Source organism: Pinus tabuliformis, chromosome 2_2 (assembly GCF_031772625.1).
Source record: "Pinus tabuliformis cultivar Carrire ecotype Pingquan chromosome 2_2, CPIR1, whole genome shotgun sequence".
Lineage (NCBI taxonomy): Eukaryota > Viridiplantae > Streptophyta > Pinopsida > Pinales > Pinaceae > Pinus > Pinus tabuliformis.
Genome location: NC_142300.1, coordinates 1,189,823,511 through 1,189,967,689, shown reverse-complemented (window position 1 = coordinate 1,189,967,689; position 144,179 = coordinate 1,189,823,511).

The window sequence follows — 144,179 nt, the reverse complement described above, 5'->3', positions numbered from 1 at the left end:
AATGCAAACTCCATTACAACTCCTGATGAACTGTATCAAGCCTTTACCAGTAGATGGGAAAAGAAGAAAGATCCTCTGCACATACTTGGGGAATATGACACTATCAAAAGAGGTCCCCAAGAGACTGTTTTGGAGTATTGTGCAAGATTTAACAATGTATATAACGCGATTCCACAAAATTTAAGACCTCCTCCTGATCTAGCTTTGTACAAATTCCCTGATGGTTTTGACCCTGACATGGCCTATCAGTTGAAGGAAAGAGATCCTCAATCCCTTGCAGAGGCCCAAAGGGTTGCAGTTACAGTGGAAGCCAACCTAATTGCCAAAAGAAACAGGGCAAGGTTGGAAAAGAGGACTGTTTTCAAAGAAGAACCCTCTGCCTTTGATCAAAAGCTAGATGCGATACTCAATGGAATGAAAAGATTGGGTGATAGAGTGGAATCGGTTGAGAGAAAATCATCATGGGAAGCACCACAAAACAACCCTCCTAGGAATCCAAATTTTAGGAGAACTCAAAACCCAGGCATTGGCAAAACCAGTGCTGATCAAGACATAAGACCCCCTTTCCAAGAAAATTATGCAGAAACTTCCACATCAACAAAGCCCAATGAAGATCCTGAGATTAATTTAATGGGTCTAGATGGTGAAAGTCAGGTTTTCTTAACACAAGAAGATCATGAGGATGATGAAACCAAACTGTTCCAAACTAAATCAGGTGAATCCTTTGACTTTAAGCAAGGCTATGACACTGCTGTTTATGAGGTCCATAAACAATACAAGCTAAGGAGCAGAACTGTGAATGTAAACCAGCCTGAAAAGATAAAGGACAATCAGCAGCCTGAAAGAGTCATAGTCACAGAGCCTAATGACAAAACAAATTCACCTGCAGAAGAAGTGATTATTGAAGAGATCACTGAACCACTGTCCTTAAGACAGCAGCCTCTGGCCACTTCATCTTCTCATCCTAATTTAAATGTTACTCCCCAAGAGATGAGTAAAAGAGGCAAGTCCCAAAGTCAAGATAAAAATCAAGAAGAAGATTTAATGAACAAGGAAAGGACTGTTATCTATAACCCCAAAACCCAATCTGAAAAACCTTTTGACCTAGAAACTGAAATCGGCAAACTAAAAATAGCAATCCCTCTCTCAGAACTAGCCAAGCATGACATCTATAAACTACAAATTAAGAAGTCCCTTCAACTCACTAGCAACAAAGATGATGTCAATGTGCTGGATGACACCCCAGAACTCCTGTTTGGCCCAGAAGTGGATGGAAAAACAGTAGTCACAGGGATACTACCTTTTTATGTCAGTTTACATATTCATGATAAAATATTACATAACGCAATGTTTGACTCAGGTGCCTCTCACAATCTCATGCCAAAAGCGGTCATGGAGAGATTGAATCTAGACATAACAAGACCATACAAGGACCTGTTTTCCTTTGACTCCAGCCAAGTCAAGTGTTTAGGTCTCATAAAAGACTTATGTGTGTCTCTGGTTCAATACCCAAACAAGACAATCCTAATGGATGTGGTAGTTGCTGATATCCCACCTAAGTATGGGATGTTGTTATCAAGATCATGGGGAGCTAAACTCCAAGGTTCCCTACAATTAGACATGTCATATGCCACCATCTCTGTTTTTGGGCAACCAAAAAGACTGTACAGAGAAACACTTATGAAATATATGGTCAGCAGTGAAGAAAAGCCTCAAAACTTCCCCATATATGCTATCCATTCAGACATAGACTCATACATTCTCTTCAATGACAGCACAACTCCCTCAAAAGGTGAGGTTGAAACCAAGATACTCATACAGGAGGAAAACTCAAATGAAAGAATTACTACCCATGAAACAACAGTCAATCAAACACTAGATACTGCTGCTGTTCTAAATATCAAGCATACCCAATCAAATGATGAAACTGTCCTAGAAGACAAGCTGGATGAAAAACCACAACTGCTACTCACATTGCCAGCCCATGAACCGATCATCAAATCTCCCCCACAACAAGATATTCTATGGTTCCTTGAATTTGATGGCTCAGTCAACAAATTAGGGGCAGGAGCTGGAGTTTGGGTACACAATAAAGAGAATAGTCATGCAGAAGGCAGAGCCTATAGATTGAACTTCAGATGTACTAATAACATGGCAGAATATGAAGCTCTTTTACTAGGCCTCAAGTTAGTAAAGTTCTTACAAGCTGCCAGGGTTTCAATCATGGGTGATTCAGATTTTTATTCAACAAGTGAAGGGAAACTTTGTCACCAATGACAAAAGACTAAGGACTTATAGGTCTGCTGTTGCTGAAGTACTAAACTTTTTCTCTGAATTTCAAATCACTAAAATTCCTAGAACCCACAATCTACATGCTCATAGTTTAGCCACCTTTGCAAGTACCTGCAAGCTGCCTTTTGAGCCCCATCATTGTTTTACAGCTGAGGTAAAACACAGACCCTCCATCCCGAACAATGTTAATGATTGGCAAGTATTTGAGGATGACAAGCAAATAAACCATTTTTTAACTCTGCAACAAGAATTTGCAGGATTAAATATTGACACTGATACAGCAAGTCAATCACAAATACTTGATACAGCAAGTCAATCACAAATACTTGATACAGCAAGTCAATCACAACTACAGTTTCAACAGGTTGTTTACCCAATATCACCTAGAACAGCAAAACAAATGCTCAATCCAACCATTTTCAACAAGGAAAACATTCAGCAAATTCAACAAATTAACTGTGAAGAGGTAGCCAATGCTGAAGCTGAAATCATAGAGCTGAAAGACAATTTTCTTCCAACAGGCCTAACTCCACTAGAAGACATCTTTGACTCAAATGACATCCCCAGAAAACCAAAAATGCAGCCCTTAAATGCAGCCATTGAAGAATGCAACATAGGTACAATTGACAAACCCAAAATAATTAAATTGTCTGCATCTTTACCTCCTGATCAAAAGCCAAAATACATTGACCTCTTTAAAGAGTTCCAGGATGTTTTTGCATGGAGCTATGAGGACCTAAAGTCCTATGACACCTCTGTAATCCAGCACACTATCCCTCTCAAGCCTGATCAAAAGCCCTTTAAACAAAAATTGAGGAGAATCAATCCTATGCTTCTCCCAGCAATGGAACAAGAAGTACAGAAAATGTTTAAGGCAGGCATCATAGCGCCAATCAGATTCTCTGAATGGATCTCCAACTTAGTCCCTACAAGAAAGAAGACTGGGGAAATCAGGCTGTGTGTGGACCTAAGAAATCTGAACCAAGTATCCCTCAAAGACAACTATCCCTTACCCAAGATGGATCACATTCTCCAAAGAGTGGTAGGGGCCTCAAGGATCTCATTACTGGATGGATTTTCAGGCTTCAATCAAATCTTGGTGCACCCTGATGACCAAGACAAAACTGCATTTACAACCCCATGGGGAACTTTCAAATATGTAAAGATGCCTTTTGGATTGAAAAATGCAGGGGCAACTTTTCAAAGAGCCATGGATATTGCCTTTGCCAAGGAGATTCATGACTTTTTAGTCATTTACCTAGATGACCTTACACCTTTCTCAAAATCAGACCAAGAACATATAAAACATCTGAGACAGATCTTCCTAAAATGCAGAAAATATGGAATTTCCTTGAATCCCAAGAAATCCCTGTTTGGTTTAGAGGAAGGTAAGCTATTGGGCCACATCATTTCTAAAGATGGCATTAGAATTGACCCAGATAGGATACAGGCTATCCTACAAATGCCCCACCCAAGAAATGTCAAAGAGTTGCAAGGATTCTTGGGAAAAATCAATTTCTTGAGAAGGTTTATCCCAAACTTAGCAGAACTAATCAGATTATTAAATAACATGCTAAAGAAAGATTCAAAAGTCAAATGGACTGTTGAAGCCAATCAAGCCTTTGAAGGTATAAAATTGGCCCTTACCCAAACCCCAGTGTTGACCAATCCTCAGTTTGACAGAGAATTTATCATTTTCTCTTTTGCCTCCCAGCATACTATTGCTGCTGTTTTATTGCAAAAAGATGACCAAGGAAATGAGAAGCCAATTGCTTTCTTTAGCAAAGCTCTTAGAGATGCACCTTTAAAGTATCAAATCATGGAAAAGCAAGCTTATGCTTTAGTCAAAGCCATTAAAGACTTTAGGATTTATATCCTTTATTCCCATGTTATAGCATATGTGCCAAGTCCTATTGTCAAAGACATTCTCACCCAAGAAAATTTAGAGGGCAGAAGAGGAAAATGGATTGCCAACATCTTGGAATTTGACATTGAGATAAAACCTACAAAACTAATAAAAGGGCAAGGCTTGGCCAAATTAATGACAGAAACAAATTTCCAAGCCTTAGACATTAACCAGCTGGACAGTGAACCGGAGCTGGCGACTCCAAAGATCAATGTAGCCTTTGAACAATCCCCCTGGTATTCTGATATCTGTTATGTGTTACAAAACCTGTGTGCTCCCCCAGGACTGTCCAGAACTAAGTGTAGATTCTTAAAAATGAAAACCTCAAGATTTTGTGTGATGGATGGCAATCTGCTTTGGAAAAACCATGAAGGTATATTGCTGCACTGTTTAATTGAAAATGAAACTGACAATATCATAAAAGAATTTCATGCAGGTGACTGTGGTGGGCACTTGTACTGGAAGTCCACTGTGGACAAGATACTAAGGGCTGGATATTACTGGCCCACCATGTTCTCTGATGTCAAGAAATTCATCACCTCATGTCATAAATGTCAAGTGTTTGAGGGAAAGAGACAGTTGCTGCCACTTCCTTTAAGGCCTATTGCAACAGAGAGACCTTTTCAACAATGGGGCTTGGATTTCATTGGGGAAATTCACCCCTCATCTTCAGGACAGCACAGATGGATTTTAACAGCAACAGACTACTTCACTAAGTGGATTGAAGCTGCCCCATGCAGACAAGCAAATGATTCAATAATTATTCAGTTCTTGGAGAGCAATATATTGGCTAGATTTGGCTGTCCTGACAAGATAATAACAGACAATGCTGCTGCTTTCAGATCCAAGAAAATGGTGAACTTCTGCCATAAATTTCACATCACTTTGGGCCATTCTACTGCATACTATCCCCAAGGAAATGGCCTTGCTGAGTCATCAAATAAAAGTCTGGTAAATATCATAAAGAAAGTACTTGAAGAGAACAAAAAGAATTGGCATAAGAAGCTTGTGAATGCCCTATGGGCAGATAGACTAACAACCAAAAGATCAATTGGGACCAGCCCATATGAGTTGGTTTATGGATTAGAGGCCAAATTCCCCTCATCACTAGGAGTGCCTGTTATGAAGCTTCTTCAAGAAAGCCAAGCTGAACCAAATGATATGCAAAGAAGAATCAATCAAATCATATGTCTGCAGCAAACCAGAGATCAAGTTTTCAGCAGAGTTCAAGTGTTACAAGAAAAGCTAAAGAAGGCTTTTGACCGCAAAACTAAGGCAGAAGATTTCAGTGTGGGAGACAAAGTCCTCAAGTGGGATGCAAGAAGAGAAGACAAAGGAAAACATGGAAAATTTGATTCCTTATGGAGAGGACCATTTGCTGTCCAAGCAGTGCAAGGTAACAACACTTACTTCCTAAAAAGTCTTAATGAAACTGACTTGGATGAAGGTCCTGTGAATGGCAGGATGCTGAAGCATTATTTTGACTATTACCCATGAGTACAGCCTGAGGTTCCCTTGTATATATGCAGATGTATATATTATTTTCTGTTTAGATTGTAAAAATGCAGTTTTCCAAGTTTATTGACTGTCAGCAAAAGGCACATAGATTCAGAGATCTACTAAGAAGGAAAAGCACAAGTTTGGCATTTCAAAGCAGCACACTTCAAGTTTTGGGTAAAACATGTCAAGGGCCAAGGCAATCTGACCTGCTGTTCTTGGTCTTTCAAATGAAAAACCATCCCCATGTGGAGCCACTGTTAGCTACCTATACCAATAGGTTTCATATTTCATGATTGGCTATAGAAGTTCCAAATATGCTCTGCTTTGATCATGCAAAGATCACATATTTCCAAAGGAGTACAAGGTGTGTAAATAGCTTAATGCGTCCCAATTTTGATGGATGGTCCAACAGTCTAATCTGGATCATTCCATGGTTTAAATTTGCAGTTGTAGATTAGAGAAAGAAGTCTGTCCAAACTGTTTAATCTTGGCAGACAAGTAGTTCAGGTAGAGAAGAAAAGGCTCCCAACAGCTTAATCTGGGACCTTGGAAGAAATAAGGGTAGAAGTAGATAGAAAAACAAAAGAAAAAGCCAAAGAAAAGAAAAGGCAGGTAAGGGTCTGCAAGTCCAAGTGCACCCTCCAAGAAGAAATAAAAAATGCTAGGCAAGTAGCTGGGTAAGTAGTTGGGGTTGCAGAAAGGTTATCTTTACCATTGCAGGTGTGTTAACTTTGTTTACCAAAGCAAAGTCAATGAATTGAGAAGGTGTTCTTCTTCATCAAGTTGCAGCAAGCAAAGGAGCATGTCTAACCTCCCTTTTTCCCCTTTTCATGTCATTTACTAACATTCCCTCATCAGTTGAGATTCATGGAAGAATTATGGTTTCATGGTGGTTCGTAATCTTTTAAGAAGCCACATTTCTTGTCTAAAGTTCTTTTCATTTTGATCTACTCCCTAAACTAAGTGAGTTTCAAACAAACTTAGTGGTTTCCCCTTCATTTACCCTTTCATACATCTTAACCCCTAACTCTACTATCTAAATCCCCTATGTCCCCCTTTCCCTACTATAATAACACTATGGTGTATAAATCCCAGCACTATGTACATATCCTCCTCTTGGCACTATAGCCAAATAAATGGTCAAGGGAGACTTTAGTCCATCTGGGACTGTGGTCAACCCTATCTTGGAGCTGCTCTAACCTCTGGTTATGAGCAGCAACCTCTTCCCTCAGCCCTCACCATCCCTCTGCTCAAAAACACAAAAAACCCCTTTTTCCCTTGCTAAAATCACTCCTATAAACCCCTTTCTCTTATAAAACCCTTGAAAAACCCGAAAAATCCCCAAAACACATGAAAAACCCACTATCCCAAGGTTCCCCGCCCAAAATATTAAATTGAATATTATAATAGGCCAGCAGGCCCCCCCCCAAACCTGCACGATCCGTCGGAGGGCCCGCCAGCCGTCGATCTTCCGCCACCCATGATCCAACGGTGGGCGGTCATTTCTGTTCCCCGACCTGCCGACCTTTAGCGTCCGGGGAAAATGGTTTTCCGCCCCGTACAGGGACGCGTGTCAAACGCTGGGGTTGTTCGGAGCCCCCCTCCCCAATACCACTCATCAGCAAAGGCGGTGCGGGGAACCCACTTACCACCATTCCGATACCGCCGTCCCTTATGTCATCGTTGCGTCATCCTGACGTAGCACCTTTCGCCCACCCCCGCGCCATGTGATCCTCCACGTACTCCTGCCACCTTATTCACCCGCCACCGTGTCCTGCCACCCTGGCTCACACCTCAGCAGCCACGTCACCTCCGTACCCGGGCCCCGCCATGACGTCATGCTGACGTCATCGGCGGAAAAGCGCCAAATGCATACTTTTTCCAAATTTAACGTTATAAACGACCAAATGAGCCGTTTTGGGTCATTTTCACGCGCAAAAGAAGTAGCCGTTGTCAACCAGCTGCCGCGAAATTTGTCCCCAGCCATCAAATTCAACATTTCGACCGCTACAAGTCCAGAATTCGACGGCATTAAACCTCCACAGCCCGGCCCGCAAGCTTCCAAGCTAGTTTTTCCAGGTATTTCACCAGTTTTCCCCACTTTTGCCCATGCATTCCAATTCTCTGTAAATTCACCATTAAAAAACTGGTAAAAATCCTAAATTCAACTCTGCTTGTTACCTAAAGTAAGCCCAAGCAACCTGCACCACCCCTGAACTATAATTCGACATTAGAGCGGTCATTCCACGGGCTGAAACCATAAAATTGTCCTCGAGGTGCTCGGCATTGTTCCCTTTTGCCGAGTACAGGCCAGCTGCATTTTTACCAAAAGAAACCTCATTACCTCTGCAACTTACCCTTGGCAGTTCACGTCCCTGAGAGGTTGCAGCAAACTGCAGAAACCAGCTTGCATTTTCACTGAGAAAAACACTTCAGACTTGGTCTGTATTGGTCCTATTACTCAAGCTTTTAAAAAGACTTTGTAAACAATTGCCATCACCTTATTTCAAATCAAGTTTTACAATGGCTGCTTCTGCATCCTCATCCCTCAGTGTAGCTCCATTGAATCCAACAAATAGAGAGCTGGAGGCCTTGCCATTTGTTGACAAGGACTGTCTTATTGAAGACTTTGAGGGCAACAGGGACTTCTTGCAGACCTTCAGTCAGTTGAGAGAGGACTATAAGGATGGTCATGGTACACATGGGATATGGGAGTCAAACCTACCATACTATTGTCTCCCAGCTGTAAATGTCTTCCCTGAAATCATTCACCTATGTGCTGAAAACTATAATGTGCAGCACAGAACTGTTAGCACTCCATCTGGAAGGATCCTTTTCTACATTAATGCTGAGTCTATCAACAAAATGTTACATTTTGATCAGACAGAATTGCTAATCCCGTTTTCCATGAGCTATTTGCTAGAGACTGGTGAAAAGATGACCAGTGAGGAGATTCAAAAGGTCACCAGAGATTTCATGAGACCTGAGTGCCAGCCTACAGAGCCACCTCCCTACCTGGGTATTCATTTCAATGATATAGGCAGGCTTTTACTGGACATGATTGCCTATGTGCTGGGATACAAAAACAGTGAGCATGTGGACAAAACAATGCTGGTATTGCTATCTGCATATAGCCCACGCCAACCCCCTGCCAGGAAATATAACTTTGCTAAATTCATTGCCAATAAGATTCATGATCAGCTGAGCAAGGTGGACAGGCAGGGGGTCTTCAGGTACTCAGCCTATATTTACCACCTATTCATGTACTACCACTCTGAAGCCTTCCCATGCTACATCAGAAGGCTGGATCACAAAGGGGAAAGAAGATCTGTTATCTTCTGGACCTCTGTCTTTCATAAGGTCACAAACTCACCCTATACCTACTGTGAATTTGTTGACCAATTTGTATACCCAGTCTCTTGCCTGTTGATGAAGTCCCCTCCTCCCAGAGTATCAAATGAGATAAAGAAAGCCCTGCAGCTTTCTAGAAAATATAAAATAGGTGACTGGTACCTATATGAGAACCATACTGTCATTAGGATCTATGGCTGTGAGCTCTGTCCATACAGGCTCCCAAAATATGTACCTATGAGGTTATTTGCCTTGGAATATTACAGGCAGTTGATTCAGTCAGACCTCACCCATTTCCACAGCGCCAAAAAGAAGGCCCACCTCAAGTTCAAACACGAGTTGGGCCCCTTCATCATGAACAAAAAAGAAGGGTGGGAAGAGGCAGACCTAATCCTCAAGGATAAATACAAGTTATCCTATAGTTTTCGGTGGGTCCATTATGACCCTCAAGGTTTCATCACTGCTAGAAGAAACAAGTATAGGCTTATAGGCATTAAACATTGCCAGTACTCTCACATTGAAAAATATGCCAACCTGCAAGAATGGCAGATGGACACTCTAGTTGAAAATCTAACTGAGGAAGAGAGAATGCTAAAGAGTAGGAGGGAGCTTGAAAAGACTATTGACCTAGACTATGTGCAGCAGGTACCTTTCAGACCGCCTTATTCAATAGGAGAAGGGACCTCGGCTACAAAGACTGCACCACAGGCACCTTCTACATCAGCACCAGTGTTAGATAAAGGCAAGGGTATAATGGGTACAGAAGAGGAGGTAACAAAAGAAAAGCCTGCCCCTGAAGCAGAGCAGCAAACAGGGCAGCAACAAGAACAGCAGCAAGGCCAAAATGTCCCTCCACAGACTCCGCTACCAGCAGCCCCAACACTGCAAATTCCACCTCCACAAAAAGAGCCAGTAACTGCCCCAATCTTACAGACCCCAGCACATGAGGAAAGGGGAACTAAAAGAGATAGAGAAGAGTCCACTCCTCTCAGTGGATCCTCCCACCAGCCAGAAGCCAAAAGGCAAAGAGCAGACTCCCCAGAGGTAGAAGACATTACTGATGATGTCTTGGAGAGTGAAAGAAAAGACAAGGAGGGCAGTCAACACACAGGTACAAGCTCCTTTCAGCAGGAGCAAACTTTACAACTCGGCTTAGAGATGTCCTCCTCTTCCCAGATGACCAAGAAGCCCAAAAGCACCAAGGCTTCTTTCAAACAGATAAAAGCTCAGAATGAGCTGCTAAGGGCCAAGGTCTACAAGCAATTCGTAGATGCAACATCAGACCAGCAAGAGAGACTATTGTCGGTATATGACATTCAGCAGGAGAAATTGCTCCTGAGCCACTTCAAGCCAATGGGGCCGGAGCCTAAGACACCTGCAGATTTCATAAAGACAAGGGTGGAGGTCCTAGCCAGGGATATACATCCCATGGACCAGATTGAACTCCACAAGCAAACTGGAGAGATGGTCTATGCAACCCTAGTAGAGAAGGCCACCTTGGCCCATGAGCTGAAGGAGTCCCTAAAAAACACCAACACCCAGTTGGATTTTGAGAGATTGTCATCCCAAGCCAAAGACAAGAGAATAAAGTCCCTGGAGGAGATCATCATCGATCTAGGACATGATCCTAGTGATCCAACGGGTGTAAAGGCCCTCATGAAGAAAAAATATGATGACTTGAACGCATTAAAGAAGAGGTTGAAGCTGCAGCCCACAGAGCACCCTCAAACAGCAGAACTTCAAAAGCAAAAATGGGCTGAGGACCAGCTAGACCTCCTAATGCAGCAAGACCAAAGGATTAGGGAACTGGAGAAAGAGCTGGAAGGAATATTACAGGAAAAACAAGCAGATTCCACTTCCCAAGCTCCTCCAACTGCATCAACAACAGCAGCAACTTCAAGGGCAGCAGTGCCCCCTACAGCAGAAGCAGCAGGAACAGCAGCAGCCCCAGATGCCAGTCCAAGTATAGAAGAATTGACCAAGGCCGTCAAAGCAATGGAGCTCCAAGCAGACGAAATAAAGAAGGCCAAGGAAAAATTGGCAGAACTGGACTCCAAGTATAACAACTCCAAAATGACTGTAGCAGAACAGGGCAGAGAAATAAAGGCCCAAAGAGACAAGATAAAGGCCTTAGAAAAGGAGCTGAATCTAGAGACAGCTATGGCTGACATAAAGAGAATCCTATGCGCTAAAATTGGCCAATCCATCAAACAGCAGTGGAGGTCAATAAAAATAATGCATGAGCAGATGGATTTGATGGGCCAAGCACAAGCGGAAATTCAGAAGGCCAAGACAGTACTAGGAAACAAAACAGAACAGGCAAACAGGATGATAGACTTCCTGAATAGACAGGAAAGGGAAGAATTGGCAGCCATAGGCATTCCCAACAGAACAGAAGCTGTCCTCTCTGCCAAGAAGGCACTAACTCTAAGAAACTATATACAAACAGTAGAGAGGAAATTTTTTGAGATGCAAGCAGATGTGGAGGAATACAAGGCCAAAATGGGAGTGCTGCAAGCAAAAGGCCTGCCCAGCTTGCTAAGTGGTGCAGTAAAGCTGATCTCCCTAGATCAAATGGCTAACAGAATGGCAACCACTATTGAAAATCAGATTATTGCATCTGGTAGTACATCTGAACCAGCAGGGCCTCCTACAGGACAGAGTTTATATGAAAAACTTGAAGGCATGTTCTTCATTGAGAATGAGGTGAATCACCTGTTTGAGACCCCTCCCAATCTTTACAAACATACAGAGGCAGAGGAAACATTGATAAAAATACGCAGGCATCAAATGCCTAAGGAGGATTGGTGGCAGTTTATGCTTCATATTTTGCCACGGCAATTCCAGCTGTTTGGTCACTGCCAGCTCAAAGTCACTTTAAAGACAGACAGCATGATAAAGTCAGCATTGAAAGCAGCTGAGTGATGACTCAGCATATAGACTCCAACGGCCAGCCAAAAGATAAAGAGTTGCGCAAATTTGGACAGCGTACCCTCAGCCGACTCCAACTGCCACCGGATCAACAGGCTCTGACCAATTTTGACAGCTAAAAGACAGGAAGTTATTACAGCATTAACTTTCTCAACTACTACACTCCAGCAGTTGGCAGGATATTAATGCAGCATGTACTCTTCATTTTAGATATTTTTTTGTGTAAACTTTCTATATATACTCCCCTTGGTAACGCATAAGGGTTGAGATTTTTCACTCTAAGGCATGTATACTGTATATTTTCAGAAGAGTTTAATACAAAGAGCAAGCTCAGCTCAGTGATTTTCTGGAAGTATGGTGTTTTGCTGATGATCTAAGTGCTGTTGCAGAATTCTTGTGCCGTCTGGTGGAATGATATGTTTTCTTAAATCTCTGTTTTGTTTTCCTATATTGTTACATGCTCATGTTTTCATCAAATCTAGCAATAAAGAAAAAGAATAGTGCAGGATATGTTTCCTTCACACCCTGTGCTCAATCTTGTTTTGCTGTAAATGTTTTCTTCAGAATTAAATGGACATGAATTCTTAAATGCTCATGTTTTGTTTAAATCTTTATTGTAAATGCTATTTAGAAATCCTTCACTGCTTCTAGGTAACATTATCTCTTTATCACTATTTCAGTATTTCAGTTTAATGAAAGCTCCTTAAGTGCCTTTCATATTCTGAGCATATCACACTAAACCACAAATTCATAGCATCGTTTCTCAGACGGTTACCCAGCTCTACAATTTCATTACTTTGGTAAATCAGCACACCAAACTAACGGACCACTGACTCCATAGCCCAATGGACTAGAACTCTTTGGAAAATACATAAGCACCTTGACTGAAATTATCATCCAAGCAAAAAACTTAAAACAGACCTGAACTTATAGCTAGCCTAAAATCATTACAAACAGAGATAAATTATAAAGAGAGAGCCCTCTCTGACTACAGTTTGGCTAGAAACTGTCGTCCAAAGATTGGTTAGTGGTTACCCTGGCCGTATTCCCTTGGGAGTCATAGGGAACAACTTGGGTGTTAACACCTCCATTCCAAAATTCCATTTCCTTTGTAAATCTCTTCATACTCATCATTGCTGTCCTCCCTCATTACCATTTTTCACCTCATCATCATCATATCACTTTCCTAAGACAAGCACTAGGAACCATGGCAAGAAACAGTGAGTCAAGCTATGAAGAAGAAACACTAAGTGACAGCTCTAGGGAAAGGATCTTGTAGCAGCTTGACAAAGGAAAAGGAAAGGTTACAGAGGAGGATCTTGGTGATGATGTTGAGAGGGATTTTCAGCTTGAGGAGCATGATGATGATGTGCCACCTCATCACACTCAGGTAATTGATCTTAACAACCCAACCTTAGCTCAAAACATGCTTTTGAAAGAGCAAGAGGATCATATTCATATGTTGAGTGATAAAGTGGCTAGAGCTAGATATATTATCAACTATCTAGAGCAAGAAAACAAGTAGCTTACCAACAAACAAGAACTCATGGAGTTGCAAATCATCAAAGAAAACTGGTGAAAGTCCAAGAGGACAAAGGGAAAAATGACATCCATTGAAAAAGACAATGACTGGGAATATTTGTTGGAGAAGGTGAATGCCCACCATGAGAAGCTACTGGACAAGGAAAACAAGGAAAATAACATGTTGCACCACATGGCTTATCACTACTTGGCCCGGAATAAAATCTACAAGACAAGGGTAAGGTACCTAAAAGCCAAGCTAAGGAGAGCATTGAAGGCCAAAAAGGAGCAAGACAAACTTAGAATCTTGGCTGAAGCTTCCTTGGCCTAGAAAAGTAGTTAATGACCTTTCCTCTTGCCAATTTTGAAGAAGTTTGGAGAAATTTTTGTCATTTTCAAATTTTTAATTGCAATACATAGGGGTTTTCCTCTGATGCGTAGCACCATTGGTCCTGCCCATTGAGCTGGTAAGGAATTTTGAGGAATGACTTAAATTTTTGGATTTTTCATGAAAAATTATGAAAACCCAGAAAATTTCATGAATTTTGGAGGAGTTTTGGGTCACCAAAAGGGCAAACAACACCTCAAAATTGCCCTTTCTGCCACTTTTTGGACCCACAGGAAGTAGTGTTGGGAGAACTGATTTTTGGAGGGGCAAATTGACACCAAATTAAACAATTCTACTTTTCCTAGAAAGTAGACAGATAGACCTTTCCAACAAGCCAACTTGGAGTAGATTGGGTGAAGGGGAAGACCTCCAAATTCAGTTGGGAAAAGGTGCTGTGCATCAGGCAGATGGTGTTGCACATCAGGAATAATTTGCTCAATTTTGCTCAAAACTCAAAATTTTTGCCTAGTTTTTTCTCAGTTTGACTTTTTCTCTCTCAGGGTCAAACTCATGATGTAAATTGATGTATTTTGATGTAAAAATGATGAAAATTAACTTAAGGAGGTAGATACATCAGTTTGAGTTGGTTTGAGGATGAATGAATCAGTTTCCATAGTTTTAGAGGCAAGTTGTTCCACTGCCTATTTTTTAGTTCCTAGTTTAGATCTTGTTGAAATAGCTCCTTGGCTCATGGATTCGACCCCTGATGGCTAGCATAGGTGGTTTGATACCTATATCTTGTACTTTCTTAGTCATTTGTTAGGGTTGGAATCTTTTGAATGCTTTGAGCACTATTGTACATCATCTTTGCAGTTTGGCAAGGAAATAAACCAAGGTTTGCAGCATTTTGTGGGATTCTTGTGGCAAGGTGACTTAGTATTGTTTTTCCTTCTGTGATTCAAGTTATAATATGTTTATGTGTGCCATTATCTCTTTCTTTTCGGCTTAACTAATTGAATCAAGTATAAAGGTGGAAATCATTGATGTTGCAGTGCTCTACCTTAGGGTTTCATTAGTTTTACATGTTTTCTACTATTTGAAGAGGACTCATGACACTTCCATGCCCTCTCCAACTCCTCACCAATCTTAAAACTATCCATTTCACCTTATCTAAAGTACTAAAGCATTTTTCTACCTCACCCCATAGAAACCTCCGCAAAACGGAGTTCATTCCCCGGACCCAAAAACTGCCTTTCACATCTGATCCAGCAAACCACCATAAAACTCAATCAAACTCCTTTGAGCACATACCTAGCCTAAAATTAGTTTTCATATCAGTCATCTCAAGCCTTTCTATATTTTCTTTGAGATTGACAAGAAGAGAGCCCTCTCCCGACCTGGTAGGGCTAGGTACCAGGTTAAGCATGGTTTGATGTTACCCTAGACCTACTTTCCTCAGCCTGAGGAAGATTTAGGCCATTACATTTTCTATATCACTGGCTTCATGTTCTCTCTCCCTCCATTCAATTTTGGAATAATCAATAGACCCGAAACAACATTTAAAAGGATTTAAAATCTATATTGAAGCCAAACACACATTTTTTGGGGTTCATTTTCTTTATTTTTAAAACTCTTGGCACCTGCGATGTCGGTCTTGCAAACAAGGCAGAACTGTGTGAATTTCTGGGAATATTTCCTCACAGGATGCACTTTTCTTCTTGTAAAAGTTATCAGCTTGCATGAACCCGATGGCGACAATCCGCACAAGGCAGAGGGTGCATTTTTTGACAAAATATTTCCCCCAAAAAATAAATTGCAAGCCTCAAATGAAAATCTGAATAGATGAAAAGAGAGATCGTGAGGAGATCTCTTACCTATACGAAATGGTTTGGAATTTCATCCAATAGTTGGCTCGGAATTAGTACCGGAAGTTCGGTGGTAAAAAGCCCTTTTCTCCGCTCTCAAATGGTAAAAATGAAAATGGTAAAAAATGAATTACTTTTTCAACTTTTATAAGTTTATGAGTGATTAAAATATTATTTTTTTATGATTGAGACCTTTAAAAGTGAAAATTTTATGTTTTTACCCTAATACTAAGTAGTCATGATTATTTATCGAGTTTAAATGTGTAGAACAGGTTACAATGTAAAATGAATCATTTTGACTATCAATGGACTTTTATCACTTTTCATGCTCTTAAAAAATTACGAAAAGAAAAACCCTAGAGTCCTCTAAATATGAAAAGATTGTTGAGTACTCGATTTATCGAACTCGTAAAAGTAAATAAACAACCATCCACTTAGTATAAGTTTACCCCTTTTATAGACTGAGCTAGGAATGTTTACAAAAAAGGTATAAATTGATCAAACATGGTTAATAGAGTTATCTCTTGTATTATTTTATCCTTTTTTAGACCTGAGAGACTAAACATATGAAAAAGAACATGATGGAGTTTACATATGTTTTTCCTCTGACTCCCTAAAAGTGAAAATCTTTGAGCTTTAATTTCTTCGAGCTCGTTAAAATTTTATATTAAAATAACTGAATCAGTTTCAAGTTTGTGTCTTTTTCAAACTCTTAAAAGAAAACGACATCGAATTACTCCTTTACTAGACTCGTAAAAATTAAAGTGCATAAGACTCGTTAAACATAATCATACCGAACCATTCCTTCTTAGGGTTCGCTAAAAATACTTTGATGGACTCATCTGAAGGATGAGCTTATAGGAAAAACATATGTTATCCTCCCCAAGCTTGAAAAAATAAAGAGGTACTTGCCAACAATGGTGGGGAAAAATTGGGAAAAGGTGTTTATTTTACATTTATCATAAAGGCAGTATGTCGCTCTTGAAGACGACACTCCACCACACCAGTGTCTGGGTTGGAAAATCCATTTGTATTACAGTTAATCAAACCCCATTGAAATTCTTTAGCTAGTTTTAGGTATTATCATTGAGTCAAATGATGCCAAGTCAATTATTGTATCATTATGTGTTTGAGAGAAGTTCAACCTCAGTTCATGTTACTTTGAAAATTTTAGCCTTCAATCGCATCAGCCATTAGTGATTCAATCCTTGCAAACTATTTTTCAAAACCTAACACTGTGTTTCATGTGTAGGATTTCTTATGATGGGTCGCTTCCTATCGACTTCAGCGCATTATCTAGGAAGTTGATCTAGAAACCTTCAATACCTTGAAGCCTACATGCCTTAATGGCAGGTTTATCACCTTCGACAACATGTTCTCATCAATGGCCTTTGATCAAACGATTATATGAGTGTTCGACTTCAGATCACCTATTCATGCTCTATAGATTGTACTGGAAGTACCTTGAGATCCATTGTCGTCATTGGTAGTTTCTCTCGTGCTTGTTAATAGTTCACATCATTGACCGGTAATCAAGTTGCTTCTACCATGTTCGACTTTGAGACATTTACTCGCATGGCTAGATTCATATTGTGGATCGAGAAGATGAAGATCAAGACCCTTGATCTAGTTTCACCAATCCAGGTTGTGAGGAGTTTTATATTCATGATTATGTAGACAAAATCATAAATGGATGGCTATGTCCATATTGTTTCTACTATCGATTTGATTCTGGAGTTTTTTCGTACTTGTTCATTGAGTTAGCTTTACTTTGAGTATGGTAATGCCTACCTTAGTGATGATCATATATATACATTTGCATTGTTACCCTTGAATGTTTGTTGCAAGCTTCTGACCATTGTCTCCTATCCATTTTTTAGCATGATAAAATGCTTCAATCTTTTAAAACTTACTTGGGAAAAATGGCTTGTCTACTTTTTTAAGTAGGTCTTGCACTCTTTTACCTAGAATTTTTTATGCACTCACTAAAAATTATCCCTGAGAATAGCGCATAACTGCACTATATCTACCACTCTCAACCACATAGGCAAATCAAAGAAATTAAAAGTAAAAAAAAATACATTCTAGAAACATAGTTGGTCGAATGTATCCTAACTGAAAGCTTCCAGGTGATGCCTATTTGAGCCATAACCCTCAAATGATGGATATTAATCCCTTTCCTCAAGGAACCCTAATCCCTCAATTAGAGGATCTCACCCTCCTCTTTTGGGTTTTAAACTTCTTCCTCTTGGCCTATAAAATGATTAGAGGGCATAGGGATTGAAGAGGTCAAAACTCGGAGAAGATAAACTTATGCTACTAGTTTGATATTGGAAAGCTTATCATCTAAGGAGGAGATTGGATGCACTTGGGAGGAACCTCACTACATCAAGGAAAAGGTTGTAAGGCTCTTCTTTATCTTTGATTAATACAAATGAATTCTTTTCCCCATTGAATTATCTTATCAGAATGATGAATGATATATACTTATTTAGATGTTCATTAAAGCAATTTCAATTCCTAATCTCCTTGATCATTAGGTTAAGTTTGTTTTAACTATTATTTCATATATGATTTTGATCCTTATTATGTTTATGGTTGCAGGTTTTATCAAGAATTGAAGGGCTACATCGAGACACAACAAGGGATCTTCATAAATCATTTCTCAAACAAGTAAGAGGCTCATTTACCATATTTTATATCTATAATTGAAATGAGATAAAATTAAGGAAAGAGTCATTTCAATTGTTTGTTTGTTTCTAGTTTCCATCTAGGATCTAGGGAGATCACTCTTGTCAACAAGAGGGATTTATCTGCCTAACAATAGGTACTACAATATGGTGGGCCAAAGGAATAATGGCCAAGGTTGACAATGTGTAATGGATACTGTAAACTGACCAAGGTTGGAGCATGAATGCAGATGGCGATAGTAGAAAAAATTCTTAGTAGGCCCCTGAAGTTGGGAGGAGTTCCAGGGGAATAGGGGAAGATTATTCTGATTGGAAATGAGGATGGATGCATGATAGTGATTTGATGATGTGAAATTAATGATGGGTGATGAAATCTCCATCTAAGGACAACTAGTGATTGTTGCTCAGTGATGGAAATGAAAATATTGGTAAGGATATTTTTCCAAAAAATTCTTTGTACACTTGCTAGAAGAGTGTAAAAAGGGTTGGAATGTACAAACATGGAGATGGGTAACCTAATGATGTGGTGGCCTCCTTGATGGCGCATAAGATAAACTATAAAAGGTGGGGTGTATGTTTTAACCCCGTACAGAAATTACCTACATACGAATTCTAAAACACAGAAAATAAACAATGCGAGAGCATAACACATAAAACACATATACACAGAGATTTCCCCTGGATCCCAAAACTGGGACTCCCAACTTGATTTTTCATTATTTTCCTTTCAATGTTACAATACATATTTATACATGCTGAAGCATCCAATACCATGGACTGCAAACCATCACATCCAAAACCATGGACCGAAACCATCGCGTCCAAAAAACATGTGCAAAAATCATGCACAAAACCATAGGTGGGTCCACCCAACCTAACATAGGGTCCAAAACCAAAATTTTCTAGGACGCTGCCCCAGACCCCATAAAGTGGGGTTATGGGTACACCTCAAACCCCCTATGACACCCCCCTGCTACATAATTGGCGCAACGAAGTGGGGTTCTGCACCCCCTCTAACCCCCCAGTTAACTATGTGGGCTAGCTGTGGAAAGAATATAACACAACCCAACATTCTCCCACTTGCTGTTTTCTTTCCACAGGGGGCCAAAAGAGAGCTTAGTCATTTTTCCAGCCCTGAAATGCCCATTGTCTCTCTACACGAAGAGAACTTCTCAGAGCTCATAGATTTTGCCAATGCATCTGCAGTATTCTTCAAAGTGTCCACCTTTACTAGCAACACCTTTTTGTCTTCTACCATATCCCTCACAAAGTGATACTGAACATCAATGTGCATTGTTTTTGAATGATATGTGGGTTCTTTGCCAAGAAAATTGCACTTTGGCTGTCACAGTCTATCCTTATAGCTCCCTGTACTAACCCCATACTTGAACACAATCTCTCCAACCAAACTGCTTCCTTGCTTGCATGAGTGGTTGCCATGTATTCTGCCTCTGTAATTGATAGTGCCACTACAGATTCTTTCTTACTCATCCAACTGACTGCACGTACAAATAGGTTAAACACATACCCACTTGTAGATCGTCTCTGATCCAGATCTCTAGCCCAGTCCACATCAACAAAGCCACGAATATCCACCACTCTATCCAATCCTGGTCTTCCTTGGTAGCACAAACCACAATCACCAGTGCCACAAAAATACCTAAAAACTTGCTTCACTACTGTCCAGTGCTCCTTCCCTAGTTTTGACATAAACTTGCTCAATACTCCCACCGCATGTGCAATGTCTGTTCTAGTACAGACCATTGCATACACCAAGTTACCGACTGCACTTGCATATGGAACATGGGACATGTCCTCTTCCTCTTCTTGTGTCTTGGGACACTGTTCAGTAGATAACCTCACACCTATAGGAATAGGAACCTTCACCGGTTTACTATCCTGCATATTAAACCTCTGCAGTATTGTCCCAACATACTTCCTCTGGTTTAACTAGAGCTTCCTCTTTGCCCAATCTCTTTTAATTTCCATGCCCAAAATATAGTTTGCAGCACCAAGATCTTTCATGTTGAATTTTGAGGACAATTGGGTCTTCAAATCCTGGATAATTTCTTTGTCATTTCCAATCAGCAACATATCATCCACATATAAGACCAGATAAATAACACGATCACCAATTAATTTAAAATACACACAGTGATCTTCTTTACTTCTGGTGAAGCCAAGTCCCCATATAAATGTATCAAATTTCTGATACCACATCCTTGGTGACTGTTTTAACCCATATAGAGACTTCTTTAACTTGCATACTAGTTCTTTCTTACCCTTCACCGCAAAGCCTTCACATTGCTTCATGTATATTTCCTCTTCCAGATCCTCGTGAAGAAATGTTGTCTTCACATCCATCTGTTCTACCTCAAAATCAAAATCAACCGAAATAGGTAAAAGTAATCTAATAGAAGTTACCTTGGCAACAAGAGAAAAAATATCACCAAAATCAATTCCCAGCACTTGGGAATAACCTTTTGCTACCAACCGAGATTTGTATTTCTCCACTTTTCCTTTTGCATTTGTCTTCTTTTTGAACACCCATTTGTTGCCAATGAGTTTCCTTCCAGCTGGCAACTCCACTGGATCTCAAGCTTCATTTTTGTGCCATTTCATCAACCATGGCCTCTTTCTAGAGTTTTCCATCCTATGAATCTACTACTTCCTTCACAGTTCTGGGATCATCATCAGTAATAGATAAAGCAAAATTTGAACAGAAAGTAGATGGATGATCTGAAATCACCCCTAGGTGACCTCAGGAAATTAATGAAGGTATTACAGACTCATGTGTTGGTGTGTGTGTCTATGTTATCTTAGGCAACGGATCGATAAGATTGCAAAATAAACAGACACTGGAAAACAGTAAGAGAAATGCAGCAAGTAAATTCAACAAAAACACAACAATTTAATAAGGAGTTCACCCAATCCTCCTGGGCTATGTCTTCTGGTCGAGCTTCAGTGGTGGCCTTTTCTATTGTGTCTTTAAGCAGAGTTTTTACAACGAGGAGCTCAATTTGAGTCTCCTATAATAGACAATGCTCAGTAGGGTGGTACTTGGATTCCCCAAGCCACTAGAGTACACAAACTCCCCCTTACCAAGTCTTGACCTCAACTAGTCTTAATGGGTTGAGTCGAATTTGGTACTCAGTTCTTGACAGATATCCTCACAGGGATTGCTTGAATCTATCAAGCCTTCTCGGTTCTGTTTGCTCAATGCTGCCTTAGCTCTACAGGTCAGCTCGACTTCTCTGTTCTCTACTTCTTGCTTCACTCTCTATTCTATCTCCCCTCTGCTCTCTGTTCGTGGCTTAAAGCCAATCTATCCCATGACTATTCGCTTCCTCTTCCAGCTCTTTAGATCACCTACCTCTGTCCGCTGGAATTCCCTGCTTCTGTGTCATCACCACTGTGTAAAGTTTCATAGAGAGGTGGCCACTTGTCTCCTTACGAACTAGGTGCCAACTCTTCCTCGAACGGTCATTATTTCAATTATTCTGTGAAATGATTCATCCACCAGCTCAACGGTCATGTCCAACCCCAAATTTCATGTGCCTCAATCTATTCTTCCGCCAAATCTGGTCTCCCATCGGGTGCAATCTCCGTCGTTGATCTAGGGACTCCAGATCTTATGGTCATCGCTTTTATTGCATGGGTGAGTTGCTTGACCGTTACCCTACAATGAGAGTGGTTTTCTCTCTCATTCGCCAGACACGTGTCATTCAGTGTATGGCATCGCGCGGTCCCCTGCCAAACCCGCTTACTATTTAAAGTGCTTGCGATATCCCGCCAGTTTTGGGCGCGAGACCTGCCTTCTGACAGTTTGAGTATTTTCGCATTGTTTTCCCTGTTTTTCACATGACCAAGTGCTAGGGCTTTTCCTTTTCTGAGGCTTTTATCCTGTGATACGCGTATCAGAAATGATCTATATTTTCTGATCTGGACTCCCTATTTGCTAGTTTGCACCACTGTGTGGTCTCCATGGGCCAACAATCAACGCACTTTGACCAAGGGTCCTTGTTGTTCTGTGCTGCCTACAACTTCCACTGTCCAGAGGTCCTTCCTGATAGCTCATTGTTCACAAGATTTTGGAGTCTGACATAATTTGAAATAGTCATAGAACTTTGATAATTTTCAAGGATTCAATTTGGATCATGGCCTTCCCACTGAAAAAGCTTTTGGACCACCAAAAGTTGGTTTTCAAGCATCGACTAAGTGAAGATACAACTTTCTCACCTATCCAATCTCTATCCATTTTGCACTGCTTGGCTTTGAACCCTTGAGCCCAATTCTGAGGTACTCAACATCTCCCCTACGCGTCATTCTCACCTTCTTGTCCAGAATTGTGTCTTCCCGCAATTCATTAAGATATTTAGGTAGCAGGTCATCAATAGAAGGCAATTGACTTTGTTCTTCAGGATCTTCAATTAACGAAGGTTCAAATAGTCTCAAGCTGTCTGCATTGACGATTGAGTAGATGTGCATATAAGCTGGCAAATCAAGGTGAAAATCATTCTCAACAATTTTCTCAAGGATCCTGAAAGGTCCATACCTGATAGGCTTTAGATTTTTATCTTCACCTTGCATCTTGTCCTTGCTAATATATAGCTAGACTTGATCACCAACTTGGAAACTATGCTCCATCTGATGCTTGTCATGCCTTGCCTTGTATTTGGCCTAGCTCTTTTCCAACTGTTCCTGTACTGCCTAGTTGATCTCTTGGATTTGTTCAATGAACCTAGTTGCCCTGTCCACATTGTTGTGTCCCTCAACTATTGTGTCCTTATCAAAGACAAAATCCAAGGGAGACCTTGGTGTGAAACCAAAACAGGTCTCAAAAGGAGATCTCTGTGTGGAAGAATGTTTGGCTCAGTTGTAAGCATGCTGCACATAACACAAATGTTCATCCCAAAGCTTAGGATGCTTACTGCAATATCCCTTGAATAACTAGATCATTGTCTTGTTGACTACTTCTGTCTAGCCATCGGTTTGTGGATGGAAAGATGTGCTTTTGTTCAGTTTGGTGTCCATCAGTTCCCACGGACTTGACCAAAACTTTCCCACAAATCGGGTGTCTCGATCAGATATAATGGAAGTGGGTAATCCAAAATGAACCCATACATGTTGAAAGAACAGTTTTGTAGTTTGTTCAGTAGTAATTGTTCTATTACAAGGTATCAAAATACACATTTTTCTGAACCAATCTACAACAACATATAGATAATCATGACCTTTCCTAGATTTAGGCAATCCTCCAACAAATTCCATGAAAACACTTTGCCAAGGATGAGAAGCAACTGGTAATGGAGTGTACAAGCCTAGTTTTCTATTGGTAGGCTTGCTTTTAGCACACATAGTACACCCTCTTACATGTCTAGAAACTGTCTTGTTCATTTTTGGACAATAACAAAATCTTTGCAGCTTTGCAACTGTTTTACTTACCCCAAAGTGAACTAATATTAGAGAAGTGTGTGCTTCTTGAATTATCTTTACTCTTTCTATTTGTGGAATGCATAGCTTCCCGCAATGATATAGGAGTTGGTCCTTAATATGATAATCTAATTCTTCTACTTGTTTGCCTTGACTTAAAGTTGCACAAACATCTTTAAAGTCTATATCTTGAGCATATTGTTCAATGTAGCTCTCATGTAACACAAAATTATGCTTAAGTATAGTAGATGCATTTATAATGGTTCTAGATAACATATCTGCAACTTTATTGTGTATGCCCCTTTTATATTTGATGACTAAATGAAACTGTTGTAGAAAACCCATCCATCTATAATGTCTTGATTGCTGCAACTTAGTTTGGGAGTGTAGATATTGAAGTGGTTGATGATCAGTATGTATAACTGTTTCTTTGCCCATTAAGTAATGTTTCCACTTTTTCGCACACTATACTAATGCATACAATTCTTTATCATATGTGGGATAGTTAACTACTGCAGAATTAAATGTCTCAGAATGATAACATATGGGTTTACTGTGCTGTATCAACACTGCTACTATGGCATAGTCACTCGCATCCATTTGGATCTCAAATAGTCTTTGAAGATCTGGTAGTGCTAGTACTGGTGTTGTACTAATCTTTTCTTTCAAGGTGTCGAAGGCTTTCTACTGTTTGCCTCCCCACTGAAACACCTTGTTCAATCCTGTTAAAGCATGTAAGGGAGCTGCAATTAAGGAAAAGTTAGAAGTGAACTTTCTCCAATATTGTGCTACTCCTAAGAAGCTCCTAACTTCTATAGCAGATTTGGGTTTAGGCCAGTTTACAATGACTGCCACCTTAGAGAGATCTATCTTCAATTCACCACCCCCTACTATATGTCCCAAATAATTCAAAGATGTTTTTCCAAATTCACATTTTGAGAGTTTAACATAAAGTTTTTCTCTTTTAAAAACATCTAGTGTCTGCTTAACATGCTTTAAACTTTCTTCCCATGTTTTGCTAAATATCATAATGTCATCCAGATATGCAATAACAAAATCATCAAGAAAAGGTTTGGGTACATCATTCATTATTCTCATGAAAGTAGTGGAGCATTAGTTAAGCCAAAAGGCATAACCAGCCACTCATACAATCCCTGCTTTGTTTTGAAAGTAGTCTTCCATGCATCTTGTTCTGCAACTCTAACCTAATGATATCCACTATGCAATTCTAACTTGGAAAAATAAACAGCTTCTTTCAATTGATCTAATAGATCATCTATGCGAGGAAGGGGATAACGATTTTTTATTGTTATCTTATTCAGTGCTCGGTAATCAATGCACATTCTGCACAAGCCATCTTTATTTCTCACCAAAATGATTGGAGATCCACATGGTGATGTGCTAGGTCTGATGAACCCCTTCTCGAGCAACTCTTGCACCTTCTTCTTGATTTCTGCATTCTCTAAAGCGGAAAACCTGTACATTCCAATGTTAGGCAATGGAGCATCTTGCTGCAAATTAATATCATGCACTATTTCCTTTTTGGGTGGTAGACCTTTAGGTTCTTGAAACAAGATATCATACTTTGAAACAACTTTTTCTAAATCAGCTTGCTGTTTAGCATCACAACCCTCAAATACATTAGTTTTATCAGGTTTCTTTTCCTTTACAACCATCAGTAAAAATTGTTTGCATGAATTTATAATTCGTTTCATCTGCCCTGAGTTTATGAGAGTGTAATTATTCTTGAGCTTATGAGCTCTTACAAAGTATTCGATTCCATCTTTAACGAGTAGATACTTGTTCTCGACTCTATAGAAAATAGCTTTTTTGGCATACAAGTAAGGACTTCCTAAAACAATTCCACATATATCCAAGGGAAGTATGTCTAACTCAACCTCATCTACAAATGCTGACCCAAAAGAAAACTTGAGTTTGCATTGTCTAGTCACTTGTAGTTGTTCTTTATCACTTAACCATCCTAATGGGTATGATTTCTTGTGAGGTGTAGTCAGTAATCCCAATTTCTTTACAATTGCTTTAGAAATTAAATTTACTTGTGAGCCACTATCAAACAAAGTATCAATCTTTTGATGTTTGGAAATAACTCGAATATGGAAAAGCTCATGTCTTTTCCTGTCATTTTATTCATCAATAGTAGATTGTGTAGAATTACTAGTAGCTGCTTCAGAATTCTTACCTTTTATACCTGTGGCTACAATGGTTGTTTCATCTCCTGAGTTTGACCCCAAATATTTCTAAATAGCTGTAGCAATCTTCTTCTTCTTGCCCTCGAGCTTCTTAGGTCTCAGCTGTAGATGCAGAATCCAATAGTGCTCATCATCATGCCCATCCTTCTTACAGTGAGTGCATGAATACTTTCTTTTCTATGCAATATTGGCCTTCCTTGCTTTCCATTTCTGTTTTCTTTGCTCCTTATTCTTGCTTGCAGTGGGTTGGAATGATCCTCCAACTTCTGAGTTTCCATTCTTTCCTCTAGCTTCTAGATGCGTAGCTTGAACAGATACCTCATCTATACTAGTGGGATTAAACATGAGGATAGTGTGCCTCATGTAGCTATGTAGACCACCGATGTACTTCAACAGAGTCTCAGGTGAGTCTAATGAGATTCCTAGAATTAAATCTCTCTTCCTAAATTCTTGGGTGTAACCTTGTACATTTTTACCTTTCAATTGTTGAAGAGTTTGCCATCTCATCATGGCTTGCTGCATGTAGGCCAGTAGATAGAACTGATTTTTTATTGCAGAAACAAATTCACTCCAGACCAAAAGAGTCTTACCATGTCTCTTCATGTCAGCTTGGGTCCTGCCTTCCTGCTAAACCAAGGTAGTGCCTTCAAGGTGTAGGTTGGCCAGTTGAATCTTGCTCTTGTCTGAATCGATACTCTACACTCTGCAATAAATATCAATTTGTCTGATCCAATTGTCCAGCTTTTCTGCATTCAACTCTTCATCATATATTGGTAAATCAAAGTTAACATCTAGTTTAATCAAAGATGTCTTCTTTTTATGTTCAGGGCTATTAGGAGGTGTGATAAAGCTTTCTTCTTTCCCCTTGCCTTTTGAGTGGTCATGGAGGAGAGACTCTTCTTCTCCTTTATCTTGTTTGGAGCCTGATGAATCTTCATCTTTATGTTTTCTGAAGTCCTTATACATTTCCTCTACCATGGACCTTATGGCCAGGAAACTATCTATAAATTGAGGGTCTGGCCCCCCAGAACCTTCCTCTGACATTGTATTCTGAGCATAGACTCTTCCAATTTTAGGATTAGTTTCGACCAACTCTCCTTCTCCTAATTTGTTATTTGATCTAGTTAGCATTCAAAAACTAAATCCAGGACAAGCTTGTCTAACCTTAACAACCTATAGCTTTGATACCACTTGATATGAAATCACCCCTAGGTGACCTCAGGAAATTAATGAAGGTATTACAGACTCATGTGCTGGTGTGTGTGTCTATGTTATCTTAGGCAACGGATGGATAAGATTGCAAAATAAATAGACACTAGAAAACAGTAAGAGAAACACAACAAGTAAATTCAACAAAAACACAACAATTTAATAAGGAGTTCACCTAATCCTCCTGGGCTATGTCTCCTGGTCCAGCTTCAGTGGTGGCCTTTCCTATTGTGTCTTTAAACAGATTTTTTACAATGAGGAGCTCAATTTGAGTCTCCTGTAACAGAAGATGCTCAGTAGGGTGGTACTTGGATTCCCCAAGCCACTGGAGTACACAGACTCCCCCTTACCGAGTCTTGACCTCAATTGGTCTTAATGGGTTGAGTCCAATTTGGTACTCAGTTCCTGACAGATATCCTCATAGGGATTGCTTGCTTTCTTGGTTCTGTCTGCTTGATGTTGCCTTAGCTCTGTAGGTCAGCTCGACTTCTTTGTTCATTGCTTCTTGCTTCACTATCTATTCTGTCTCCCCTCTGCTCTCTATTCGAGGCTTAAAACCAATCTGTCCCGTGACTGTTCGCTTCCTCTTCCAGCTCTTCAGATCGTCTGCCTCTGTCTGTTGGAATTCCTTGCTTCTATGTCATCACCACTGTGTAACATTTCATAGAGACGTGGCCACTTGTCTCCTTACGAACTAGGCGCCAGCTCTTCCTTGAATAGTTGTTATTTCAGTTATTCTGTGAAATGATTCATCCGCCAGCTCAATATTCATGTCAGACCCAAAATTTCATCTGCCTTAGCCTATTCCTCCGCCAAATTCGATCTCCCATCGGGCGCAATCTCTGCTGTTTATCTGGGGCCTCCAGATCCTACGATCATCGCTTTTATCGCACAGGTGAGTTTCTCGACCGTTACCCTGTGATGAGAGCGGTTTTCTCTGTCATCTGTCAGACACGCATCATTCAGTGTATGGCATTGTGCGGTCCCCTGCCAAACTCGCTTACTACTTAAAGTGCTTGCGATATCCCACCGGTTTTGGGCACAGGACCCACCTTCTGATGGTTTGGGTATTTCCGCATTGCTTTCCCCGTTTTTCACATGACCAGGTATCGTGGCTTTTCCTTTTCTGAGGTTTTTATCCTGGGATACGCGATTAGCACTTTGCGCTAATCACATATTAGAAATGACCTCTATTTTCTGATCTGGACTCCCTATTTGGTAGTTTGCGCCACTGCGCGGTCTCCATGGGCCAACAGTTAGCATGCTTTAACCGAGAGTCCTCATTGTTATGTGCTGGCTACAACTGCCACTGTCCAGAGGTCCTTCCTGATAGCTCGTATTTCACAAGATTTTTGGGTCTGACATAATTTGAAACAGTCATAGAACTCTGATAATTTTCAAGGATCCAATTTGGATCAATGGACTATACCTTTTTGTCTGCCTTCTTTCTCGAACTAATCTTCTCACACCCAGAGTTTGTGGCTCTTCATCTTCTGATTCCTCCTCTGTTGTAGAGTCTGATTCTTCCTCCTTTAGCTCAAACTCTATCTTCTTAGGTTCCTTTGGTTGGATTTCATGTTTAATAACATCTTTTACCTCTTTGAACACCACATCTCGGCTGTACACAACCTTCCGTGTGACTGGGTTCCAAAGCTTATAACCCTTTAAACCATCCTTATACCCAATAAAGATGCACTTTTTAGATTTACTATCCAAATTGGATCGTTTCTCCTTTGGAACATGTACATATGCATCACATCCAAATAACCTCAGATGTGAAAGAGAGGGTTTCTTACTATTCCCTACCTCTTGTGGAGTATTATCCTGCAACGCTGATGAAGGTGACTTGTTGACCAGGTAACATGCAGTATCCACCACCTCTGCCCAAAATTCCTTTCCTAACTCGACACCACTGAGCACGCTTCTTGCCCTTTCCATCAACATCTTATTCATTCTTTCTACAACTCCATTTTGCTGAGGTGTATATGGAGTAGTCTTTTGTCGTGCTATACCACACTTCTTATAGAATTCCTCAAATTCCTTTCTACAAAACTCTCCACCATTATCTGTCCTCAGCACCTTTATCTTCTTCTCTGTCTAATTTTCCATGAGAGCCTTAAATTCTTTAAACCTGTCAAAGGCTTCAGATTTCTTCTTAAGGAAATATATCCATGTATTCCTTGAGAAGTCATCTATAAATGATACATAGTACATAGACTTACCCAGTGATGGAACCTTCACAGGTCCAAACACATCGCTGTGCACAAGTTCTAATATTTGTTTTTCCCTCTTACTACCAGAGGGGAAACTCACCCAATTTTTCTTCCCATATACACAACTTTCACAGAAATCAAAATCGAGAGAGCTACTACTCATACCTTCTACCATACCTTTACCATGAACTATGTGAAGGCCTTTCTCTCCAATATGTCCAAGCATTTGATGCCACAGCATGGTCTTCTCTCCAGAGACCACTAGATTTTCTACTCCACTTTCGAAAACCATAGAATTGTTGCACCCATCAACAACAATGCTACCTTGCAACTTGACAAAGTTACAATCTGAACTCCCCCCATCAATGTCGGTGCTCCTCGAACCATCTTGCAGGTATCCTTCTTGAACACTGTTTTTACACCTGCATCATCAAACTTGCTTACAGAAATCAGATTTCTGGCTAATGCAGGAATATGCAGAACACCCGGAAGTTTTTTAACCCTTCCACCTTGCAACTTCAACTTTAATTTTCTGCGACCAATGATTCTAGCCTTCCTATCATCCCCTAAGAAGACATCACCACATCGTATTTCTCATACTCACAGAACCACTCTCTATGGGGAGTGAAGTGAAAGGATGCACCTGAGTCAATCAACCATGCCTCATGATCTACATGTGTACTTGAAGAATCCAATTACACATCCCCACCTTCATCTGAGGTGGTTTTCACATCTACAGAAGGAGCATCATCAGATCCCTTTCCTTTATCAGGAGCTTTAGATTTACAATCCCTTTTGTAGTGCCCTTCCTTTCCGCATTTCTAGCACACCAACTTTATAAGTTTTCCTGGAGATTTAGATCTCCCTCTAGATTTAGATCTCCCACTCGATGACTTATTTTTGCTTCTATTCTGGGACCGTCCTCATACAGACAAGGCATCAACATTCTGGCTCTCCATATTTTTCTGTCTCATCTCCTTCGCCAGCAAGGATGAGACTATTTCATCAAACTACAAGACAGTTGCATTGCTACCTATTGCAATAACCAGACTATCCCATGAATCTAGTAGAGAACACAAAAAATTGATGCACTTATCTTCATCTAAAATTTTAATATCAACAGATGCTAACTGACTTACCCTATTATTAAATGTGTTCAGATGCTCTGTCACTGAGTCTCCATCTTTCATCCTCAGGTTATACAACTTTTTCTGCAGGAACAATTTATTCACCAGAGACTTAGATTGGTACAAAGTCCTTGACTTGTCTCACAAAGCCTTCGCAGTAGCTTCCCCTAATACATTCAGCAATACTGAATCTAAGACACACAATTGTATTGTTCTCTTTACCTTCCAATCCAACTTCTTCCATTCTTCATTGGGCACTCCCATTGGTTTAGTACCTGATCCACCAACAGATCCTCCATCTTGAGTTTCCACAACTAAAAACTTTTACCATTAAATTTCTCGATCTTTATCTTTCCACTGCTCACCATCTTCTTTCACCAACAGAATCCATCTCGCAGATCTCCCACTGAACAGTGTCTACCATAGGCCTGAGTGAAACCCCTTAGCAACAAAGGCATCCCCTTGAAGCCAAAAACAACTCTGATACCAAATGTAGGTTTTAACCCCGTACAGAAATTGCCTACATACGAATTATAAAACACAAAAAATAAACAATGCGAGAGCATAACACATAAAACACATACACATAGATATTTTCCCCTGGATCCCAAAACTGGGACTACTAGCTTGATTTTTCATTATTTTCCTTTCAATGTTACAATACATATTTATACATGCCGAAGCATCGAATACCATGGACCGAAAACCATCACATCCAAAACCATGGACCGAAACCATCGCGTCCAAAAAAATGTGCGAAAATCATGCACAAAACCATAGGTGGGTCCGCCCAACCTAATGTAGGGTCCAAAACCAAAATTTTCTGGGGCGCTGCCCTGGACCCCATAAAGTGAGGTTATGGGTACACCCCCCCCCCCCCCCCCCCCCCCCCCCCCCCCCACTACACAATCGGTGCAACGAAGGGGGCTCCGCCCCCCCTCTAACCCCCCGGTTAACTACGTGGGCTAGTCGTGGAAAGAATATAACACAACCCAACATGGGTGTCCCATTGGCTAGTCTCGATGTGAGGTGCATCACATGGAGTTGATTTTGTAGATGGTCCACTGTAATGTGGGGGGATGAGAGGCCAAGTGATAAGTCAAGTGATGTATTCATGTTATTCTAAATTTATTGAGTGCCCAAGAAACGGGTGGTAAGAAATTAAAGAAATAGAGAGGAATGTGATAATTTTTAAAGTCATGTAAGTGAGTGGTTCCCATGTTGGGAAGATAATGGTAATGGATGTTGATAGTGTAAAAGGTACTACTAGATGAGGGAATCAATGTGGTTAAGAAAACCATTGACCAATGAAGACATATACTAAATGAAAGTGTAAAGTGGAGGTAGACATGGTTGAGATGATGGGCCCTATGGTTAATTTATGAAAAATGATGTCAGGATATGCAATGTTTCAAGGGAAACCTATCATGCTAGTGAGAAAAGATACCTTAACCATCGATCAATGGAGGGGGGGTCTCGAATTCGATATGAACCTAGAAATGACCTAAAACTTCGCAAGATCCCAAGTAAAAGCATCATCAAATAATATATTCATGACAAAATTCAGATGTGGAAGAGAAGAATAACCAAAATGACAATAAGGCACACCTTATGGGTAATCTGAGGTATGTCGACTATCTAAACTGGGTGGCACAAAGGCACTTCACGAGTTCAGCTATGGCATTATCGTGTGTAGCTTATTTTATGAGTGGGTCATACCTATTCGACCCATATTTTGTGTTGATCCAATGCTCCTTCGTGAGCCACGAATGAGGTCATTAACACCCTTAATGTTGTGAAAGGGAAGAGAAGAGATCGGTAAATATTAGAGAAGTTGGGTATGAGATTGGTAGGAGTTCAACCCACAGGTGATATTGGAGTTTCCATATGTTGGGATGGACTTCAAGCGTGATTCGAACATGGGTTTTCCTCGAAGTGATGCGTGGGGTCCACCAGGTATGATTGTATATATATTTTTGCGTCTGATTTCATATTGTTTGATCATTATGATATATCAGTAATGTACTAATGACTTTTGTGTTACTTGCAGATGCAGGACCATGAGGGCGAGACTAGAGATATTGTGTGATAGACATGAAGATATAGGGGAAGTACATGCAGGATAGGTGCATCCCAGGGACAATGACACCGGTGGAGTGCCCAACTTAGAGGTTAAGACATCATATTATTTGTGCACCCCATGGTGAAACGGGTGAGATAGATGCTCTCTAAGAAGAGAAGGAGAGGTTGTGAGTTTAGTTTGAGAGCCATGGAGGTAGGGCATGAGATTATCGAGAGAGTGAGCTAGATGCTCGGGTCTAACTAACCCAGAACTTGATGGGATTTCTCGAGGCCAGATGGGTGATGTTGGGTGAGGACGTGGTGGATCAAGTGACCAAACTAGATAGAGAGTGGCAACTAATTTTACATAGAGTAGTAGTAGAAGCAACGACAACACAACCTATCTTGACCCCAGAGTAGGGGTAAGCTCCCCCCCCGTCTCCACAGGTGGTGCAGGTAGAGATGTTGCTGGTTTGTTGCGATCACCTCCTTAGATGTTACTATGGTACCAGGGGAAGAAAATATTATGAGGATGCTCCCCTATTTTGACAAATGATTCATTTATGTGGCGATGGATCTATGATGCACATAAACACTATTTTTTGATGTATATGTATATATGTGTGTGTGTGTGTGTGTGTGTGTGTGTGTGTATACACACATATCCATTTACTAACTCACATGGTGTGTTTTTTTTCTTGCATGTGTATGTTTTATTGCGATGATATGTATGCTTATTGATATGATGGATCATTTATGTTTTTGCTTTACGTATCTTGATGATGGGTTGTATGTAACGCTTTCCAGTCTAGGATATCATTAACGATGTGGTCAATGATGTGATTTTTATGACTTAAAATATGCAAGAACATCAAATGATCAAAACCACGTACTAACAGTTAGGATGTAGGTATTTCCAAAAAAAGAAAGGATCACAAATTTGAAAGGTATGATTCAACTGCATGACAACAAGTTGGGAATCAAGGAGCACATGCAAGTGGAAGATAATTAAGTGGGAGGCATCAACTAAGAGGAAAATGATGACATTGTATTCTTCTTAGTAGTCGGTGGTTGACCCAATACAGGCACTATTTCGATGGAGAAGGGCCATATCAAGAGATTAAATGGCCCAAGATGTCGTGGCAAGATTTTGCGACCATTGAGAAGCGCCTTAAACGAAACCTTAATTTCTTAAGCTAGAGCCCATTAACAAGGTCTTTGAGACACTTGTTGTTGGGCTCTACCAAAATGTATGTGCCTTTGAGGAGGAAATGTTTGACAATGTAGGGACCCTTCCATAAAGTCTTGAATTTCCTTGACCCTATATCTTTGTTGGTGACATCATAGAGGAGGAATAAATCCCCCTCATTAAAGGAACGATGGGTGACATTTCAACCAAAAGAAGCTTTGGTTCATTTTTTGTTGGCTTCATTGTGTTGGGGAGATTCTCATCGATTTTCATTAACATTCTCTAGTTGTATGAGCCTTTGCTTGAGTGGAGTAGTATTAGGAATTATTTTGACTGCGATGTGTAGTGTGGGGATCTCACATTCGATGGGAAGTATGGGTTAAACCCCGTGTACTAAATGGAATGGAGTAAAACCTATGGATTTTTTGATCAATGTGTTGTACACATAGATAGGAAAAAAGCATGTGATGCAAATTAGTTTTGTGTTTGTTCACCATACACTACAGCATGGTTTTGAGAATCTAGTTAACAAATTTTGTTGGGTGTGGAGCTTGATTATCTTCCTGATTGTTCATAGGTTTTTGTTTTAGTGACATTGGATCCCTTTTCCTAATGGGGAATAAATGTATTTCATTTAATCATCATCAGGGGGGTCTAAGGGTGGTGTGACAATAGTTTTTATGAGCCCCCCCCCCCAGTGGGTGTTAGGGGTAGTGCCCCCGAAGCTAAAAATAGATGAAAATTTTCCTTGTAAAATATTGTAATTTCGTAGTTAATCTGGGTTGTTCATTAGGCGGATGCTCTGATGGTAGAAGTTATGTTAATTTAGGGTTTTTTTTCCCCTAGAAGGTAACCCTAGGTTTATATGAGGGAATTGTATTATGACTGAGTATTATTATTCTGAGAAAGAAAGAGAGAGGAGACTATGTGAGAGTGAAAAGGAAATTATAGCAGATCTGTTGTAGGTTTTATCTCTTCATTTTGATGGATAATATAAAAAGGACTGGTTGTTTCTTTATGGATGTAGCCCAAATTGGGTGAACCACATATATCTTTGTCTCTCTTGTTTTATGCATCTCTGTATTTGTGTTTCTACAATATTTTGTGTATTTCATTTCTCCATTAATTAATTTCTAACAAATGGTATCATAGCCAAAGTTGTATTTGTCTAATAAACACGTAGGAGGAAGGGTTCCTTGTTTGAGTAGGAGCAATGGAGGAATATGGTAGGTTTAGGGCTAAGAAATTTAACGGCCAAAACTATCAGCTGCAGAAGATGAAAATGGAAGATTATCTATATTAGAAAGATATGTACCTACCATTGATTAGAAAATCAAAGAAACTGATGAGTATGATGGACACATAATGGGAGATTCTAGACTAAAAGGCACTACGAACAATATGACTTGTCTGGCAGTGTTGGTGGCATTCAAAATTTCAAATGAAATGAAAACTGAAGATTTAATGATGACATTGGCTAAAATATATGAAAAACACTCAACCTCAAATAAAGTATTTCTTGCGAAGTGTTTATCTAATATGAAGATGTCAGAAGGTGCATCTATTGTTGATCATTTAAATGAATTAATATGGTTACTATTCAGTTAAGTTCTATAGGGGTGAATTTTGATGATGAAGTTAGGGCTCTGTTATTTCTATGCTCATTTCCAAAAAGTTGGAATGGCCTAGTTATGGCTATTAGCAACTCTATCTATGGATCTAACACTTTCAAGTTTGATGATGTTGTTCATGCCACCCTTAGTGAGGAAATGCGACAGAAAATATTCAGTGAGTCATCAGGTAATGATTTGACTTCATAGACTAGGGGAAGGAAAATGGAAAGAGGAAGGAGCCCAAGAAATCACAGTAAGTCAAGAAAAGGCAGATCCAAATCCAGATTAGGGATAGTGTGTTGGAACTATGGGAAGAAAGGACACCTAAATAAAGACTATAAATGTCGGAAGAGAAAAGAAGGAGATCGAAAACAAGAGAATAATCATGAAGTGAATTTGATAGGTGGTGTGTTGCAGTATGGTTTTATTCTTTCATTAGAGAATATTATTGATGCTTGGGTGGTAGATTCAGGGGCCTCATTCCATGCCACACCTAATAGGAAACAATTTCATGACTATGTTCAAGGATATTTTGGATAGGTTCGTGTGGGTGATGATAAACCCTAAAAAATCATTGGAATGAGTAAGGTTTTTTTAAATCAAAAAAATGGAAACCAATGGCTATTGAAGGAGGTAATATATGTTCCAAATCTGAAGAAAAATCTAATTTCAATGGGGCAGTTGGGAGGTGAAGGTTGTGTAACTACTTTTACAAACAAAACCTAGAAGGTCACTAAAGGAGCCTTGGTAATAACAAAAGGAGAAATAGTTGGTACATTATATCTACGCAATGATATTTTTAATTTTTTTAATGTTTTAACATCCATAGGAGCATATATGGCACTTTGGAATCATAGGCTTGGGCACATAAGTGAATGCAAATTCTTCACTCAAGAAATTTGTTGTCAAGTTTGAAGCATGTTCATTTGGATTTCTGTGAAAATTATGTTTGTGGAAAACATAAGAGAGATAGATTTATCAAAGTTGGGAAGGAAAAGAAGAGCGAAAAATTAGATTTTGTGCATACATATGTATGGAGACCTGCTTAGGTATCATCTCTTTGTGGCTCTCGCTATTATGTTAGTTTTATTTATGATGCAACTACGAAAACTTAGATTTATTATATTTAAAATAAATCTAATATATTTGATACTTTCAAGAAATGGAAAAATTTGGTTGAGAATGAGATAGGAAAGAATTTGAAGTGTCACTGGTCAAACAATGGATATTCTGTTGAAATAGAAATTCAAATTTTAATCTAGTTTGACCAAGGAGAAGTCAAACCTAGATTTGCTTGTTGCATTTTCAAAATATTGTTTTTTAGGATGCCAAGGAGAAAGAGGGACTAACATGGTCCATTTACTATCCCATAGTCATGTTTGGCTTCTCTCCTTGGAAATCAAAGTAGTCACACTTTGTGTTTATGCTGCCATTTGCAAATATGAGGGACTGCCTTTCAAATACCCAAGAAACAAAATTACATGGGAACAATTTATGGATATATTTGATGTAGATTTGGTTGGAGAGTAAGAAATTTGGGCTTCCACAAACCAGATTATGACAAGAACCAATGTTTTTATTATACTAATGGAGATGTGTTTAAATGGAAACACATTTGGGGTATCATAACAAAAAAAATTAATATGGAGCCATTACCATACAAGGGTGAAGGATTTCTGGTTGAGGCTATGAAAGAAAAAGGTCTAGTATGGGATGCAATTGTTCGAGAAAATAAACTACACCCAACAAATATTGAAGAAGTGGGGAATTGGTGGTTTGCAGATTTCACATTAAATATTCCTTAGGAAATGGTACATAGCATGAATAAGAATAAAGAGTGCGGTTTGTTTGGGTTTAGAAATAAAGAGACTTCTCTAGCATATTGGATCAAAAAATGAAGACATATAATGTTGTTCCTTAAACTTGATCCATATTTATGCCTCCAATTAGAACCAAGTGGAGGAGTTACTTTTTTGTTCATTTGGAGTTTTTTTGTGATCCAGGATGCTTATGCTATATTTTGAATGTTCTAGTTGCAGGTGTTAATATTACCAGAGCGTAGTTCTAGTCGGATTGGTATCTAGTCATGTCCAAGTATAGTTTGTGAAACTAGGGTTTTGAAAATTGCTTTATTTTTTATGATGTGTAATTTTGTAAGGGATTCTAACAGAGAGCTAGAACTCTAGCCTAGAATTTTAGTGCTATTTAGTTATGTTATTAAAATTCAAGTATCAAAAATCTCATTCTTAAAACATTGACTATGTATATAAATTTTATCTTTATCAAGTGGTGTATGCTATCAATATTGAATAGCTAAAGCAAGTTTAGGCTAGGGATTGTGATGTCCCACCCTGTTAATTGGGGCACCAAGTTAGAGTACTATTAAATTCCTGTCACAATATTGCACAAAAATAATTGTTAGTTTTGGTTGCAACTCCACTTATTTACTTTTTGTATCTTCAAAACAAATTAAATGGAAAAATCATAATTTTGGCCATTGCGTGGTATGTAGCTATTAACCTATTTCTATTTCAATTTATTTCAACCCTATCATGCCAAATTATTTCGTAGTTATGGACTATGATATCAATTCCAGTTTTAATTGATTAAAGCGTGTGATTTTTTTGATTGAAGAATTAGAGCAACTCAGTTGAAAATTCAACAAAGGCACTTAATATTTAGATCATATTCTCATCATACAAAGATCCTGCATATTAAGACAAGTCTTGGTTATCAAGAATTTGAGAAATGTATAGATGATGTCACCCCTAGCTCATCAAGTCTAAGAAGATTTATTATATTTTTATAGCATCAAGAAACATCTATCATGAAGGTACAAAGAAAACAATACATCAGGCCAAGCATGTTCATTTCAATGATTTTCAAGGCAATTCTAGAAAATTGCAGAATGTGAGGAGCCAAAATATAGAGGGATCCACAAATAGAAATAATGTAGGGAAGACAGTGAAAGAATCCACAAGAAATAATGGGAGAGGTGTTGAAAACTAACAAATGAATATGGTACATGCAAGAGTTGAACAACAAGAAAATGTGACCCCTCTAAGAAGAAATTTTAGAAGATTGAGATCTCCTTCTTTTCCTAGATATCAAAGAAAGTTTCTTGGTTATTGTTACTCATGTAATAAGTTTTGACATAAAGCATAAGATGTCTAGACCAATAATGTGGTTAGGTAGAGATGGTATGATCAAGTACGTAGATGGAGAAAAGTCAATCAAATAAAGAGAACTTTCCAACCATATCAACAAGTATTGAAGACCAATGTGGAATGTCACATATGTTAAAATGAAGGTCACATTTCTTAGGATTGCAGACTTAATTCTAGATGGTACAACAAAGTAGGATGGAGAAGAGGTCACAGAAGACCTCAATTTGGTATGATTCCTTAGATCTAATCCCTTGAGAAAATTTCTTCAAGATCATAATTCAACATACCAAAACTTTAAGAAGAAATTATGAGGAGAGTATATGTGTTGGCGGTGATATCTCAAGGGGGAGTTCAAAAACAACAATACCATTTTCTCAAGGGGAGAATGAGAATAGTCACAAGCAAGCAAGACAAGCACAATTTCAAGAGAAGAATGTAGTAGGAGAATGGTCCCAAGGGGAGACTATATGGTAGAAAAAAAGGAGCAAGTTTCATGACAAGTCCATATGATCATCTAGGAGCAATTTCTCATATAAGTTCACTTGCATGACAAGTTTTCTACAAATATCCATAAGAATTTTCCATGGATGTCAAGGGGGGAGATTGCAGCACAATCTATTTTCATTGATGACAACAAGGTGTCATTAATGCAAAGCGGATGTATGGAAATTAGTAACAGGACCATATTTGGTCATAGAACTAACACGGCTCTTCATGAAGCAGTATTACCTCTTGATCTTTCATAAGGTCTCATTACATGTGGATATGGGCACTTGAAGTTATTTGAGTTTTTTATTAAGTTAAGTTACTCAAATGATCTTACTAATACCATGGTTTCATAGTGCTCGTTGATGCCTTTCCAATGATATATTATGCCTACAAAAAATCCTCCTAAATGAGAAGTTATGGCCGATTCAAATTTTGCATTAGTTTGGGAAAAAATTAAAAGGCCAAACTATAGGGCAAAAACTCAAAAAATGATTTGGTTAAATATCATGCAAGTCTGGAGTAGATCCATCATTAGATGAGTAGATCAACAGCCACAATCATAAAATTAGCACACTCATTAACATACTTAGATGTTGTACAAGTTCTCATCCAATCAACGACTTTGTACAAAAAACAACAAATATATCAATGGAAATAGTGTAGGATTTTACCAGCTCCTTAAGATCCAATTACATATTGACAAGTGGATGTATGGCATCGGCCCCCTCCATTTTTAAGATAAAAAATTATGTTTTCTCCACGCATTATTAGCCAACCCTACATGGATTGAAAACTATAGATATAATTCCTTTCATGGCTTGAGAACTTATGGATTTGGAAAATCATATGATCCTTTTTGATTTGGAGTGAGTTCTTGTGGTCTAAGAAATATTCTTTTTTTTTCTTTTATTTTTTAGTTTTTTGTGTGTTCTAGTTTCTTTATGGATCATTTACAATATAGGTGATTTCTAAGTTTGGGTGTGATTCCATGGTAGAGGTCGAGTAGACAACGATCACCATTGTGATAGGGCTAAGCACATTGTTGTTGTATAAACCCTAAAAAAAATTTGAGCATACAATGATCATCATTGAGCACATTGTTGTTGTAGTAACTCTGTGACATAGTGGGAGACTAAGCTGGAGGAGTCCAAGCATATAGAAATCACCATAGCTCCGTGACATAGTGGGAGACCAAGCTAGTGGAAGACAAGCATACATACAAAATTGTAGCTTTGTGACACAATGGGAGGTTGAGCTATCGAAATTCGAGCATATAGAAAACACCATATCTCTGTGCCATAATGGTGGGATGAGATGGTGAAAACTGAGCATACGGACAACATCATAGCCCTGTGACATAGTAGGGAGGTCAAATTGGGGGAAGCTGAGCCACTGCAAACTCCATAGCTCTATGAGACAATGAGAGACCGACTTGGGGGAGGCCAAGCATACATACATGCATACATGCATACATACATACATACATACATACATACATACATACATACATACATACATACATACATACATACATACATACATACATACATACATACATACATACATATATATATATATATATATATATATATATATATATATATATATATATATAGATACATATAAACTCCATGGAAGGAAGAGCAATGAATATGTGACATAGTGGAAGTACGATAACCATATATACCTATACATCATCAACGACATATGCATTGCTTTAACTATGGTCGATGAGTTGTCACAATCACAATTAGCCTAGGATTTGTGTACCATCATAGTCATATGTGGTAACCACTCTATGCATGACATGGAATTAGCTAATCAATGATGCCACCATATATTTGAAAGAGGACTTATACGTGGAACTAAGAAAGGTGAAAAAGTTAGCAGGTTTGTTGAATATAGTAGCAATAACATATTAAATTATGGATCTGTCCTTGTGCCAAGGCATATCGGGAGCACAATTGGTAAATCGTTGGTATAGTATGTGGGTGGTTAAGTTTTTGACCCATGATGCAAAACAAGTTGGTTAATTTTAATATATTCACCCCTTTTTGTCACATTATTAACAACTTCGAGTGACATGTATAAGAATCCAGTGGTTATTTTGTAGAATTGGTGTCAGTAACTTGTCAAATTATAGAATTTTCTCTAAAACTATGATTATGTCAAACAATTAATTTAATATATGGTTTATTGTCTTTTTTATGGGTCGTTGAAGTCATTATTGATCCAAATTGCAAACCAAAAGATGTTGGGTGATCAGGGTTCAGATGCAAATGTAGCTAGACATGTTTGATTTTATTTGACTCATATCAGTTTTTGGCTTAAGGGGGTTTGGACCCAAGTTTAGAGTTAGCTGTGCCAACCAACAAAACCATTCACTGCTGGCCCTTTTAGCAACAACCCATGTAGAACAGCCTGCAAGCTCACCCGAATTAGTATTGGGGGATGACAAATATATATATATATATATATATATATATATATATATATATATATATATATATATATATATATATCCACTTAAAATCCATGGAAGGAAGAGCAATGAATACGTTACATAGTGGAAGTACGAGAACCATATATACCTATACATTATCAACGACATATGCATCGCTTTAACTGTGGTTGATGGGTTGTCACAATCACCATTAGCCTAAGATTTGTGTACTAGCATAGTCATATGTGGTAACCACTGTATGCATGACATGGACTTAGCCAATCGACGATGCCACCATATATTTGAAAGAGGACTTACATGTGGAACTAAGAAAGGTGAAAAAGTTAGTAGGTTTGTTGAATACAGTAGCAATAACATATTAAATTATGGATCGATCCTTGTGCCAAGGAATATTGGGAGCACAATTGGTAAATCATTGGTATAGTATGTGGGTGGCTAAGGCTTTGACCCATGATGCAAAACAAGTTGGTTAATTTTAATATATTCGCCCACTTTTTTCACATTATTAACAACTTCCAGTGACTTGTATAAGAATCCAATGGTTATTTTGTAGAATTGGTGTTAATTTCTTGTCAAATTATAGAATGTGCTCTAAAACTATGATTATGTCGAACAATTAATTTAATATATGATTTATTATATTTTTTATGGGTCGTTGAAGTCATTATTGATCCAAATTGCAAACCAGAAGATGTTGGGTGATCAGGGTTTAGATTCAAATGCAACTAGACATGTTTGATTTCATTCTAGTCATATCATTTTTTGGCTTAAGGGGGTCTGGACCCAAGTTCAAAGTTAGTTGCACTAACCAACAAAACCCTTCACTACTGGCCCTTTCAGCAATAACCCACATAGCGTAGGCTGCAGTCTCACTCGAAGTAGTATTGGGGGATGACAAAACTAGGTTTATGCATCCAGAGGTCTGTGTGATGGGTTTCTCTTACTTCTAGGGCTTTATTACAACCTTCACGAACCTTAACCCTTGAATTGTGGAAATTATGATAACTTATAGATAAGATCTTCTAAACATGCGTCGATTTCTTTAAACATTCATATCATTAAGTAAACTAGCAAATCTATTACGTTTGCACACCAATTATTTGTTTCTTAAGATAATTACATAAAATAGAGTGAATAAAAAGAAAATGCATAAGTAAACCTAAAGTGAAAGATGCACATATGTGGCTCCAAAATAGTCCTTATTATGATCAATCCTTTTGTTACAGACTCTTTCTTCCATGCGCACATAGCTGCACGGGCCTGTGCACTCAGTTGCGAACTTACTAAGGTCTCCGTGCACACAGCTGCAGGAGCCTTCCCCTTTGTCTAAGTACAGAAAACATACTTTTCCTGACTTAGATCACTTTACCATACATATATCTTCCATTATTCACTTACTTCCTATGACTCACTAAGACTTCTTTATATAGCTTGTTTTCAATACCATGGTTCACAAACCATAGGCGGGTCACAAAACATCTTACTTCTAACATACTAAGGGGCTTTGACCTTCCTAAAGCCCCTTTGACTTCTACGAACTTCGTGCTCCTCTTCCTCAAAATGTGGAGACTTTACATAAATAACAAAAACTATTACAAAATTCACCCCACCAGACCTTGTTTCAATAGGCCCCCAACAAAAAATCATGGCTTTTCCTCGAGTCGCTCTACTGGTGGCACCTCAATCTTCACCTGCAGCTCACTGAATTTAATATTCAAAACTTTTAGGTCTATTTTCCCCTCGGTAGCAGCCTGACATACTTTTTCAACCAATTTTTCAGTGGTTGGACCTTCAACTACAAGGCCCATTATTCTCTATGTTTGTTGCATGGCCTTCATCTTGCCCTGCACTAACAACGTCAACTAAATGGCCTCATCCACCCAAGGCTGCATCCTTGAAGATATGATTTCTTCTTTATGACGTAACTCATCAATTTCATACTGGATGAGCTTGCCCTCCTACAATCAGGTGAACCTTTGCACTAGTGCTAAGGTTCGCATAGTTGACCTGATTTCATCGAACTGTCTTGGCTTATCTTTGATGTCCACTTCAATCTTCTACAGAGTTGGATCTTCCTACAACAAGGTCCATAATTCTATGGCCTGTTCAAATAACTAAGTGCAACCCTTGACTGCAATGTCCAAAGTGGCCATTTCTTCTTTAATAGTAGCTTCGCGCTACTATCAGACTTCTAGAGGGGTAGTGGGATGCAGCTTAAGTTGTAGCTCAGAGATTTGCAGGTGCAACTCAAACTTGAATCCCTTACTATAGCAGCTAGCTTCTAAATCTTCTTTGTAGGGGTTGCTTCTGCCTTAATCTGAATGTTAGGGAGCTCACTACAGGCCTGTGCAATAGGAGCCTCCATTTGTTGACTTCATGCCATGACCTCCTCCTTTTCCTTGAGGGCCTATGCCTTTTCCTCAAATATCTGTTGATTATTTGTTTTGACCTCGTTGATGATCAACAATGCGCATTGCTCCCGAATCCTAAGCTCATCTGACACTCCTTGATGGAGCTAATGCAGAGTCTGAATAGGAAATGTGACTAGATTCAAACTTAGATCCTTCATGTGTAGCAAATGTGCCCTTCCTTCTACTGAATGGAGATGCAAGGATCCCTCTGGAAACTACACTATGTGGAGATCTAATGTGATTTCTGCTTCCAGAGCTGACCCGCTTGGTTATTTTAGACTCGCTTGCTTTTGGCTCACTTGTCCCCATGCTCGCTTGAATAAGAGATGTTTGGACCTGCAATTACCACAGGCCCTTCTTTACCTTGCCTAGTGTTTGTTGGTACTACTCTTCATAGTGGCCCCAAAGATCCATCATTGCATCACAAACCACATCCCCAATTTTTTTTAGGTCCCCTTCTGTGAGGACCAAAGGCATCGCACTCATTGATTTATCTAATTTTTTCTTCTTGTGTGGCCCTTTAGAACTACCTTTCTACCTCTTCTTTAGGATTAAGGGGACTCCAACCCTACGCCCCCTTCCTCTTCTCCCTCTATCTCTTCCTCCACATCCGTACAATCAGTGTCTGTCTCACCAAGGTCAATGGTGGCTTTGCAACGTAGTATTTTACTTTGCTGCTTCTTTTTCCTTGGAAACTACTTCTTTCTCCTTTGCAGCAAGTTCTTTATGTTGCGTGGTCTTTTCCCTAGCCACAACCTTTCTTTATCAGAAGCCTTCTGTGCTTCCTTCTTCTTTTCTACTACTATCATTGTTGTTGTCTATGTTGCTTCACCTGTAGCAGTATTAATCATTCCTATGCTGACATCAGAGGGTGTCATCCAGTCACTTGGCTACTTACTGACAACCAATATAATATCATCTTTGGTGACTAAATATGGCAACTTGTACCATATTCCCTTAGCATCTTTCTCCACTCAAATGTGCAGATTATGGAAATCTGTGTTGAAGTCTGTGACATTGGTGTACTGTTAATTCAAACTTGGTGATAACCTTAGCTGCTGGTTAATCACCACCCTTAGCTCTGACTCAAAAAAGACCCAAAATATCTTCATCTCTATCACTTGTGTGAGGTCTTTGGGAGCCCATAGCGAAGCAAACTTCACAGCTTCAGGTAGGTCTGAGTCCTGTTGAAGGAATTAAATTTCTTCGAGCATCCTCCAGCCCACCAACGTGCTCAATAATAGTAACCATGCATAATGGAACAACTTGCCGTCATCTTGGGCCTCTCTACAGTACTCCAGAAATTCATGACATAAATATTGAGCCCAGTTATAATGGACTCCTTTGGCACATTGCGTAGCTAAAGAGACGACTAGCGTCGATACTTCATCGGTCTGGCATTTCCTCATGATATTACCACCCAATATTTGTGTAGAAAACTGCACCACACCATCTGATATGGACTAAATGGAATACCCACATGACTTCTTGACCAAATCAAAATCATTCTTCAATTGGTCCCCCAACTTCTTCTCCTGTGTCTTTCATACAAAAGCCTACGTAGGGTCCACTCCTTTGTATATTAGCAACATTATTATGTAGATCAACATGTTAGTCATCGAGATGGGCCCTCCCAAATAGAGGCAGCCATTTTGCACTAGTGTCAACAATTGGTGCACACAAACTGTATTAATAGTGGTACGAGTGAAGTGCGGCACCCACAACATATTTAGGAGCCCCACGTCCCCAAGTCTAGCCTGCCATTTCAATGGCTCAAGCCGCATGACGTCCAACTCTTCATAGGAGACCTTCTTTAGGTAATTACTCGATGCCAACTGTGGGAACCTCTGGTGGTCCCCAAGGTCCCAATCCTCCATTTTCATGTTTGGTATCTGAGCCAACAACAGGCCCTCAAACAACACATTCTCCGAAAGAAAAGGTATAGAGACCATAAACTTCGCGGAATCCAGGTCTTTGGGCACTTTTGTTGTAGATTTTCTAGGTGGTATATACGAAGGCAGCTGAGTTATTGGCTCAGCCTCCTTTGCGTCAACCTCCTCTACTCCTCCGTGCAGTTCTTCCTCATCCAGGTCCAAGGGCACCGTCAGCTGTTTAGACCTATCCATCTTGCCCTTCTAGCGGATTTCGGTCAAGTTTTTCCGTGGTGGTTGTCACACTGACACTTGCTGAGGCTTCTTCTGCTTCTTATCTCCTACTATGAAAGCAAACGGATTAGGCCTTGGTGACCTAGGCACAGTAGTAGGAAATCCTATAAGTACAAGTTGGGCCACCTCTATCTCAGGTGGCATTGCAGTCATTCTCTTGAGGATTATCTTGCGGTGCCAATCAGGTAAGTTTACGAATTCTGGCTATGAAAGAATGCTCTCCAAATCCTTATTAGGCATGCAACATTGTTCTAGACACAATTGAAAGCACAATAGCATAAGGCAAATTCTCAGGTAATAAAGTGTTCGAATGTGGAGCAGGATGCGATATTTATAGCTCAATTTGAATTCAAATATGCCCGTTCCCTCCAATTCCCTGTCATTAATCTGGTTTTGGCAACATATTTTCAAAGATATGCATCCTAAATTCGCCCCCCCCACTCCTTTTAATGGAAAAATCGCCATCCAATCATCTACAGTGTTTCCAACAATCACTTTTTGGCCTGGCTGCGCGAGACCCACCATCATAGCACAACACCTTCGTCGCAACTCTCCTCTGTGCCTTGCCTTGATATGTCGCATAACCCCATCACTTCGTCCAACCTTTCTTTTGGTAGTGTAGTTTATATTCTCGTGTTCCCTTGCAACTGCCTAGAATACTAAGACTATCCCACATCCATATAGTCATTGCACAAGGGTGGGATCACCCTTGTATAACTTTAATCGACTCCCATTGACTTTTCCTAGAAATAGTTCCGTATTCAGCTTCACGAGTTGAACTGCACCTCCATTGGTAATCTCATTGATAATATATGGCCCTAGCCAATGCGTTTGGAACTTCCTCGAAAACTTTGTGAACTTACTATCATGTAGTAGTACCAAATCATCGTTCTTAAAAGTGTGTTGTTTGATATGGCGATCATGCCATGCCTTTTCATGATCCTTCTGTACCTGCTGATGAAAACCCGCCAAGAAGAAATCTTCCTCCAACTCAACGAGTTGCGTGAGGTGTTCTTTCATGGTATTGCAATCGACCATATTTATAATTGTAGCAATCCGTAAACTAGGCACTATGTATTCCATTGCCATTACCACTTCTTGTCCATAGGCCAATATGAATGACATTTATCCCATCAAATTTTTACAGGTAGTTCTATACACACATAGAACGGTAGGTATGAACACATCCTAGTCATTTCGCTTCACATTGCAAATCTTTGTTAAAGAATCTCTATAATTTTGTTAAATTCTTATATAGTGTCGTTCACTTGAGGATGATACAGCATCCTCTTCTGGTGATACATTTGGAATTCTTCGAGCAAAGCAACAATTGTTTCATTTAAGAAGTGCATACCTCTATCACTCATTAAGATCTTAGGGCAGCGAAACTGAGACAAAATATACTCAAAGACAAATTTTGCAGCTGTGGCCAAACTATAATCCTTCATCAGCTACACCTATCCCAACTTCTTAAATATTTAGTTGTCGTAGTGATATATCTGGCTCTAGTCTTCTTTCCTGGTGGCTGAATTGGCCCTACAAAGTCTATCACCCATTTATCAAACACTTTTAATCACACCTGCGTGTTCAAGGGTAATTCATCCCTTTGTGATGGTCTCCCCTTTCTCTAACAAACATCACATGTCCGACAATAAACCTTGGCATCCTTATGCACAGTTGGCCGTCATAGTCCTGCCCGTAGGATCTTCTATGCAGTTTCTCTCCCCGCATAATGTCCTCCTGCAACTCCTCCATGTGCTTCAGTGAGGATGATTTATTGTTCATACTCCATGACATACCTCCACAATATTTCATTAGATCCCATCTTATATAGATGTCCGGTGATAAAAAATAAATCTGCAACCCAGACCACCAACTCTTTCTTCTGTTGTGTTGAATACCCCTCAGGAGTTGTACCTGTAGATAAGAATTGGATTATGTCTATGAAATGGTCATCAACAACGCACACAACAAGGATTTGCACATCAGGTAATCCTTCCTCCATATTTGTAGGTTCGTCACCATTCTTAATCCGTGAAAGGTGATCTGGTCCAATATTCAATAGCCCTGACTTCATAATTACCTCAAATTCATATTCTTGAAAGAGCAGCAAACATCGACACATTCCCCCCCCTAAGATAGGCTTGTTGACCATGTACTTCAAAGCAGAGTGGTTTATGTACATCTTGAAGTGCGCACCCAACAAATAGTTCTTGAATTTCTGCAGTGCATACACCATTGCTAGTCCCTTGGGTTCTGTGGTAGAATAATTATTTTCTACCTTCGATAACTTTATACTTTCAAACACTATCGGATGATCGATATCACCATCACCTGGTTGGGTTACCATAACTCCTAGTGAGATGCAGGATGCATCTACATTTACATGGAACTCCTTCTTCCAGTCAGGGAACACTAAAATGGGCACGGTGACCATTTTTTGCTTCAAGACATCCAAACAATTCTGGCAGTCATCGTCCCAACAAAATGTCACATCATTTTTCAACAATATTTCCATAGGCATAGTGATCTATACATACACCTTGATAAATTTCTTGTAGTACACTATATGGCCCAACATCATGCGCAGTTATTTGATATTATTTGGAGGTTCCAGATTAATAACTACTGCAATTTCGGCAGGGTCTATCATTAACCCCTGCTTATACACTACATGAACCAACATAATCCCATATGGTACGGATAATATACATTTCTTCAAATTGAGGGAAATTTGATACATTCGACAACTGTCCAACATGAGGTGCAGACTAGAAACATGTCATTTCACTAACTCAAACATTGTCTAATCATCGAAGTAAACCTCGAAAAACTTGTGAATAAAATATTTTAAGGCGGCTACTACAACACTAGATAATATTGCAAGGGTGTTCTTAATACTAAAAGGCATAACGGTATACTGCAAATAGCCCCATTTAGTAGCAAAGGTAGTCTTAGTTCTATCCTTCAGCACAATCTTGATCTGATGGTACCCTCAGAATCCATCTGTAAATGAATAAGCCTCCTGACCTCCAACATTTTCCAGTACTTCATCTATGAATGGCGTAGGAAATGGATCGTGGACACAATCATCATTAAACTTTCTCAAGTCTATGCATATCTAAATTTCACCATGTGTTTTCTTCTCCTAAACCACCATGGGACTAACCTAGTCTGATTCTCCAATAGGTTCAATAATCTCGACTGTAAACATCTTATTTAATTCTTCGCACACCTTTTTTTTTATTTAGGGTTCAACCAGTAGGGGCGTTGCTTCACTAGCTTCACATATGGATTTAAAGTGATCTTCATGACGCCCAGATCCCCTACTATCCCCTTCAGATAAGAAAACTTGGTGGGAAACAAGACCTGATACTCCCATAGTAGCCTCGTGACTTTGTCCACTATATCTTCATCACAATAGTCACCTACGTTTGCAAACTTTGGCTGCACTTCCGATCCAATATTCACCTACTTGGTCTTCATGGGTTGTGAAATATCAGGAACTTTTGCCTTAGGCCCCATGACTTCGCGTTGTCCTTCTGACTCAGGGATGTTGATTTTCCTAGGGTCTTCTTCACCTTCCTCAATGGTCACATTCTAGCATTCGCGTGCATGGTGCAACTGCATATGCCAATATGGTTGTACCCATACAACCAGTTCTTCAGGCATTCTGAATATTGCAGCTTTGATCTCTTGTAATACCTCATCAATGCATTCAAATCCATCTTCAAAGCTAAAAGTTAACAAAAAAATTTCTTTCAGAACATCCCATTTTGTGGTTCCATGTCGCAACTCCGTTTCTAGATACCAGTTCATTGGAATCGTATCCAAAGTGTGGCAGAATATATGAACCCATTCTGGTTGCAGTTCTTCTCCCCATGCTTTCATTCATCGAGCCAGATGCTTGTGTAGATCATTCTTCCCTGTGTATTTCTATGTAATGCGGGTATTGGCATACCCAAACTATAGATTCATCATTCACCTGTATTCCTTCCAGTCTGCAAATTTGTTCTTATGCGTACCCCAACATTTGGCAGGCGTAGCTTTCAGCACGAGGTCTAATGCTTGGAACCAATGTTCCTCCGGTACACCCCTTTCAAATTTGTCCATAAATAAATTGACATCTTCTAAACCATCATAATGCGGTAAGTTGTGTACCTAAGTGGATATACATCGGAGTGACTTTGTAAGCCTGTTGCATTGCAACGACGATACCTCAAGCAACCTATTTTGCCAATGTTCGAGCTCCTCATCTAAATCTAAATTGCAGAAGTTCTCCTTCTCCCACATAATCCCCCCATCCACAGTAGGGTTGATCCAATCTTCATCCCGTGCAGTTAGCTTATATATCTACTCAATATCATCATCCTCCTCATAATCGCGGACTGGTTCAGTATATCGCGCACCCTTGGTTGGATCCAATGGCACAATAACCCTTAGTTCTTTCTTTTCAAATGTAATATTGCACTTCTTAAGGTTGATGACTATGTTCGTATTGAATTCCCAATCAATTCCAAGTAGTGCCAGATATGGGTTACTCTCGTCTACTATTTAGATCACTTCAAAAGAAGCTATGGTGCGCACCCCTTCAATATCCACAGTCACTCCATGTAGGCGCACCATAGGAATAATATTTTGTTGATTTTCCATTCTCAGCTAGATCGTGGACCACTGTAGCACTTGTATTCCCATTATGTACCAAGTTTTCTTCTACAAAACATTTGCATCAGACCCCAAATCAAGAATTACCTAGTCCATTTCATATTCTCTAATTTGGGTAGTCAGTCTCATTTCACGATCAATCCTTTTCTTACTTTTGTCCACCTTATGTTCCGCTTATTGTTCCAATAGTGGCTTATTATTTCCAGTGTATTTATCTATCAACTCTCATAGTTCTTCTACTACCTTATTATCCCTTAGGAGCTTCATGCAGGTTTGTAACAAATATGCCAACAATGAGGGATTTGTTTCTGGCATGGTATTGAATCCTTCAGTTTTATTTGTGCATGTAATTTGATTCCTTGACGTAGAAGTTCCTGCATCCGCGAAGCTCATTTTTTATTCCATAAACGCTTCCTTTACCTTATTTACATCAAATCCAGTATCCTTATCAGCAGCCTTGCGAACCCATACATTTTCCTATGGTTGCTTCCCTTTATCCTTCCCAGTAGCTATGCAACCTTGCATGAAAATATTAACACTAGGACCCTCTTTGCGCGGTTCATATCTCATCATATGGATGTTCTAGGTATGCCTCTGATTTTGAGTCTTCTTTTCTTGCATCTTCGCGATGAGCACAGGGAAATATTCTATGACATGATCAAACCGGTGACAATATAGACATGAGGGGTGTGTTGGATTTTGACAATCTCGTGAAAAGTGACATGGTTCTCCAAAATTGTAGCAAATGATCTGGCCACGACCTCTTCCATCCCCTTTTTGGGCATGGGATCCCCAGCATCATGTTTCGGGGCTCAATTATATTGTAAGACTATGTGAATTTTGGGTGTCAAGCACGAAGTCTAGGATGAGTCATAGGGTTGTCCACCCTAAAATATTGTAATTTAATGTAAAGTTGTGTCGACCTATCCATGGTCCATGGACCATGAGATTGTATAAATAGAGCGAGGCTCTAAGTGTAAAAGGAACGAAGAATAGAGAGAATATCGAAGGCATGGTTTAGGGTTAGAGTTGGATCTGAAGCGTACTGGGTCATAGTAGTAGGAATAGGCTCTGCAACTGAGTGCACAGAGGCCTAGAAGAGTCCGTAGCTGAGTGCGCGGACCCCTACAGCTGAGTGCGCAGGGCAAATTTGGGTCTGTAATTGGGATTAAAAGTTAATAAAGAGAAGTTTACTCCGTGCACCTGTTCTTGAATCTATATTTTGATGTTATACATTACTTTTACTCTGTTTACTTACTGTGCGCAGTTTATAAATACTTGTGTGAATGTTGATATATGAAAATAATCGAAGTAATTAGCTAACAGAGCCTAATTAAGGAAGACTTGGGTAAATAACACGGGTCGCACTGCAGCTAGAACTGTGCAAAGACAATATCGTAGGGTGCCCGTTGGTGCGCGTAGCGCAATAAGTGCGAAGGTTGGACCATGTACCAATCACCACATATCAGAAATCCCTAGGGTGCGGAAACCTAGTTCTAGCACCCTCCCATATTACTTCGGGTGAGACCTCAGTTTGCGCTCCGTGGACTGATGCTGAAAGGGCCAGTAGTACCAGGATTTTCTTGGCTAAATCACTTCTGAACCTGGGTCAGGCCCCAATAAGCCAAAAAATGGTTCCGTTGCTGGGATCAGGATCTGCATAAGGGATGTCCGATGTCGTCCCACTGGAACCCAACAAAGAATGAAATTGAAGAGTGGTTGGACAAGAAGATTCACGAGTTCACTACACAAGAAAATAGAACTCAGTAAGTATCTAAGGAAAAGTGGTTCGAGCGCTACATGTATACAGAAATCCATGAGATTTTCTTTGCATCCTTTCCTTCTAAGCTGTATGAGTGGATCGCGAAGTTAGCCAATAGCCAGGGAAGGTGTAGGCTCGACAAACCAATAGTGTGGACTTCAGAATTAGTGCACAGACTAGAAGCATCAAAAGATAAGATCGAATGAGTTGTGGACCATTGGCTTGACCAGATAATAGGAGAATTTATCACTGAGTTTGCAGTAGACACAACTATGAGCTACAGCGAGGCAGAATGACTCTTTCTCAAAGGACCGCGAGGTAAGTATATTAAATCTTTGAATACTTGGATTAAGATGCTATTGTGTGAAAAAAAGGTCATGTGAATACATCTACAAGAGTAGTGAAGAATTAGAAAATAGTCCCTTAATTTCATGCTCGCGAGAGAGTGAGGAAGAGTTCGCTAAGGTCTCTCTGAGAAGCATGGTCAGTTTGATAAAGCAGCGCATTTCACGGTTGCCACCTCCACCCACACCGCCACCCGCTTCACCTCCCTCACCTCCATCTCCACCCACTCCACCTCCACCACCTCCACAGTTCAGTATGGCAAGTGCGATAAAACTACCAGTATTCAGAGGAGTAGGGAATGAAGATCCGGACCAATTCTAGTTCATGGTAAGAGAAATATGGGAAGCTCAAGGTGTCATGGATGACAATATTAAGAAGGCTACATTGGTGAGCGCGATGCAAGATTGCGCATTAACATTGTATATCAAGAACTCTAACGACCACCCAAACACAGAGATAGCAGAGATCCAGAATGCGTTGAACAGGGAATTTAGCAGGCCAAAGTCAGAAACACAATCAATCATCAGGTTTAAAGAAATCGCGATGCTCCCAGGCGAGACTCCCTGGGATTTGGATCAATAGATGAAGAGTACGCTCCGTAAAGCCAATATGACGTTGAAAAATGGACAACATTACACATGGTTTGTAGCATCTTTGACACCGCACTTAGGACGACGCTGTCACAACAGAAACTTTCCACCCAGGCCAAAGCATTGGAAATGGCAATGAGATTACATGAGACCCCAATAAGAGACCCTGGGTTAGGAGTTCAACAAATCCACGCGTATCTATAGAATCTATGTTTGGAAATGCAAAGTTTGAAGTAAGATAGGGCATCGCTGCCAGAGGCACGCGAGGAAGTATGGTGCATATAATGCAAAGGCCAGGGCCATGACAAGGATCATTGTCCAGTGTTCGCGAATTACTTGGCAGGAGGAGGTCCAATGCCATTGAGACTGGAGGCACAGGCAAGGCCGAACACGACACCTGCTTTATGGTGCACGATCTGTCAGATAGGAGGGAAATACACAACAGATAATTGTCATTTGCTGTAGACGTATACACAGACACCCCAATAATTATTTTTTAATTTCTGCAGGTCAGTAGGCCATGATGAGCACACTTGTGCAGTTATGAGCTAATCATGGATCGGCCTCCTCCCTATAGGATGTAGATCGAAATGCAAGCCCTCAACCTAGATGTGGGGATGGCGCGCGCTGGATTTCAAGGGCGAGGTCGAGGATGAGGTGGAATGGGACCAGGAAGGGGCCGTAGACAATTAATTTGTTATAATTGTGGAGAACCATGGCACTATGCCTGCAATTGTACCAACCCGACAAAGATATCCTATTCGTATTGTGCTCAGTTTGATCATGAAATAATAGACTGTTGTATGTTGATCACAAAGATGTGCGAAAAATGGTTATTCCAGCCTCCCCCGACTCAGAATATACAAATTATGAGGTTTGAGCCACGCGAAGAGGACCCGAATGTAAACATGATGCTTAGAAGCGGTACGGCCACAGGAGAGGATACGGGGAAGCAGCCAGAGGAAAGTACGTGGGTTCACAAGGCTCCTATAAAGGAACCCGAGTTTGACTTAGAAGACACAAAGGAGACATTCATGGAAGCTAAGAAGAGCTTCACAGAGGTCTCCACTTCAGGTAGTAAGAATCAACCACAGCTAGGAATGGATCCTTCAGTGCTTACTATCTTTCTGGATACATGCATGAAACTATTGTGCGACAACAAGGTAGTTAAAGGAATACAAGAACTGATCACTAGGTGCGCGGGGTCAGGAGAACCACATGTAGTTTGGAAATTAGGGAAGCATGCATTGCGCACTGGAAGGGAAATGAGGTTGAATTCACAGATTGGTGAGTATGAAATGGATCAGGTAATCCTAGATCTGGGTTCGAACATGAATGTATTACCAAAGAAAACATGGGAACGCATGGGTAGCCCCTCTCTACAATGGTCCCCTATTCAATTATGAATGGCGAACCAACAGAAGATTCTGCCCATGGGGAGGTTGCAAGGGGTAATAGTTGATATTGAAGGTGCGAGCGCGCAGGCGGATTTTGAAGTAATAGAGATTGGCGATGACAACAATCCCTATCCCACGCTGTTAGGAATGGATTGGGGCACCGATATGAATGGAGTCATCAACCTGAAGAAGCACAAAATGATCTTTGAGAAAAAGTCACTACGCATAGTAGTCCCTCTAGACCCAGCCGAAGGAGCACACTACACTGAACCAGTGCACGACGATGATCTTGATTGTATTTACAAGATAACTATGCGAGACTAGGATTGAGTGAATATGACTGCAGATGGGAGGATCTCGTGGGAGCACGAGAGCTCCTACACTTCGGATTCAGACAAAGAAGTAGAATGATGGCAGAATCGGTTGCACGAAGTGACGACACTAACTTGCAACATGATGGCTATATCACTACGTTGCATGACAACAGAGGCAAGAGAGCTGCCGACATATGATGGATTGACAACAGTGGATGAATTCCTGAGCAAATTTGAAAGTACAGTATCGGAACAGTAGCGGTTCAATGCGTTGAAGTGGGCACTGCATGCAACACCCGCACGTTGGTGTGGTACACATCAAGGAAATTTTTAGGACTAACATAGATGTAGAAGGATGATGCGCCTACAGGTTGGAAGCCCCCAACTTCAAACAAGAGTCAGTCAGTAGGGAAGAAGCAAATTACGTGCCCACCTGTCTCAATGGGTATAGACATGTTCTGTGCAACCCACACAAGCACACCCCAAACTTAAGATCGAAAATCGGAACAAGACACAACAGCAGGAAAGGCAACGTGCACCACAAACGTTCCACGTGGAAGCATTCAATAAGGTATGTAGAGTCCTGAACAGGGTTCACCAGGTGAGACAAACTGATTGGGACTTGCACATGCTAGCAATTCAATGGGCCTATAGGGCCATGTGAAAAAACTTGAGTGTGAAGATGATTCCAAAGCTGAGGAGTAGAGTCGAGACCATAATTTTGGAGGAAAGGAATCCTCATGCAATAGCTCCCACAATTGGGACAATACGCGAGGACCGGGACGAAGGAATTATGTAGCTATGCGAGGGCGAACATATACAGATTCAGGAAGCCATTTGGCAAGGGAACCTTAAACTTCACGAACTTGAAGAAGATCGAGTACGACTAAGAAAGAAAAGCATGTTAATGGACGCAGAGATAAAAAAACTAGAAAATGAAATCGTGCAAGCATGTCTTGTCGACAAACTAATAATGATAAGACAAGATACGGACAACTATACTACTACATTAGAAGATTGTCACCGAGAATTTGTGACTCTGCTACCATGGTTGCGATCGAACCTTACCAAACAAAGTAACTAGGGGAGTGCAACACATAAGGAAGAACGCGCGGCACCAACTATCGCGAGGATAATTGAGGAGTGCCCATGGACTAGGCTAGAAGGTGAATTGAAGTCTCGCACAGGTGGTGTGACCATGTGACTAGCCATAGGGAGCACAATCTCAGTGCTCCAAGCAGTTGAAAGGGAGTGCGGGAGTATAAAAGAGTTTATGAGGGAGCTCCGTGATAAGGAGGTTGCGCGTAGGATCGACATGTCACAAGGGTTGCACCCACACAGAGGGGGTTGTGCTGGCGCGTAGGCTGGGAAGTGACCGTTGGTGTCATTGTTCATGACAAGATGTCCAATTTAAGACAAAGAGGAGCGGGCGGTGGGCAATTAAGACATGAAGTCAGAACTAGATTTGGGACGATCTGCCGCCAAGAATGCATTAATGACTCAGAAATGGGGGGAATGGTCAAATTAAAATTCAAAAGACGCTATAAAACTACCAAGGCTGGCCACGAGACAACACTTGTTTTTTTGAGATTTGAGCTGTTACAAAGGGCACAGAGTGTTGAGCGCCAAGTGGTGTTTGAGCCTCCAAAGTCGTGAACAACTACAAACAACTCAAACAAGATGACAACTACCAAGAGAGGTGTGGGATTTGTAGAGAGTACCACTGGGGAAACCACGCAGAGCCCTATGGTGTAGGTGGGCGATGCACCAGAAATTCTAAAATCACCCCAGACATCGAGGCCCAAGATGGATACATAGGCAGCGGGACCAATCCGCATGTCCCCGTGAAATCCGAAGTTTGGTAAACTTTCTATGGAAGACAAGGGCAAGACTGTTAACCTTGAGACAGATGATGAGGAGAGGACCTTCAGGCTTTCGTAGAGGAGATAGAGGTAGATGAAGAAATGGAAGAAGACATCCAGCCGGTGCATGCTGCAAAAAAACTGCCCGAGTATGTCCCTGCAAGGAAAGGGAAAGAAAAAGTACCCAAGGATTTGGATGTCATTAAGAGCGCAGTCCAGACACCACTCCTCCCAGATGGAATTCTGTTTGAAGGCTCGGTCCTGGGCCACATGCCCACGATGAAATTTGAAGATTGGGACCTCACGAACAGTTAAATGTTCCCACATTTGGAGACTAGCAACCTCATGAAATAGAGCAAGGAAGGGTCAGTTATAGCCCTAGAGCTGCAGAAATGCTTGCGCGATGTGGAGAAGGTTGGGCTACTGCACCTACTATGGATTCCACACTTTCACAAGGCTCTGATCATGATCTTTGTCATCAAGCAACTGCTTTGCCTAGTACACGATGAGTACTTGTGGCTGGAGGAGCCTATTCCCATCACAGTGGAGCTTATTCACAAGATTTCTCAACTTTCCTATAAGGGAAGGGACCCCGCAGAAATAGCTGGAAAAAGCGGATATTTGGTGCTCGTAGAGGCCATGAAGAAGAAATAAAAGTTGTAAAAGAAGCATAGAGGCTACGTAATTAGTAGCATTGAAGACAAAGGGGTGCATGTAGCCACCCAGCTGCTGGCAGGGAAGGCGATGAGAAAATGTCAGGGCAATGAGGTACTAGTGTTGGTTTTCTCGTCGGTTGAACAATGTGCGGAGGGGGTCCAATTCAACTGGGCCAAACTCCTTTGCAAATAATTTCTAACCAACTGCAAAGAAGCTCAGGAGCAGGGCAAGACCTTACACTACGTGTGGTTGCTCTTGTCTATCTTATTGGTGACTAGGGAACTGCCTGAGGATAGTTAGTTCCCTCCTCTTGAATAGGACTTGCAAGAGGCAACAAAATACACGTCACTTTGGGCTACAAAGGATGCAACGAGGATCCGCAAGACTAAGATCTTCTGGGTGCTCATGGAGGTAAGCATCCGGATGTCAATCAACAGAAGATCGTGCCTATCCCCCATAGTGTACAATAGTCTATGGAGCTTTGTAGACTTCAAGGTGGATATGCACAATGTGTATGTTAAGGCGCGTAAGGATCTGGTGTAGAACTGGACCAATCTTCCTTTCATCACGATTGATAATGCCATTTTCGCCGTGCTCGACTCATGGCCTCCCAAGTGGCATGGATTGGATCTAGCAGCACATTATAAGACAGCAGAACAAAAACAGAAGGATGCCACCAATCTGCTGGCTCAGCAGAAGCACAACGAGCAGTTGGCCACGAAATTAAGGGTTTTCCGCGAGGTAGCGAAGGCTGTTGTAGAGCAGACCAAGGCCACCAAAAAAGCAGCAACATCATAGGCAATAGGGGCCACCACAATGTGGGAGGAAGGAGGCCCAGACTTGACCATAGGATGGGGAACAGAGGATAGAGCAAAAGGCACAAAACCAAGAATGGCATCTACACAACTGAAATGGCTGCGCGGTACGGAACGAGTAGACCCACGGAAGAAGACCAAGGCTTCCAAACTACACAGTGAACCTATTACACTGACCAAGGGTGACCTCTACGACATTGGCGAAATAGTTCGCGAGGTCACTAGGGAAGTGCTCGAGGAAGCGATGATGGAGTAGTAGAATGTGTTGGGGGCCCTCAGGGCACAGTTGCAGCAACTTCAGGTGTGGCCCCCACAGGAGGGAACATTAGCCACCCACAGTGCCACAGGTACATTGGTAACGGAACAGTTGCTACGGCCAAAATGGCTAACACTATCATGCTGCTAGAAGGAGCACTAACAATGGAAAGCATGGAGGAAAGAGCCATGGTGGGCCAAAACAAGGGACTTGGCCTAAACTTAGCTGCCCTTCCAAAAGATACATTATACTAGCTACGGGAGGGAGCCACAACAGAACTCCGCGCTAGGGAAGGATGCATAGTACAGATACCCAACAAACAATGAATCAACATCGAGCAGCTTAGTCTACAACACAATGAAGTGCTAGTGCAGAATCAACAGCTGGAGCAAATGGTAGAGGAAGCATGTCGCCGTGCTCCAGAGCTAGAAATTGTGACAAATCTACCATTAGGAGTGTGAATTCACAAATTGGCCAGTGGATTCCATGAGGCAAAGGAGGAAGCAACGAGGATACAGCTGGACCTCAACCTTCAGATTACTGAACTATGATTAAAGGTGTAGTCATCCACGCACTCGGAAGTTCGGGAACAGCGCGTTGGCGCTATCCAAAAAGGGTTGGAGGAAATAGGACAGGCAGTGCAGAAATGTACTACAATGTTGGAAGAATCCTTTGCGGTCCTCACTTCCTTATAGGAGGACCCCACCATACAGTGCTTGGAAAAAAAGGCACGAGAGCTTCAATCGTAGTATGACAGTGTGTGTGGAACGGTGTAGACAATTGTCCTGACCCAACGGCTGGCAAAGCTACAGCAGGCGAAGGCATTGAAGGAACAAGTGGATGTCGTGCAACAGAAAGAGGTAGTACTTAAAGTGCACGTTCAACATTGGATTGATGAGGCCTTCCTCATCACTATTGATATCGAAGGAAAGCTCACACAAATGAAGGTGATGCATGCCTTAAGACAGGGATTTTCCCCTGACAGCGAGCATTCGACCGAAAGAGTAGAGCAGATCCAGCAAACGGCAGAACAGTGTGCTGCAAACCTTCGCCACACTAAAAAAGTGACTCGGGACGAGTTACGATGATTGTGTTGAGGGCTTGTTAGGCATGTGATCCCCCGTAGCATGTTTTGGGGCTCAAAGCCCAAGTTCTGTTCAATTATACTGTAATACTCCGCGAATTGCGGGTGTGGAGCGCAAAGTCTAGGATGAGTCATAGGGCTGTCTGCCCTAAAATGTTGTAATTTAATGTAAAGTTGTGTTGGCCTAACCATGGTTCGTGGATGATGGGATTTCATAAATAGAGCGAGGATCTAAGTGTAAAAGGAGCAAAGAATAGAGAGAATAGTGAAGGCATGGTTCAGGGTTAGAGTTGGATCTAAAGCGTATTGGGTCATAGTAGTAGGAAGAGGCTCTGCAGCTGAGTGCGCAAAGGCCTAGAAGAGTCCACAGCTAAGTGCGCGAACCCCTGCAGCTGAGTGCATAGGGTGGAGTCGGGTCTGTAATTAGGATTGAAAGTTAATAAAGAGAAGTTTACTCTGTGCACATGTTCTTGAATCCATATTTTGATGTTATACATTACTTTTACTCTGTTTATTTACTATGCGCAATTGATAAATACTTGTATGAATTCTTATATATGAAAATAATCTAAGTAATCGGATATCAAAGCCTAATTAAGGAATACTTGGGTAAATAACGTGGGTCATGCTGTAGCTAGAACTGCGCGAAAATAGTATTACAGGGTGCAGGGTGCCCATTGGTGCGCGTAGCGCAGTAAGTGCGAAGGTTGAACCGCATACCAATCACCACATATCAGACATCCCCAGGGTGTAGAAACCTGGTTTTAGCACCCTCCCATCCTACTTTGAGTGAGACCTCAGTTGACACTTCATGGACTATTGCCGAAAGGGCTAGTAGTACCGGGATTTTCTTAGATAAATCACTTCTAAACCTAGGTCGGGCCCCACTAAGCAAACACCCCTCCTCCTCCTCCTCTTCCTCGACCCTGAAATCATCTGCGTGCTGTAGTTGCGCCTTGATCCTGAGGATGAGACTCGATCCCGAGGAAAAGCCTCAATCTATACTCTATATGTTGGCATTTTGTCTATCATCAATTCATAACTCGAGTAATTGTGTTCATCATGAGCCACACACTTACAGAAATTACAGAACAACTGTTGTGGAGTCTACACAAACTTCTGCAATAAGTGACAATTATCCTTCATATGTTTCCCTGTAATCTGACAAATTGCGCACCATGGTACCACTCCCGTACTTGGCCCAGCGGTGTTCTCTAGTTTCAAGGGGACAAGACCCCCTCCAACTAGATAATTTTGGTACACTGGGAAATGATCCTTATCATGACCCTGGCCCTTACATTTCAAACACCATACTTCTATGCGAACCTCATTCTGGACTTCTTTTCCCTTCTTGAGGCTCTGCAACTCCATATGCAGGCTAGCCAACTGTGACTAAATCTGCTGCACTCCAAGATTCATATCATGAATGGGTGAGGCCTCTAATTTCGTAGAAATATCTAATGCCTCCACCTGATTTCTAATATTTTGTTGTGAAAAAGACAATCTCAAATGGGGCAATAGTGAAGCAATGTACCATTCTTTTTGTTGGTCATCTGTGATCTGCATATTAGCCTGTTGCAACAAGCATTTCAACCTTTGATCAAAGTCCCACACAGACTCATTCACTTTCTGTTGGATCTCTTTGACCTCTATCATAGACTGGGCTTGCAACTTAGGCTTCTCCAATTCATTATTGAGCGCTTTCTTTGTTTCGTTTAGTGTTACATTTGGATGAGCTGTAAAATACTTAATATACCAGCTTAGTGCTCTATCTTGTAGTGCTATAACTAGCTACACTTTCTTCAAGTCATAATTTGTAATATGTTGTGACTTCCACACAACATCTACTACAAACTAGAACTGTTCATGGTATTCTATCCCCAGACCTCTGAATATGGGCATCTTCACAGTGTTGGTCATGTTAAATAGAAGAGGTGGAGGCGGAGGCGGAGGTGTAAATGTAGGTGTGTGATGCGGAGGTGATGATGGAGTTGGAGAGGATGGATGTGGTATCCCCGCTATACCCTGCTTTATCATATGCAACACACCTTGAGGTGTACTCATAACACTATTTTCTTCGTCACTGTCAGATGCTCCTAACAGAGGACTGTACTCAACACTTGAATCTAGATCTCTTCTGAATGTCTTTACACTTCACTTAGCTCCCTTCAGATCTCTTCTAGACATTAATTTAATGGAATAACCCTTTTTTTGCCCAATAGCATTTTAATCCAAGTCTTCAGGAATTTCAAATACTTACCTCTTGGTCCTTTGAAAAATTGTCATTCAGATTTGCTATAATTGACAGATGTATCGATCACGAACTCATAATGAATCCACCCAAAATTTGATTGATCGAGTAATTAACAAACCTCAAGATCTTGTTTTTTGAAGCTTCTAGGCACCTAATCAATTCTGGAGTCCACACAATAGGGTTGTCCAACTTCCACGTACCCTGACTATTTGCCAATATAGACAACCACTAGTTTAATTAACAAGGAAAAGCGCTGAAGAAAATTTTGTACCCGTCTGTATATAGGTATCTATTCAACCACTCTTCTTTTGACAGGTGCGGGTTCCTCTTTTCCTAGGCTGCAAATTCATGCAACTTCCAATCTACCCACTTCTCATTTTCCTTCTTAGTTGGGAACCATTTATTTGACATCACAGATTCCTAAGATAGATCCCAATCCCAACAATGGAACCATTTGTTGGATTAAGGGGTTTTGGACCCAGGTTCAGAGTTAGCTGCGCCAACCGAAAAAATGCTTCACTGTTGGCCCTTTCAGCAGAAACCAGCGTAGTGTAGGCTACAGTCTCACCCGAAGGAGTATTAGTAGATGATAGAAATAGGTTTTTGCATCCAGAGGTCTATGTGATGGGATTTTGTTACTTCTAGGGATTTATTCCAACCTTCACAAACCGTAACCATTGAATTGCGGAAATTATGATAACTTACAGATAAGATATTCTAACCCTGCACTGATTTCTTTAAAGATTCATATCATTATGTAAAGTAGTAGATCTATCAAGTTCGCGCACCAATTAATTGTTCCTTAAGATAATTACATAAAATAGAGTGAATACACAGAAAATGCATAAGTAAACATAAAATCATAGATACATAGATATGGCTCCAAAATAGTCCTTATAATGATCAAACCTTTTGTTACAGACTCGTTTTTCCCTATGCACATAGCTGTAGGGCCCGTGCACTCAGATACAAACTTACCAAGGTCTCCACACGCACAGCTGCAGGAACCTTCCCCTTTTCCTAAGTACATAAAACAAACTTTTCATGACTTAGATTGCTTGCTCATACATAGATCTTCCATTATTCACTTACTTTCTATGACTCACTAAGACTTCTTTATATAGATTGTTTCATTACAATACCATGGTTCGCGAACCATCGGTGGGTCACAAAAAATCTTACTTATAACATACTAAGGGGCTTTGACATTCCTAAAGCCCCTTTAACTTCTACGAACTTCATGCTCTGCTTCCTCAAAAGGTAGATAATTTACATAAATAACAAAAAGTATTACAAAATTGACCTCCGGGGACCCTGTCCCAACATCATTGATGACTAAAATATATTTTCTTTGTTTTGGAAGTTGTTGGGAACAAGATCCCCCAAGGATAGTTTTTGGGCTAAAAGCCCATGTTTTGGGTCAAATTTTGTAATAAAATTGTAAAGTCTCTACATTTTGTGGTCACGGAGCGCAAAGGTGTCATGAGTCATAAAGGGTTGTCCACCCTTATTTTGTAAAGTGTAAAGTTGGTTGTAAATATCTACCCATGGTATGCGGACCATGGGATTGTATATAAAGAGCTAAGTAAGTAAGCTCTAAGTAGTTTTGAATAAGTAATAAGTCTTGAGCGATAAGGAGGAAGTCTTTAGAAGTCTAATTTTCGGGTCGTAGTGTAGGTAGAGGCTCTGCAGCTGAGTATGCAGAGGCCTAGGGTGGAAGTCCGTAGCTGACTATGTGGACCCATGAAGCTGTGTGAATAGGGTGGATAGAGTCTATAATCATCTAAAGATATCAATAAAGAGAAGAATTCTACAAATTCCGTGTCCTTGTTTCCTGTTAATGCATCTTTGTAGGTTTTAACCCTGTACAAAAATTACCTGCATACGAATTCTAAAACACAGAAAATAAACAATGTGAGAGCATAACACATGAAACACATATACACTGAGATTTTCCCCTGGATCCCAAAACCAGGACTACCAGCTTGATTTTTCATTATGTTCCTTTCAATGTTACAATACATATTTATACATGCCGAAGCATCCAATACCATGGACAGAAAACCATTGCGTCCAATACCATGGACCGAAAACCATTGCGTCCAAAAACCATGTGTGAAAATCATGCATAAAACCATAGGTGGGTCGGCCCAACCTAACATAGGTTCCAAAACCAAAATTTTCCATGGCGCTGCCCCAGGCCCCATAAAGTGGGGTTACGGGTGCCCCTCAAACCCCTTGTGACCTCCCCCCTCTAACCCCTGGTTAACTACATGGGCTAGTCGTGGAAAAAATATAATACAACCCAACATTCTCCCACTTGTTTTTTTCTTTCCACAGGGGGCCACAAGAGAGCTTAGTCATTTATCCAGCCTTGCAATGTCCATTGTTTCTCTACACCAAGAGAACTTCTCAGAGCTCATAGATTTTGTCAATGCATCTACAGTATTCTTCAAAGTGTCCACCTTTACCAGCAACACCTTTTTCTTCTATCATATCCCTCACAAAGTGATACTGAACATCAATGTGCTTTATCTTTGAATGATATGCAGGGTTCTTTGCCAAGAAAATTACACTTTGGTTGTCACAGTCTATCCTTATAGCTTCCTGTACTAACCCCATACTTGAACACAATCTCTGCAACCAAACTACTTCCTTGCTTGCATGCATTGCTTCCATGTATTCTGCCTCTGTAGTTGATAGTGCCACTATAGATTGTTTCTTACTCATCCAACTGACTGCACCTCAAAATAGGTTAAACACATACCCACTTGTAGATCTTCTCTGATGCAGATCTCTAGCCTAGTCTGCATCAGAAAAGCCACAAATATCCAACACTCTGTCCAATCTTGGTATTCCTTGGTAGCACAAACCATAGTCACTAGTGCCATGCAAATACTTAAAAACCCACTTCACTGCTATCCAATGCTCCTTCCTTGGTTTTGACATAAACCTGCTCAATACTCCCACTGCATGTGAAATGTATGGTCTAGTATAGACCATTGCATACATCATGCTATCGACTGCACTTGCATATGGAACACGAGACATGTCCTCTTCCTCTTCTTGTGTCTTGGGACACTGTTCAGTAGATAACCTCACACCTACAAGAATAGGAACCTTCACTCGTTTACTATCTTTCATATTAAACCTCTGCAGTATTGTCTCGACATACTTCCTCTGGTTTAAACAGAGCTTCCTCTTTTCCCAATTTCTTTTAATTTCCATGCCCAAAATATAGTTTGCAGCACCAAGATCTTTCATGTTGAATTTCGAGGACAATTGGGTCTTCAAATCCTGGATAATTTCTTTGTCATTTCCAACCAGCAACATATCATCCACATACAAGAACAGATAAATAACACAATCACCAATTAATTTAAAATACACATAGTGATCTGCTTTGCTTCTGGTGAAGCCAAGTCCCCATATAAATGTATCAAATTTATGATACCACATCCTTGGTGACTGTTTTAACCCATACAGAGACTTCTTTAACTTGCATACTAGTCCTTTCTTACCCTTCACCGCAAAGCCTTCAGGTTGCTTCATGTAGATCTCCTCTTCCAAGTCCCCATGAAGAAATGTTGTCTTCACATCCATTTGTTCTACCTCAAAATCAAAAGGAGTAGCAACAGATAAAAGTAATCTAATAGAAGTTACCTTAGAAATCGGAGAAAAAATATCACCAAAGTCAATTCCCGGCACCTGGGAATAACCTTTTGCTACCAATCGAGCTTTGTATTTCTGCACGTTTTCTTCTGCATTTGTCTTCTTTTTGAACACCCATTTGTTGCCAATGGGTTTCCTCCCAGCCAACAACTCCACCAGATCCCAAACCTCATTTTTGTGCAAAGATGCCATTCCATCAACCATGGCCTCTTTCCAGAGTTTTCCATCCTCTAAATCCACTGCTTCCTTCACAGTTCTAGGATCATCACCAGTAACAGACAAAGAAAAATTTGAACAGAAAGTAGATGGACTATACCTCTCTAGCTTCCTTCTTTCTCGAACTGATCTTCTCACAGCCGGAGTTTGTGGCTCTTCATCTTCTAATTCCTCCTCTGCTGTAGAGTCTGATTCTTCCTCCTTTAGATCAAAATCTATCTTCTTAGGTTCCTTTGGTTGGACTTCATGTTTAATAACATCTTTCACCTCTCTGAACACCACATCTTGACTGTACACAACCTTCCTTGTTACTAGGTTCCAAAGTTTATAACCCTTTAAACCATCCTTATACCCAATAAAGATGCACTTTTTAGATTTACTATCCAACTCGGTTCGTTTCTCCTCTGGAACATGTACATATGCATCACATCCAAATACCTTTAGATGTGAAAGAGAGGGTCTCTTACCAGTCCATACCTCATGTGGAGCCTTATCCTCCAATGCTGATGAAGGTGACCTGTTGACTAGGTAACATGCAGTATCCACCACCTCTGCCTAGAATTCCTATCCTAACCCAACACCACTGAACATGCTTCTTGCCCTTTCCATCAATGTCTTGTTCATTGTTTTTGCAACTCCATTTTGCTGAGGTGTATATGGAGTAGTCTTTTGCCATGCTATACCACACTTCTTACAGAATTCTTCAAACTCCTTGCTGCAAAACTCTCCACCATTATCTGTCCTCAACACCTTTATCTTCTTCTCTGTTTGATTTTCCACGAGAGCCTTAAATTCTTTGAACCTGTCAAAGACTTCAGATTTCTTCTTAAGTAAATATATCCATGTATTCCTTGAGAAGTCATCTATAAATGATACATAGTACATAGACTTACCCAGTGATGGAACCTTCACAGGTCCAAACACATCACTGTGCACAAGCTCTAATATCTGTTTTTCCATCTTACCACCAGAGGGGAAACTCACCCGATTCTGCTTCCCATATACACAATTTTCACAGAAATAAAAATCGAGAGAGCTATTACTCATACCTTCTACCATACCTTTACCATGAAGTATTCGAAGGCCTTTCTCTCCAATATGTCCAAGCCTTTGATGCCATAGCATGGTCTTCTCTCGAGAGACCACTAAATTTTATGCTCCACTTTCAAGAACCACAGAACTGTTGCACCCATCAACAACCATGCTACCTTGCAGCTTGTACAGAGTTCCAATCCGAACTCCCCTCATCAATACCAGTGCTCCCCGAACCATCTTGCAGTTATCCTTCTCAAACACTGTTTCTACACTTGCATCATCTAGCTTGCTTACAGAAATTAGATTTCTAGCCAATGCAGGAATATGTAGAACACCCAGAAGTGTTCTAACTCTTCCACCTTGCAACTTCAACTTTGCCTTTCCACGACCAATGAATTTAGCCTTCCTATCATCCCCCAAGAAGAAATCACCACCATCATATTTCCCATACTCGCAGAACCACTCTCTATGGGGAGTGAAGTGAAAGGATGCACCTGAGTCAATTAATCATGCCTCATGATCTACATGTGTACTTGAAAAAGCCAAGTACACATCCCCACCTTCATCTGAGGTGGTTTTCGCCTCTACAGAAGGAGCCTCATTAGATCCCTTTCCTTTGTCAGGAGCTTTATATTTATAGTTCCTTTTGAAGTGACCTTCCTTTCCTCATTTCCATCACACCACCTTTACAGGTTTTCCTGGAGATTTAGATCTCCCTCTAGATTTAGATCTCCCACTCAATGACTTATTTTTGTTTCTGTTCTGGGACCGTCCTCGTAGAGACAAGGCATCACCATTTTGGCTCTCCATATTTTTCCATCTCATCTCCTCCATCAGCAAGGCTAAGACTATTTCATCAAACTACAAGGCAGTTGCATTGCTACCTATTGCAATAACTAGACTATCCCATGAATCTGGTAGAGAACACAACAAATTGATGCACTTATCGTCATCTGAAATTTTAATATCAACAGATGCTAACTGACTTACCACAGTATTAAATGCATTCAGATGCTCTGTCACCGAGTCTCCATCTTTCATCCTCAGGTTATACAACTTTTTCCGTAGGAACAGTTTATTCACTAAAGACTTAGATTGGTACAAATTCCCTAACTTGTCCCACAAAGCCTTCACCATAGCTTCCCATGATACATTCAACAATACTGAATCTAAGACACACAATCGTATTGTGCACTTTGCCTTCCGATCCAATTTCTTCCATTCTTCATTCGACACTCCCGTTGGTTTAGTACCTGGATCTACCACCATCAACTGATCTTTATCCACCAACAGATCCTCCATCTTGAGTTTCCACAACTCAAAACTCTAACCATTAAATTTCTTGATCTCTATCTTTCCACTGCTCGCCATCTTCTTTCACCACTAGAATCGATCTCGCATATCTCCCACTGAATAGGGTCTACCACAGGCCTGAGCAAAACCCCTCAGCAACAAAGGCGTCCCCTTCAAGCCAAAACAACTATGATACCAAATGTAGGTTTTAACCCCGTACAGAAATTACCTGCATACGAATTCTAAAACATAGAAAATAAACAATGCGAGAGCATAACACATAAAACACATATACACAAAGATTTTCCCCTAGATCCCAAAACCGAGACTACCAGCTTGAATTTTCATTATGTTCCTTTCAATGTTACAATACATATTTATGCATGCTGAAGCATCCAATACCATGGACCGAGAACCATCGCATCCAATACCATGGACCGAAAACCATCGCGTCCAAAAAACATGTGCGAAAATCATGCACAAAACCATAGGTGGGTCCGCCAAACCTAACATAGGTTCCAAAACCAAAATTTTCTGGGGCACTGCCTCGGACCCCATAAAGTGGGGTTACAGGTGCCCCTCAAACCCCTTGTGACCTACCCCCCTCTAACCCCCAGTTAACTACGTGGGTTACTCATGGAAAGAATATAACACAACCCAACAATCTTGTGATATTGTATATGAATTTCATTTACAATGCTTATATGATTCGTGAATGTATGTAATTACGTTGGTTAATTGAAAACAAGTAAGAATACATGTTTATGTGGTGCTAACTGTGATAATTTAATAATATAACTAAGGCACTTAAGATAGCTTGGGAATCTATGCAATACGCTGTCTTAGCAGTGCGAAAGTACCTGAACCGTAGGTTACGGCTATGCAAAGGTCAATCATACCCCTTCGCGGAGGTACTGAAGGGCAGAATAAAGGGTTAGACTGACAGAGCCCTAGAACTTAATGACCTGCGTGAAAGTAGGAACATAAGGTCTAAACCGACATCATGACCATCTCAAGGTGCGGAAACTTGGTTCCATCACCCCCCCATACTACTTCGAGTGAGACTTCGGTCTGTGCTCTGCGGGCTGATGCCAAAAGGGCTAGTAGTGTAGGGATTTGTTTGGCTAACTAATGTTGAACTTGGGTCAGGCCCCACACAACCAACAAAAGGTTATGTTGCTAGGACTGAAATTTGCATAAGATATGTGTGATGTCGTATCACTGGAATCCAACGAAGAAAGAGATCAAAGACTGGTTGGATAGGAAGATCCACGAATTCGTGACACAGGAGAATAGAAATCTGTGACTAATAAAGGAACAGTGGTTGGACAGGTACATATATACAGAGATCCATGAGATCTTTTCCTGTTCCTTTCTGGTTGAGCTATACGAGTGGATTACAAAGCTAGCGAATAGCCAAGGAAGGTGGAGACTTGACGGTCCTATTATCTAGACCCTGAAGTTAGTACAGATATTGGAAGCATCTGAGGATAGTATTGCTCGCGTTGTCGATCATTGGATCGATCACATCATAGGAGGATTTGTGACTGAATTCGCAGTCGATACCTCAATCAACTACAGCGAGGCAGAGCGGAACTTTTTCAAAGGTCCACGAGGTAAGTACTTGAAGTCTTTAAATACCTAGATTAAGATGTTATTGTGAAAAAAATGAGTTATGTAGCTAACAGGATGTTCAGAGCTATGTGAAGTGGAAATAATTACAGGAACAAAGAAAGAAAGGGTACTGAATATAATCCATTGATTTCACCTCCATTGGGTGATGAAGAGGGCGTAGCGCAGGCTTCTCCATGAAGTGCTATTCAGTTAATAAGACAAGGATTCCCGCGACTACCACCTCCACCCACACCACCTCCAACTTCACCACCATCAACTACGACTTCACCCATACCACCACCACCTCCATCGTAGTTCAGCATGGCAAATTCAGTGAAGCTACCTTTATTTAAAGGCTCGGGAAATGTGGACCCAAACCAGTTCTGGTTCGTCATGAAAGATGTGTGGGAAGCTCAGGGTGTCATGGATGATCACATGCAGAAGGTAACATTGGTTAGTGCTTTGCAGGATCACGTGCTAACATAGTACATCAAGTACTCTAATGATAACCGAAACGCTGGGGTGGAAGATATCTAGTCCACACTAAATAAATAATTCAGTAGGCCTAAATATAAGGCACAGTTGATTGTGGGGTTCAAGGAAATCATGATGAAGCCAGGTGAGACACCTTGGGAATTAGATAAGAGGTTGAAGTGTAAAATCTGTGAAGCTAATATGAACTTAACAGATGGACAACACCGCAAGTGGTTCGTGGCTTCACTCTTGCCACACCTAATGGTTGTGTTGTCACAACAGAAGATAACGACTCAGGTAGAGGTCTTGGAGATTGCAATGAGACTGCATGAAACACCGATGCAAGATCTGAATCTAGGGGTTCAGCAGATCCATGCGCAGTCACAAAATCTATGAATTGAAATGCAAAGTTTGAAGCAAGACAGAACAGTTCGTCCGGAGGTATGTGAAGAGGTATGGTGCCTGAAATGCAAGGGTGAGGAGCATGACAAAGACCATAGCCCGGTCTTTGCGAACTATATTGCAGGAGGAAGACCGATGCCTTTGAGGCCGGAGGCCCAAGAAGGACCAAGTGCGAGGACTGCATTGTGGTGCGCTATATATCAGGTAGTAGGAAAACATACGACGGATAATTTTTATTTGTTGCAGAAGTTTTTACAAACACCACAACAACTGTTCTGAAAATTCTGTAGGTCGATAGGGCATGATGAGTGCAATTGCAGAAGCTATGAATTGATGATGGATAGAACACCAGCCTATAGGGTTTAGGAAGAAATGTGCCCCCCTTACTAGAGCGCGGGGATGGTGCAAACAAGCTTTTAGGGGTCTGGATGAGGTCAAGGCCGAGGAGGACTTGACAAAGGTTGGGGACTATTAATCTACTACAATTGGAGAGGACCAGGACATTATGCCTACAATTGCACTAACCCAACGCATCCATCGTGCAAATATTGCACTCTGTTTGATCATGAAATGGAGTACTGTCCTATGCTGATAATGAGGATACACGAAAAAGGGGCGCTACTACCTCAGCCTACTCAGAACCTATAGATGATGAGGTCTAAGCCTCGTGAAGAGGATCCGAATGTGAATATAGTGCTCCAAAATGGAAATGCAACAGGGGATGATAACAAGAAACAATCCAAAGACAACACATGGGTTTACAAAGCTCTAATGAAGGAGGCTGAATTTGATTTGGAGCGCGCACGCGAAACATTCATGGAAGAAAAGAAGAGCTTTGTTGAGGCCTCCACCTCAGGGAGCAAGGATATGTCAAATTAGGAGATGGACCCTTATATGCTTACGACCTTCCTAGAGACCTACATGAAGTTGCTACACGATAACAAGGCCGTGAAGGGATTACAGGAGCTTATAAATAGATGTGCCGGAAACACTCCGTGTGAACCACACGTGGTACGAATGATTGGTAAGCATAAAACAAGGATAGGACAAGAGATGAGGTTAACCACGTAGATAGGAGAATACGAAATGGATCAGGTTATTTTGGATCCGGGGTTAGACATGAACGTCTTACCAAAGTAGACTTGGGAGTAGATGGGAAAACCCATGCTGCAATGGTCTCTAATTTAGTTAAGGATGAAAAATCATCAGAAGATCATCCCCATGGGGCGGCTGCAAGGGGTGACTATAGATATTGAAGGTGCGAGCGCGTCGGTTGACTTTGAAGTAATAGAAATTATTGATGACAACAACCCCTACCCTACACTCCTTATCATTGATTGGGCTATTGACATGAATGGGGTAATCAACCTAAAGAAGCGGAAGATGATATTTGAAAAGAAATCGCTCCGCGTAATAGTACCCCTAGACCCTGCTAAAGGATCTCGCTATACTAAACTAGTCCGTGATTATGAGAGCGATGATGATTTGGACTGTATATATAAGATAACAGTGCGAGACCAAGATTGGGTTAATCCAACAGTTGATGGACAAATTACATGGGATCTCAAGAGTTCCTGCACCTCGGACTCTGATGAAGAATTAGAGCACTGGAAGAATCGGTTGCATGAAGTAACCACGCTAAGTTGTAACATGACGACCCGATCCCTGTGTTGTGTGCCGTCAGAGGTAAGAAATCTTCCCACTTATGATGGCCTAAATGATGTAGATGTATTTTTGACGCATTTGAGAGGGGGGTACTAGAAAAGCAGTGCTTCCAGGCTTTGGGTTGGGCACTGTGTGCTACTCCCACAAGATGGTGGGGTACAAATAAGGGTAGCTTTGATGATTGGCGTGAATGTAGGAGTATGATGAGAACACGCTTTGGGAAGCTGAAGGTACAAATGACAGACAAGTTTGATGGGAAGGATGATCCACACATTCTCTTGGCCAAATGGGCTCAGCCTTATGGAGTGAAACCCCAACCTGAATGGGCACACTTGTTCTGTCACACCCTGGATGTCACACCTTGGAGAGTGAAACAGTTGCACGAAACCCTAGGACATACTGGATATTATAGAAAGTTTATCAAAAGCTATGCCCATATCACTATGCCTATGGAGAAGTTGTTGAAAAAGGATGTCACATCACTGGAATGAGGATTGTAAGAAAAGCTTGGATGTATTGAAAGAAAATATAGTCACCGCACCAATTTTAGTCTTCTAGATTAGAAGAAGGAGTTTCACGTACATGTTGAAGCATCATGTATAACACTGGGAGTAGTACACACATAGGCTAGCAGAGAAGACTTAGACCATCCTATACTGTTCACAAGCAGAAGGTTATCCAATGCAGAGAAGAACTATTCCACCACCAAGCGCAAAGGGTTAGCCATGGTATACGCACTCTAGAAGTTTAGACACTATTTGCCAGGTGGCCATTTTAAGGTGTATACAGATCATTCCACATTGAAATACCTAGTCAATAAGCCTGTGTTAGGGGGGAGAATCTGTAGGTGGTTGTTATTGTTCTAGGAGTATGATTTTGAAGTTATTGTGAAACCTGGATGACTAAACGCGGGACCAGAACATTTGTCGCGCATCGAAATAGGGGAAGAGCCCACTAATTTGGAGGAGGGATTACCTGACGCACAACTATTTGCAATGTGCATCGTGGATGGTCATTTTGAAGATATCATACACTTCCTAATGACAGTAATTGCCCTGGAAGGTTACATCGTCTAGCAAAACAAGGAGTTAGTGGTGTGGCATACTTTTCTATCATTGTCGAGAATCTGTACAAAATGGGTCTGATGAGATATTGTGATGATATGTACCAGAGTTTGAAAGGAACAGTATCCTCATGGACACTCGCGTGGGTGCTGCGGGAGGAAATTATGCAGGGAGAGCGACCGCACAGAAGATTCTATGCATAGGATTGTGGTGGCCAACCCTCCACTAGGATTCAAAAGCTTACTGCAAAGCGTGTGATGTTTGTGAAAGGACTAGCAGGCCATCGTGAAGGGATGAGCTACCTATGAACCCACAGATGATGTTACAATCCTTTGATAAATGGGTGATAGATTTTGTGGGACCCATTCAGCCCCAAGGGAAGAAGATGGAAGCAAGGTAAATTATCACCGCAATGGAGTATTTGACTCGATGGGTAGAGGCATAGCCTGTGAAGGATTTCATAGGTGCGACTGCTGCAAATTTCCTCTTTGGGTATGTACTGACGCGATTTGGGTGTCCAAAAATTTTGATGAGTGATTGCATTACGCACTTTCTGAATGAGACAATCAATGCACTGATGGAGGAATTTCAGGTATATCACCAAAAGAACATGCGTTATCATCCACAGGCTAATGGGATGGTGTAAGCATACAATAAAGCAAGGATAATTTTAGGGGCGAATGTTCGCCCTTTGGCGAAATTAAGGGGTTTTAAATTTTTAGTGGGCGAATATTTTGTATCATAGTACATTTTTACAAATCACCTCAAATAGCCCACCTTATTTTAAGGGAGAGGGTAAAAAAGGTAAATTTAGCCCTTGAAATTAGGACTTACAACCTTCCATTCGCCCATTTTCAAGAATAGGTTTTATTTAAGTGAATCCATTCGCCCATTTTCAAGAATAGGTTTTATTTAAGTGAATCCTATGGGCCAAATACCATATTTATAAAAGAGGTATGGTAAATTAATAAAAATATAAATAAATGAGAGGTATGGTAAATAAATAAAACATTTTTTATATTTACTCCGTAAGTCACCTTATATACATGTAAGGGTGTAAACAAATAAAAATATAAGTAAAGTGGAGGTATGGTAAATAAATAAAACGTCTTTTTATACTTACTCAAAAGGTATGGTAAATAAATAAAAATATAAATAAACTAGCCGTATCGTAAATAAATAAAACCTCTTTTTATATTTAGTCCATAACCCTCGTTCTATTTATGAAGGCTCAAGAAAGAGGTTTTATTTAAGTGAATCCTATGGGCCAAATACCATATTTGTAAAAGAGGTATGGTAAATTAATAAAAATATAAATAAACAAGAGGTATGGTAAACAAATAAAACATTTTTTTATATTTACTCCATAAGTCACCTTATATTTACGAACACTCAAAAAATGGGTTATATTTAGGTGAAACCTATGGCCAAAATACTATGGGACAAATACCATGGACCAGATTGTTATTAATACCATGCAAAAAACCATTATTAACCCTAATATTAGAATTAATAAAAATAAAAATGGCACATGGTATTGACCCATGGTATTCACCTGGAATGTAGCCTATTTAAATGGGGAATTAAACTAGCATGTAGTCTATGCTAATATTCACTAGGACTTTACAAAGTTTTGTTATTTAGTGAAAGACTTGCCAAGATCTTACAAGATTTTGTATTTGATTAAAATATTCACCATGCCTGGTGAGGGATTCGCCAAAAAATTATATATACATATTATATTATTGATAAAATCGCCTTCCATTTTTCCTATATACCATGGAGATTCGCCCATTTATTATATTTATAAATTTAGGGGGGTTCTTAAAATTTTCCCTGCAATAAAGTGTTGGAGCATGCGCTGACCAAGGATTAAAACACTCAGCAAAGTGATTGGGACCTGTGCATACCCGTAATATTATGGTCTTATTGGACGACATGCAAGAAGTTGACTAGATAGACACCCTTTAGGCTTGTATATGGTGTTGAAGCAGTGATGCCCATGGAATACATTGTGCCTATTCTGCGCATAGAGGCACTCACGGGTATGATGGATGGTGGAGCCCTAGAAGAGAGGCTCGTGTAGCTGGCTGAGCTTGAGGAAGAAAGGTTTCTAGCTAGATTTCACCAACAAGTCCAAAAGCAGCACGAGAAAGCATGGCATGATCGACACATTAAGTTGCACACCTTTAACGTAAATGACCTGGTTTTGTTATATGACAGTAAGCTTGATAAATTTCCAAGGAAATTCAAAATGCACTTGTTAGGGCCCTATGTCATTCAGTCAGTTGAAGCCATACACCGGTGGTCCAGCCATTTTACTATATGCAAGTAGCACAATATTAGCGCTTTAGGCAGCTGAAAGGAGGCGCGAGACTATAAACTACATTGCTTGGGTTGGGGAGCTGTGGGATTAGAGGATTGTGCAAAGCAGGGAAGTATCACAGGGGTCGTGGCAGCGCGAAAGGAGCTGCACTACCCAGGGAGAAATCGCGCAGGTCAGTGGGAAAGTGACCATTAAAGTCACTATTTATGATTTGATGGTAGAAATGCAGCCAAATGGAGCGGGCGGCCGACATTTAAGACAGAATTTTTTGATCAAATCATCGAAAATCTGCTGCAAATCCAACATTAATGAAGCAAATGTGGGGGGAACGATCGGATTTGAATTCAAAATGCCTTATAAATTACAGGTGGCTGCCCAACGAAAAACACTTGGCATTTTGTGAATTGAGTTGTTGAGCTCTGAGGCAGACATGAACCGTGAGAAATTTGAAGCTTTGATAGCGAGTTCAGTATTTGAGACATTGCCAAAGGTGACATAGGAGTTATTGCAAAAAATCATTTCGACACTTGCAACAGCTATGGAGACCGAAGCAATGACAATAGAGGAGTCAGTGTCGGAAATTGTTATGGAGGCATAAGAAGCTACTTTAGAGGTTGCTGAAGTATTAGCGGAAGTCCCCAAGTCACCAAGGATGCCGAGACCAAAGCTGACCCCAACCAAGGAGAGCACAAAGGATAAGAAGGGCAAGCAACCTGCAATACCAGTGCACACATCGCCGAGAAGAAACCCATTGAAGGACAAGTCCACCGCATAGGAAAAAGGCAGAGCCATCAATCTAGAGCCAGAGGAGGAAGAAATCAAAGACATTCCAATGGATGATGAGGACATGGGAATAGACGTGGAGGAAGTTGAAGTCCAGAGTGTGGACCCTATCACTCGGTTACCTAAGTACATCCCTCTGTGTAAGGGCATGACCAAGGTACCGAAATATATTGATGAGAGCAAGGTCCCCTTACAAACCCCACTGCTATCGAATGAGATTGTTTTTTAAGTACCACGCTTGGTGCGGGTTCCTCTGTTAAAACTTGAAGACTCGGACTTGGCTGACCATGAGAAGTGCCCACACTTGGCAACCGAGTAGCTGATGTACCGCATTATTGACACAACCACTGGGATGACTGCATTGGAGCTACAGAGGTGGCTTAGAGGAGTAGACAAGGTAGGTCTACTCAACATGCTATGGGTGTCACACTACAACTGCACCCCAGTAATAGTCTTGGTCATCAAGCAGCTACTATGCTTGGTGCATGATGGGTGTCTATGGATAGAGGAGCCAATATACATCATTGGCAGATTGATCCACAGGATCACGCGGTTGCCTTACACAAGAGAAAATCTGGCCATTATGTTTGGTGGAAATGGTGGTGAGCAAGCCCTCACGAAGGCCATGAAAGAGAAATTTAATCTTTTGAAGAAGTTGCACGGATATGCCATATCAAGCATCAGTGACCCTGTTGTAAAGGTGGCTACACAAATTTTGGTAGGGAAGGTGATGAAGAAGTGTCACGTTGATGAGGTGTCAGCGCCTATCATCACACTATCAACCCGAGTATGTCCCTGCAAGGAAAGGGAAAGAAAAAGTACCCAAGGATTTGGATGTCATTAAGAGCATAGTCTAGACACCACTCCTCCCAAATGGAATTCTGTTTGAAGGCTCGGTCCTGGGCCGCATGCCCACGATGAAATTTGAAGATTGGGACCTCATGAACATTGAAATGTTCCCACATTTGGAGACTAGCAACCTCATGAAATAGAGCAAGGAAGGGTCAGTTATAGCCCTAGAGCCGCGGAAATGCTTGCGCGATGTGGAGAAGGTTGGGCTACTGCACCTACTATGGATTCCACACTTTCACAAGGCTCTGATCATGATCTTTGTCATCAAGCAACTGCTTTGCCTTGTACACGATGAGTACTTGTGGCTGGAGGAGCCTATTCCTATCACAGTGGAGCTTATTCACAAGATTTCTCAACTTTCCTATAAGGGAAGGGACCCCGCAGAAATAGCTGGAAAAAGCGGATATTTGGTGCTCGTAGAGGCCATGAAGAAGAAATAAAAGTTGTAAAAGAAGAATAGAGGCTATGTAATTTGTAGCATTGAAGACAAAGGGGTGTGCGTAGCCACCCAGCTGCTGGCAGGGAAGGCGATGAGAAAATGTCAGGGCAATGAGGTACTAGTGTCGGTTTTCTCGTCGGTTGAACAATGTGCGAAGGGGGTCCAATTCAACTGGGCCGAACTCCTTTGCAAATAATTTCTAACCAATTGCAAAGAAGCTCAGGAGCAGGGCAAGACCTTACACTACGTGTGGTTTCTCTTGTCTATCTTATTGGTGACTAGGGAACTGCCTGAGGATAGTCAGTTCCCTCCTCTTGAATAGGACTTGCAAGAGGCAGCAAGATACACGTCACTTTGGGCTACAAAGGATGCAACAAGGATCCGCAAGACTAAGATCTTCTGGGTGCTCATGGAGGTAAGCATCCAAATGTCAATCAACAGAAGATCGTGCCTATCCCCCATAGTGTACAATAGTCTATGGAGCTTTGTAGACTTCAAGGTGGATATGCACAATGTGTATGTTTAGGCGCGTAAGGATCTGGTGTAGAACTGGACCAATCTTCCTTTCATCACGATTGATGATGCCATTTTCGCCGTGCTCGACTCATGGCCTCCCAAGTGGCATGGATTGGATCTAGCAGCACATTATAAGACAGCGGTACAAAAACAGAAGGATGCCACCAAGCTGTTGGCTCAGCAGAAGCACAACGAGCAGTTGGCCACGAAATTAAGGGTTTTCCGCGAGGTAGCGAAGGCTGCCGTAGAGCAGGCCGAGGCCGCCAAAAAAGCAGCAACATCACAGGCAATAGGGGCCACCACAATGTGGGAGGAAGGAGGCCCAGACTTGACCACAGGATGGGGAACAGAGGACAGAGAAAAAGGCACAAAACCAAGAACGACATCTACACAACTGAAATGGCTTCACGGTACGGAACGAGTAGACCCACGGAAGAAGACTAAGGCTTCCAAACTACACAGTGAACCTATTACACTGAAAAAGGGTGACCTCTACGACATCGGCAAAATAGTTCGCGAGGTCACTAGGGAAGTGCTCTAGGAAGCGATGATGGAGCAGTAGAATGTGTTGGGGGCCCTCAGGGCACAGTTGTAGCAACTTCAGGTGCGGCCCCCATAGGAGGGAACAGTAGCCACCCACAGTGCCACAGCTACATCGGTAACGGAACAGTTGCTACGGCCAAAATGGCTAACACTATCATGCTGCTGGAAGGAGCACTAATAATGGAAAGCATGGAGGACAGAGCCATGGTGGGCCAAAACAAGGGACTTGGCCTAAACTTAGCTGCCCTTCCACAGGATACATTATACTAGCTACGAGACGGAGCCACAACAGAACTCCGCGCTAGCGAAGGATGCATAGTACAGATACCCAACAAACAATGAATCAACATCGAGCAGCTTAGTCTACAACACAATGAAGTGCTAGTGCAGAATCAACAGCTGGAGCAAATGGTAGAGGAAGCATGTCACCGTGCTCCAGAGCTAGAAATTGTGACAGATCTACCATTAAGAGTGTGAATTCACAAATTGGCCAGTGGATTCCATGAGGCAAAGGAGGAAGCAACGAGGATACAGCTGGACCTCAACCTTCAGATTACTGAACTATGATTAAAGGCATAGTCATCCACGCAATCGGAAGTTCGGGAACAGCGTGCTCGCGCTATCCAAAAAGGGTTGGAGGAAATAGGACAGACAGTGCAGAAATGTACTACTATGTTGGAAGAATCCTTTGCGGTCCTCACTTCCTTATAGGAGGACCCCACCATACAGTGCTTGGAAACAAAGGCACGAGAGCTTCAATCGTAGTATGACAGTGTGTGTGGAACGGTGTAGACAATTGTCCTGACCCAACGGCTGGCAAAGCTACAACAGGCGAAGGCATTGAAGGAACAAGTGGATGTCGTGCAACAGAAAGAGGTAGTACTTAAAGTGCACGTTCAGCATTGGATTGATGAGGCCTTCCTCATCACTATTGATATCGAAGGAAAGCTCGCACAAATGAAGGTGATGCATGCCTTAAGATAGGGATTTTCCCCTGACAGCGAGCATTTGACCAAAGAGTAGAGCAGATCCAGCAAACGGCAGAACAGTGTGCTGCAAACCTTCGCCACACTAAAAAAGTGACTCGGGACGAGTTACGATGATTGTGTTGGGGGCTTGTTAGGCATGTGATCCCCCGTAACATGTTTTTGGGCTCAAAGCCCAAGTTCTGTTCAATTATACTGTAATACTCCGCGAATTGCGGGTGTGGAGCGCAAAGTCTAGGATGAGTCATAGGGCTGTCTGCCCTAAAATGTTGTAATTTAATGTAAAGTTGTGTCGGCCTAACCATGGTTCGTGGATGATGGGATTTCATAAATAGAGCGAGGATATAAGTGTAAAAGGAGCAAAGAATAGAGAGAATAGTGAAGGCATGGTTCAAGGTTAGAGTTGGATATGAAGCGTATTGGGTCATAGTAGTAGGAAGAGGCTCTGCAGCTGAGTGCGCAAAGGCCTAGAAGAGTCCACAGCTAAGTGCGCGGACCCCTGCAGCTGAGTGCACAGGGTGGAGTCAGGTCTGTAATTAGGATTGAAAGTTAATAAAGAGAAGTTTACTCTATGCACATGTTCTTGAATGCATATTTTGATGTTATACATTACTTTTACTCTGTTTATTTACTACGCGCAATTGATAAATACTTGTATGAATTCTTATATATGAAAATAATCTAAGTAATCGGATATCAGAGCCTAATTAAGGAATACTTGGGTAAATAACGTGGGTCATGCTGTAGCTAGAACTGCGCGAAAATAGTATTACAGGGTGCAGGGTGCCCGTTGGTGCGCGTAGCGCAGTAAGTGCGAAGGTTGAACCGCATACCAATCACAACATATCAGACATCCCCAGGGTGTAGAAACCTGGTTTTAGCACCCTCCCATCCTAATTTAAGTGAGACCTCAGTTGACACTTCGTGGACTATTGCCGAAAGGGCTAGTAGTATCGGGATTTGCTTTGATAAATCACTTCTAAACCTAGGTCGGGCCCCACTAAGCAAACACCCCTCCTCCTCGTCCTCTTCCTCGACCCTGAAATCATCTGCGTGCTGCAGTTGCGCCTTGATCCTGAGGACGAGACTCGATCCTGAGGACAAGCCTCAATCTATACTCTATATGTTGGCATTTTGTCTATCATCAATTCATAACTCGAGTAATTGTGTTCATCATGACCCACACACTTATAGAAATTACAGAACAACTGTTGTGGAGTCTACACAAACTTCTGCAATAAGTGACAATTATCCTTCATATGTTTCCCTGTAATCTGACAAATTGCGCACCATGGTACCACTCCCGTACTCGGCCCAGCGGTGTTCTCTAGTTTCAAGGGGACAAGACCCCCTCCAACTAGATAATTTTAGTACACCGGGAAATGATCCTTATCATGACCCTGGAACTTACATTTCAAACACCATACTTCTATGCGAACCTCATTCTAGACTTCTTTTCCCTTCTTGAGGCTTTGCAACTCCATATCCAGGTTAGCCAACTGTGACTAAATCTACTGCACTCCAAGATTCATATCCTGAATGGGTGAGGCCTCTAATTTCATAGAAATATCTAATGCCTCCACCTGCATTCTAATATTTTGTTGTGACAAAGGCAATCTCAAATGGGGCAATAGTGAAGCAATGTACCATTCTTTGTGTTGGTCATCTGTGATCTGCATATTAGCCTGTTGCAGCAAGCATTTCAACCTTTGATCAAAGTCCCACACAGACTCATTCACCTTCTGTTGGATCTCTTTGACCTCTATCATAGACCGGGCTTGCAACTTAGGCTTCTCCAATTCATTATTGAGTGCTTTCTTTGTTTCGTTTAGTGTTACATTTGGATGAGCTGTAAAATACTTAATATACCAGCTTAGTGCACTATCTTGTAGTGCTGTAACTAGCTACACTTTCTTCAAGTCATCATTTGTAATATTTTGTGACTTCCACACATCTACTACAAACTAGAACTGTTCATGGTATTCTATCCCCAGACCTCTGCATATGGGCATCTTCACAATGTTGGTCATGTTAAATAGCAGAGGTGGAGGCAGAGGCGGAGGTGTAAATGTAGGTGTGTGATGCGGAGGTGATGATGGAGTTGGAGAGGATGGATGTGGTATCCCCGCTATACCCTACTTTATCATATGCAACACACCTCGAGGTGTACTCATAACACTATTTTCTTCGTCACTGTCAGATGCTCCTAACTGAGGACTATACTCAACACTTGAATCTAGATCTCTTCTGAATGTCTTTACACTTCACTTAGCTCCCTTCAGATCTCTTCTAGACATTAATTTAATGGAATAACCCTTTTTTTGCACAATAACATTTTAATCCAAGTCTTCAGGAATTTCAAATACTTACCTCTTGGTCCTTTGAAAAATTGTCGTTCAGATTCGCTATAATTGACAGATGTATCGATCACGAACTCATAATGAATCCACCCAAAATTTGATTGATCGAGTAATTGAAAAACCTCAAGATCTTGTTTTTTGAAGCTTCTAGGCGCCTAATCAATTTTGGAGTCCACACAATAGGGTTGTCCAACTTCCACGTACCCTGACTATTTGCCAATATAGACAACCACTAGTTTAATTAACAAGGAAAAGTGCTGAAGAAAATTTCGTACTCGTCTGTATATAGGTATCTATTCAACCACTCTTCTTTTGACAGGTGCGGGTTCCTCTTTTCCTAGGCTGCAAATTCATGCAACTTCCAATCTACCCACTTCTCATTTTCCTTCTTAGTTGGGAACCATTTATTTGACATCCCACATTCCTAAGATAGATCCCAATCCCAACAATGGAACCATTTGTTGGATTAAGGGGTTTTGGACCCAGGTTTAGAGTTAGCTGTGCCAACCGACAAAATGCTTCACTGTTGGCCCTTTCAACAGAAACCAGTGTAGTGTAGGCTACAGTCTCACCCGAAGGAGTATTAGTAGATGATAAAAACAGGTTTTTCCATCCAGAGGTCTATGTGATGGGATTTTGTTACTTCTAGGGATTTATTCCAACCTTCACAAACCGTAACCATTGAATTGCGGAAATTATGATAACTTTACAGATAAGATATTCTAACCCTGCACTGATTTCTTTAAAGATTCATATCATTATGTAAAGTAGTAGATCTATCAAGTTCGCGCACCAATTAATTGTTTCTTAAGATAATTACATAAAAAAGAGTGAATACACAAAAAATGCATAAGTAAACATAAAATCATAGATACATAGATATGGCTCCAAAATAGTCCTTATAATGATCAAACCTTTTGTTAAAAACTCTTTTTTCCCTATGCACATAGTTGTAGGGCCCGTGCACTCAGATACAAACTTACCAAGGTCTCCACACGCAAAGCTGCAGGAACCTTCCCCTTTTCCTAAGTACATAAAACAAACTTTTCATGACTTAGATTGCTTGCCCATACATAGATCTTCCATTATTCACTTACTTTCTATGACTCACTAAGACTTCTTTATATAGATTGTTTCATTACAATACCATGGTTCGCGAACCATCGGTGGGTCACCAAAAATCTTACTTATAACATACTAAGGGGCTTTGACATTCCTAAAGCCCCTTTAACTTCTACGAACTTCATGCTCTGCTTCCTCAAAAGGTAGAGAATTTACATAAATAACAAAAAGTATTACAAAATTGACCTCCGGGGACCCTGTCCCAACATCATTGATGACTAAAATATATTTTCTTTGTTTTGGAAGTTGTTGGGAACAAGATCCCCCAAGGATAGTTTTTGGGCTAAAAGCCCATGTTTTGGGTCAAATTTTGTAATAAAATTGTAAAGTCTCTACATTTTGTGGTCACGGAGCGCAAAGGTGTCATGAGTCATAAAGGGTTGTCCACCCTTATTTTGTAAAGTGTAAAGTTGGTTTCAAATATCTACCCATGGTATGCGGACCATGGGATTGTATATAAAGAGCTAAGTAAGTAAGCTCTAAGTAGTTTTGAATAAGTAATAAGTCTTGAGCGATAAGGAGGAAGTCTTTAGAAGTCTAATTTTCGGGTCGTAGTGTAGGTAAAGGCTCTCCAGCTGAGTATGCAGAGGCCTAGGGTGGAAGTCCGTAGCTGAGTATGTGGACCCCTGCAGCTGTGTGAATAGGGCGGATAGAGTCTATAATCATCTAAAGATATCAATAAAGAGAAGAATTCTACAAATTCCGTGTCTTTGTTTCCTGTTAATGCATCTTTGTAGGTTTTAACCCTGTATAAAAATTACCTGCATACGAATTCTAAAACACAGAAAATAAACAATGTGAGAGCATAACACATGAAACACATATACACTGAGATTTTCCCCTAGATCCCAAAACCGAGACTACCAGCTTGATTTTTCATTATGTTCCTTTCAATGTTACAATACATATTTATACATGCCGAAGCATCCAATACCATGGACAGAAAACCATTGCGTCCAATACCATGGACTGAAAACCATTGCGTCCAAAAAACATGTGTGAAAATCATGCATAAAACCATAGGTGGGTCGGCCCAACCTAACATAGGTTCCAAAACCAAAATTTTCCAGGGCGCTGCCCCAGGCCCCATAAAGTGGTGTTACGGGTGCCCCTCAAACCCCTTGTGACCTCCCCCCTCTAACCCCTAGTTAACTACATGGGCTAGTCGTGGAAAGAATATAATACAACCCAACATTCTCCCACTTGTTTTTTTCTTTCCACAGGGGGCCACAAGAGAGCTTAGTCATTTATCCAGCCTTGCAATGTCCATTGTTTCTCTACACCAAGAGAACTTCTCAGAGCTCATAGATTTTGTCAATGCATCTACAATATTCTTCAAAGTGTCCACCTTTACCAGCAACACCTTTTTCGTCTATTATATCCCTTACATAGTGATACTGAACATCAATGTGCTTTGTCTTTGAATGATATGTAGGGTTCTTTGCCAAGAAAATTACACTTTGGTTGTCACGGTCTATCCTTATAGCTTCCTGTACTAACCCCATACTTGAACACAATCTCTGCAACCAAACTAATTCCTTGCTTGCATGCATGGCTTCCATGTATTCTGCCTCTGTAGTTGATAGTGCCACTACAGATTGTTTCTTACTCATCCAACTGACTGCACCTCAAAATAGGTTAAACACATACCCACTTGTAGATCTTCTCTGATGCAGATCTCTAGCCTAGTCTGCATCAGAAAAGCCACAAATATCCAACACTCTGTCCAATCTTGGTATTCCTTGGTAGCACAAACCATAGTCACTAGTGCCATGCAAATACTTAAAAGCCCACTTCACTGCTATCCAATGCTCCTTCCTTGGTTTTGACATAAACCTGCTCAATACTCCCATTGCATGTGAAATGTATGGTCTAGTATAGATCATTGCATACATCACGCTATCGACTGCACTTGCATATGGAACACGAGACATGTCCTCTTCCTCTTCTTGTGTCTTGGGACACTGTTCAATAGATAACCTCACACCTACAAGAATAGGAACCTTCACTCGTTTACTATCCTGCATATTAAACCTCTGCAGTATTGTCTCGACATACTTCCTCTGGTTTAAACAGAGCTTCCTCTTTTCCCGATTTCTTTTAATTTCCATGCCCAAGATATAGTTTGCAGCACCAAGATCTTTCATTTTGAATTTCGAGGACAATTGGGTCTTCAAATCCTGGATAATTTCTTTGTCATTTCCAACCAGCAACATATCATCCACATACAAGAATAGATAAATAACACAGTCACCAATTAATTTAAAATACACACAGTGATCTGCTTTGCTTCTTGTGAATCCAAGTCCCCATATAAATGTATCAAATTTATGATACCACATCCTTGGTGACTGTTTTAACCCATACAGAGACTTCTTTAACTTGCATACTAGTCCTTTCTTACCCTTCACCGCAAAGCCTTCAGGTTGCTTCATGTAGATCTCCTCTTCCAAGTCCCCATGAATAAATGTTGTCTTCACATCCATTTGTTGTACCTCAAAATCAAAAGGAGTAGCAACAGATAAAAGTAATCTAATAGAAGTTACCTTAGAAATCGGAGAAAAAATATCACCAAAGTCAATTCCCGGCACCTGGGAATAACCTTTTGCTACCAATCGAGCTTTGTATTTCTCCACGTTTCCTTCTGCATTTGTCTTCTTTTTGAACACCCATTTTTTGCCAATGGGTTTCCTCCCAACCGACAACTCCACCAGATCCCAAACCTCATTTTTGTGCAAAGATGCCATTCCATCAACCATGGCCTCTTTCCAGAGTTTTCCATCCTCTAAATCCACTGCTTCCTTCGCAGTTCTAGGATCATCACCAGTAACAGACAAAGAAAAATTTGAACAGAAAGTAGATGGACTATACATCTCTAGCTGCCTTCTTTCTCGAACTGATCTTCTCACAGCCGGAGTTTGTGGCTCTTCATCTTCTAATTCCTCCTCTGCTGTAGAGTCTGATTCTTCCTCCTTTAGATCAAAATCTATCTTCTTAGGTTCCTTTGGTTGGACTTCATGTTTAATAACATCTTTCACCTCTCTGAACACCACATCTTGACTATACACAACCTTCCTTGTTACTAGGTTCCAAAATTTATAACCCTTTAAACCATCCTTATACCCAATAAAGATGCACTTTTTAGATTTACTATCCAACTTGGTTCGTTTCTCCTTTGGAACATGTACATATGCATCACATCCAAATACCTTTAGATGTGAAAGAGAGGGTCTCTTACCAGTCCATACCTCATGTGGAGTCTTATCCTCCAACGCTGATGAAGGTGACCTATTGACTAGGTAACATGCAGTAACCACCACCTCTGCCTAGAATTCCTATCCTAACCCAACACCACTGAACATGCTTCTTGCCCTTTCCATCAATGTCTTGTTCATTGTTTTTGCAACTCCATTTTGCTGAGGTGTATATGGAGTAGTCTTTTGCCATGCTATACCACACTTCTTACAGAATTCTTCAAACTCCTTGCTGCAAAACTCTCCACCATTATCTGTCCTCAGCACCTTTATCTTCTTCTCTGTTTGATTTTCCACAAGAGCCTTAAATTATTTGAACCTGTCAAAGACTTCAGATTCCTTCTTAAGTAAATATATCCATGTATTCCTTGAGAAGTCATCTATAAATGATACATAGTACATAGACTTACCCAGTGATGGAACCCTCACAGGTCCAAACACATCACTGTGCACAAGCTCTAATATCTATTTTTCCATCTTACCACCAGAGGGGAAACTCACCCGATTCTGCTTCCCATATACACAATTTTCACAGAAATAAAAATCCAGAGAGCTATTACTCATACCTTCTACCATACCTTTACCATGAAGTATTCGAAGGCCTTTCTCTCCAATATGTCCAAGCCTTTGATGCCATAGCATGGTCTTCTCTCGAGAGACCACTAAATTTTCTGCTCCACTTTCAAGAACCACAGAACTGTTGCACCCATCAACAACCATGCTACCTTGCAGCTTGTATAGAGTTCCAATCCGAACTCCCCTCATCAATACCAGTGCTCCCCGAACCATCTTGCAGTTATCCTTCTCAAACACTGTTTATACACTTGCATCATCTAGCTTGCTTACAGAAATTAGATTTCTAGCCAATGCAGGAATATGTAGAACACCCAGAAGTGTTCTAACTCTTCCACCTTGCAACTTCAACTTTGCCTTTCCAAAACCAATGATTTTAGCCTTCCTATCATCCCCCAAGAAGACATCACCACCATCATATTTCTCATACTCGCAGAACCACTCTCTATGGGGAGTGAAGTGAAAGGATGCACCTGAGTCAATTAATCATGCCTCATGATCTACATGTGTACTTGAAGAAGACAAGTACACATCCCCACCTTCAGCTGAGGTGGTTTTCGCCTCTGCAGAAGGAGCCTCATCAGATCCCTTTCCTTTGTCAGGAGCTTTATATTTATAGTTCCTTTTGAAGTGACCTTCCTTTTCTCATTTCCAGCACACCACCTTTACAGGTTTTCCTGGAGATTTAGATCTCCCACTCAATGAATTATTTTTGTTTCTGTTCTGGGACTGTCCTCGTACAGACAAGGCATCACCATTTTGGCTCTCCATATTTTTCCATCTCATCTCCTCCATCAGCAAGGCTAAGACTATTTCATCAAACTACAAGGCAGTTGCATTGCTACCTATTGCAATAACTAGACTATCCCACGAATCTGGTAGAGAACACAACAAATTGATGCACTTATCTTCATCTGAAATTTTAATATCAACAGATGCTAACTGACTTACCACAGTATTAAATGCATTCAGATGCTCTGTCACCGAGTCTCCATCTTTCATCCTCAGGTTATACAACTTTTTCCGTAGGAACAGTTTATTCACTAGAGACTTAGATTGGTACAAAGTCCCTAACTTGTCCCACAAAGCCTTCTCCATAGCTTCCCCTGATACATTCAACAATACTGAATCTAAGACACACAATCGTATTGTGCACTTTCCCTTCCGATCCAACTTCTTCCATTCTACATTGGACACTCCCGTTGGTTTAGTACCTGGATCTACCACCATCAACTGATCTTTATCCACCAACAGATCCTCCATCTTGAGTTTCCACAACTCAAAACTCTAACCATTAAATTTCTCGATCTCTATCTTTCCACTACTCGCCATCTTCTTTCACCACTAGAATCGATCTCGCATATCTCCCACTGAATAGGGTCTACCACAGGCTTGAGCAAAACCCCTCAGCAACAAAGGCGTCCCCTTCAAGCCAAAACAACTCTGATACCAAATGTAGGTTTTAACCCCATACAGAAATTACCTGCATACGAATTCTAAAACACAGAAAATAAACAATGCGAGAGCATAACACATAAAACACATATACACAAAGATTTTCCCCTAGATCCCAAAACCGAGACTACCAGCTTGAATTTTCATTATGTTCCTTTCAATGTTACAATACATATTTATGCATGCTGAAGCGTCCAATACCATGGACCGAGAACCATCACATCCAATACCATGGACCGAAAACCATCGCGTCCAAAAAACATGTGCGAAAATCATGCACAAAACCATAGGTGGGTCCGCCCAACCTAACATAGGTTCCAAAACCAAAATTTTCCAGGGCACTGCCTAGGACCCCATAAAGTGGGGTTACAGGTGCCCCTCAAACCCCTTGTGACCTGCCCCCCTCTAACCCCCAGTTAACTACGTGGGTTAGTCATGGAAAGAATATAACACAACCCAACAATCTTGTGATATTGTATATGAATTTCATTTACAATGCTTATATGATGCGTGAATGTATGTAATTACGTTGGTTAATTGAACACAAGTAAGAATACATGTTTACGTGGTTCTAACTGTGATAATTTAATAAGATAAGTAAGACACTTAAGATAGCTTGGGAATCTATGCAATACGCTGTCTTAGCAGTGCGAAAGTACCTGAACCGCAGGTTAGGGCTATGCAAAGGTCAATCATACCCCTTCGCGGAGGTACTGAAGGGCGGAATAAAGGGTTAGACTGACAGAGCCCTAGAACTTAATGACCTGCGTGAAAGTAGGAACATAAGGTCTAAACCGACATCATGACCATCTCAAGGTGTGAAAACTTGGTTCCATCACCCCCCCATACTACTTCGAGTGAGACTTTGGTCTGTGCTCTGCGGGCTGATGCCAAAAGGGCTAGTAGTGTAGGGATTTGTTTGGCTAACTAATGTTGAACCTGGGTCAGGCCCCACACAACCAACAAAAGGTTATGTTGCTAGGACTGAAATTTGCATAAGATATGTGTGATGTCGTATCACTGGAATCCAACGAAGAAAGAGATCAAAGACTGGTTGGATAGGAAGATCCACGAATTCGTGACACATGAGAACATAAATTTGTGACTAATAAAAGAACAGTGGTTGGACAGGTACCTATATAGAGAGATCAATGAGATCTTTTCCTGTTCCTTTCTGGTTGAGCTATACGAGTGGATTACAAAGCTAGCGAATAGCCAAGGAAGGTGGAGACTTGATGGTCTTATTATCTAGACCCTGAAGTTAGTACAGAGATTGGAAGCATCTGAGGATAAGATTGCTCGCGTTGTCGATCATTGGCTCGATCACATCATAGGAGGATTTGTGACTGAATTCGCAGTCGATACCTCAATCAACTACAGCGAGGTAGAGTGGAACTTTTTCAAAGGTCCACGAGGTAAGTACTTGAAGTCTTTAAATACCTAGATTAAGATGTTATTGTGAAAAAAATGATTTATGTAGCTAACAGGATGTTCAGAGCTATGTGAAGTGGAAATAATTACAGGAACAAAGAAAGAAAGGGTACTGAATATAATCCATTGATTTCACCTCCATTGGGTGATGAATAGGGCGTAGCGTAGGCTTCTCCATGAAGTGCTATTCAGTTAATAATACAAGGATTCCCACGACTACCACCTCCACCCACACCACCTCCAACTTCACCACCATCACCTACGACTTCACCCATACCACCACCACCTCCATCGTAGTTCAGCATGGCAAATTCAATGAAGCTACCTTTATTTAAAGGCTCGGGAAATGTGGACCCAAACCAGTTCTGGTTCATCATGAAAGATGTGTGGGAAGCTCAGGGTGTCATGGATGATCACATGCAGAAGGCAACATTGGTTAGTGCATTGCAGGATCACGTGCTAACATAGTACATCAAGTACTCTAATGATAACCGAAATGCTGGGGGGGAAGATATCCAGTCCGCACTAAATAAATAATTCAGTAGGCCTAAATATAAGGCACAGTTGATTGTGGGGTTCAAGGAAATCATGATGAAGCCAGGTGAGACACCTTGGGAATTAGATAAGAGGTTGAAGTGTAAAATCCGTGAAGCTAATATGAACTTAACAGATGGACAACACCGCAAGTGGTTCGTGGCTTCGCTCCTGCCACACCTAATGGTTGTGTTGTCACAATAGAAGATAACGACTCAGGTAGAGGTCTTGGAGATTGCAATGAGACTGCATGAAACACCGATGCAAGATCTGAATCTAGGGGTTCAGCAGATCCATGCGCAGTCACAAAATCTATGAATTGAAATGCAAAGTTTGAAGCAAGAGAGAACAGTTCGTCCGGAGGTATGTGAAGAGGTATGGTGCCTGAAATGCAAGGGTGAGGAGCATGACAAAGACCATAGCCCGGTCTTTGCGAACTATATTGCAGGAGGAAGACCGATGCCTTTGAGGCCGGAGGCCCAAGAAGGACCAAGTGCAAGGACTGCATTGTGGTGCGCTATATATCAGGTAGTAGGAAAACATACGACGGATAATTGTCATTTGTTGCAGAAGTTTTTACAAACACCACAACAACTGTTCTACAAATTCTGTAGGTCAATAGGGCATGATGAGTGCAATTGCAGAAGCTATGAATTGATGATGGATAGAACACCGGCCTATAGGGTTCAGGAAGAAATGTGCCCCCCTTACTAGAGCGCAGGGATGGTGCAAACAAGCTTTTAGGGGTGTGGACGAGGTCAAGGCCGAGGAGGACCTGACAAAGGTTGGGGACTATTAATCTACTACAATTGCAGAGGACCAGGACACTATGCCTATGATTGCACTAACCCAATGCATCCGTCGTGCAAATATTGCACTCTGTTTGATCATGAAATGCAGGACTGTCCTATGCTGATAATGAGGATACACGAAAAAGGGGCGCTACTACCTCAGCCTACTCAGAACCTATAGATGATGAGGTCTAAGCCTCGTGAAGAGGATCCGAATGTGAATATAGTGCTCCAAAATGGAAATTCAACAGGGGATGATAACAAGAAACAATCCAAAGACAACACATGGGTTTGCAAAGCTCTGACAAAGGAGGCTGAATTTGATTTGGAGCGTGCACGCAAAACATTCATGGAAGAAAAGAAGAGCTTTCTTGAGGCCTCCACCTCAGGGAGCAAGGATATGTCAGATTAGGAGACGGACCCTTATATGCTTACGACCTTCCTAGAGACCTACATGAAGTTGCTACACGATAACAAGGCCATGAAGGGATTACAGGAGCTTATAAATAGATGTGCCGGAAACACTCCGTGTGAACCACATGTGGTACGAATGATTGGTAAGCATAAAACAAGGACAGGACAAGAGATGAGGTTAACCACGTAGATAGTGTTAGAGTCGGTCTTAAGCCCTCCATCAGCGATCAAAACTCTTTGCATTTGCATATGTAGGTGTCTCATCAGTGTCAATTTTTGCATCCCGTTAGGCATGCCATAACCCTGATGGAGGAGCTGGTGTGTTGTACCCCTCTTGGCATTGCTGGTTCAGGTCATTTCAGTCATTAAGCTCTTTCAAGCTTGTCTTATCTTGTCTTGAGGTCAATTTCCTAGGTCTAGGGTTTTGGTCAAATATGTTTACAGGGTCATGTGTCTGAAAAGTCAATGAGTATTCAGCAAGTCAGAGGGATGATTGTAAAAGTGTTTCTTCAAGATTTCTTATCTGGTACAGCTAATCTTCACCTTGGATTTAAAAACTCTGTTTTTAAAGCCAAGGTCATTTTCCAAGTTTTTGTAAATAAGTGATGAAATTTCAAAAGTCTTCAGCAAATAAAATGCAACCCTGGTCCCCTTGCCAAGATCCCTCAGATGATCTACCTGCAAAAAGAATCAAGTCAAAGCACTCAATGAGTCAAATTCAGGACAAAAGAAACCAAAAAGTTAGTGTTATAAAGTGTCAAAGAGAAAACATTAGAAAGTGGGTTTGTGAATGAAATTTTTTCAAATGAAACTTATAAAAACCCCAAATTCCCTCCTATCACTCTCATTGTGCATCCTAGACGCTTGCAAGAGAGGTTTGAGAGAGTGATTGAGAAAAAGGAGCAAATACAGAGCGAGTTCGGGCATTGGACTGGTGCGCGACCCGTCAGGCCAGGTGTGCGACCCGTCAGGTGCGTGCGACCCATCAGAGGGTCTTCCACAGTGTAAAAGTACAACGGGCGCGACCCGTCAGAGGTGCGCGACCCGTTGGGCATGGTGCGCGACCCGTCGAGCTGTCTCCCTGCAAATCGATTTTAAACTTGCTCAAACGCTCTCCAAGCCATAAATTCGTTTGAGGTAGGTGTTCTAAACTTGAAATGGTTGCTGGTTATGATTGGTGGATATCATGAAACATGTTTTAATGATCGAAATTGTGCAAGTGAAACCTCTTCATATGACTGCAATGTTAATGGGTAAAATGTGCTAGGGTTTGTGTTGTTTCAAGGTGTTTTCCCTTTGTAATTGTTTCCCTCCTTCCCCTTTCCACTCTCACTTGTATGTATGCCTATTTTTCTCCCATGCTATTTTATAAATCAAATTCAAACCCTCCCTTCTCCCTAATAACTAAAAGTGTAAACCCTACCCCTCTCCCAAAGCATTCAAAACCCTAATCTCCCTCTACCATATGCATGTGTAAACAATAGAAAATGTTGGTGAATATGTCAGCAGTTTTTTGAATATGTTTCCCTATCTTCCCCTATTAATGCTGCATATTTTCATATCCCCATATGTTCACTTCCATACATGTTTTTCCCATATGCAGTGATTTTTGCAAATGATTTCCCAATATCCCTAATTTTAAATATGTACTCCTATATGCATAATGGTTTGAAACATTTTCCTTAAAAATTCCCTGTTATATTTATATATTCCCAATTCCTTGTAAAAAGGTCCCTCCCCTAACATTTCCCTCATGTCTTTTTCCCCTTGAAACAACATAGAATTCAACACTTTTTAGAGGCAGAGATAGCAGTACAGTTTGTCCACTTTGCTCCTAAACTATGTCAGAAACCAAAACTTACGAGCAAAGTGATGACCATTGATCATCTGCAGAGGTTGAGGTACAGAGGAGGCCTCGTAAGGGTGGTAAGGGTGGACATCATAAGCGAGAGGAGCCCACTTCTTTAGCAGAGTTACAGGCCTGTCCTATGGCAGTCACTTGTTTTCAGTACATGTCTTGTTATGAGTTCTGTGAGAGGATTTCTCGGATTCAGCACCACAGAGAGTTGGCTCACCTTTTTGTTTTACACCTCCATGATGGACATGTCAATCTTGCAGGGGTGAACTTTACATTGACACCCGAGGTGATCTCACATGCTACAGGGATACCTAATGTTGGTGAGGTGTGGAATAAGCGCAAGATGCTAGATACTGTTCACTTTGAGCCTTATGTCCGGCCACCATTCATGATACATTTGGCGGGTGTTTTTCCATTCAGGTTTCTCCAGAGCGAGTATGCTCCCACCATGAGGCTTATTATGCACTATTTTACCTGTGAGGGCAGATTTTCACAGGTGTACTCATATCACATTCGCCTTTTGATGCACTTCACCCGAGTGAGGATGATGAACATCCCGGTTTTCTTCTTTCAGAACATTCAAGGGATGGTGCCCATGTTGCAGAGGAAGACCCGGCACAGCAGTACAGGAGCCTTCACAATTATGGTTTGATTCAGCTAGTAGTATTGCATTAGTTGACTCAGCAGGGCATCTCATGGGAGGAGTTCATCTCTCGTGAGTTTTTCACAGCGCCATTACAGCCACATCCTGAGGTTGTTCACGAGGAGAGAGGACCATCACACCAGCATGACATCCCTGTCACTAGACATGTCAGCTCCTCACCTCTGGTCACCTATCAGAAAGGCCCGAGGGCCTTATTTGCAGCAGCTCGGCGAGTACTTTCTCCACAGTAGGTGGAAGGGGTCTCGCCTTCTTCATCGGCTCAGCGAGTGTTATCTCCACATCAGGTGGAAGGGGCCTCACTTTCTTCACCAGCACAGGTACCAGGGAGGGGCAAATAGCCCATGATTGATGAGGGGCCATCAGGAGTTCCAGATATTGAGCTTGTTGATCTTGAGGCCAGTTCTCCTAGCCGAGAGGCAAAGGAGATCATTCAGCATCTCAGAGCTGAAAATGATGCCTTGCAGAGGAGATTAGAGGGGGCACAATGGACCATCACCTACCTGGAGCAGCGCAACAAACAGTTGGAGGAGGAGAAAGCACTTGATGAGCTATGGAGGATTCGTAGTGACCGAACCTTGAACCGTAGAAGACCCGGTGACCCATTGCCTGCTGACCGAGAGTCTATGCTCATCCAGGAGAACGCACACTTGGAGAGGCTGTTGGCTAAGGCCAACCAAGAGAAGATATTGCTGAGGAACATGAAAAACCATTACTGGGCAAGAATGCATGTGTGCAAGGCCAAAATGAAGATGTTTCAAAGGCGGTTGACCGAGGCTCTAAAACGGAGAAAGAGGCCAAATCCCCTCCATATCTTGGCTGAGGCTTCACTCAAATATCATGGCATTCAATAGCCTAGCCACAGCTCAAATCCCAAATTTTTTTTGAGAATTTTGGGTAATTTTGGCATTTTTTGGTAATTTACAGGTTTTGGCTCTTTAACGGGTCTCACCCCCCGCGTGACCCTTCATCAGGGCAACTCCTTTTCATAAAAACTCAGCATTTCCTGGTTTTTCATGCAAATTTACATATGCCCATGGATGGACTTGAGTTTTTATGGAGTTTTGGGCCTCCAGAAGGTCAAAATACATGCAAAATTTGACTTTCTGCCATTTTTTTGAACTGCAGAAAGCTGTCTTGGGAGAATTGCTTTTTGACAAGGCAAATGAAATCCAAATTCAAACATTCCAGTTGGGTTGGAAAGTAGACTCACAAACCTTTCCAACAAGCCCACGTTTGCCCAATTTTGCCACCTGCAAGTACCCAAAAAAGAGCTCCAAAGGGGCGCGACCCGTCAGGCAGATTTGTCCAGAAATGCACTGTACAGCCCAGAAAACGCAGATTTGACTCAGTTTGACTTTTTGAGGTTAATGATGGTCCTCTTTGATGTAATTGTGACACTTTTTAGACACTTTTACCCTTTTGTAACTCTTCTAGAAGATTCATTTATGAAAAGGGTAAAAATTAAATGTATGAATTGGTTTCCAAGTTTATAGAGGCAAGTTGTTTTGACTGCCTAGTTTGTAGTGCTTAGTTTAGAAGTGGTTGAAACAACTCCTAGGATAGTGAGCTCGACCCATGGAGGCAGGGAAAGAGGTTAGATCATCTATATTATGTACTTTCTTGCTCATTTTCATGGTTGGACTCTTGAGGGAGCAGCTATCATTGTATTATTTCACTGTATCTCTGCAATTTTTGGCAAGGAAGACCAGGGTTTTGCAGTCATCTTTGGGATTCTTGTGGACTCATGTGTTGATGGTGTGTTTCTCAATTTTCTTGTAAGCTTTGTTATGTGATTAATTTCCTTTCTTTACTTCTGCACATTAAACAAATGAAGTGTTAAAGTAAGAATTCATGCTTGCCATGCTCTGCTTTTAAGTTTGTTTAATTTCAATGTTTTCTTTTGTCTAAAGAGAATTCAAAGTTATTGTTTGCTCTCTTTAGCTCTTCATATTTCATTCCTGACCATCCACCTTAGTTAAAGGCATCAACACTATCTCCTACCTCGCCCCAAGGAACCCCCTGCAGAAACTGTGTCCAATCCCCGCACCCAAAATTGCCCTCTCCTCAATTTGCCACCAAAAACCCAAAAACCCCAAAATCAATCTTTCTGATCAGTTTACTAGCCTAATATCAGTGATACCTTATTGGTCATCTCATTTATTGGAGATTTTGAGAGATAGACCGGAGAGAGCCTTCTCCTGCCCCATAGGGCTAGCTACGAGGCTAAATGGTTTGATGTTGCCTTGAGGTTTACCTTTCTCAGCCTGAGGTGAAATTTAAAGCGCTAACATACTGGCGACCATACTGGGGAGAACAACTAATCCTTTGCTCATTGACGTGTTATTTCATAAGTCTTAGACGGAGCCTGAAGTTACGCCAGGTAGCCTTCGAAAACGCTCTTGTTTTACATCAGTGCAAGTAGATAAACGCTGCTTCAGTCTATCTCCGTGAGCTTGTGAACGTAGCGCTTCATTGACACTTTATCTCAGTATAATTGTTAACTCTGAGCCGTGGATGATAGGTTGAGAGTTTTCACAGGCTGAATGCTTTTTCTTTCCTAGTCTTTTTGAGAAAACAAGCTGGCTACAGATCCCAAACCCATTTTTAAATCTCATTCATGCCCAACTATTTTTGATTATCTTGAAGATTTAGATTTTGACGAAAGCTTTGAGTTGTCTCTGTTTAAAGCTAAGTCTGAAAGTGCGCTCGATTCTCTAGTCCTTGACCCTGATTTTGCAGCTGCTATTGAGTTTGAGAGACATAATAAATTGGTTGAAAATTTCATCTTAAGACATCTTCAGACACGTGTTCAAGCTACTACCCTTGCTAATTTTGTTGAGAATATTTCTGATCACATTGGATCTACTATCACGGCTCATGAAGAATCTTACCCTCCTTATGTTTCAGTTTCACCTATAATCACCTATCCCGAATCAACAATCAGTTCTCCTCCTTCTTCTCCTACTCCTCTGACTCCCCCAACTCCACAAACTACACCTCCTCTTGTTATAATCCCTGCTATCACAGCTCCTCCTCCTCATACTCATCCTACTCCCCCTCCTAGAGCAATGGCTGCCCGGTTTACCCCATTGGTTTTACCTGCAAATCTTCATGATATGCCAGCTGATTACCAAAGTAAAATCCCCATGTTTGATGGGACTCCACAAAGTATTACCACTCAGCAGCATATCGACAAGATGACCACATTCTTTGATCTATATGAGTTAGATGAAGAAGATGTTACCATGCGGTTATTCGTGCAAACATTTGCAGGAGAAGTTAGAAAATGGTTCAGAGGGTTGACAGCTAATAGCATTGCCAATTTGGAAGCACTTCAGAATTAGTTTTTAGATCGATGGGAAATCAGAAAAGATCCGCTTCAAATTAATGCCGAATACAACAACCTTAAGCATAATCCGGGTGAGTCTGTTCAAGATTATATAATCAGGTTCAATACAGTTTATAATGTTATTCCCGATGATTTGAGGCCATCTAGAAAGTCAGCACTTCTTAAGTTCCCAGATGGTTTTGATCCGGAGATGGCCTACTCATTGAGAGATAGAGATCCACCTACCTTGGAGGAGATGCAGAAAATTGCTGTCAGCGTTGAGGCAAATTTGAATGATAAAAGAGCAAGGATGAAGGCAGAAGAGCGAGTCACAATCAAGGAGGAAGCATCCACATCAAATCAGGTTGTTCTCCGTGAACTTGAGCAGCTTAGAAGGACATTTGAAAAGGTGACTATTGACAAGCCGGATCCTCAGATTCGTAATCCCAATTTTAGAGGTCAACAGCAACAACAATATAGGATCAAGCAGCGTGAAACAAAGGCACAAGAGGCAGCAATTCAGCAGCAAATGAAACCACCTTTTTAGTAGAATTTTGTTAGCCAAGAATCTGAAGATGAAGGTGATAATGTTGGAGAGGAAAATCACTTCTTCACTCCTGATGATATGCCCACATATATTACAGAAGAAGATGAGTTGGTGAGTAATTCCGTCTTTCCCCAAGATGAGCATTATATTTTGTCAAACGATGCGATACTTGAAGAAGAATCCGAAGAGTATCAAAGAGGGTACTTGAATGCTTTATCAGCGCAACAAGGACAGCAAAGGCAATTGAGAAACTGAGCTATTCCTATAATTCCCGTGCAGAAAAAGAAAGACATTCCAGCAAAGAATGATTCGGTTTCTTCAAAAGGTAAAGACATAGTCGGTCCTTCAACAACTCAATCATCACCAGCAGTTAGGATAGATCAGCCATCAAATGCACCAAAGGATAAAGCTGAAAAAAGAGATAATCCGGCTAAAGAAAGTGAGAAGGTTTCAGTTTTCAGTTTGGAGAATGAGATTGCAAAGTTAAAAATATCTATTCCCTTGACGGAAGTCATGAAGAACAGCACTTACCGAGGTCAAATTTCCAAGCTGCTGAATTTTGATCCAATGCTAGACATGGTGAATGTACAAGATGATCAACCGGAGTTGATTTTTGGTCCAGCTTTAAATGGTGAGTCTCCCGAAAGTGATGTTCCTCCATTTTATATCAGTTTGCGTTTGCATGAGTTTGTGTTGCACAATGCCATGTTTGACTCGGGAGCCTCGCACAATTTGAGCCAAAAACAATCATGGAGAAGTTGGGACTTGACATCACAAGGAAGTATCATGATTTGTATTCGTTTGATTCCAGCCGGGTAAGATGTATTGGCTTGATCAAAGACTTGGTGGTGAGTCTAGATCAAATTCCAGTGAAGAATGTTTTGATGGATGTGGTGGTGGCGGACATTCCTCCGCGGTTTGGCATGTTGTTGTCGAGATCATGGGGAGCCAAGATCAAAGGTACACTTCAGCTTGATTTTTCATATGCCACAATTCCAGTTTTCGGTCAAATGAGGAAGTTATATCGGGAACAAAAGATGAAATACATGATCACTAGTAAGGAAAAGCCCGTCAATCATCCTGTAAATTATGTACAAACAGATTTAGAATCTTTTGTTTTGTTTGCGGAGAATTTCAATGAGGTAGATAGTCAGTTAGTTCAAGTAGAAGATATACTAGACATTTCAGAAAATTTCAGAGAAGTTTTGAGAAAGGACAGTGAAGAAAGGTCTGCTGTCATAAGGCCAATTGCTGAAACAAATGGGCAACAAACAGAGCATGCATCAAAATCAGATTTTCAGCACTTAGAAGATGATGAGAATGGTCTTTGGACCATGGATTTTGATGGCGCAGTGGGCAGCGATGGTGCTGGTATAGGTGTGTGGATTCGAAGCCCATTTTCAGCCCAAAATCAAGTTCCAAGCAAGGTACGGGTATGTTCTTATAAATTGGCATTCGATTGTTCAAATAATGAGGCAGAATATGAAGCTCTTATTGCTGGTCTGAAAATCCTTCGGAAGTTGAAGGCAAAGAAAATAGTGGTATATGGCGACTCCGAGTTGGTTATCAAGCAAGTGAAAGGTGAATTTCAGGCCAAACATCCTCGCATGCGAGCATATCGGAATGCTGTCCTAGATATCTTAAAGAGGTTTTCTGAACATACTTTGACATGTGTGCCCCGGATTCAAAATGGTGTTGCGGATGCATTGGCTAAGGCAGCGAGTAATCTGAAAATACCTATGAATTCCAGCAATAAGTTTGAGATATATGTGGAGCATCATCCTACAGTTCCAGATAATCAAAGGTGTTGGCAAGTTTTCCAAGATGACGAAGAAATCAAAGATTTTCTGCAAGTTGAGGGTAAATTCGAAGACATTTCAATAGACATGGAAGCTGAAGGAGTAAATCAGATGGATGTGTTGCAGCTCAAGGACAATTACATTCCTAAAGGATTGATTCCTTTGGAATAATTGTTCGATCAAGATGATGTGGCCCGCAAGCCAACTTTGAGGCCAACAGATGAAGGAGTTGAAGATGTGAATCTTGGGACAGCTGAAAATCCAAAGATGGTGAAGCTCTCAAAAGCATTGCCGCCTAAGGTAAAGAAAGAGTATATCAGGTTATTGTCTATGTATTCTAATGTTTTTGCATGGGACTATTCAGATTTGAAAACTTATGACACAAGTATCATTCAGCATACCATTCCCATAAAGCCAAATCAAAAGCCTTTCCGACAAAAGTTGAGAAGAATTAATCCTAAATTGCTACCATTGATTGAGAAGGAAGTCAACAGGTTGTATAAGTCTAGAATCATAGTGCCAATCCGGTTTTCTGATTGGATTTCCAACTTAGTGCCCGTGAGAAAGAAGACTGGTGAAATTCGCTTATGCATAGACTTTAGAAATCTGAACAAGGTGTCATTAAAGGATAATTATCCGCTGCCCAAAATGGACCACATATTGCAGCGGGTAGTGGGGGCATCAAGGATGTCATTACTTGATGGTTACTCCGGGTATAATCAGATTTTGGTGCACAAAGATGACCGTGACAAGACAGCATTTACTACTCCATGGGGTACATTTCATTATGCCAAGATGCCATTTGGATTGAAGAACGCGGTGCCACATTTCAGCGGGCAATGGACATGGTTTTTGCAAATGAGAAAGATGTCTTTTTAGTTGTTTATCTTGATGATCTGACCGTGTTTTCTAAATCAGATGAAGAGCGTTTGTTTCATTTGACTAAGGTGTTTCAAAAGTGTAGAAAATATGGCATCTCATTGAATCCGAAGAAGAGTCTTTTTGCTATGAGCGAAGGCAAGCTGCTGGGCCATATTATTTCTAAAGATGGCATTCGTATAGATCCCGCACGAGTGGAAGCAATTCAGAAATTGGAGCAGCCCCGTAGCAAGAAAGAAATTCAGTCCTTCAATGGTAAATTGAATTTTCTGCGTCGTTTCATCCCCAATCTTGCCGAACATCTTAGAGAGATAACCAATATGCTCAAGAAGGACAGCGAGCTCAAATGGACCAAAGAAGCGGTGAAGTCTTTTAATTTGATAAAGGTAATTTTATCTTCAGCCCCAACTTTGATCAGCCCAGATTATACGCAGGATTTTATTTTGTTTTCATTTGCTTCCGAGCATACGTTGGCAGCCGTGTTGATGCAAAAAAGGGATGGAGTTGAGAGGCCCATAGCTTTTTTCAGCCGCATCATAAGAGACGGAGCGCTGAATTATAATATCATTGAGAAGCAAGCACTGGCGCTGATCAAGGCTTTGAAAGATTTCCGGGTATACATATTGAATTCTCATATTTTGGCGTATGTTCCTAATGCAGCTGTGAAGGATGTTTTAGTACAAACGAAACCGGAAGGAAGAAGGGGTAAGTGGATCGCTGCACTATTAGAATATGATGTAGAAATTAAGCCTACCAAGTTGATTAAAGGTCAAGGTCTTGCTAAGTTGATGGCTGAAACAAACCTTCACTTCCTTGATATCAATTTGATTGCTGCCTTGTCCGATGAAGATGAAGAAAATTCAGTTCTACAGGTATCCGATATCTTTGTGTCTTCTCCTTGGTATGCTGATATAGTTTATGTGCTTAAAAATTTGTCTTCACCCCCTGGAATGCCTAGAAACAAAGCTAGAACATTGAAACTAAAGGCTGCCAAATTTTGCATTATCAAATCTGCACTTTATTGGAAAGATCCCGGTGGCATCTTGCTGAACTGTTTGGTTGAAGAGGAAGCTAAGACAACAGTAGATGATTTCCATAAAGGTGATTGTGGGGGTCACTTATTTTGGAAGACCACGGCTAATAAGATTTTGAGAGCTGGTTTCTATTGGCCTTCTTTATTTTCTGATGTGTATAAAGCGGTAAAGAGTTGTCATGAATGTCAAATTTTTCAAGGAAAGCAGAAGTTACAGCCATTGCCTCTCAAGCCGGTTGAAATCAGTGCACCATTTCAGCAATGGGGCTTGGATTTTATTGGTGAAATCCACCCAGCATCTTCCGGGCAGCATCGATGGATCTTGACCGCCACAGATTACTTCACGAAATGGATTGAAGCCATTCCCACCCGGCAAGCCACGGATTCGGTAATTATTTCTTTTCTTGAAAGTAATATCTTGTCACGTTTCGGCTGTCCACATAAGTTGATTACAGATAATGCAGCAGCATTCAAATCGAAGAAGTTGGTTGATTTTTGCTATAAATATAACATCAGCTTGGGGCATTCGACCGCCTACCATCCGCAAGGTAATGGGCTGGCTGAATCTTCGAACAAATCTCTAGTGAACATCATAAAGAAATTGCTGGAAATAAATAAGAAGAGCTGGCACAAGAAGCTAATAAATGCATTATGGGCTGATCGGGTAAGTCAAAAGAAGTCAATTGGTATGTCACCTTTTGAACTGGTTTATGGAGTAGATGCAGTGTTTCCGACTTCACTTAGTGTTCCAGTAGCTAAATTGTTTCAAGAAGCTGGTGGTGAGGAGGATCCTATGCAACGACGGATCAGTCAAATGATTCATTTACAGCAGACACGAGAAGAGGTTCACCAGAATTCCCTTAAGTTGCAGGAGCGCATAAAGAAAATCTATGACAAAAAGGCCAAAGCAGATGATTTTCAGATTGATGATGTTGTGTTGAGATGGGATGCCCGCAATGAAGACAAAGGGAAGCATGGAAAATTTGACAACTTGTGGAAAGGTCCCTACAAAATTGCAACATACCGTGGTCCAAATGCTTTTCTTCTCAAAGAAATGAACGGTGATGAATGTCTTGGTGGGTCGGTGAATGGCCGGCTGCTCAAAAGGTATCATGCTTGAGCATTTTCTGCTCTAATCATTCTCATTGTAATTACCATTTTATTTTCATTCTGCAGCAAGTGTGAAACTGATCTCCCATATTCAGTTTGGGGCCCGCGGTGAAGGCTATAATTCTGAAAATGGTGATTAGTTGGTGTGAGTTTTTAGAGTTATTTCAGTTAGTTTATTTTCTGCATAAAGTGAGTTAGTTAGTGTCAAATTTAGTCTAGGATTTCAGTCACTTGTCCAAGTCAAATAAAGTTGTTTCAAATTTGGTCACATGTGTATAAGTTGACTCCATTGCCCAATGAATAAAGCACTGGTCTGCTCTCCCAGAGGTCTAAGGTTCTTGGTACCTCCAAGGAGCTACCATCCCCATTGGAGCCAATGTTAGAGTCGGTCTTAAGCCCTCCATCAGCGATCAAAACTCTTTGCATTTGCATATGTAGGTGTCTCATCAGTGTCAATTTTTGCATCCCGTTAGGCATGCCATAACCCTGATGGAGGAGCTAGTGTGTTGTACCCCTCTTGGCATTGCTGGTTCAGGTCATTTCAGTCATTAAGCTCTTTCAAGCTTGTCTTATCTTGTCTTGAGGTCAATTTCCTAGGTCTAGGGTTTTGGTCAAATATGTTTACAGGGTCATGTGTCTGAAAAGTCAATGAGTATTCAGCAAGTCAGAGGGATGATTGTAAAAGTGTTTCTTCAAGATTTCTTATCTGGTACAGCTAATCTTCACCTTGGATTTAAAAACTCTGTTTTTAAAGCCAAGGTCATTTTCCAAGTTTTTGTAAATAAGTGATGAAATTTCAAAAGTCTTCAGCAAATAAAATGCAACCCTGGTCCCCTTGCCAAGATCCCTCAGATGATCTACCTGCAAAAAGAATCAAGTCAAAGCACTCAATGAGTCAAATTCAGGACAAAAGAAACCAAAAAGTCAGTGTTATAAAGTGTCAAAGAGAAAACATTAGAAAGTGGGTTTGTGAATGAAATTTTTTCAAATGAAACTTATAAAAACCCCAAATTCCCTCCTATCACTCTCATTGTGCATCCTAAACGCTTGCAAGAGAGGTTTGAGAGAGTGATTGAGAAAAAGGAGCAAATACAGAGCGAGTTCGGGCATTGGACTGGTGCGCGACCCGTCAGGTGCGCGCGACCCGTTAGAGGGTCTTCCACAGTGTAAAAATACAACGGGCGCGACCCGTCAGAGGTGTGTGACCCGTTGGGCGTGGTGCGCGACCCGTCGAGCTGTCTCCCTGCAAATCGATTTTAAACTTGCTCAAACGCTCTCCAAGCCATAAATTCGTTTGAGGTAGGTGTTCTAAACTTGAAATGGTTGCTGGTTATGATTGGTGGATATCATGAAACATGTTTTAATGATCGAAATTGTGCAAGTGAAACCTCTTCATATGACTACAATGTTAATGGGTAAAATGTGCTAGGGTTTGTGTTGTTTCAAGGTGTTTTCCCTTTGTAATTGTTTCCCTCCTTCCCCTTTCCACTCTCACTTGTATGTATGCCTATTTTTCTCCCATGCTATTTTATAAATCAAATGCAAACCCTCCCTTCTCCCTAATAACTAAAAGTGTAAACCCTACCCCTCTCCCAAAGCATTCAAAACCCTAATCTCCCTCTACCATATGCATATGTAAACAATAGAAAATGTTGGTGAATATGTCAGCAGTTTTGTGCATATGTTTCCCTATCTTCCCCTATTAATGCTGCATGTTTTCATATCCCCATATGTTCACTTTCATACATGTTTTTCCCATATGCAATGATTTTTGCAAATGATTTCCCAATATCCCTGATTTTAAATATGTACTCCTATATGCATAATGGTTTGCAACATTTTCCTTAAAAATTCCCTGTTATATTTATATATTCCCAATTCCTTGTAAAAAGGTCCCTCCCCTAACATTTCCCTCATGTCTTTTTCCCCTTGAAACAGCATAGAATTCAGCACTTTTTACAGGCAGAGACAGCAGTACAGTTTTTCCACTTTGCTCCTAAACTATGTCAGAAACCGAAACTTACGAGCAAAGTGATGACCATTCATCATCTGCAGAGGTTGAGGTACAGAGGAGGCCTCGTAAGGGTGGTAAGGGTGGACATCATAAGCGAGAGGAGCCCACTTCTTTAGCAAAGTTACAGGCCTGTCCTATGGCAGTCACTTGTTTTCAGTACATGTCTTGTTATGAGTTCCGTGAGAGGATTTCTCGGATTCAGCACCACAGAGAGTTGGCCCGCCTTTTTGTTTTACACCTCCATGATGGACATGTCAATCTTGTAGGGGTGAACTTTACATTGACACCCGAGATGATCTCACATGCTACAGGGATACCTAATGTTGGTGAGGTGTGGAATAAGCGCAAGATGCTAGATACTGTTCACTTTGAGCCTTATGTCCGGCCACCATTCATGAGACATTTGGCGGGTGTTTTTCCATTCAGGTTTCTCCAGAGCGAGTATGCTCCCATCATGAGGCTTATTATGCACTATTTTACCTATGAGGGCAGATTTTCATAGGTGTACTCATATCACATTCGCCTTTTGATGCACTTCACCCGAGTGAGGATGATGAACATCCCGGTTTTCTTCTTTCAGAACATTCAGAGGATGGTGCCCATGTTGCAGAGGAAGACCCCGACACAGCAGTACAGGAGCCTTCACCATTATGGTTTGATTCAGCTAGTAGTATTGCATCAGTTGACTCAGTAGGGCATCTCATGGGAGGAGTTCATCTCTCGTGAGTTTTTCACAGCGCCATTACAGCCACATCCTGAGGTTGTTCATGAGGAGAGAGGACCATCACACCAGCATGACATCCCTGTCACTAGACATGTCAGCTCCTCACCTCTGGTCACCTATCAGAAAGGCCCGAGGGCCTTATTTGCAGCAGCTTGGCGAGTACTTTCTCCACAGCAGGTGGAAGGGGTCTCGCCTTCTTCATCGGCTCAGCGAGTGTTATCTCCACATCAGGTGGAAGGGGCCTCGCTTTCTTCACCAGCACAGGTACCAGGGAGGGGCAAACAGCCCATGATTGATGAGGGGCCATCAGGAGTTCCAGATATTGAGCTTGTTGATCTTGAGGCCAGTTCTCCTAGCCGAGAGGCAAAGGAGATCATTCAGCATCTCAGAGATGAAAATGATGCCTTGCATAGGAGATTAGAGGGGGCACAATGGACCATCACCTACCTGGAGCAGCGCAACAAACAGTTGGAGGAGGAGAAAGCACTTGATGAGCTATGGAGGATTCGTAGTGATTGAACCTTGAACCGTAGAAGACCCGGTGACCCATTGCCTGCTGACCGAGAGTCTATGCTCATCCAGGAGAACGCACACTTGGAGAGGCTGTTGGCTAAGGCCAACCAAGAGAAGATATTGCTGAGGAACATGAAAAACCATTACTGGGCAAGAATGCATGTGTGCAAGGCCAAAATGAAGATGTTTCAAAGGCGGTTGACCGAGGCTCTAAAACGGAGAAAGAGGCCAAATCCCCTCCATATATTGGCTGAGGCTTCACTCAAAGATCATGGCACTCAATAGCCTAGCCACAGCTCAAATCCCAAATTTTTTTTGAGAATTTTGGGTAATTTTGGCATTTTTTGGTAATTTACAGGTTTTGGCTCTTTAACGGGTCTCACCCCCCGCGCGACCCTTCATCAGGGCAACTCCTTTTCATAAAAACTCAGCATTTCCTGGTTTTTCATGCAAAGTTACATATGCCCATGGATGGACTTGAGTTTTTATGGAGTTTTGGGCCTCCAGAAGGTCAAAATACATGCAAAATTTGACTTTTTGCCACTTTTTTGAACTGCAGAAAGCTGTCTTGGGAGAATTGGTTTTTGACAGGGCAAATGAACTCCAAATTCAAAAATTCCAGTTGGGTTGGAAAGTATACTCATCGACCTTTCCAACAAGCCAACGTTTTCTCAATTTGGCCACATGCAAGTACCCCAAACAGAGTTCCAAAGGGGCACGACCCGTCAGGCAGGGGGGCGCGACCCGTCAGGCAGATTTGTCCATAAATGCACTGAACAGCCCAGAAAACACAGATTTGACTCAGTTTGACTTTTTGAGGTTAATCATGGTCCTCTTTGATGTAATTGTGACACTTTTTAGACACTTTTACCCTTTTTTAACTCTTCTAGAAGATTCATTTATGAAAAGGGTAAAAATTAAATGTATGAATTGGTTTCCAAGTTTATAGAGGCAAGTTGTTTTGACTGCCTAGTTTGCAGTGCTTAGTTTAGACGTGGTTGAAACAGCTCCTAGGATAGTGAGCTCGACCCATGGAGGCAGGGAAAGAGGTTAGATCATCTATATTATGTACTTTCTTGCTCATTTTCATGGTTGGACTCTTGAGGGAGCAGCTATCATTGTATTATTTCACTGTATCTCTGCAATTTTTGGCAAGGAAGACCAGGGTTTTGCAGTCATCTTTGGGATTCTTGTGGACTCATGTGTTGATGGTGTGTTTCTCAATGTTCTTGTAAGCTTTGTTATGTGATTCATTTCCTTTCTTTACTTCTGCACATTAAACAAATGAAGTGTTAAAGTAAGAATTCATGCTTGCCATGCTCTGCTTTTAAGTTTGTTTAATTTCAATGTTTTCTTCTGTCTAAAGAGAATTCAAAGTTATTTTTTGCTCTCTTTAGCTCTTCATCTTTCATTCCTGACCATCCACCTTAGTTAAAGGCATCAACACTGTCTCCTACCTTGCCCCAAGGAACCCCCTACAGAAACTGTGTCCAATCCCCGCACCCAAAATTGCCCTCTCCTCAATTTGCCACCAAAAACCCAAAAACCCCAAAATCAATCTTTCTGATTAGTTTACTAGCCTAATATCAGTGATACCTTATTGGTCATCTCATTTATTGGAGATTTTTCGAGATAGACCGGAGAGAGCCTTCTCCTGCCCCATAGGGCTAGCTACGAGGCTAAATGGTTTGATGTTGCCTTGAGGTTTACCTTTCTCAGCCTGAGGTGAAATTTCAAGTGCTAACAGATAGGAGAATACGAAATGGATCAGGTTATTTTGGATCCGGGGTTAGACATCAACGTCTCACCAAAGTAGACTTGGTAGTAGATGGGAAAACCCACGCTGCAATGGTCTCTAATTTAGTTAAGGATGGAAAATCAACAGAAGATCATCCCCATGGGGCAGTTGCAAGGGGTGACTATAGATATTGAAGGTGCGAGCGCGTCGGTTGACTTTGAAGTAATAGAAATTGTTGATGACAACAACCCCTACCCTACACTCCTGATCATTGATTGGGCTATTGACATGAATGGGGTAATCAACCTAAAGAAGCGGAAGATGATATTTGAAAAGAAATCGCTCCGCATAATAGTACCCCTAGACCCTGCTAAAGGATATCGCTATACTAAACTAGTCCGTGATTATGAGAGCGATGATGATTTGGACTGTATATATAAGATAACAGTGCGAGACCAAGATTGGGTTAATCCAACAGTGGATGGACAAATTACATGGGATCTCAAGAGTTCCTGCACCTCGGACTCTGATGAAGAATTAGAGCACTGGAAGAATCAGTTGCATGAAGTAACCACGCTAAGTTGTAACATGACGACCCGATCCCTGTGTTGTGTGCCGTCAAAGGTAAGAAATCTTCCCACTTATGATGGCCTAAATGATGTAGATGTATTTTTGACGCATTTGAGAGGGGGGTACTAGAAAAGCAGTGCTTCCAGGCTTTAGGTTGGGCACTGTGTGCTACTCCCGCAAGATGGTGGGGTACAAACAAGGGTAGCTTTGATGATTGGCGTGAATGTAGGAGTATGATGAGAACACGCTTTGGGAAGCTGAAGGTACAAATGACAGACAAGTTTGATGGGAAGGATGATCCACACATTCTCTTGGCCAAATGGGCTCAGCCTTATGGAGCGAAACCCCAACCTGAATGGGCACACTTGTTCTGTCACACCCTGGATGTCACACCTTGGAGTGTGAAACAGTTGCACGAAACCCTAGGAAATACTGGATATTATAGAAAGTTTATCAAAAGTTATGCCCAGATCACTATGCCTATGGAGAAGTTGTTGAAAAAGGATGTCACATTCTACTGGAATGAAGATTGTAAGAAAAGCTTGGATGTATTGAAAGAAAAGATAGTCACCGCACCAATTTTAGTCTTCCGGATTAGAAGAAGGAGTTTCACGTACATGTTGAAGCCTCATGTATAGCACTGGGAGTAGTACACACATAGGTTAGCAGAGAAGACTTAGACCATCCTATAGTGTTCACAAGCAGAAGGTTATCCAATGCAGAGAAGAACTATTCCACCACCAAGCGCAAAGGGTTAGCCATGGTATACGCTATTTGCCAGGTGGCCATTTTAAGGTGTATACGGATCATTCCACATTGAAATACCTAGTCAATAAGCCTGTGTTGGGGGGGAGAATCTGTAGGTGGTTGTTATTGTTCTAGGAGTATGATTTTGAAGTTATTGTGAAACCTGGATGACTAAACGTGGGACTAGAACATTTGTCACGCATCGAAATAGGGGAAGAGCCCACTAATTTGGAGGAGGGATTACCTGACGCACAACTATTTGCAATGTGCATCGTGGATGGTCATTTTGAAGATATCATACACTTCCTAATGACAGTAATTGCCCTGGAAGGTTACACCGTCCAGCAGAACAAGGAGTTAGTGGTGTGACATAATTTTCTATCATTGTCAAGAATCTATACAAAATGGGTCTGATGAGATACTGTGACGATATGTACCAGAGTTTGAAAGGAACAGTATCCTCATGGACGCTCACGTGGGTGCTGCGGGAGGAAATTATGCAGGGAGAGCGACCACACAGAAGATTCTATGCATAGGATTGTGGTGGCCAACCCTCCACTAGGATTCAAAAGCTTACTGCAAAGCGTGTGATGTGTGTGAAAGGACTTGTAGGCCATCGCGAAGGGACGAGCTACCTCTGAACCCACAGATGATGTTACAATCCTTTGATAAATGGGTGATAGATTTTGTGGGACCCATTCAGCCCCAAGGGAAGAAGATGGAAGCGAGGTAAATTATCACCGCAATGGAGTATTTTTCTCGATGGGTAGAGGCATAGCCTGTGAAGGATTTCATAGGTGCGACTGCTGCAAATTTCCTCTTTGAGTATGTACTGACGCGATTTGGGTGTCCAAAAATTTTGATGAGTGATTGCATTACGCACTTTCTGAATGAGACAATCAATGCACTGATGGAGGAATTTCAGGTATATCACCAAAAGAGCATGCGTTATCATTCACAGGCTAATGGGACGGTGTAAGCATTCAATAAAGTGTTGGAGCATGCGCTGACCAAGGTTTAAAACACTCAGCAAAGTGATTGGGACCTGTGCATACCCGTAATATTATGGTCTTATTGGACGACATGCAAGAAGTTGACTAGATAGACACCCTTTAGGCTTGTATATGGTGTTGAAGCAGTGATGCCCATGGAATACATTGTGCCTATTCTGCGCATAGAGGCACTCACGGGTATGATGGATGGTGGAGCCGTGGAAGAGAGGCTCGTGTAGCTGGCTGAGCTTGAGGAAGAAATATTTCTAGCTAGATTTCACCAACAAGTCCAAAAGTAGCACGAGAAAGCATGGCATGATCGACACATTAAGTTGCACACCTTTAAGGTAAATGACCTGGTTTTGTTATATGACAGTAAGCTTGATAAATTTCCAAGGAAATTTAGAATGCACTTGTTAGGGCCCTATGTCATTCAGTCGGTTGAAGCCATACACCGGTGGTCCAGCCATTTTACTATATGCAAGTAGCACAATATTAGCGCTCCAGGCAGCTGAAAGGAGGTGCGAGACTATAAACTACATTGCTTGGGTTGGGGAGCTGTGCGATTAGAGGATTGTGCAAAGCAGGGAAGTATCACAGGGGTCGTGGTAGCGCGAAAGGAGCTGCACTACCCAGGGAGAAATCGCGCAGGTCAGTGGGAAAGTGACCATTAAAGTCACTATTTATGATTTGATGGTAGAAATGCAGCCAAATGGAGCGGGCGACTGACATTTAAGATAGAATTTGTTGATCAAATCATTGAAAATCTGCTGCAAATCCAGCATTAATGAAGCAAATGTGGGGGGAATGATCGGATTTGAATTCAAAATGCCTTATAAATTACAGGTGGCTTCCCAACGAAAAACACTTGGCATTTTGTGAATTGAGTTGTTGAGCTCTGAGGCAGACATGAACCGTGAGAAATTTGAAGCTCTGATAGCGAGTTCAGTATTTGAGACATTGCCAAAGGTGACACAGGAGTTATTGCAGAAAATCATTTCGACACTTGCAACAGCTATGGAGACTGAAGCAATGGCAATAGAGGAGTCGGTGTCGGAAATTGTTATGGAGGCATAAGAAGCTACTTTAGAGATTGCTGAAGTATTAGCGGAAGTCCCCAAGTCACCAAGGATGCCGAGACCAAAGCTGACCCCAACCAAGGAGAGCACAAAGGATAAGAAGGGCAAGCAACCTGCAATACCAGTGCACACATTGCCGAGAAGAAACCCATTGAGGGACAAGTCCACTGCATAGGAAAAAGGCAGAGCCATCAATCTAGAGCCAGAGGAGGAAGAAATCAAAGACATTCCAATGGATGATGAGGACGTGGCAATAGACGTGGAGGAAGTTGAAGTCCAGAGTGTTGACCCTATCACTCGATTACCTAAGTACATCCCTCTGTGTAAGGGCATGACCAAGGTACCGAAATATATTGATGAGAGCAAGGTCCCCTTACAAACCCCACTGCTATCGAATGAGATTGTTTTTTAAGTACCACGCTTGGTGCGGGTTCCTCTGTTAAAACTTGAAGACTCGGACTTGGCTGACCATGAGAAGTGCCCACACTTGGCAACCGAGCAGCTGATGTACCGCATTATTGACACAACCACTGGGATGACTGCATTGGAGCTACAGAGGTGGCTTAGAGGAGTAGACAAGGTAGGTCTACTCAACATGCTATGGGTGTCACACTACAACTGCACCCCAGTAATAGTCTTGGTCATCAAGCAGCTGCTATGCTTGGTGCATGATGGGTGTCTATGGATAGACGAGCCAATATCCATCACTGGCAGATTGATCCACAGGATCATGCGGTTGCCTTACACAAGAGAAAATCTGGCCATTATGTTTGGTGGAAATGGTGGTGAGCAAGCCCTCACGAAGGCCATGAAAGAGAAATTTAAGCTTTTGAAGAAGTTGCACGGATATGCCATATCAAGCATCAGTGACCCTGTTGTAAAGGTGGCTACACAAATTTTGGTAGGGAAGGTGATGAAGAAGTGTCGCGTTGATGAGGTGTCCGCGCCTATCATCACACTAGCAGCCTAGTGCGCTAAAGGAGTCTAGTTCAATTGGGTAGACTATCTCCGTGAAGTGTTCCTAGCAAACTACTGTGAGGCATAGGAGCTCAGCAAGAAGTTCCAATACGCGTGGCTCTTGCTGTCTATTGTGTTGGTAGCATGGGAGCTGCCAGAGGACAGTCAATTCCCTTCGGTCATGCCAGACCTACCATAAGAAGTGAAGTATGCTTCGCTGTGGGCAACCAAGGATGTGAACACATCAAGGACAACAAGATCTTCTAGATCTTGATGGAGATGAACATCTGCATGGCCATTAATCGCAAACTGCAGTTGTCGTCGGTGTTTTCCAACCTGAAGGGCTACATAGAGTTTAAGGTCGATTTTCACCATGTGTCCATTAGGGCATGGAAGGACACTACACAAACATGGTATGACTTGCCTTACCTGGAAATGGATGACTCCATCGATGCAATACTTGATCGCTGGCCAGCAGACTGGTGCACTACGGCAGACTTGGCAGTGGGAGGGAGCAAGTTTTCCGCGCAGCACAAGAAGGGGGAGGCTAGGCGCAAGATGATGCAACTGTCCGAAAAGAGAAAGAAGGAGTCCACTGACAAGGCCCAAGTAGAGCGTAATGCCACTCAATGGATGGAGAAGCAAATAGGTGGAACAGAGTGAGGCTCTGACAAAGCCGCGAGGTCGAATTCACCCGAGACAGAGGAAGAGACAGACGGGTAGACAAAGTAGCATGGTGTGGACCCACAGGCGACGTCTGCCTGCATCAAGCGTCCAAGGGAACAAGAGAAAGGAGGGTTGAGGAAGAAGTCCAAGGCCACTAAGACGTCATTGGACCCAATCACCCTCATAGAGGGAAACTTGCACAACATTGGAGACATGGTGTGAGATGTCACTACGGAGGCCCTACAACAGTTTGAGCAACAACAACAACTAATATTGGGGGCCATCTAGATAGGTCTATAAGAAATGCAAACCCACATGTCACAGGATGGCACAGTGTCCACCAACCTTGCCATCGACACTTCAGAAGCTATCGAGATGTTGCGCGCAAAGGTCTCTAGCGCGATAGTGCTGCCTCATGTAGCACTGACCACGGAGAATGAAGCTGATAGGCCCACTTTCAACGCCCTTAAGGGAGTAGGGTTTAATATGGCAATGCTCCCTAGTGAGGTGCTCAACCTATTGTAGGATGGAGTAATTACAGAGTTGAGGGCCCATGAGCACCGCACTCTACAGGTGATCAACGAGAAACAAATTAACATTGAGCATATGGCACTACAGTGAGACTCTGCCATCACCGTCATGACCGAGGTAACCACACAAAACAAACCAATCATTTAGGTCATAGAGAAGGCATTTCATATGGTCCCGGTGTTGGCCTTTCCTGAGGAAGAATCGGTCGAGGTGCATGTCCGCAAGCTGGCTACAGTGGTGTGCGACGCTCGCACAGAGATGGCTCGGGTTTAGCTGCAGTTGAACCTTCAGATTACCAAATTGCAGTTGAATGCATAGCCTTCAACCCTGCCAGAAGTAAAGGAGCAGAGTACAACCACTATCATAGAAGTGATAGCGGCGGTCGACAGTGCAATAGCAGATTGCACACAACTTTTTGAGTAGTTTTTCGAAGTTGTGACAAACTTGCAGGAGGACCCTAATGTACAATGACTGGAGATAGATGCGTGAGAATTACAACAGTGCTATGATGAAGTCAAAGGCACAACATGAACTGTTGTGCTCACATAGATTCTGGAAAAGTTGCACGAGGCTAAGTAGTTGAAAGAACAGGTGGATGCAGTGCAGCACAAGGAAGCAATGCTGAAGGCGCAACTGAAGCCCTAGTTGGATGAGGCTTATGTGGTTACAGCCTCTATTGAAGGAAAGATTGTGACTCTATAAGAAACTCAACAAAAGCTTCAGGCCAACAGTTCAGGAGTAGTGACTGAGCAGATGGTTGAAGACACGAAGCAGGCGGCCGCACACTACACTATAGAGGTTGCGGTCATACTGGTTGAGCTAGGAGGTCTTCGTGCTAATATCTTTGCGCCTGCAGAGTGACTCCAGGATGAGTCATGATGTTTGTGTTGGGGGTCTGTTGGGAACGGGATACCCCAAGGATAGTTTTGGGGCTAAACGCCCATGTTTTGGGTCAAATTTTGTAATAAAATTGTAAAGTATCCACATTTTGTGGTCGCGGAGTGCGGAGGTGTCATGAGTCATAAAGGGTTGTCCACCCTTATTTTGAGAAGTGTAAAGTTGGATGGAAAGATCTACCCATGGTCTACGGACCAAGGGATTGTATAAAAAGGGCTAAGTAAGTAAGGTCTAAGTAGTTTTGAAAAGTAATAAGTCTTGAGCGTGTTAGGGCCTAGATTTACCTCAGGCTAAAAAGGTAGGATCTAGGGCCAACATCAAACCACGCTCAGCCTGGTAGCTAGCCCTACCAGGTCAGGAGAGGGCTCTCTCCGGGTCAATCTCAGCAAATTATGATCTATGGGGGCTTGAGATGACTGAAATATCTTCTGATTTTAGGCTAGGTATGAGTGCAAGAGAGTTTGATTTGATAAAATGATGATTTGTTGGCTCAAAGGGAAAGACACATTTTTGGGTTGCGGGGATTGAGGCTCAGTTCTGCAGAGATCTCGATGGGGCAAGGTAGGAAATAATTTTGGCACTTAAATTTTAGTGAGATGGAAGGAAAAGACAGGTGAGGTGTTGAATAGGGCAAGGGAAATCATGAATCCTCCCTAAACAACTGAAAACATCAAATAACTAAAGCAAACTTCAAGTAGAGCACTGCACTTTCAATGGATTCTACTTACACTCTTGTTTGTTTAGTTCAGAAGAAATAAGATAGATAATGGCATACATAAACAAATTCACAATTACAAAGAGAAGTACTGTACCAAGACAAATTGCCACATGAATCACAAAGAGTGCTGCAAATCCTGGTCTCAATTCCTTAGCCAAAATGAAAATATGAGTGTACAATGAAGTTCCTTTCTTTCTCAAGAGTCCAACCTTCTACCAAAATCCAACCCCTACACTATGAAATTCATAAAATATATACATTTTCTCATCCTTGTACTAAGGGATTGAGCTCAACCATTTTCTTCAAAATAGAATCAGTTACATTAAACATGGGCCAAATTTCTAAAAATAAGTGTTGAAGATGAACTCGTATCTCCTAAACCATAGAACCTGTTACAAAACTGAAAGAGGTTTTTGTAGATAAGGTCATTTTGGAGAAAACATTTCTCCAATTTGGGAAATTCGTTTCCAGTAGCTCGCAATCTGTTCCACAAAATCATCTCTAAAACATAAAATCATTAAAAATTTAAATCTGTGAAAATGCGCTGAAAAGATCTAGTTACATATCCCAATCCATGACACCTGTGAATAAAATGAAAGAGGTTTTTTTATATGGCTCATGCTTAACAAAAAAATCCTTGGGTTTTGCAAAATTACTTTCCATATGTTGTAAAATGGCCCCGCACTAAAATGACTAAAACAGTAAAAAATATGAAAAATTTGCTTTGTTTTAATGTAGGCTCAAAATATCACTGTATATATCCCACATAGTAGCACCTGTGCATAAAATGAAGGATGTTTTTGTTATTTAGTATGTGATGAACAAAAACCTCTTTCACTTTGAAAAATTCCTTACCATTATTTCACAAACTGATTTTGTACTAAACTTGTCGTTGTGTGCAGCAACTGACCTCAAAACATGCATAACCAAGAATCACTCATTCATTTATTCTAATCCAGGAATCGGTTACGGGAGTGTGATATACCGTTGGAAATATTTTTCCAAGATTATTATGATGGAAACATTTGTGACATGTTTTGTGCTTAACATCATGTGCAAAACATCTAACAAAACCAGACACAGTAAGAGCTCATGTTGATCCCTGGTGACAGGCTGCAAAGACTAGAACTAACATCGGCTCCAATGGGGATGGTAGCTCCTTGGAGGTGCCAAGAACTATAGATCTCTAGAAATCAGAGAGTGCCTCTTCCATTGGGCATGGATGGTCAAACAACTGAAAACCCAAAACAACTCATACCAATCCAAAAGCATATACATATTTGTTGTGGTCACCAACAACCCCCCCTCTTTGATTAGTATTAGCAATAATATCAAGCAAAGGGGGACCCTTAACAAAAATTCCAAAAATATTTTTATCCAAATTTTTGTATTTAACTCCCTAAAAGCTATATCGCATCGCAGAGAGAGAGTGAAGAGTTTTCCTATGCGCGTAAATAAGCCGCAAAGAAGCGACGCGAAATTCATCGCATCGCATATTTTGAAAGCGCCCTTAAAAGAAAATAAAAAGGAATCGCCGACGGCTGATATGCGACGTCGCATATCGCAAACGTTGCAAAAGCAGCACACAACGAGAAAATGAAAATTGCGATATTGCGATCTGTGATCCTACAAACTGCGATTTTGCGATTTGCGATCTGCGACGAATGAGACTATTAATTGTTGCGATACGAATCGCAGAAACCACTCATCGCAAAGTTTCTTCGGCATAATCTGTAAACCCAAAATCGAGCGCGCACCTTAAGGGAAATTAATGATTGCACGCCTGAGTATCCAAAGATGATCGTGTTGCATTTTTCGAAGAGTCAAGTCGTTATGAGTGTCATGATTATGCATTCATTAGAGTTTAAAGCTTTCATGTCAATCTTTTCGTCATGTCTCTTTTCCTTTGCGTAAACTGTAAGGCAGTAACTGATATAAATCTATATGCAGGAAACATCCAAGGAAAAGGGGAGAACGCCAATACTTGAAGAACAGAGAGGAGATGCCTTCGCAAATGAATGCTGCATGCAGCAGAGCCGCGGATTCTAGAGTATCACTCCATAGACACTGATGAAAATAGACTATCCAAGACTCAGAGTCAAAGGCGCACAAAAGCAGCATGTTTGCAAAAGATCTCGAAGATCAGATTGGGTAAAGCAAAAAGAAAAACGCTGAAAAGGGATGATGCTTCAGAAAAGCCTGGAACAAAGAATGGAAGCAATTTTCAATACGTAAGATTGTTTAGGCAACAAAATCCCTAACTCATTGAGTCATTCACACGGCCGGAAACTGAAATAGCAATAGCACAACCAGTTTGAAAGAAATCTGGGTTATACTAAGTATACACACAGCAAAAAACACCCAGCCAGAGGAAGATTTTCAAAAATATCTTCTAGGTTGTCAGAAAGAGGTGCCAGCTTTTGTTATTTCTACTTTCATCACCCGAGCAAAAGGAAAAGACAACCAGCCAACTCTTTCCAGGTGAACCTCACATTGTTTATAGCACTAAGGAGCAAATACAGAAACGGTTAGAAATTAGATTCAATTTTTAGAAATAAATTTGCTTTAGTAAAAGGGTGGTCATTTGAAGACGTTCCATAAATTTGTGTAATTAAGATTAGTTAGTTAGTAGTATTTAACCCTTCTCATGGCATTTGGAGAAGGGTCCGGAAATTTGTCAAAAAACTTCTCCTCAGAACATGCACTTTTGCACCCTCAGAGGGGGGTTTTGATGAATGGATGGATCGAGATTTATTTATGTTTGCATTTTAATGTCTGCTACTGATGTTGCACTTCTGTACTCTTAGTAGATGTTAGAAGTAAGTAGAGATAAATCGTTATTGCTTGAAGTTTGTGAGTGAAATCAGTCATAAATGGTACTTTTATCTCTTGATTAATTTCTGCTCATATTCTTAGAGTGATATACAGCTGATTTGTTTATATGTTAATGTATGAATGTCTGGATTACCATTTGGCACTTTTGTACGGTGGAATCATTTGTTTGTGCTTGACATATGAATAACTGATTATGCGATATGCTGTTCACAACTGTTGTGCCTAACTTCTTATGCAGAATGGTTCATCTTAATTGATTTATATTCTTATGATAGCTGAATGATCTTTATTACCAGTTGTTGTATGAAATCTTTTTAGATCGCATAATGAAAGAATTTTACCCCGGGTTAGTATAGATTAGATGTGCTATTTTTGTTAGATTACAGTAGCATAGAGTCAGTTTAGAGTCTAGAATTAAATTAGTTTAAAATTACCTTTAGATTAGTATCTTCAAAATCTACACACACACACACATCTTTTAGATTGGGAAGCTGGTCCCATCATCCCCAGTCGGACCTGCTACACCAAACGGGCAAGGAGCCGCCAACCAGGTTCCCGACCGGGTGGGTATCCCCCTTGTTGTTGACCCGATTTCGGGTTCCTCCCAACATATTTGGCGCTAGAAGGAGGGCACGAACTATGAATGGAAACTAAGTCAAAATCTAAATGCCATTCTGAGAGTAAATCACCCTCATCAACTCCCCCGACTTCTCCACTACGGTTAAACCCGGAGTTAGAAGTCGCTCGAGTATCCACCGCTGCTACCTACTCCAATATATCAGACCAGCTCATTATTGAACCCCCTGAAAATTCAAACTTTGATTCGTAAGCTCCAGGGATTCTCTATTTTTTCTCATAGGTCTGATAAATCTAACAGCAGCGTGACTTCGCAGTACAATCCTGCTCACCCTCTGACCAGATTGAAGAGTGAAAAATTTGGTATTCAACCAAGTGAACTCCCTCTTCCTACTAGGAAAAGAGCAAGGAAAGCACCACCAGAGTCTGACCGTGAGACTCTTTCATCCACTTCGTCCATTTCAACACCCTCACCGCGAAGTCAACCACCCACATCCTCATCCAAAATCACTCATCCATCTTCCACACTTCCTCTTCAATCATCAAAGATCATAATACCTTCATCTTCTCAGCATCAGGGACCGTCTTCTGCACTCTCATTAACTAGCGGCTCAACGATGGCCCAGTCTCCATGGAACAATCCTGGAGCGGCTCTCATTAACTAGCGGCTCAACGATGGCCCAGTCTCCATGGAACAATCCTGGAGCGGTTTTGATGCCTCCACCCCTGAGCCCAATACTGGCCCATCCTGAGAAGTGGCTACCTAAATTAAATCCAGAAACAGGCATGCTAGCTGAAGAGAATATCAATAATTTCATGCTTTCTGTTAATCTCAACGGAGTTACCAACGAAGATGCTGTCATCCGACTTCTTCCTTACACAATGCAAGGAACTCCCGGGTCATGGTACTTTTCGTTACCTTCTGGGTCCATCACAAGTTGGGACATTTTTCAAAATCAATTCCTCACCAAGTTTGGCGATGACAGATCAACAACGACATTGATCAATGACCTATCTAATCTTAAAGCTGAGGCTAGAGAACCCATTAAAGATTTCAATTTACGGTTCAATAAGATCCTCAACAAAATTCCCACTGCTTCTCAACCCAGCGAGGAAGTAAGATGTGAATGGTACATCATGGCCTTACCATCTAACTTGGCTATCTTCGTAGATAGGGCAAACAAGACGACCTTAGTTGAAAACTTAACTGAGGCGTTAGCAGTAGAAAAACGCGTAGTTGCCCTAGAAAAGAGATCTGCAATAGAAGAATGCAAATCTAAGAAGATCTCTTTCAAAGAAGACACCAAGAAGAAGCAAACGAAAGATCCTTTCGATATGGAAGGATTACAAAAGGTGTTAAAGGCCATGTTCAATGAGATGATTGACATAAGAAATCAAGTAGCAGAAAATTCTTCAAAAAAGCCCTACAGATCTTTTAAAAGAAACCTTCCTATGGAGGTGAAACCACCCAATGCTGTCTCAAACGTCGAATCTGAAGAAGAAGAAGAAGAAGAAAATACCACTAAAGGGAAGACCGATGATGAAGAAGTTGTGGAACTACAAGGAATGTGGGATTTCATCCTCCCACAAGAAGAGGATCAAGAAGCATTTCCGGTTAGCACACGAAGAAAAAATCAACTTGATCCTCCCCAAACTACCCCTAAACAGAAGGGCGCAAGCCCTGCAACAAAAGATAAGGTCGCAACAAAGAAAACAACCCTAGAGCGACCCAATTTAGCCCAGTCCAATCAGATCAAGCACCTCCATCAAGAACACTGATAGTGTCGGATGAAATGGAGTATAACATTATCGATGACATGAAAAAGACTAGGGCTAATATCACTCTTTACGAATTGAGCAAACTAAAACATCAACAGAAAATAATGATGAAAGAATTACATGCCGTGCCTACTACATCGTTACCTACGGCTGTAGCTTCCCACAACATGGGAAGACCTCCAACCAACATGATCAATAAGATTGATCCGAATGACATTGCCTTGATTGGAGGAAGGTCAAGATCCCATACTCCTCCTTTTCTCCTCACTTATGAAATTTTCAATAAAAACGTGCACAATTGCCTAATTGATTCTGGTGCTTCAACGAATATTCTACCCAGATCAATATGTGCCTAATTGAATGTTCAGCCTCAGAAATCTGCAGTGCGCATAGTTCAACTTGATCGATCTCAAGTCGAAGTGATTGGTGAACTTAACCAGGTGACCATAAGATTGTCGTCTAACCCGAAAGTATGTCAGGTTATCGACATTCTAGTAGCTGATATCCCTGAATTCTATGGTTTAATTCTTAGCAGGGATTGGTCTGAGAAACTCCACGGATATTTCTCAACCGACTGGTCGCACATGTGGTTACCCTACAATGGCAAACCCAATCAAATAAAGGTTGAACGAGAATTGCACCAAAAGTACATAGTGACAGAATTGGAAGGAGAGAACGAAGCAATAGCATACAACAACAGTATCATAGGCAATTACTCGGTAGATTCTTTCCTCGGCAATTTCAATGCTCACACTTCACCTTACTTAGAAAATTCAGTTGTGTCCCAAATTGAAAATTTTTCCCAAACTAATGATTCAAAGTGTTTTAATTTTTTAGATAGTTCTGTAAATACATCTTTATTTTGGAAATTATATTTTGATGTCTCTAAATCCAACGAGGGAGCAGGAGCAAGATGCATTCTGGTTAACCCAGATGGGAACAAGACCATGCTTACATGCAGACTTGAGTTCGATTGCACAAACAATACAGTGGAATACGAAGCCTTGGTGCAAGGCCTATACAAAGCAATCGGCTTGAATGTTAAGTATCTTCAAGTCTTTGGAGATTCCGAAATTGTCGTCAAATAGGTACATAACACCATACATTGCCTGTCAAGTCATTTAAAGCACTATCAATCTTTAGTACAAGATCTGACTTCGCATTTCATAGCATTCAATATTTCGTCAATCCCAAGACTCCAAAATGCGAGCGCAGACCTGTTAGCTAACGTAGCCTCTAGACTGATTCCCTCCGAAGATTTTAGTCCCGATAGGTTTTCAATAGAATTAATCTTTAAACCATCCATCCCTGACAACATCACCAACTGGAGAGTATTCAATGACGATCCAGACATTGTAAATTTCCTCACTTCTGAAGGATCCTACTCAAATCAAATAATTGACGAAGACCATCATGATCACCAAATTCAGCAAAATAGCACTGATAACGCTATACCTAAATCGGTGGTTAAGTTAGAAGATTTATATGATTTGAAAAGTCGGTTTAAAAGGTCTGCCAATTCCAAACTCTACAGTTCAACTCTGAATTATGAATTAGTGAACCTAGGAACCGATCAGAAGCCGCAAAACGTTAATCTGGGCCACGGCCTAGCCCCTGAAGAAAAATCAGCGTATATCCGTCTTCTGAGACAATACAAAAACGTTTTTGCATGGAATTACGATGAGCTGAAAACATACAACACTTCTATCATTCAACACACTATCCCTATGATTGACAATGAAAAACCCGTCCAGCAGAAGCTCAGAAAAATCCACCCCAACTTAGAAAATCAGATAAAGACTGAGCTAAATAAATTGTTGAGAGCCAGAATAATTTTCCCCGTCAGACACTCCAAATGGGTATCCAATATGGTACCTGTTAGGAAGAAAAATGGAGATATTAGAATCTGTATTGATTTCCGGAATCTCAACAAAGCCTGTCAGAAAGACAATTTTCCCCTCCCACCTATGGAGCAAATACTACAGGCAGTAGCAGGCTCAGAATTAATGTCTTTCCTGGATGGACTTTCAGGATACAATCAAGTGCTGGTGCATCCCGATGATCAGTTGAAAACCACATTCCGAACCAAGTGGGGCACATACGCATATCGGAAGATGCCATTTGGTCTGATCAATGCCGACGCTACCTTTTAGAGAGCCATGGACATCGCATTTAAAGGTTTAGTCAATAAATCGGTAGTGATTTACCTGGATGATATAACAGTGTACTCCAAGAAGCGAAGTGACCATCTCAAAGATTTGAAACAGATCTTTCAAAGATGCTTAAGGTATGGAATTTCACTTAACCCAAAGAAATCTTTTTTCGCATTAAGTGAAGGGAAATTGCTCGGATTCATAGTGTCGAAATCTGGTATTCACATTGAACCTGACAGAATCAAACAAATTTCCGAAATACCCATACCCCATAACAAAAAGGCCATGCAATCTTTCCTTGGACAAATCAATTTTGTAAAAAGGTTTGTCCCCGATTTTTCACGTATTATTTCTCCTTTACAAAATATGATAAAAAAGAATTCAAATTTTAAATGGGGTATAGATGAGCACGAAGCATTCAACTTGATCAAACAAGCTATCATCAACGCTCCATCTTTAGCTAACCCAAATTTTTCAGAATCTTTCATCTTATACACTTTTGCCTCAGAGAAATCTTATGCCGCGATTTTGACTCAAGTAAATCAAGAGAAGGCGGAAGCTCCAATCGCATTCTTTAGCTCGAACTTACAAGGTGCTGAACTCAATTACTCAGACGTGGAGAAACAGGCTTATGCTGTTTTCAAAGCGATCAAATATTTCAGACCTTTCTTACTTAAAGCCCATACCAAAGTCGTAGTACCGTTTCCAGCGGTAAGAAACCTTTTGGTACAAAAGGATGTGGGCGAAAAGAGAGCAAATTGGATTACCGCTCTACAAGAATACGATCTTGAGATCAAACCAGAAAACATCGTAAGGGGTCAGGGCTTCTGCAAGATGTTAGCTGGAGCATCGCAAATTCCTGAGAACTCATCTGAAGAGGTACACACATATGAGGTAAGCCTAAACGACGCAGAATCATTATATGCGGACACCATTTATTATCTTAAGAATGGGTATGCTCCATCGGACTTGGATCACAACAAGAAAAGAGCTCTAAGATTGAAAGCTAAACAATACCAGCTCATAAATGATGTTCTGTTTAAAAGGAATTATGATTCTGTACTTCTTAGGTGTCTTGAGAAAACTGAAGCCGAAAAGGTTTTGCAGGAACTCCACGATGGACGAGCAGGTGGACACTATGCTGGAGAGACTACTGCACATAAGATCTTACGTGCAGGATATTATTGGCCCACACTATTCAAAGACTCATACAATTACGTAAGGAAATGCCAAATCTGCCAGACTGCTGCAGGGAAACAAAGGAAATCATCCATACCACTACAGCCAGTCAACATCAAGCAACCATTCAGCCAATGGGGCTTGGACATAATAGGTGAGATCGTTCCTCACTCTTCTAAGCAGCATAGGTATATCCTCACGGCAACAGATTATTTTACTAAATGGGTAGAAGCAGTTCCTCTCATGACAGTTAATTCTGAAAACATTATTGAATTCATAGATCAATTTATCATCACTACGTTTGGATTGCCAACGGCCTTAATTTTTGATAATGCATCATACTTTTCTGGAAATGCAATGACTGAGTTTGCATTAAAAAGAGGGTTCAAATTGAAATATTCTGCTAATTACTATCCGCAAGGTAATGGGTTGGCTGAATCAACAAACAAAAACCTAATCAGGATTATCAAAAGAACAGTCGACCAAAACCAAAAGAATTGGCACAAAGCGCTGGTAAATGCTTTATGGGCAGATAGAATCACGAAGAACGCTTCAATCGACACTTCTCCCTTTAATTTAGTTTATGGGAAAGAAGTGGTTCTTCCAACTCACTTAGTCATTCCCTCTTTGTCTTTAGTACAACACATCGATGAAGTATCTACTTCCTCTTTACAATTAAGACAAATGGAAATAATCAAACTAGAAGAACGCCGAGAACAAGCTAAGAAAACCCATGCTCACCACCAAGCGCTAATAAAATCCTCTTTTGACTCAGCCATCATAACCAGAAAGAACTTTTAGATGGGAGATTTAGTTTTGAAATGGGATAAGGCTCATGAAGAAAAGGGCAAACATACGAAATTTCAGAAGCTGTGGCTTGGTCCTTTTCAGATTGTAGAAGTCATAGGCCCATCGACGTTTTTGTTGCAGGATTTGGCAGGTAGAAGAGATTCTTTGCCTGTGAATGGACAGATTCTTAAAATGTATTTTCCATAGAAGATCACTCTTCTATTTTTTTTGTAGGATAGTTTTAGTTTCTTTTATTTTGTTTTTTTTCTCTCTTATAAATAAAGCCGGTTGTAAACGATCATTGAATAAGATTCATGAAAGAGCACACTAACTCTCTATTAGATTTTGATTTCACTTGTACAAATAGCAAAACTTTTCGAAAAATCTGATTTTTATTATTGACAAATAGAGTTAACTTTAGCCTGAATAATGATATTAGTTTCAACCTTTCAAAAGACTTTGATGAAATCAACCTTTGGTTAAAAATTGTTTTATCCCAGCACAATGAAAGGTATCATCAATAATAAAATAAATATTCTCTGCAAAGCTGTTATTTTCAAAACTCTATTATTGTCATCCAGAGCTTTCTTAAGGAAAAACAATGACTTCCTCCCTGCCAAAGGAAACCGCAGCATTCAGAGAAACAATCCAAGAAAGCACTATATCTCAAAGAATAAGAGGTCTCATCACGAGCCGGCTTATCATGATCACAGATATTATAACTTGCTGACTTTGCCAATACTGTCTATCAAAACAGGGCAACGACTCAAGATTGTTGCAATCAAAAGACAAGGGGTCTCATCACGAGCCAGCTTGTTCAGCAAAAGTGTAAATCAAGTGAATGATTGTGTCATAATTTGGCCATCAAACCAAGACATTGTTCTTTAGAGAGTAAAAAAGGAAAAAGTGCCAAAAAGGATTTTTCTCTGAAATGTTGTAAATAACCTCAAGCAGGAAAAATGATCATTACTGGATAACATGGTAACCCTGTCAAGGCTATGGATGCTTGCGGGCAGCAGAGGCTCTACTTACGACAAATGAGCATATTTTAAAGCCAGCACGCAGAGAAGACCTTATTTTATCTTTTAAAAAGGACCGAGTAATGTCTGGTATGAATGCAAGAACTAAGCCTAGGGAAGCAGACAATTGGAATAAAAGAAGGGTTGAAACAAAGTATCATTGATAGGATGAGGAGTAATCTACTCTATCTATCCATAACAAAATTTAGACATATGAAAACTTTTCTGTTTCGGAAGTGGAAATGTCAATAGAAAAGCAGAGATAACTGGTTCTTCATAGTGAATCGCCATTGTTGTGGTCACAAACAACCCCCCCTCTTTGATTAGTATTAGCAATAATATCAAGCAAAGGGGGACCCTTAACAAAAATCCCGAAAATATTTTTATCCAAATTTTTGTATTTAACTCCCTAAAAGCTATATCGCATCGCAGAGAGAGAGTGAAGAGTTTTCCTATGCGCGTAAATAAGCCGCAAAGAAGCGACGCGAAATTCATCGCATCGCATATTTTGAAAGCGCCCTTAAAAGAAAATAAAAAGGAATCGCCGACAGCCGATATGCGACGTCGCATATCACAAACGTCGCAAAAGCAGCACACAACGAGCAAATGAAAATTGCGATATTGCGATCTGCGATCTGCGATCCTACAAACTGCGATTTTGCGATTTGCGATCTGCGACGAATGAGACTATTAATTGCTGCGATACAAATCACAAAAACCACTCATCGCAAAGTTTCTTCGGCATAATCTGTAAACCCAAAATCGAGCGCGCACCTTAAGGGAAATTAATGATTGCACGCCTGAGTATCCAAAGATGATCGTGTTGTGTTTTTCGAAGAGTCAAGTCGTTATGAGTGTCATGATTATGCATTCATTAGAGTTTAAAGCTTTCATGTCAATATTTTCATCATGTCTCTTTTCCTTTGCGTAAACTGTAAGGCAGTAACTGATATAAATATATATGCAGGAAACATCCAAGGAAAAGGGGAGAATGCCAATGCTTGAAGAACAGAGAGGAGATGCCTTCGCAAATGAATGCCGCATGCAGCAGAGCCGCGGATTCCAGAGTATCACTCCACAAACACTGATGAAAATAGACTATCCAAGACTCAGAGTCAAAGGCGCACAAAAGCAGCATGTTTGCAAAAGATCCTGAAGCTCAGATTGGGTAAAGCAAAAAGAAAAACGCTGAAAAGGGATGATGCTTCAGAAAAGCCTGGAACAAAGAATGGAAGCAATTTTCAATACGTAAGATTGTTTAGGCAACGAAATCCCTAACTCATTGAGTCATTCACACGGCCGGAAACCGAAATAGCAATAGCACAATCAGTTTGAAAGAAATCTGGGTTATACTAAGTATACACACAGCAAAAAACACCCAGCCAGAGGAAGATTTTCAAAAATATCTTCTAGGTTGTCAGAAAGAGGTGCCAGCTTTTGTTATTTCTACTTTCATCACCCGAGCAAAAGGAAAAGACAACCAGCCGACTCTTTCCAAGCGAACCTCACATTGTTTACAGCACTAAGGAGCAGATACAGAAACGGTTAGAAATTAGATTCAATTTTTAGAAATAAATTTGCTTTAGTAAAAGGGCGGTCATTTGAAGCCGTTCCCTAAATTTGTGTAATTAAGATTAGTTAGTTAGTAGTATTTAACCCTTCTCATGGCATTTGGAGAAGGGTCCGGAAATTTGTCAAAAAACTTGTCCTCAGAACATGCACTTTCGCACCCTCGGAGGGGGTTTTTGATGAATGGATGGATCGAGATTTATTTATGTTTGCATTTTAATGTCTGCTACTGATGTTGCACTTCTGTACTCTTAGTAGATGTTAGAAGTAAGTAGAGATAAATCATTATTGCTTGAAGTTTGTGAGTGAAATCAGTCATAAATGGTACTTTTATCTCTTAATTAATTTCTGCTCATATTCTTAGAGTGATATATAGCTGATTTGTTTATATGTTAATGTATGAATGTCTGGATTACCATTTGGCACTTTTGTACGGTGGAATCATTTGTTTGTGCTTGACATATGAATAACTAATTATGCGATATGTTGTTCACAACTGTTGTGCCTAAATTCTTATGCAGAATGGTTCATCTTAAATGATTTATATTCTTATGATAGCTGAATGATCTTTATTACCAGTTGTTGTATGAAATCTTTTTAGATCGCATAATGAAAGAATTTTACACTGGGTTAGTATAGATTAGATGTGCTGTTTTTGTTAGATTACAGTAGCATAGAGTCAGTTTAGAGTCTAGAATTAAATTAGTTTAAAATTACCTTTATATTAGTATCTTAAAAATCTACACACACACACACATCTTTTAGATTGGGAAGCTGGTCCCATCATCCTCAGTCGGACCCGCTACACCAAACGGGCAAGGAGCCGCCAACCAGGTTCCCGACCGGGTGGGTATCCCGCTTGTTGTTGACCCAATTTCGGGGCCCTCAACAATATTACAACATGTACATAAACGAATACCGCAAACTGAAATGCTGCCTCGGGTAGCTTATTTATGTAAAAATCTAACCCACTTTGCTACAAAATTGATAGGTCAAGTAATTCTATAATGCCATATCAACCAATAAAGTAACTGTGACAAGGATGCTGCTTGAAAATGCTTCAACTAGGACACAAATGTAAATGTTGACAACCATACATGCACATAATGAGTGTGGTTGTGTAAAAGACAATTTGATCTATCATTTGAACTGAAAAAAATTTCCATGTACACTGCAATAGGATCGAAGAAACCAAACTCTATTTGCTGCCCCAACTCCTCAATACATGCTTCTAGCTGCAAACTAGCAATGCAAATATCCACGGGAAGCCTTACCTTCTGTTCCTTCTACTGAAAAAGGTCCCTAAAGAATGGGACTCGATAGTCCTGATCCTGGGACTATATTTGGGTCTCCAATTCATTTAGATCTCCTTCAATTTTGATGGCAAACTCTTGCAAAAAATTGAGCTTAACTTCATGGCTGCATTGACAGGATTTCAGATAAGAAGAAAGAGATGAAGCAAAGTTCTCATCTACCTCATCATCTGTGCACATATCTTCCCATTCTGTAAAACCTTGAATAGAAGGCACCTCTATTTTGAATTCTTTCTCTTTCTCCATCCATGTTTCAAGAAAGATATGCCAAAAATCTGCAAAGGACTTAATAGATCTAATAGGAAAACCTTCAATCCATTTTCTACATTTGCCTTGAAACGAATCAAAGAACAATCTGATGAAGACATCTTCCTTTTTAACTCTAAGAATGTCCACAAATGTTTTAAAATTTTCTATATGTTCTAGAGTCAAAGTCAAATCTTCCCCATTGAATTTAGGGCCATTACTCAAAATGTATGCATCCCTTGGTAATTGATTAGGAAAACTAGGAAGATTAGAGAAATCGATACATGAATACCTTGAACAAATAGAAGCAACATCTGAGTCCTTCATTTAGCCAGTAGAGCCACCATCAATACTTTGAAACTCGGGACTTCGAACAGTGGAATCACCAAGTAGATGATTCAGCCTTCATATGTGTCTGACTGTTGTCCACCATCAGCGATCAGATATGAACTTGATTACAAAATTGTACTGGGGAAATTTGCAAGTCAGATGTTCAGTTCATAAGACTAGACCAGAGATTGACTGAAGCAACTTTTATCTACTTTCGATAACACAAAGCAAGAGCATTTCGAAGGCTACCTGGCTAACTTCAGGCTTCGTTTGTAGTCTATAAAACAAAGAACACTAACAAAAAATCAAAATATTTTCCCCAGTATGGTCACCACTATGTTAGGGCCTAGATTTACCTTAGGCTAAAAAGGTAGGATCTAGGGCCAACATCAAACCATGCTCAGCCTGGTAGCTAGCCCTCCCAGGTCAAGAGAGGGCTCTATCCGAGTCAATCTCAGCAAATTATGATCTATGGGGGCTTGAGAGGACTGAAATATCTTTTGATTTTAGGCTAGGTATGAGTGCAAGAGAGTTTGATTTGATAAAATGATGATTTGTTGGCTCAAAGGGAAAGACACATTTTGGGGTTGCGGGGATTGAGGCTTAGTTCTGCAGAAATCTCGATGGGGCAAGGTAGGAAATCATTTTGGCACTTAAATTTTAGTGAGATGGAAGGAAAGACAGGTGAGGTGTTGAACAGGGCAAGGGAAATCATGAATCCTCTATAAACAGCTGAAAACATCAAATAACTAAAGCAAACTTCAAGTAGAGCACTGCACTTTCAATGGATTCTACTTATACTCTTGTTTGTTTAGTTCAGAAGAAATAAGATAGATAATGGCATACATAAACAAATTCACAATTACAAAGAGAAGTATTGTACCAAGGCAAATTGCCACATGAATCACAAAGACTGTTGCAAATCCTGGTCTCAATTCCTTAGCCAAAATGAAAATATGAGTGTACAATGAAGTTCCTTTCTTTCTCAAGAGTCCAACCTTCTACCAAAATCCAACCCCTACACTATGAAATTCATAAAATATATACATTTTCTCATCCTTGTACTAAGGGATTTAGCTCAACCATTTTCTTCAAAATAGAATCAGTTACATTAAACTTGGGCCAAATTTCTGAAAATAGGTGTTGAAGATGAACTCGTATCTCCTAAACCATAGAACTTGTTACAAAACTGAAAGAGGTTTTTGTACATAAGGTAATTTTGGAGAAAAAAATCTCTCCAATTTTGGAAATTTGTTTCCAGTAGCTCGCAATCTGTTCCACAAAATCATCTCTAAAACATAAAATCATTAAAAATTTAAATCTGTGAAAATGCGCTGAAAAGATCTAGTTACATATCCCAATCCATGACACTTGTGAATAAAATGAAAGAGGTTTTGTTATATGGATCATGCTTAACAAAAAAATCCTTGGGTTTTGCAAAATTACTTTCCATCTGTTGTAAAATGGCCCCGCACTAAAATGACTAAAACAGTAAAAAATATGAAAAATTTGCTTTGTTTTAATGTAGGCTCAAAATATCATTGTATATATCCCACATAGTAGCACCTGTGCATAAAATGAAGGAGGTTTTTGTTATTTAGTATGTGATGAACAAAAACCTCTTTCACTTTGAAAAATTCCTTACCATTATTTCACAAATTGATTTTGTACTAAACTTGTCATTGTGTGCAGCAACTGACCTCAAAACATGCATAACCAAGAATCACTCATTCATTTCTTCTAATCCAGGAATCGGTTACGGGAGTGTGATATACCGTTGGAAAGATTTTTCCAAGATTCTTATGATGGAAACACTTGTGACATGTTTTGTGCTGAACATCATGTGCAAAACATCTAACAAAACCAGACATAGTAAGAGCTCATGTTGATCCCTGGTGACAGGCTGCAAAGACTAGAACTAACATCGGCTCCAATGGGGATGGTAGCTCCTTGGAGGTGCCAAGAACTACAGATCTCTAGAAATCAGATAGTGCCTCTTCCATTGGGCATGGATGGTCAAACAACTGCAAACCCAAAACAACTCATACCAATCCAAAAGCATATACATATTACAACATGTACATAAACAAATACCGCAAACTGAAATGATGCCTCAGGTAGCTTATTTATGTAAAAATCTAACCCAATTTGCTACAAAATTGATAGATCAAGTAATTCTATAATGCCATATCAACCAATAAAGTAATTGTGACAAGGATGCTGCTTGAAAATGCTTCAACTAGGACACAAATGTAAATGTTGACAACCATACATGCACATAATGAGTGTGGTTGTGTAAAAGACAATTTGATCTATCATTTAAACTGAAATTTTTTTCCATGTACACTACAATAGGATCGAAGAAACCAAACTCTATTAGCTGCTCCAACTCCTCAATACATGCTTCCAGCTGCAAACTAGCAATGCAAATATCCACGGGAAGCCTTACCTTCTGTTCCTTCTGCTGAAAAAGGTCCCTAAAGAATGGGACTCCATAGTCCAGATCCTGGGACTGTATTTGGGTCTCCAATTCAATTAGATCTTCTTCAATTTTGATGGCAAACTCTTGCAAAAAATTGAGCTTAACTTCATGGCTGCATTGACAGGATTTCAGATAAGAAGAAAGAGATGAAGCAAAGTTCTCATCTACCTCATCATCTGTGCACATATCTTCCCATTCTCTAAAACCTTGAATAGAAGGCACCTCTATTTTGAATTCTTTCTCTTTCTCCATCCATGTTTCAAGAAAGATATTCCAAAAATCTGCAAAGGACTTAATAGATCTAATAGGAAAACCTTCAATCCATTTTCTACATTTGCCTTGAAACGAATCAAAGAACAATCTGATGAAGACATCTTCCTTTTTAACTCTAAGAATGTCCACAAATGTTTTAAAATTTTCTATATGTTCTAGAGTCAAAGTCAAATCTTCCCCATTGAATTTAGGGCCATTACTCAAAATGTATGCATCCTTTGGTAATTGATTAGGAAAACTAGGAAGATTAGAAAAATCGATACATGAATACCTTGAACAAATAGAAGCAACATCCGAGAACTTCATTTAGCCAGTGGAGCCACCATCAATACTTTGAAACTCGGGACTTCGAATAGTGGAGTCACCAGGTAGATGATTTCAGCCTTCATATGTGTTTGACTGCTGTCCACCATCAGCAATCAGATCTGAACTTGATTACAAAATTGTACTGGGGAAATTTGCAAGTCAGATGTTCAGTTCATAAGACTAGACCAGAGATTGACTGAAGGAGCTTTTATCTACTTTCGATAATGCAAAGCAAGAGCGTTTCGAAGGCTACCTGGCTAACTTCAGGCTTCATTTGTAGTCTATAAAACAAAGAACACTAACAAACAAATAAAAATGTTTTCCCTAGTATGGTCGCCACTATGTTAGGGCCTAGATTTACCTCAGGCTAAAAAGGTAGGATCCAGGGCCAACATCAAACCACGCTCAGCCTAGTAGCTAGCCCTCCCAGGTCAGGAGAGGGCTCTCTCCAGGTCAATCTCAGCAAATTATGATCTATGGGGGCTTGAGAGGACTGAAATATTTTCTGATTTGAGGCTAGGTATGAGTGCAAGAGAGTTTGATTTGATAAAATGATGATTTGTTGGCTCAAAGGGAAAGACACATTTTGGGGTTGCGGGGATTAAGGCTCAGTTCTGCAGAGATCTCGATGGGGCAAGGTAGGAAATCATTTTGGCACTTAAATTTTAGTGAGATGGAATGAAAATACAGGTGAGGTGTTGAACAGGGCAAGGGAAATCATGAATCCTCCCTAAACAGCTGAAAACATCAAATAACTAAAGCAAACTTCAAGTAGAGCACTGCACTTTCAATGGATTCTACTTACACTCTTGTTTGTTTAGTTCAGAAGAAATAAGATAGATAATGGCATACATAAACAAATTCACAATTACAAAGAGAAGTACTGTACCAAGACAAATTGCCACATGAATCACAAAGAGTGCTGCAAATCCTGGTCTCAATTCCTTAGCCAAAATGAAAATATGAGTGTACAATGAAGTTCCTTTCTTTCTCAAGAGTCCAACCTTCTACCAAAATCCAACCCCTACACTATGAAATTCATAAAATATATACATTTTCTCATCCTTTTACTGAGGGATTGAGCTCAACCATTTTCTTCAAAATAGAATCAGTTACATTAAACTTGGGCCAAAATCTGAAAATAGGTGTTGAAGATGAACTCGTATCTCCTAAACCATAGAACCTGTTACAAAACTGAAAGAGGTTTTTGTAGATAAGGTCATTTTGGAGAAAACAATATCTCCAATTTGGGAAATTTGTTTCCAGTAGCTCGCAATCTGTTCCACAAAATCATCTCTAAAACATAAAATCATTAAAAATTTAAATCTGTGAAAATGCGCTGAAAAGATCTAGTTGCATATCCCAATCCATGACACCTGTGAATAAAATGAAAGAGGTTTTGTTATATGGCTCATGCTTAGCAAACAAATCCTTGGGTTTTGCAAAATTACTTTCCATATGTTGTAAAATGGCCCCGCACTAAAATGACTAAAATAGTAAAAAATATGAAAAATTTGCTTTGTTTTAATGTAGGCTCAAAATATCACTGTATATATCCCACATAGTAGCACCTGTGCATAAAATCAAGGAGGTTTTTGTTATTTAGTATGTGATGAACAAAAACCTCTTTCACTTTTGAAAATTTCCTTACCATTATTTCACAAACTGATTTTGTACCAAACTTGTCATTGTGTGCAGCAACTGACCTCAAAACATGCATAACCAAGAATCACTCATTCATTTCTTCTAATACAAGAATCAGTTACGGGAGTGTGATATACCATTGGAAAGATTTCTCCAAGATTCTTATGATGGAAACACTTGTGACATGTTTTGTGCTGAACATCATGTGCAAAACATCTAACAAAACTAGACATAGTAAGAGCTCATGTTGATCCCTGGTGACAGGCTGCAAAGACTAGAACTAACATCGTCTCCAATGGGGATGGTAGCTCCTTGGAGGTGCCAGGAACTATAGATCTCTGGAAATCAGACAGCGCCTCTTCCATTGGGCATGGATGGTCAAACAACTGCAAACCCAAAACAACTCATACCAATCCAAAAGAATATACATATTGCAACATGTACATAAACAAATACCGCAAATTGAAATGTTGCCTCGGGTGGCTTATTTATGTAAAAATCTAACCCACTTTGCTACAAAATTGATAGATCAAGTAATTATATAATGCCATATCAACCAATAAAGTAACTGTGACAAGGATGCTGCTTGAAAATGCTTCAACTAGGACATAAATGTAAATGTTGACAGCCATACATGCACATAATGAGTGTGGTTGTGTAAAAGACAATTTGATCTATCATTTAAACTGAAAAAAAATTCCATGTACACTACAATAGGATCGAAGAAACCAAACTCTATTTGCTGCCCCAACTCCTCAATACATGCTTCCAGCTGCAAACTATCAATGCAAATATCCACGGGAAGCCTTACCTTCTGTTCCTTCTGCTGAAAAAGGTCCCTAAAGAATGGGACTCCATAGTCCAGATCCTGGGACTGTATTTGGGTCTCCAATTCAATTAGATCTCCTTCAATTTTGATGGCAAACTCTTGCAAAAAATTGAGCTTAACTTCATGGCTGCATTGACAGGATTTCAGATAAGAAGAAAGAGATGAAGCAAAGTTCTCATCTACCTCATCATCTGTGCACATATCTTCCCATTCTCTAAAACCTTAAATAGAAGGCACCTCTATTTTGAATTCTTTCTCTTTCTCCATCCATGTTTCAAGAAAGATATGCCAAAAATCTACAAAGGACTTAATAGATCTAATAGGAAAACCTTCAATCCATTTTCTACATTTGCCTTGAAACGAATCAAAGAACAATCTGATGAAGACATCTTCCTTTTTAACTCTAAGAATGTCCACAAATGTTTTAAAATTTTCTATATGTTCTAGAGTCAAAGTCAAATCTTCCCCATTGAATTTAGGGCCATTACTCAAAATGTATGCATCCTTTGGTAATTGATTAGGAAAACTAGGAAGATTAGAAAAATCGATACATGAATACCTTGAACAAATAGAAGCAACATCTGAGTCCTTCATTTAGCCAGTGGAGCCACCATCAATACTTTGAAACTTGGGACTTTGAATAGTGGAGTCACCAGGTAGATGATTTCAACCTTCATATGTGTTTGACTGCTGTCCACCATCAGCAATCAGATTTTAACTTGATTACAAAATTGTATTGGGGAAATTTGCAAGTCAGATGTTCAGTTCATAAGACTAGACCGGAGATTGACTGAAGGAGCTTTTATCTACTTTCGATAATGCAAAGCAAGAGCGTTTCGAAGGCTACCTGGCTAACTTCAGGCTTCGTTTGTAGTCTATAAAACAAAGAACACTAACAAACAAATAAAAATATTTTCCCTAGTTTAGGGCCTAGATTTACCTCAGGCTAAAAAGGTAGGATCCAGGGCCAACATCAAACCACGCTCAGCCTGGTAGCTAGCCCTCCCAGGTCAGGAGAGGGCTCTCTCCAGGTCAATCTCAGCAAATTATGATCTATGGGGGCTTGAGAGGACTGAAATATTTTCTGATTTTAGGCTAGGTATGAGTGCAAGAGAGTTTGATTTGATAAAATGATGATTTGTTGGCTCAAAGGGAAAGACACATTTTGGGGTTGCGGGGATTGAGGCTCAGTTCTGCTGAGATCTCGATGGGGCAAGGTAGGAAATCATTTTGGCACTTAAATTTTAGTGAGATGGAATGAAAAGACAGGTGAGGTGTTGAACAGGGCAAGGGAAATCATGAGTCCTCCCTAAACAGCTGAAAACATCAAATAACTAAAGCAAACTTCAAGTAGAGCACTGCACTTTCAATGGATTCTACTTACACTCTTGTTTGTTTAGTTCAGAAGAAATAAGATAGATAATGGCATACATAAACAAATTCACAATTACAAAGAGAAGTACTGTACCAAGACAAATTGCCACATGAATCACAAAGAGTGTTGCAAATCCTGGTCTCAATTCCTTAGCCAAAATGAAAATATGAGTGTACAATGAAGTTCCTTTCTTTCTCAAGAGTCCAAACGTCTACCAAAATCCAACCCCTACACTATGAAATTCATAAAATATATACATTTTCTCATCCTTTTACTAAGGGATTGAGCTCAACCATTTTCTTCAAAATAGAATCAGTTACATTAAACTTGGGCCAAATTTCTGAAAATAGGTGTTGAAGATGAACTCGTATCTCCTAAACCATAGAACCTGATACAAAACTGAAAGAGGTTTTTGTAGATAAGGTCATTTTGGAGAAAAAAATATCTCCAATTTGGGAAATTTGTTTCCAGTAGCTCGCAATCTGTTCCACAAAATCATCTCTAAAACATAAAATCATTAAAAATTTAAATCTATGAAAATGCGCTGAAAAGATCTAGTTGCATATCCCAATCCATGACACCTGTGAATAAAATGAAAGAGGTTTTGTTATATGGCTCATGCTTAGCAAAAAAATCCTTGGGTTTTGTAAAATTACTTTCCATATGTTGTAAAATGGCCCCACACTAAAATGACTAAAATAGTAAAAAATATGAAAAATTTGCTTTGTTTTAATGTAGGCTCAAAATATCACTGTATATATCCCACATAGTAGCACCTGTGCATAAACTCAAGGAGGTTTTTGTTATCTAGTATGTGATGAACAAAAACCTCTTTCACTTTTGAAAAATTCCTTACCATTATTTCACAAACTGATTTTGTACTAGACTTGTCATTGTGTGCAGCAACTGACCTCAAAACATGCATAACCAAGAATCACTCATTCATTTCTTCTAATACAGGAATCAGTTACGGGAGTGTGATATACCATTGGAAAGATTTTTCCAAGATTCTTATGATGGAAACACTTGTGACATGTTTTGTGCTGAACATCATGTGCAAAACATCTAACAAAACTAGACATAGTAAGAGCTCATGTTGATCCCTAGTGACAGGCTGCAAAGACTAGAACTAACATCGGCTCCAATGGGGATGGTAGCTCATTGGAGGTGCTAGGAACTATAGATCTCGGGAAATCAGACAGTGCCTCTTCCATTGGGCATGGATGGTCAAACAACTGCAAACCCAAAACAACTCATACCAATCCAAAAGAATATACATATTGCAACATGTACATAAACAAATACCGCAAACTGAAATGATGCCTCGGGTGGCTTATTTATGTAAAAATCTAACCCACTTTGCTACAAAATTGATAGATCAAGTAATTATATAATGCCATATCAACCAATAAAGTAACTGTGACAAGGATGCTGCTTGAAAATGCTTCAACTAGGACATAAATGTAAATGTTGACAGCCATACATGCACATAATGAGTTTGGTTGTGTAAAAGACAATTTGATCTATCATTTAAACTGAAAAAAAATTCCATGTACACTACAATAGGATCGAAGAAACCAAACTCTATTTGCTGCCCCAACTCCTCAATACATGCTTCCGGCTGCAAACTAGCAATGCAAATATCCACGGGAAGCCTTACCTTCTGTTCCTTCTGCTGAAAAAGGTCCCTAAAGAATGGGACTCCATAGTCCAGATCCTGGGACTGTATTTGGGTCTCCAATTCAATTAGATCTCCTTCAATTTTGATGGCAAACTCTTGCAAAAAATTGAGCTTAACTTCATGGCTGCATTGACAGGATTTCAGATAAGAAGAAAGAGATGAAGCAAAGTTCTCATCTACCTCATCATCTGTGCACATATCTCCGCATTCTCTAAAACCTTGAATAGAAGGCACCTCTATTTTGAATTCTTTCTCTTTCTCCATCCATGTTTCAAGAAAGATATGCCAAAAATCTGCAAAGGACTTAATAGATCTAATAGGAAAACCTTCAATCCATTTTCTACATTTGCCTTGAAACGAATCAAAGAACAATCTGATGGAGACATCTTCATTTTTAACTCTAAGAATGTCCACAAATGTTTTAAAATTTTCTATATGTTCTAGAGTCAAAGTCAAATCTTCCCCATTGAATTTAGGGCCATTACTCAAAATGTATGCATCCTTTGGTAATTGATTAGGAAAACTAGGAAGATTAGAAAAATCGATACATGAATACCTTGAACAAATAGAAGCAACATCTGAGTCCTTCATTTAGCCAGTGGAGCCACCATCAATACTTTGAAACTCGGGACTTCGAATAGTGGAGTCACCAGGTAGATGATTTCAGCCTTCATATGTGTCTGACTGCTATCCACCATCAGCAATCAGATCTGAACTTGATTACAAAATTGTACTGGGGAAATTTGCAAGTCAGATGTTCAGTTCATAAGACTAGACCGGAGATTGACTGAAGTAGCTTTTATCTACTTTCGCTAATGCAAAGCAAGAGCGTTTCGAAGGCTACCTGGCTAACTTCAGGCTCCGTTTGTAGTCTATAAAACAAAGAACACTAAAAAACAAATAAAAATATTTTCCCCAGTATGGTCGCCACTATGTTAGGGCCTAGATTTACCTCAGGCTAAAAAGGTAGGATCCAGGGCCAACATCAAACCACGCTCAGCCTGGTAGCTAGCCCTCCCAGGTGAGGAGAGGGCTCTCTCCGGGTCAATCTCAGCAAATTATGATCTATGGGGGCTTGATAGGACTGAAATATCTTCTGATTTTAGGCTAGGTATGAGTGCAAGAGAGTTTGATTTGATAAAATGATGATTTGTTGGCTCAAAGGGAAAGACACATTTTGGGGTTGCGGGGATTGAGGCTCAGTTCTGCAGAGATCTCGATGGGGCAAGGTAGGAAATCATTTTGGCACTTAAATTTTAGTGAGATGGAGGGAAAAGACAGGTGAGGTGTTGAACAGGGCAAGGGAAATCATGAATCCTCCCTAAACAGCTGAAAACATCAAATAACTAAAGCAAACTTCAAGTAGAGCACTGCACTTTCAGTGGATTCTACTTACACTCTTGTTTGTTTAGTTCAGAAGAAATAATATAGATAATGGCATGCATAAACAAATTCACAATTACAAAGAGAAGCACTGTACCAAGACAAATTGCCACATGAATCCCAAAGCGTGCTGCAAATCCTGGTCTCAATTCCTTAGCCAAAATGAAAATATGAGTGTACAATGAAGTTCCTTTCTTTCTCAAGAGTCCAACCTTCTACCAAAATACAACCCCTACACTATGAAATTCATAAAAGATATACATTTTCTCATCCTTGTACTAAGGGATTGAGCTCAACCATTTTCTTCAAAATAGAATCAGTTACATTAAACTTGGGCCGAATTTCTGAAAATATGTGTTGAAGATGAACTCGTATCTCATAAACCATAGCACCTTTTACAAAACCGAAAGAGGTTTTTGTAGATAAGGTAATTTTGGAGAAACACCTCTCTCAAATATGGGAAATTCGTTTCCAGTAGCTCGCAATCGGTTCCACAAAATCATCTCTAAAACAGAAAATCATTAAAAATTTAAATCTGTGAAAATGAGTTGTAAAGATCTAGTCACATATCCCAATCGATGACACCTGTGAATAAACTGAAAGAGTTTTAATTATATGGCTCATGCTTAACAAAAAATTCCTTGGTTTTTGCAAAATTACTTTCCATCTGTTGTAAACTGGCCCCACACTAAAATGACTAAAACAATAAAAAATATGAAAAATTTGCTTTGTTTTAATGTAGGCTCAAAATATCACTGTATATCTCCCACATAGTAGCACCTGTGCATAAAATGAAGGCTTTTTTATTTAGTATTGATGAACAAAAACCTCTTTCACTTTTGAAAAATTCCTTACCATTATTTCACAAACTAATTTTGTACTAAACTTGTCATTGTGTGCAGCAACTGACCTCAAAACATGCATAACCAGGAATCACTCATTCATTTCTTCTAATCCAGGAATCAGTTACAGGAGTGTGATATACCGTTGGAAATATTTTTCCAATCTTCTTTTTATGGACACACTTGTGACATGTTTTGTGTTGAACATCATGTGCAAAACATCTAACAAAACCAGACATAGTAAGAGCTCATATTGATCCCTAGGTGACAGGCTGCAAAGACTGGAACTAACAGAGCGATAAGGAGGAAATCTTTAGAAGTCTAAGTTTCAGGTCGTAGCATAGGTAGAGGCTCTACAACTGAGTGCACAGAGGCCTAGGGTGGAAGTGCACAGCTGAGTGCGTGGAACCTTGCAACTGTGTGCGCAGGACGAATAGAATCTGTAATAATCTAAAGATATTAATAAAGAGAAGCTTTCTACAAATTTTGTGTCTTTGTTTCCTATTAATGCATCTTGTCATATTATGTATGAATTTCATTTACAATTCTTATATGATGCGCGAATGTATGTGATTATGTTGGTTAATTGAACGCAAGTAAGAATATATGTTTAAGTGGTGCTAAGTGTGATCATTTAATAAGATAAGTAAGACACTTAAGATAACTTGGGAATTTGTGCAATACATTGTCTTAGCAGTGGGAAAGTACCTGAACCGTAGGTTAGGGTTGCGCAAAGGTCAATCGTACCCCTTAGCAGAGGTACTGAAGGGCGGAGTAAAGGGCTAGACTAAAAGAGCCCTAAAACATAACGACCTGCATGAAAGCAGGAACAGAAGGTCTAAATCGACATCACGACCATCTCAGGGTGCGAAAACTTGGTTCTAGCATCCCCCCATACTTCTTCAGGTGAGACTTCGGTCCGCGCTTCATGGGTTGATGCCAAAAGGGCTAGTAGTGTAGCGATTTGTTTGGCTAACTAACGTTGAACCTGGGTGAGGCCCCACATAACCAGTAGAAGTCTATGAGCATGTTGTAGGTGTTTTGGTTCCATGAACTAAATGATTTCCAAGGAGGGATTTCAGTGACTAGATTGAAAATATAGTTGAAGCAGTTTTTGGGACGATAATATGAAAACCAATAGCAGATATTGACATGAATTGTGTGATAGTTGAGATGAGGGTCATAGGTTGTGTATAAGTGGTTTCAGGTTGCATGACAATATAGTGGTTGTAGGTTGTATGGTAGAGTACACAGGTTGTAATAATAGTTTGATTCAGGTTACTTAATCAATTGTATATTATGAATGTGGATCCAATTTGGAAATGTGATGAAATAGAGGTCCACAAGGAAACAAAGGAAGGAGGTTGAAGCCTACTCATTACAGAGGTTGGAGACTCAAATCAGGTTGAAACGCAAAGTAGGTTGGAGCCTTCTCCTTGCAGAGGTTGAAGCCTCAATTCAAGTTGAAGCCTAGAGTAGGTTGGAGCCTTAGTTAAGTTGTAGGCTATAGTGAGAAACTGCTTGCATTTATGAGCTTGGTGCCTCAATTAGGTTGTAGCCTACTTCAAGTGGAAACTTTCATATTTGGGGGTAGTTGACTCTCATAGGCTAGGGCATACAAATTTATATAAAATAATTGAAGACTTAGTTGATGAAGAACTGGTGGTTCTTTCTCAATTGGGTTTCCACCTAAAAAGATTGTGTCTCCTTGTGATGTGATGTCCTTTATATTGTCTTTTTTTATGTTTCTTAATTGGTGATGCATTATAATGGGTAATGAGATAATATGCATAATGGCTTCCAAATTCTTTGTTAATTAATGAGGAGTCTGAAATTTTAAGCTTGTGCTCACACTAATTCACCCCCTCCCCTCTCAATGTGACTTTTGGGCCAGCAAACAAAAGTCTTGAAAAGGAAAATATCTTAATTTACAAGAAAACATATAAGTGGTTCCAACAGAAGAAGGCATTGAAATCCAAGAAGAAAAGTTTAAAGGTGAGATTACACATGTACCTAGGAAAGGTTCTAAGACCAACTCAGTCAAATGTTGATTTTTTTTATGAGCAGTATAAGAAGTAAGGGATTTGTGAGAGTGTTGGTTACATGAGGATATCCAACATCTCTACCTTGGGGAGATGGTAGTGTGGTTTCTTATCCTCATTTTTTCTTAACATTGACCCTATTATGACCTAATAAGCCTACTTTATAGTCCATTTTCCCTACTTTGTCCTCATTTTGGCCTAAAAATGCATCAAAAAGGTATATAAATATTTTTATCTTAAATCATGATTTTTTGAGAAAAATGTGCATTTGGAACTAAATATAACTGGGAAATTACAAAAAATGAAATTTCATGTAAATGAACATTTATTGGGATATGGATAGGATAATAGGGTGAATTCTAGAATATGTATTTTTTTCCTTGGGAACCATGAATGGATGAATACCTATTGGTTCTCCAAAATTCGACTTGCACATGCCTGAACAACACAACTCGTTTGTAGCAAAATACTTCCTTTTAGCCTAAAAATCATAATTATTTTGATTTTTGAGGGATTTCACCTAATTTTGCGGCACTCTAAAGGAGGAGCTCAAGCCAACTAGCTATCTAAAGTAGCATTTTAGCTAATGATCAGAATTTTCATAGAATTACAATTCCAAAACTTTATATAAAATACCAAAGAATGTAAATACTTTGATAAGTTCGTAATTTCAAGATTTGTATTTAAGAATTTTGGCTCCAATTTCATATTTTTAGAGTTTTGTTGTATCTTTGGACATGTTTATTTCATCAATGCATAAATTCGATTCAATTTTCTTTACTAGTAGTATCAAAAGTGTGCAAGCTAGGGTGCAAAGGGTGTCCACAATCTCAATGTGTGCACTTGTTATCCATAAATGTATATACTAATATATTTTCATATGTTTTCTTCTATGTTTGTCCATACTTACACAAGCAAATTATTACTTTCATGATATTTGAGTTATCTTGTTCCTATTTCTAATTTCATGAGACTTACTATATATATATATATATATATATATATATATATATATATATATATATATATATATATATATATATTAACAAATACAATGTTGTATATTCCATATGAGGAACTGACGTATTATGTTGATGCTGTAAAAATCCATCATATCACTTGAGGGAATTGAACCTGGGTGGGGAGGATTCCATTCCTACCTCCCAACCACTTGAGATATGCCCAATTGACATGATTTTAATTTTTATAGATTTCCAGAAGGACACTATATAAAATATCTGATTTGTCCCAATCTACAACAATATGAATCACTGTGGAAGTCTTCAATAACTCATGATTTTAATTTTTAATACTTTTTTATAATTTATTTTTTTACATTATAAACCTCATTATTTTAGTTTTAATATTGTTCATGTGAAAATTGAACTTTCTTATCACAGAATAGTCAATTCTCTTGAAGGCTGGCTTATTTTTGGGTTATGTAAAAGACTAAGAGTGACCATCCATGAGAAATGTCCCTAGTGCATGTAATCTTATCAACTAGTGTTACATTAAAGCACTATACATCTTGCTTTAATAGATTAACATATTTTTTAAGAAACAACGTTATTTTTGAGTTATGTAAAAGATTAGGAGTGTCCATCCATACGAAAAATCCCTAATGCATGCATGCCCACCAAACTAGACTTACTCAAGCATCCTTAACTTTTCAAGAAGTGCACCTTTACTTTTCAAGAAGTGTGATTATTTTATTTTAGTTGATTAAGTTATTATATTAGTTTTCTTTCATGCTTTCCTAATTTTCTAATTTAGAATTCTAGATTTTAGAATAACCTACTAGTTAACCTAAGAATCTTAGCTCTATGACAACTAATCATTTTCCATTTCTTAAAGTGACAACAAGTCTAAGCCTAATTATCTATAGATATTCATGTGTTTCTATGTTTATGAACACCCTGATTGATTAAATTATCATGCCCTAATTTATGCCCATAGATTAGCCTGACATGGGAAAAATTTCACCTCGGTTCCATTATTAGGAATATCAAAGTGTAACATGATGATGTTGAAGATAAGGGTAATTGTTTCCGACATGCATTGATGGAAAACTCAAGGTGAAAAGCTACAGTCTAGTACAATGCAAGTATGAAACTCCTCTAGTTATAAATATGATAAGACAAATAAACATTTCCTTCATGGACAATAACTGACCACACATTCACAAATGAAAAACTCATTAGAAATCACTCACCAAAAAAA